This window comes from Rissa tridactyla, chromosome 5 (assembly GCF_028500815.1).
Source record: "Rissa tridactyla isolate bRisTri1 chromosome 5, bRisTri1.patW.cur.20221130, whole genome shotgun sequence".
Lineage (NCBI taxonomy): Eukaryota > Metazoa > Chordata > Aves > Charadriiformes > Laridae > Rissa > Rissa tridactyla.
This window is the reverse complement of record NC_071470.1, coordinates 48,472,381-48,615,602: the sequence shown is the minus strand read 5'-3', so window position 1 is coordinate 48,615,602 and position 143,222 is coordinate 48,472,381. Positions and strand designations below refer to the sequence as shown.

The following is a 143,222-nucleotide window of genomic DNA, read 5'->3' as shown; positions in this document are numbered from 1 at the left end:
TCAACTACATCAACAAATCCCACAGCATTCACTTTCTTCATCTTATCTCTCTCTACTTAGTAAAATTCAGCAAGGGATCCAGGTGAATAACACACTGATGATTTCAGAATAACACACAAAGGATTTCAGCAAACTGGCTGCAGACATCAGCATTGGCGTGCAATATTATGATGGAAGAACTACAAACATTTTGTTGTTTAAATTGTTACACTGAAAATAGTCCCCCTTTAAAATCTTGTTGCATAAGAACAGCTGATAATTGTTTAAAAGGTATAGAATAAGATGAAATTTTTTAGTAACTGCCGTAAGTTTGTAGTCAGATAATTAAATCCACTGCTTTATATTAACTGCAGGACCAAGGAGGAATTTGTGTTGTTATACATCCATAGAGCTCCCGTGCAATATGAATTTCATTATTTAAGTCTGGTTTCTAATGGCCACAATTAGCAGTCTCTGTTTAAGGGAAGACCACCACTGAAGTGTCAGACATTCCTGCCTTTTAGGTTGTAAAAATAAAGAAAGAAAAAATTTCTACCAAACCAAATACAAAGAAAACCAGTATCTGACAACACTGACTGCTTGAAGCCTCCCTCACTCTCTACTTTCTCATCAGCCACAAGCTTCCTATGTAATCATAATTAGATGTTAGAGCCATTAAAGAATTCAGGTGCCTGAAATCTGGGTAAGGCAGTGACCACCCTTTGAGACTCTATCTGCACTGACATCAAGGCCTGCCCTTCAAACCATCCTTCACCTGAACAAACCAGCAGCCACCCCCACTGAAAGTCCTTGTATCTCAGCCCTTGGGAGCAATTCAGCCTCAGGAATGGGTATCACCTGGAGTGACCTTGCCTTCCAATTTGCTTTGGTGTGGCCCTCTTATGCTGTAGACTTCAAGCTGTAGTGCCACAACTTTGTGCTCCTGGCTCACAGCTGTGGCTTGAGATTTGAGATAAGCATGGAAATAAAAGCACGGCTGATAGGCTGCAGGCTCCTGCTGGGGGAAGCAGGCAGTAGGATGCTGGTTCCTGTGGTTCTGAGGTAAGGTGTATATTTGTGAGTCTTGGCCTGACCAAGCCCTAAATAATGGCTTTTTATGAACCTGTTGAAACTTGTATCAGAATTATGGGTTAGGTGTGTTGATCTTGCATGGTGTCAGGAAAACAATAGGTGCCTTGGATGTTCCTTTTAATAAATGGCATGTTGGATTAGAAAGTAGCTGTTCTACATGGATGCTGAAGACAGGTTTTCTAAGTCTCTTTTTTCCCCCGTGTTCTTGGAGCTAGTTTTGGTTGGCCTGCTTTTGCGTTGATCTAATGAAGAGCCAGATAAAAAATTGGGCATATCCCTGTCTTGAGCATTTCTGTTGGCCTGCTCTCAGTGGTTCCTGGCTCAGCACATGGGTTTTCTGGACTGTTGTTCAAAGGCCACTTTGGGAATCAGCGAGTGTGTGTAATGTGACCAAAGAAGAGCCAAAGAAAGAAGACATCAGGCAACAGATGCCCTATTGGCTAGTTCACAAGTGCTTCAGAGTGATGGTTAAACTTGTAATGTGACAAATAGCGAGTGTGTTGTATTGTTGATATTCATCGTTGCTACTAAATGTTTCTAGCTGCCTGGTGTTGCTTGAAATTGGGTATTCTGAAGTATTTCAGAAAAAAGAGCAGGGGGAAAAAGAAGAACAATTTTAAGTGTATACATAGAATCAATTGTGCTCTGATTTGTGTAGCCTGAAATATATTGGCAAAAAGGTATCTGTAGCAAAACATTTGTTCCAGCTCTGCAAATTGCAGGAACATCTCTCTTATGCCTGAAGGTATTTACTGAGTCAGAGGGAGAGATTTATAATTCTGACTTTAATAGCAGTACACAGATTTACATTAACCGAGAAGCCTCTGTGTGCGTTTTAGCCTTATCTGCTTGACAACTTGTCCATCTTCTCATGTGACTTGACTGTTTTCTGTTCCTAGGCTCTAGTCTTTTGCACATTAGTGGGTGTCATGGTAACTGAGGAGCAACTGCATGCAGCAGGCTAGCAAAAAACCCAGAACAGCTGAAGGTTAAGAAATAACTGGAAGGAATGTTTCAGTAATGTAAAAAAAAAAAAAAAACCAAGAAAGACACTTCAAATTGATCTTCGTGGTTTTTTTGTAAAGTAACACAGTAGCAGTAAAGGAATAGCACAGATAGAGTGTCTAACAGCAATGTGGCGGTTCAGTTAAATACGTTGGTAAGCAACAGGCGATGGGTTCAAATTTGGGTAATTTCTTCTGCCTGTGTAGGAAGGGGGCTGGAGGCAGCAAACTCTGGAAATGTATAGGTTCATGTTTTGGCAGGTGTTTGTGGCAAGAGAAGCAAAGGCAAAACTCTCATCTGCACAGCTAGGAATCAGATAAAACCCTTCACAGCACTTCTTCCCAACAGGCATGTAAGAAGTGCAGTGGGAGCTTGCTGTGGTGTGGGTTTGTGTGAAGGAGCTGCAGGGTGGAATGTGCCAGAGTATGACCCACCAGGTGGGTGGGGGGCAGCTTGATGATGGGGGGGTGCCTCAGCAAAGAGGTTAATTCTGAACTTTAAAGCAGAGTGATGTGTGCTGAGGGATCACAACTCTGAGAAACACTGATTTTAAAAAAAAGCCCAACCTCGTTCACAATAAAAATCCTTTTAATCTACTGGCTTCTAGGTAGTCTAAAGAAAAGTGGAAGACAAGGAATGAGCTTGGCCTATAGCTCTCAGATCTCTGACTTTCACCTGTGCCCATATCCTCTATCCATACCCACGTGTCCTCAAAGAATAGACTCTTTTCCAAGTGCAATGAAGATGGTGTGCAGGAGGCATCTTCATTACTGCAGGACCTTAGGGATGTTAGAAACTCTTGTAACCATGTCTCAGCCAACAAATGTCTCTACTTTAACCAACTGCTGATGGTGGTTCAGATTTCCCATGTCATGGAGGGAAAGTGAGATTTCTTCAAAAGAAGTCTCAGAATAACAAATGCATCCTGGTCTTAAGTTATCCTTTTTATTAGAAGTGGTTTTTTATTTCTACTTTGCATTTGTCTAGCCCCGGCTTTCATCCATTGAATCTTTTAATATAGACTATAGATTCAAGAACTCTCCATCGTAAAAAATCTCCTGGTGTTGAGACATAAAATGCTATAATTTCAACTGGAATGTGTCACATGGCAAAATAATACCTGAAACATAGTATTATTTTTTAAATGTAAATTATTTTTCACTGAGGCAAATTTGTACTTGGAGAGTTACAGGGTTTGCATAAGGCATCAATCTGGAAACATCTTCTAATGGAACCCAAACAAAGCACTCTGGAGCTGTAGGCACATCCAATGCTGAAAGAACATTTACAGGAGTGAGGAGGCTGAAGAGCTTCTCACAGGTGCTGCAATAAGAAGCCCTTTTCTCCTTCTCTGTTGGTCACTTTCAGGTTGGACAATTTGAAATTGCTGTGGTGTGCTGGGTTTCTTTCACAATAAAATTAGTAACTGCTCTGCTTGCTTGCTTTCTGTTAGTCACTAGGAACTACATCCATCTATATAAAGGAAACTATCATGATGCGTAGATGTCATGTAATTCCAGTGCTTTTTTATGGAATAAGGATTTCATGATGTAGCAGTTGGATTCTTTGGCTCTTGCTCTTACCCTGCCTCTTCTCTTACACTCCCTGGGCTATTACACCAGGATCTTTCTTGCCCACTTTCTTTTGGATGTGTAGTCAGTCAGCCTTGGCTTCCCACCCCTCCCAAGGTGGGGAAATACCCATGTATTTCCCTTGGGTTAACTGCCTTCAACCATACAAGTGGACGCACCTCCCTCTGCCTAAAGCACATTGCTTTAGGAATGTATATACTTAACTGGGAAAAGAATAACAACTGTGTTGGCTTTATCTTAAAACTAATGATGAATACATGCCTAAACATGCTTGTGCAATCTGTGTATAAAAATAATCTTCTGCTCCCCCCCACCCCCCCCTGCTTACAGACATCCAGTGGCTCTGTCTTTCGGATGCTGCAAAGTCGAAATGCTTTCTCTGCTGCTCTTAGCAGCCCTGCTAAGTGTGAATCCTGTCAGTAATTTGCAGCACTGACAGATCAGGTGCTGAAGCAGTTGCGGGGGATGAGAGGAGGAGTGTAGTTGTCCCCTCTAAGCTGCACGACTGCCCACCTTGCTGCCCAGGAGGGCAGGGTGGTAGCTGGGGAATCACCATGCTGCAGCTACGGGAGGGGAGCCCGCCTTGGAGAAGGGGAGTGGTGGTGTAATGCCTCCTCTGCCTTCGAAAAAGCAAAGAATTGAATTTTCAGTTGCAGTATCATTTGTATGGGTAGAGTGAATGATAGCTTTAAGCTGTGTTTCAGCTTCTCCCCAGTTCAAACCTAGGAGGAGTAAAGCCAGGCCCCAGTGCCAACCTGGCACAGACTCAGTCCTGCTCTGAGTTATCCCCTGCTGCCAGCAGAGATGGCCAAATCTCCCCGCAGCAGCCCTGTCCCGCTCCTGCACAGAGAACTGGGGTGCAGAGTGAAAGGGGAAGAAAAACGTAGCAGCTGGTTATGCCAGGAAGACCTCTATTATATTTATAAGGCAGTCAGGTTGGGACCAAGGATTGAGATGCTTATGTGTTAATAGAATAAATTCTATAAATGCAGCTTAGGATGGATGGGAGGATGAAAGCAATTAATTTGTTTTATTATTTTTAATTTCAACTTTATTCAAGTGTAAAATACTTTATATGCACAAATATGAGAATATGCAGACTGAAAGCAAAAACAATATATGTGGATTTTTATATTAATCTGAAAAAAGGTTAAAGGGTTATTGCCGGAAGCATCACCAGGGGAAGCAATCTTTTTGAAGCAAAAAGATGCAGGCATATCTGTCTAGGATCAAGGATTGTGTTAAGGCAGACAGAGAAACACTAGGAAAATAAGGCATGGAATTGCGTGCAAGAAAACAGCAAACAAAACCATCAATTAGGGGTCCAAGGTAAGAGAAGGGTAATGAGGAGGTGAGCTACTGGGAATAAAATGCCTATGTGCATGGATGTGGTGAAAATTCTGGAAAGGATTTCTAAAAGAGAGGAAGGAATCATTAGGTCTTTATATGTGGCATTTTGAATAGACTCAGAAGAGTTAAGAAGACATACTGGATAGGTAAAAGAGCTGATGGCTATAAAGTTACAAATTGCTTTAACTTCCCCAGTGTAATATGGGAAAGACCCTAATAATAAAACTGTAGATGTCCAACCAGTGTGTCTCCTGTGGGGGTGATCCCCCCACTGCTCCGTGCCCTCAGATGTTTAGTGAGTAGGGGGCAGATGGACAGAGATGGGATGCTGCAAACTGGGCAGGGAGCTTGCCAAGGCCTGCTTGTCAAGTGGTATGTGCTGCAGGGACAAGGTGGGGAGCAGGATCGACTTTGTTGTGGAGGCACTTGGCAAGAGCCCTCAAGCTGCTGAGCCCTTGGAGCAGCCCTGCCTGGGCACGAGGAGGCGACAAGGGGGGGCTGCCACCGGGCACTCCTGCTTGGTGCACGGGGGTCGCATCGGGGAATGATGTGACTTCAGAGCTGGCATAACCAAAGTGTCTAGTGTTACTGTTTTTAAACAACAGTTTGGTCTGGTTGGTTATTTTGGCCTAGGTTTCCCAGAGCTACATGAGTTTAGTCGACTTTCCCAGTTGATAGTGAATGACATGGGGAAGGGAGGGAAGTGAATCACTGAGGCTACAGGAAAAGTTCTTTTCAGGAGAACGATAATGCCATAAATAGACAATTTGTTGTTCTGTCACTTAATAGCCCAGCAGTTTGGGATCTCTGTAGACTGAGAGCAATGGCCTGTCAATACCTGAGTTATTTTAAGATTAAAAAGGGCTTCGTGAGACTTGTGTGAGAGTCATAGAAAGAGTCCTATAGAGATGAATGGCAGCTGGACTGAGGCCAAAACCATCACATGTCTCTTTGTAGTAGTTGCATAAACAGAGGATGAGTAGATCATTTCCCGCTCTCCTCTTCTCTTGTTTAAGATCTTTCTTGTCATAGATAATTATAAATCAAAAATAATGAACTTCCCCTTTAATGCATTTGAAGCTCTGGCATGAAGTGATGTAAACAAGTTCTGAGGCCTAGTGTGCAGGAACATTAAACCTAATTATTAAGTAGTATATAAAACTTGATCAAAAACTGAGGGAGCAGTTTAGGGCTGGTGTTATTTTATATTAATGTCTCTATCTGTATAGTATTAGTAAACAGTCTCCTGTGACTAATCTTGTGTTCACAGAATAGATGCGATCTGTGCTAAATAAATAGAACAAAAAGAAGCCAGTTTATTGTGCTGCCTGCCTGGACCTACGAGTCCTCCCCCAGACCTCAGCTCTTCCCGTGCTCCTGGAATGCACAAGGATAATACTTTGATTCATGCCTCCTTCTGGTTTTTGCTTTCAGTTCAGCAATTTGACTCAAGCGAGGTAACACAAGGATCTGTCCTTTTTAGACTATGGTCTTTTACGAATTGACTAGGTTCTGTTTTTATTATATTTTTTAAGTTTTTCTACAAGGCTACTCATGGCACTGAAAATTGAAAAGAATTATCTATAGTTAATTAAGTGCTAGCAGTATGTTTAACCTTAAGTATTTAAATTACAGTAAAGAGGCATTTCTTTATTCATGTCTCTTGCTAAAAATAAGTCTTGTCTGTGAAGCCAACTAATGCATGGCTATACAAATCCTTGGTTTTCCTTTAGGGTTATAGGCTTCTTATTTTATATCTACTCTGTTTCTCCTTGGTTACCCCTTTTATTTGTGCACTCTGACAGTCACTGCTCCACAGACAGTGATGCTCTCTGCACATATCCCTGTAGCATTTTCATCCAAACACTGGCTGAACCAGCTTCAGAAAGCTTTCCACTTTACTGTCTCCATGAGTCCTATTTTCCCTCTTTACTGTTTGTGAATAAAGCATTAAACCCTTTGACAGGTCTATCAATATAGCCACTGAAAGAAACTAGACCTCTTAAATCAACCTGCTCCTGAAAGTTGCTGTCTGACTTCTCCTGCATTAAATTTGTGTTCAAACGCTATGCAGCCTAGCAGATAAAAAGTTTTGGGGTGGGGTGGGCCCGAAATATTGTGTTTCTTTGCTTTCTAAATTGCCCCTGTTTTGCTACAAAATACCCTTAAGATTTATTTTAAAATCATTTAATACTTGGGGAAAATAAATGCTGCTGTTGAACAATCGGGGCCAATCTTGCAGTCCCTACTTGAGAGAAGTCCTGTTTAAGTTTGAGGAAAACTGTCAAACTACAGATTAAGTTTAATTTTCAGTGCTTTGAGTAGAGTCATCTTGTATCATTTGGATTGGTCTGCAGGACTAGTATCGAATAAGACTGGGAAGGTCTGGCTGAAGATCATACTGCTCCAAGGTGCTGTGGGAGTCAAAGGCACATAGTCACAGAATGGTAGGGGTTGGAAGGGGCCCCTGGAGATCATCTAGTCCAACCCCCCTGCCAGAGCAGGGTCACCTAGAGCAGGTTGCACAGGAACACGTCCAGGCGGGTCTTGAATGCCTCCAGAGACGGAGACTCCACCACCTCTCTGGGCAGCCTATGCCACTGCTCTGCCACCCTCAAAGTAAAGAAGTTCCTCCTCCTGTTTAGATGGAACTTCCTATGCTCAAGTTTGTGCCTGTTACCCCTTGTCCTGTCGCTGGGCACCACTGAAAAGAACCTGGCCCCATCCTCCTGACACCCACCCTTTAAGTATTTATAAGCTGTGGAAGAAGCTTGGGCTGTGGCTGATGTTCCCTTGGGAAGAGTTTTCCTCTGGCTGTGTCACTGACCAGCACAGCTTCATCCCCTGGGTTGATCACCCTTACAGCTGATCCCACCAGCACAGCAAGCTGTCCCACCGCCCCACACATGGCTCCAGCAAGCTCCTAGGGTGATGGGCAGATAACAGGTCAGTGGTGTTCCCCAGAAAGCACTGGGCACCCGTTTGCTGGGGAGGGCAATCGCCTTCTAACCAACCTAGGCCAAACCCTGGAGAGTAAGGCAGTGTCTCCTGCGAAAGAGTATTTCCGTATTTCCCCCTCCTGTCCTTGTGCTGCAGGTACTGCTACCAAGACTACCCCCAAAACCCTGGGCTCCTTCTTCGTCTCCGTTCTGTCATATGGAGCACGGTTCAATGGGGAGTACGCACTGCAATGAAAAGCACTTCTGCAGCTGCAGGTCGGGATTCCCTCCTGGGGGTGGCACTCGGAGTATCCTTTCCAACCAGAGCTGGCTGGGTGTAAGGCAGAGCAAAGCGGGGGACCCTGAGACAAGGTGTGGCTGGGAGAGTCCCCAGCAGCGGGACTGGAACTGAAAAAGCTCTTTTACTGGTAGTTCAGGGGCTACACAGCAAGCCTCCAGCCACTTGTTGGAATGAAAACACTTTGCTTCACTGTAATACCATGCCCAGATATATATATAGTCAAGAAATCTAAACAAGGGCTTTTTGATAATGTTATTCCATCCTGTGCATAATTCACTTGTTTCTAATAATTTACTGGATGTTTCCCTGCAGTGAGTGCAGCTTTCTGTATGCTGCAAGAAAATGTGGAGCAGGACAAGTGTGCAGGTACTTTAATCCAGAAAGGGTGTATGCTTATTCTTGATAGATACAATCTGTCTGTAGTATACTGAATAATAAAAGTTACAGTTAATCCATGACAAATGTAACCTCAGAGGTCTGAGGCAGATAAATTATTGCTACCATTACATCTGCTGCCTGAATGCATTTGCTACAGAGGTTGGAGAGACTGTAAAGATTACTTTTTTTTCGAGGTATTATTTGTGCCTCTTGTAAAAGAAACGAAATCTTTCAACAAAAAGCCCAACTAGCATTCCTGAGGGTAGAAAGCCAATACAACTAAACTGCTATGTTTATTAAAAAAAAAAAAGGGGGGGGAGAAGAGAGGGGTGAGTCTGCTAGAATTACTTGAATGAGGAATTAACAAAACTGCTTCTTCTGTCAGGGAAACCTACTAGTTTTGATGCCTTGTCATACAGATGCCAATGACAGCAGCATAACATATGCCACTTGCTCCCTATTTCAAGTTATAAAATAGAACAGAAGTCTGATTACAACAAGGAAATCCCAAGTATATTCATGAAACTTGTCAAATCTGTTAAACATCAGAGATTATAAGGCAAGTCTTCAACTTCTTTGTGTGTGTGTGTGCGTTATACAAGCGCATAGATCTCTTCAGCTGGTGAAGAAAATTAAAATTGAGATAATACTGCCTTCCTGGTGCTGACAGTAATGTATGCACTTTCATTAGGTATTGCTTCCCAAAATTAAATATGTAAGTTCAAACTCAGACTTGATTTTTAGGTTTCTGTGTTGGTATTTTTAGCAGTAATATCTGGGTGGGTATTTTTGTAGTAGGCTTTACTTCCTTTATTTTAAAGATCATAAGTCTCAAACATTAGCTTCTCCTGTGAATTGAAGTAAGAATAAATACATTTTGAGTTGATTGGTGGCAAGGAAGAAAGTTAATTGAACTATTATGTTTCACTCATTTGTGGATTTGATATTAATATTCTATATGGAAAAACACTTTTGTTTCAAAACTTTCTTACAAAATATGTTGAAGTCCCTTTTCAGTACTTTTTAAAGTTTTTGCCAAAGTTAAAAACCACTGAAATTTCTATATTCAGAAGTGCTTGGCTTTGAGAAAAATCATCCTTTTCATGAAAGAGCAGCTAGTCAAAAGATGTTCTGATCCCTCTACTGAGATATCTTCCTTTTTTAATCAAAATTAGCCGAATGAGCTAGATGTATTTATGTTCCCCTTCTATTTGAAAGTTATAGCACATCTAATCTCTTCAAAAAATGAAGGAAAGAAACCTTATTTTTGTGCCAAAATCCTCTTAGCGTGTATCAAATGACTTCCTGTGTCTTTCAGGTGCCTAAATTAGCAATTTTTATTTCTCCAGTTGCCAGAACCAATCTGACAAGTCTCAAACTACAGTTATGCATGGCTGGTATAAACATAATCATTGAAAATCTGGTAATAAAAAAAAGGCAATTTAATATACAAATTGAAAACCTGTAGGAGGGTGCGAATCGGGCTGTAATAATGCACTACTTAAACAATCCCCAACTTGTGAGTGTCAGTGCGATTGTGGGTCTCATACCAGTGTGTCGCCACTGCTCGGGGGCCTGCGTGTGGAAGTGAGGTGCAGTTTTCTCCCAGAGCCATCCTGTGTTTATAAACTTTCTTTTCATGAGTCTTATTTCAGGTATGCCTTTAGCCTTTGTTTTTTTGATTTTCACTAATGTTCACATAAAGTATGACCTAAGCCCAGAGTTAGTGCTTGGGATCCATTTCCATGGATGTTGATGATAATGTTGGTGCAGGATTTGTCCTTTGCCCATCCCTCATCTCTTCTCACTTGCCAAACCAGCTGCCCCATGACCCCTTCCAGCCTCCTCTTGGTGAACGTTGGAGGAGCTCCTGGTCCGTGGGGCAGCACGCAGAGAGACACGGTGGTGCCAACGGGGCACGAGTGAGAACGTGGGGATGGGGGAGTAACTGCGTTACTCCTCAGGGTGTCAAAATAGATCCTGGGGCTCTGTAGTCAAGTCCTCTTTTGCACCTCCCTAGAGAACTAGACAAGCGTTGACCCAAAGCACAGATTTTTAAGAGTCTATACTTGTACCAAAGACAAGGTTCCTGCTGATGTGATGCTTAGGTAAGAGAGAGGGAGAGAACTACTTTCTGCCTGGTTGCTGCTATGATGCTCTTATGTTGAGGTGGCTTGAGCAGTGCTTTTTAAGTGTTACATAGAGTCAAGACTGACTTGAGCTTTCTGGATACCCCCGGGCCATTCTGCTCCCCTCTAATGAAACTCTCTGTTGTAAACGTGGATGAAAGTAATGCTCTGCTTTATTAATCTTTTCTAAACCTCTATCTGGAAATACCTCTCTCTTTTTCCCTCTCCTTTATTTTTTTTTTTCTATTTTCTGTTATATCCACTGAAAATTATTTTAGCAGCTTTATCGGTTTGGAGACTCCCATTCTGGTGCTTAACTGGAATAACCTGAGAAGCAATCAATTATTAAAGAAAGATGGCTACAGTCACCCAAGGAGAAATCCTGTGGGTGTTCACCGGTTTCACTGGAGCTGGAATTTGATGATTGATAAAGACAATTTGGAATAGCCAAACAAAAACATAATGAAATATAAAGCATCTTATTTTTGCTTAGGTAAAATTAATTTCCAACCATTTAAGTAATTTGGAAAGGATAATGCACTAGCCTTCTAAGCTTTGCCTGAATTTTAGCCAGTTGATGACAGTAACATATCAACATACCCATATATATCTTTGTACGTCTTCTAAGGCCTGAGTAAACTTGACATTGGCAACAAATAATTAGCACATGACTTGAATGGATTAGCAGGACTATGGGAAAAAGAGAACCTGTAGACACAAACCTGCTATAAACCTTTATTAGAAAAGGTACTTTAAAATCTCATTCTTATATACAGATGAGCAATACTATGTCTTTGAAATATTTAAATTACAAAATGATTTGAAACAGCTATTTGATAAAACAAATGCACATACAGCAATTTCTTATACAGAAAGTAAACAAAAGGTGGGGGGTTTTTACAGCCCTCCATCAGACCTAGCATTGGAAAAAAAAAAAAACAAACCCCAAACACTTTTTGTATCTCATAGGTCAATAGCTATATATGGATCCATGACTTATGACTACCTGGAAACTAAAACCAACATTCTTTTTTTTGTTGAGGTTAACTTAAGGGTCATGTGCTTGACAAGTGCATGACTATTATGGTATTAATCAACTGCTGGTAATACCAGTGACCTTATGTTTGTAACTGTACAGAGGAGGTATTTCTATTTTGGTGAAAAATTCTCAGTTAAGATACTGATTTCTAGCATATGTAGGAGAGGTGCTGGTTGTTAATTACCCTTTTTATATGTGTACTTTTCAAACAATTCCTCCTTTGGCTTTTGTGCCTTCTGTAGGACAAAAAGTGCTCACACCATAAACTAGATGTCAAGTTGTCTTGAGCAGTGCTGGATAACTACTGAAATACTGGAAGAAAATGGAAGGAGAGGTAACAGCTCCTTAGGGATCATCACGTTTGCTAAACATCTTAGAATAATACATAGTGCTTTCTATTTGTATGCTTTTTCTCAATTTCTACTGAGGGCTGTTAACTTATCAGTTGGTGGTAGATGTTGCAAGGTGATGGTGTGATGGGTCAGCTCGGATCGGGCTGATGATGAGGATATTACAGCAGAGGCATAAATACTGTGTAGTGTATGGCAATATTAAAATAATTTTTAAAATCTGCTGGTATCTTGTCTGCTGCTCTTTGTTGTGCTGCTCTTTGTTTTGTGGATTAGAGGACCTGACTGTGTGCATCATTTGAGGAAAATTAAGGTGCGTCAACAGAAGGTGTAAAAGTAATACTTGTAAACTGGAATATTACAATGTTTTGGGTGTAGTAATACAGGAGTAAAAAGGTCTAAATCCCCTGTAATTCAATCCACCTACAAGACTAAAATATTGAGATAAACTGTGTGTAAATGGAAATGACCGGGAACAGGTGACAAGTGTAAAACAAGCAGGAGTGCAAGGGGCACATGAGTAAACAGGAGAGGGAAATCCCAAATGGGGTGAGGGAGGAGAGGAGCCAAGGCTGGGACCACGCTGGATCCCATGGACCTGGGCTCCACAGAAAGACCCAGTTGTAACCGGAATGAGCAGACACTGGGCGGTGGCCTTGGCAAATGCAGAAATCGATGTAAAAATGAAGAGCAAAGAAAGATGAGAGGGGTGAAATGGGGCAGCGCAGAGCAGGGGTGAGGTATCAGATGAACAAGTGATCCCCCTCCATAGCTTAAGGCTAGCATTTCTGTTTGGAGGGGCAGAATGACAGCGATGTAAAAATGTTTAGGGAAAATAGAAACACTAAAAACTGTATTTGTCTAGTGCTACGGGAATCTATTAGAAACATCCGTAACTACACTGTAATGCAAATTATTTGAGAATTGGTCTGTTTCACACAGGGAGGGTAATATTTGATGAAATGTGACCTTTTTTAATAGTAACTCAGCAACTATGAAACTTGTATTTTTTAAAAAAGCAGTAGATCCGGATAATTTATGTCCAAAACTGACCAAGGAAGTGTCCAAATCACTTTTTGTATTTTGCAATGCTTAGCAAGTTTGAGAAGAGGAAAAGAAATTTCCTGATGTGTCAGATCTTGGAGACAGCAAATGGCATAACCTGGATAATTACAAAGCTCTCACCTAGACATTAGTTCTGGGCAAAATTGATTTTAAAGCTTGATGTAGAAATTGATTAATCGTGAACTCTGGAATAAGAATTAATTCTTTTTAATGTGAGTTCACAGAATATGCATTCCTCAAGCTAAACTTAAACCCTTTTTTTAAGAGAAACTAAGTCTCTGAGGAACTTATTTGAAACTGTACAGCGTTTTATCTAACACAGGGACCATCTGGGTTTAACACTAATTCCAAACAAACAACAAAACATGTGCATGACACCGCCTCTTCTCAAATGCCGTAGCAGACTGAGTTACTGCATTATGCTGTCCTAGCTGCTCTGCGTAGCTAGGACAGGGTGAAGGATCATCGTGTCAGAACTGACTTATGCTATATAATGCCATTTTTTGGGGAGGGTTGGGTAAATTTCAAAAGTAAAAAAAAAAAAAAAATAACAAAATAAGACTTTAAGAAAGGCAAGGATTCCAGTTCTTCATTGTCCCAGCTGTGTTTTAACCTGCTTCATGGAGAAGGCGGTGGCTGCTGGATGTGGAGCTGTGTGGCCTGAAGCCAGGCAGGGCAGGAGTCACCACTTGGGCACCGAAGCTGCAAACTGCTGGGCCACTGTGGGCTGCCCTCCAACCACACAGCCGGTAAAGGTCTCAAAGTACATCCTCTTTCTCTTGTACTGTTAAAGAATACATGCTCTCTTTTGGGCATCTTCAGGCTACTGCTTGGCAAACTGTAGGAAATCTAAGCGTAACATCTTCGTTCGTTGGAAAAGAGATGCTAACAAAGCTGCTACCGGAAAATATTTACTTCCATTTTTAAAAGTTTTCTGTATTTCAGGCTTTCACTTTTTCCACCTTCTGGTTGCGTTATTTTAAATCAACATTCTATAGAATGAATTTACTGTCAGAACTTGTGGAAATTTAAAAATAAAAAAAAATGTGGAAGATGGACTTGAAACAATATTTTCAAAGTTAAAAATCATCCAAGCAGGGAAAATTAATTTACCATCACTCAATATTAAATCCAATATTTGCAATAAATTGTTTTGGAAGAATTGAAGGAACCTTTTACTCTTTGAGGAAATTACTAGTCAAGCCATATTTGGTAACAAATGAATATGGTTAGCTGTAAACATTTTTTCCTTTTATATTTTGGCACATCCTCAATTACTCACAAAGCTGAACCCTCCTCTGTATCTGTCAGCTGTTAGTGCCACTTAGTTGTCATCCCAGAGGCCTGGAGTGTTTGCTCTCTTTACCCAAGCTGTGTCTGATAGCATATTAGTGAAATACTTGCAGGCAAACCAAAACTGATCATATTAAACACGTATTGAGTGGGAAGAAATTATACATTTAAAAAGATGAGAATGGTAGATATGAGGATGAGGGTAGAATATACGATTTTAAATAAGGCAGGGGAAGATTTGCACAGACAAGGATCCACTTCCAAGTGCGTGTTACATATTTAAACTACATCCATAAGAGACATGCCACCTAAAATCAATGGATGCGATTACAATATTTATATGCTCACCTTGAGGTATCTCAAGAATCTGACTTTTTTTTCTTTCAGTGTGATTAAAGGTGACCAGGCACATTTAGAAGTCAATGTCTTTCAGGTATTCCAAGATCAATATTCAAAAATAGAAGCAGCAGAGATCTTACTGCATCTGAAAGCCTTGACCAAGTGGTTACGCATAACAGATACTTATCTAAACTTGTGTTTTGTGTCAGTATTGAATTGCTCAATTTGTCAACCTTTCTTATTTTTTAAAAAAGAAATATTTTCATGTTGGTTATTCCTGAAGTAGGTGGTGGTTAGAGAAGAGCAGTGGGCAGGGAGAAGGGTTAAATGGTGAGAGGGAGCCCAGGGTACCGCTCTCTGTGGAGATAACTGCACTGAAAGGCAATCTTGAAATAATATTTTTCATTTCTACAATGCCTTTAACTTGAAAACCAAAAAGCGTGCTACAAAGACCGTGCCCTTGCTGGGCTGCAGTTGCTTCTGTCAAATCCTCTGAGAGGCTTTTCAGCTGCTCTGTCTGTCCTCAGAGCTGGTCTGTCAGTCCCACTCTGGTACCTGCCCAGCAGAAGCCCTGTGCAAATCAGCGTGCTGTTACCAAAAAGCAAATTGAAAACACAAACATTGCATGGGTGTAAGGTTCGCACCCACCAAACCAGGGTAGTCTGGATTTATGGATGCTGTTTATAGTTTTAAACAACACACACACAAGATACAAAGAAACCAACCAAACTTGGGAAAGAAGTGGTTCTGCATGATACACAACTGAAGCGTGACAGAAAAATGGACTATTTTGAGAATTATTTTTTCTGGGGGGAGAGGCTTCTCTTGATTTGTGATGAATCTCATTGCAGAAGGAACTTAAATCAGCCTCTCATCTTACTACAGTGCTTTTCCTTTTTTCCTGTTCTTTTCTTCCCCTAGGTGATGTTTCCTTTCTGAAGACTGTATGGAGCAGGACACAACAAAAGCATTTGCTTCTCTGGCCTTTTGAGATGAATTATATTTAAATCCAGTTCATCCAATATCTGGGGGGTTGTTAGCTTGTGCGCGGCTTCCCTTTAACCAGTTCTTTGCTCTTCTGACTTCATGATTCACCATCGCTGCATATACATGGAAAAGAAAAAAAAACACACCAGTGTCGTGCTGTTGGGTTAGTTGTCTCAGTGGGAAATGATATGCAAGAGTATCTCTGGAGCCCATGAGAAGGCGTGTTATCAGAAAACAAATGTCATCCATGCAATGCATGAAATGGCCCCATCAGTGGTGCTGGATGCTGGCAGCAAGGGCTGCTCTGATTTTTTTGTCTGGGTAGTGGTTACCCACTGCATCCTTTCTGCTGTTGCCAGGCCAGGACTGAGCAATCAAGTTGCCCTCTTTCCACAGGGGAGGATAATTTTTTACAGGTGGAATGTTTGTATTAAATCTGGCCCCATAACAGGTGAATTTTCTCTTTGACCCCCTGGTTTCTGCCTAGCTAGCTTGCTGCCTAGCACTTTCTTAATAACTTTTGGTTCATGCCAACGTTAAAAATGCCACACTTTTTTTCAGCTGGTTAAATTTCAGTCAGCATTAACAGCAGGGCTTTAAACCATCTCTGAAGTTAAAAAGGCCACTCATAATCTTAATATTTTGCATGGTTTTTTAAGTACCTTGCCAAACTGAAGCACAGCCTGGCAAAGGAGTATTTCTTTCTGTACTGACTTACTCCCCACCCAGAACATCCCTCCATAAGAAAGTCACCCTTTTTTGGACAGAAAGACTAGGAGGGTGCCCAGCAGCACCCAAGGGAAACCAAACCCCCTCGGGAGGTGTGATAAAGCCGGGGAGGATTGCTTCATAGCACTTGGCAGCTTATAAAGACCCACGCTGTAAAGGGAAGAGGCTGCTCTTCTGTTTTGCTGGAGGCGTAAAGGTCCCCGGAGAAGAGATTGGTCTTGCAACCGCTTGTGCACCATCGGAGCATCAGCCCTCGCCTGCACAGCACGGGCAGACTTTGGGGCTCTCTGCTCAGGCACAATCAGGATTTTAGCACTAGGTTTCAGAGGCAAGATATATTATTTTTAAATATATTTTTTTTTTAAAAATGTGTATATACACACATATATTTTTAAATTGGCTTATGTGCAGGGCAGATGACCTCCACCTACAAAGGAGCCCAGGCTGTTGTATCTTGCCTCTTGTGCACAAATCTGCAGCCTTGATGCTCCTGAGTATGTATTTTTGCCATAATGATAGCTTGTTTTGGTTTACTTCATAGTCTTTCACTTTTCTTGCCTAAAACAGCTGTTGAAAACCTCTATTTATCTGTACATAGTTCTCTCTCTGACATTATTCAGCTAAGAGTTTGGTCAGAAAAGCAGCAGATCTTGGTCTGATAAGGTTCAGTTGCAGAAGTAAACAGGAACAACTTTTGTTTGTTTGCTTACCAGGAAATCCCACCACTTCAGGTACCTTTTCACTTTGAAATGAAGCACATTTCAAAATTTCATGTAAAATGAAATTTGAAAAAGTAGTTTTGAGTGAAGGGGAACACTTAACTTAGAAATATTTCCCCACCACAGGGTTCTCTTTTTTTAAACCTTTTTAAAATTTTATATTAAAAAGTCACTTACTCTGAAAAGTAGTTTTGGAACAACTTTCACTCTGAAAATGTCAAAATGCCATTATTGAAACATTTAGTCTGAGACGTTTTCAAAATTATATCTTATCAAAATCAATTCATAGCTCAAAACATTTGGGTCTTGACGAACTCCCCCCAGCATCTTTATGAAGCAGGAAAACAACACTCGGCCAGCTGTGTTCAGTGAGGCCTTGAGATCTTTCCCTATTTGAAATATCATCAATAAAATCTAAAAAAAGGAACCACCATAATTTGAGAAGAAATTTGCCCAAGCAAAGCAGTCTTTCAGAGTCTGAAATTGAAACTAATAATCTTGTGCTTTGTATTCAACTAATAGCCTTTGTTGAGCAGCTCTGAATGTTTTAGAGAGAAATTCCCTCTTTTTATTTGCATTTGTTTGCCTTCCTACAAATTAGAGGCATAAATTTCTCTACAATCTGATCCTAAGATACCAGTCATGAGAAAATATGCTTAAATAATGTGTGTACCTTCACTCTGACTGAAGCATACTTATCTGCACAGGGCTGCTTTTTTTGTGAAGGCTTAAGCCTCACTATAGTGCTTTGAAGTGACAATATCTCTATTTTACAGGCAGGGAACTTGAGGTAGGGTATAGCCCAAAGACACCTTTGGCCAGTCAGGAGCAAAAAACCCCGCCTTCTGATGGGGTTAATGCAAACCCAGTACAAAAGCACTTTAGCAAGGAGGATGCTTAAAGTGTCAGCTCAAGCTGGTAGGTCACGATGATTTTTTTCTGAAAATTGACTGTTTAAGTTTTGGAAAATAAACTTGATGCTCAAGGTGTCGTTGTGCCTAAAAAGCCTTTTATAGTACGATTAACTTCTGGTGGTGTTAGCGTATGACTCAATCACACTTTGTCCTATGCTCCCTCCTATAGCCAGCGGTACGCTCAGCAAATCTGTTTTTATAGAGCCACTGTACAGCTGCCTCTCCTTAACAGTTTTCCCCCTCTGAGTTATCATTTAGAGGCTGGACGGGAAGACCCAGATGGCTAGGGAATCCAGCATCTTTTCCAGCTGCTCAGGGTAAAATTATTGTGCTTGCTTGCATCTGGAACCCAGGATTTTGTGGTTGTTTTTTTTTTAAAAAACAAAACAAAATCCAACAACAACACCCTCCCGCCCACCCCCAACACAACAGCAATGGTTTCTCTTGCAATAAGCATAAGCAGAAACCTTTTAAATACAAATAGCTGCAGTGGAGCAGCCCCATCCAAAAGCCACCCTGAAACTATGGCTTTGGAGCAACCAAGTTGCAAACTCTCCAGCAGCAGTGATTTCACATCACCACTATTTCACTCCTGGGCAAGGGAACTCAGAAGAGAGGGAGAATGGGATATCATGGTGGTCAACAGTGGGAAGTGCAGCTCCTGTCAGAGAGGCATGTTGAGCTGAGTTATCTGGTGCCATGGGAAGGGGAAGACCTACGTCCTCCTCCTGCCACCCCTGCCTGCTCCTGGTTTTGCCTGCTTGCGTCTGCTGCTTCCACTGCACCAGGGGTTTTTTTGGCACATAGGGTGGTTTAATTGTTTGTTATTGTAACCTGGCACAGAGGAGCTGCTTTACCCACTTCCCAAAATGCAGCTGCCATGCAAGTGTGCAGGCAAGGGCGACGTACATCCCCCTTGCTCCCAGCAGGAACCAGAATCTTTAACTAGGGAAAATGTGAGTTTGAAGAGGGGTTTAGGAGTTCTGGCCAAAACCCTGAGGAAACCAGCTAGAAAGTTTTTAAGTTTACAAGCTGTTCGTTGTCGTTCCTCTGGGATCTCTGCTCGGGAGGGGGAGATCCTTTGGGCTTCTCTTGGGGTCTGACAAGCCCCTGCCTGGCAGGTCACAGCTCCAGCCAAAACATCCTGGCAGCGGTTCTCAGGGACCTACAGGCACCTGGTGGCAGAGGGGAGCTGGGCATCTGCGCTGGTGGGGAGGGAAAAGGAAGCCATGCTGAATGCTTGTATTAACACCTTGGGAAACTGTGATTAAAGTCTGATCAGCGAGTGAAACTCCATCTGTGCCATCTGGTTGTCTGTCTCGCACAGGTTTACAACCGCAAGATTATTTAGTGGTGCAATTTACAGGCAGGGACCAGTTTAGAAATAAGAGTGTCAAACCTTTTCTTTAAGTTGAAATCAAAGTCCCTATATATAAAAACTTTAAAACTTAAGTAGACCAAAGAATTACTCTATTACATATGAAAAAATTAGATAATTTTGGAATCCCGTTGACCGTATTTCTTCAAATAATAAAATGAATTTAAAATACCTTGGATTAGCAATTGATTCTTTTTCTTCTTCTCTTACAGTAGGCAAACACTCACAGTCAGCTGAAAAAGGGTAAGAAACAAGACTATGGTTACTCTTGGCAGTGCTTCTACATTTATTACAAAATTGCATAAACTTTTATCATGCAGTCTCTCTAGAATGTAAAACTGCAGATGCTCTTCTGCACCCTTTTATCTGTAAAATATACATGGTCCCCATAGCATAAGTGTTACATGTTTTAAATCCTCCTTCCCTTTGATAGATGTTGCTGTAATTTCTTTGTATATATTTCAGTTGTTTATGTACACCTAAACAAATTAATTACTTTTGAGGACTGTTTCCTATAAACTAGCATAGGGAGGATTATTTGTTAATCTCCCACTGCTTATAGTTGCACCTATGCTTTATAGTCCAGCTGGGGATTTGGGGCTGGGGTTTAGGGAACACTAACAAAAAAAAAACAAACCCTGTATGTAAACTATTTGCTCCCTTCTGTCCACAGAATTTTAAAAAATATTTCACAGCACTATTTCATGGTGTGCTATACGTACTGTCTCTATTTCACCGCTGCTGCTTAGCACACGTTTTCTGCTAGAACTTACGGACCATGAAGGTCAAAACCCCATCATGTGGAGCACTGTGCTAACACAAAGAAATGCTCCAAAGAGTTTTATGTCCTGAAAAACAAAGCATCCCTAGGAGGTCAGGCAAATGAGCCATTTGGACATAAGGCAAGGGAGCAAGAATGAAAAAAATATCAGGGCTTCAGCATTTCCTAGCCAGTGAAAAGCTGTCAGCAGTTCAAAATCAGGCCTTGGTTAATTCACTGCATTTTTTGAGGAGCGCCTTGGAGGATGCAGGCTTCTTAGAGATTTTGACCGGGAGATTTCTGTTGTGAGGAAAATGGGGGGGAAAATACATGCTGCTTAGAAGTAGCTAAGAAGGAGCTGAAGATGCTGCTGGTAGTAGTTACCACAGGTACTAATTGCTCCATGGGCTGACTGATAGACTTGCAAGAGAGGACGTAGATGGTGAACGGTGCTGGCAGCAAAGAGCAGCTTGCATTTCGTGCAGTAGAGATGGCAAGCGAGGGAAAGAGGACAAAGAGGGGAGGGATGTATTCATAGGATCCTGACAGCAATTTTAAGTAAATGGTGGTCTGAACTATGAGTAAATGCATGTTTCTTCTCCAATAGCACGATGTGGAGCACAGAACTGTAGAAACTCTGAAGACTGAAAAGACTAGATGCTTCAGAGAAACTAGTATTTTGCATTAAAAATGTGTATTTAGAAATATAAATAGCATTCACAGCTATACGTGTGTTTAATAGAAGTGTCTACTGGAAACTCAAAACATTTATGATATTCCATCATATGTTAAAAATAAGCTCCCACACAAACTAAAATACTCTTCTGAACAATTCTATCCCTGACATTTGTGCTGCTATTTTTGTAGCAGGGAGTCAAGAACACAACTAAAAATGTTGAGGAAAAGCAGCGACACACACACAAACTGCCTTACGTTCATTTTCTACGCATGGGATCTACGTCAGCTAGAAAGAGAAGAATGATGGAGCAGAGGGGTTACCGCGTACCATTTTTGTTCATGCTGTTCATCCATTTATCAAGCTCTTCCATTTCTATCTCCATAACAGAGGGTGTGTCTTCTTCAAAAATAGGACTTGAGAGGGGCGAAGGGAAAGAAGAAAAAAGGCATTACACAAAACGCTTAATTCATACAACTCACCATGTAGTAATTCTGTATGAGTCTTTCGTAATTCCAGACATATGTATAAACTCTGGGAAGCCATCTTAGCCTAGTAATCTGAGCTGAGAAGATGCCAGCCCAATGGGTGTGAATGAAACGGCTGCAAACTGATGCGAAGGAGTGGTGGTGAGATGTCGGACCTGGGCAGAGGTAGGGCTGGCTGGGACACCCCATGCAGTCTGGGGTATGCCAGAGCACAGGACCACTGCAGCTATTCCAGAACTGTCCCTACTGTGAACAGAAAACTGAAAAATAAAATTGTTTGCCCTGCTGGAATATATGCAAAAGTCCCATTGCTCCAGTGATAAAAACAGAGGGCCTAAAGTTTCGTCCTAGCTGTGACTGACGTTGGCAGTGACTTCAAAAGGAAAGGTCATGAGTAGAGTAACTCTGCATCTATTTAAATGCCCCTGTTCAGCTTCCCTTTGCTGATCATTCCTGGAGTCACAAGGCAGAAAAAATATTTTCAGCAAAACTCCTTTTTTTCCCCTGCCGTGAAGCCAATTTAATAACTTCCAGCATTGATTAGCAAGATGGAGCTCAATAAAAGATAATGATAAAATTATCACCCTGATAAGAGCCACACAGCTTTTGGCTTGTTTTCCCAGCAGCTAAGGCATTGCTTCCAGGGCAGCTGGGCGAGCCCTTCTGCCTCACCTCAGAGGGAGAAGACGGACTTGAAAAACAGGGGAGCAAGACACAGAGCTTTTTCTGAATAGTAAAAGGCTGGGATGAGCCTGGGAACTGATCCTCTTTGCTCATGGGGCACCTTGTACGTCCTTTGGCATCCTGTGGCTGGTGGCCCTGGGGGTGCCTGGAGCAGACGTAGGGGCGGCTGCAGGCAGTGGGTGCCTGTGGGGCAGCACTGGCCCTAGGCACTGTAACTCCTGTTCTCCTGCTCTAGCCTTACACCTTCGGCTAGATACTGAAGTCACTCTTTAGCCACCTCTAGAGATAGTTAACTGGAGCAACTGATGGCAAAAGGGTATGGCATTTAGTGTAGAGTTAAATTAAAACAGGTGGTGAAGGAGCTGTCAGAGTAAAAGAATAATAAAAAAAAAAGAGTGGTGTTCATAAACTTTACCTTTTCACATTTTCACTTCCCAGCTCATCTGGAAAAGAAAAAAGTTGGTGTTCATAGTTCTGCTCTTTGTATATACAGTGTCCAGACTGCAAGCAAGCCTTGAACGGGGTCATGTAAAACAGGTTGCATTTTCAAAAGGCATAATAGTTAACTTGTAGATGAAAGACAAAGCATCTCATCCTGTTTGTAGCTTTCAGAGGAACTCATTATTTTTAATCTTGAACACAGCTCATTATAAGCTCAGCCGTGCTGGGAGGAAACTGACTGTTAGCGCCGCGGTGGGCAGGACACGGCAAATGCGTGCTTCCCTGAGCAAAACAGATGTCATGAGAGAAATGGGATCCTGAAAAGGAACCACTGCTGCAAAAAATTTGTTTACTGGAAGCGTCAGGACATTTTGCTGCAGACTACAAGCAGGCAATCTGGCTCTGCCTGGAGACTGTGGGAGCTGCTCGTGGAGAAGAGAAGCCAGGGGAGGGACTTGCATGGCAGATTAAATCTCAGTCAGGCAAATGAAGCTGAACTAGCCAGATGTCAAAAGGGATCCAAAGCTAGTTATGACCCCATGACAAAGTAAAGATGGGGGGAAAAATTAGCGTAACAGCCATTATTCAGAAAAATATATTCCCCTCAAGGAATCAAGTGACTGAAAGGCCTCAGCCCTCAAAAAAGAATGAAGAACTACATATAGGATTCACATTGTATACCGTCTTAAATCAGCTTATTTTTAATTCAGTGCTGCTGATGGGTACTGTCACTTGTTCCGGCTCATTCCCTCACTGCAGAGCCACCCCAGGGCCACAGAGACGTCTGCCCCTGCCTTAAGGATGCCCAAAATCCCAGCTCCAAGCAATAGGCACAGGGCAAGAGATCCCAGGATTGTGCTCCTGCAAGGCACCACATTTCCCATCCCTCTGAAGGGTGTAACTGCATTTCAGGTCATCCAGAAATAGGCGGGCGACTGGGTGCCTGGTTGTGAATTCAGAGTTTGCCACGAGGCTGACATGGTGATAAGGCAGCCTAAAAATGCCCTGGAAAATGGCCTTAAAATCTATGCTGAACATATGTCACTGTCCGCAGGCTGAGGAGTTTACAGCTGCACTCTTGTTCTGTAGAGACACCCATACGACTATTTCAGGACGTCACTTACCAACTGCGTGGTTCTACTGTGACATCGCTATTTCCTGTGGCTCGACACTCCAAGTTACCAATTTCTTTGCTAATAGATCAAACTACCTTCCTGAAGCGCTACCCTCCCTATCACAGCACCCAGGCAGCCTGACCACAGGATTCCTAGCTCATTTGCTGTCATAGCCTCATAGCTCCCACACCTTAAGGAACCCTTAAAAGCGTTCCTTAAAACGGTTTTGCTTGTTTTTATTTTATTGAAGTTCTGATCAGTTTTACCTTGTGGGCAGTATAGGCAATAGAAGCATTAAATTCACCTTGCCTGAAGTTATTAAGCATAAAGACAGAATAAGTGTTTGCAGCCACACGGTTACATCCGTATGCGGTCCCTGGCGCTGCCAGGAGCTGGAGCTCAGCATGGCGACTCCCGTGGGTGTTCAGCGAGAGCAGGAGGAGCCAAGATGCAGAACAAGCTCCTGCCCAAGGAGAGCTGCGTGCCCAGATACCGCCAGCCGGGGGTGGATCCCTTTCCTGGCTGTCAAATGTGCGACTACAACCAGAGAAGTACATCCTAAATGTGGCATCCCAGGCCTTCAAATAACTTCTACTTAATGTCGAGCGCATCCTAAAAATATCCTTCTGATGCATGAGAAGACAAATTTACCTCGCTTAGACTTTTTCCTTTTATGATGTATTAGAAAAAACATGATGAGCAAAATCAGCAGGACCAGCAGCGCGACGGGGACAACGTATCTCAAGATAGAGTGTTCTGCTGCTTCTAGGCTGTCCTGATTGCTTGTGGCATTCAATTCAGTACTTGGAGTACTTTTTGTTTCAAAGCTGCTTTCAGTAGCGCTTGCAGTGACAGGTACAGGCCCGTGGTCATCCGCAGTTGAAGAATGCGTAGCAGGAGGAGTCGTGACTGTAACGGTGGACAATATCAGCGAGCCATCTCCTGAACCATCATTTTCAGAGCCTGCAAAATATATGAGTACAACTTAACATTTTATGGGTTTTATTGGTATTATCAGTGAGTCAAAGTGTGCAGCTTTACTATTTCCTTTTCACTTGACGTCTTAAAAAAAACAATTAGCAGATGCCCCATACACACGGGTTTGAAGTCTCAGGCATCAGATGTAAAATTAGATCACAAATTCGTCACAAAATCTTACTAGTCCCGACCACGTTCTTCAGCTGGCTTTTACTGGGACACGTCAGCAGGCGTGCTCTCTCTGCATGCAGCTGTCTTGCACAAACAGTTTTTTTTTTTATCCTGCAGGTTGGCAACCGGTCTCGCTCTCACATAAAAGTCTTCTGCTTCTCCGTAAACCACACCATCCTGCTTTGCTCCTCAGCCTTGGTGCATACAGCCGCAACCTCTCTCACCCCTCCCCTTACCCAAGGAGTTAGTAATCCCTTCAGGGAGACTATTATCCCTGATTCACCAATTCCTCCGGCTCACTCACCTCCCTGTTTCTGTGCCTTTCTCAAATGCGTTAAATTTGTTTTCACTGTGAAAAACAGAACTGGTGAAAGGAAGTCTGAGGCCTGCAGAAGCTGCTGACTTTCACTTCTGCATGAAGTAGAAGAGGCAGTAATAACACAGGGACTGTACTGGATACAAATGCACCTACCTGCTCCTCTGTCTCATCCTGCAGGCTGGATAAAGGAGCGCACAGTATAGAGTCAGTGCAGGGTAGTCTTCACAAATGTTAAGACTGGGGGATTTGAAGCTTGATTTGGGGTTCGGGTTCATTTAGCATCTATTTTGCGAGAAAAGTGTCTAAAATTGGCTGTATTGGTAATAGTGAAACAGGTTTGGTTTTCCTTTTTTTGGGCGAATCAAGAGCCTATGTTAACTGTCACGGAGTTTAAAGTGTAACAGAAGTATGGCAAATTCTGGACTGATACTGTATTCCATACCAATGCAAAAAATGCTGTCGTAGCCAAAGGTGCATGAATCAGTCCCTAGATAAATGACACCAACATGTTTCAGAATACAAACCCTTCAATAATTTTCTTAGCATGAAATAAATTATGATTTTTTGTGATATGTGCCCTTTGAGATACAATGGTGGCATGGCGCAGCTCTCGTTTTATGCAATAAAGCAGGACGGGATTTCATGACTTTTACAATGACATGTTTCTCCCTGTTCTTGTAAAGTGCTGGGCAGCCAGAGTTTCCACTAGAGTTAGCAAGAGCTTAAGGTTTTCAGCACCTCAGTGCTGGCATTTTGAATCTCACAGGACTGAAACCAGGAGTACTTAGCATTTTAAATGCTTTTGTAAACACATTAATCTTCATAATGGCCCTGAGAGATGAGCAGTTATCATCCCATTTTACAAATGAGAAATCAGAAGGACAAGGATGCTGTCCTTCCCAGGGATGCCAAGTGAGAGAGGAAAACTGGGATTAGAGCGCTATCTCTTGCTTAATCCACTCTGCAGCATCTCCTCTCCTGTCAGATTTGTCTCGAAGAGGAGATGAATATCTAGTGAGACTGTATTCCAGGAAACCTAATTTCAAATGAATAAAATTATTTGAGTGTGACAGCAGTGATTTATCTAGATTTTTATGCCACACTTACCACTCAGGCACCTGATTGTTTCATCCTTTCCTAAAAACTAGGGAAGAATTTTAACACTTAATAAATAATACCTAATACTTGAATATATATACTGCAAAGCACACCAGACTCTTTCACCACAATACGACAATGAAAATGTTAGTTCTTCAGCGGCACAGCACTTTGTACCGATAGTCTCTCTGTTGCTTTCTTCTGTATTTAGTATTTCAGTCGAGAGCAAAACACGACCTCTGCCTCCCTTGCAGGTAATGACCCCATACACATGTGCTCCTCCACCCCTCCCCGTGGTCTGCTGCCTGTCCTTCATCCTATGGCAGAGGACGGGAGGGAGAGCTCCTCTCCCTTATTAGTTTGGCCACTTGACTTTTCTTGCCCGAGGTAGTTTATAGTCCCCAGTGCCTGCCGCTGCTCCATTTCCATTGCTGCAAGGTATCGCTAGAGATGCCCGGCACCGCAGACGCGCGGCGTGATGGACTGTGCCGCTGGCAGAGCTGATGGACCACCGCAGCCTCACCCAACTGCATCGATGACCTTGCTTCATTTTCCTCCTCTCGCCATCGCCCTTGAAACCCCGTCGCCTGCCACATCTGATATATTGACAAGGACAAGCCCGTTGCTTAGAATAGTACAAATGGGAAAGGGTATGGGGAAAATACCTGATTTTTCATTTACTCTTACAGCTAAAATGGATTTTTCAAATGTCTAAATCCTGGTGTGACTTTAAAGCAAAAGCAAACAGTCACACCTCATTAACTGCAGGGCTAAACTTTCAGCCGCAGCGTATGCGGCGCTTGATTTCCAAGAGAGACACTTCCAGTGTCTCCAGTATTTTTTATTTGCCTGTTTTTGAGCTATGAAGCAGATTTCAAATAATTTGTCTCTGTGTGAAATAGAATTACCTTTTCTAGTCTCTAGGCAAAGAAAATGGCAAATCACAGGGAGTGACCTTGCTGCCATGTATTTTTGTTCACTTTGCATAATTCCAGGGACAAAACAGCATCTCTTCTGGGAACACCATTTCCTCTTACAGAGATCTTTTCTCTGAGTGAATTAAATATGTCTCTCAGCAGAAGGGCAGCCAATTGCACAATGTTCTTACAAGGATATTGCTCTTATTTCCTGTGTTTCACCTGCTGCCATGACACACTTCCCTTCAGGGTTTCTGCTGGTCACCTCTGAGGGCCAGAGCTGAGACCCGAGGGATGCCCTGTCACACCAGGGCTGCTCTCCCTCTCGGGCCACCAGCACATCACATTTTTATGTCACGAGAAAATCGCAGCCTGCACCTGGGTGGGACTGCTGGCTTGCACTAAGGAAGGATTTGTACCTCCAGCCCGGCAGGGAGAGAGGGATTCAGGCCTCCCAGTGCAGGCACAGCTCTCACCGCAGCCAGCTGCCCAGGCCACATGAGACCCACGTGATTGGCCCCAAGGTAGTCACTGTTTTTCATAGCGTTTCAGTTTAAAGTGCTCAAAATAGCGTGCGGGCTGTGTTGCAGCTGGCCCCAGTGGCTGTTTTGTAGGGTGAACAAAAGCTGGACGTTGCCAGGTTTGGAGCAGGGTAGGAAAGAATCTGAGAGTGGGAGATTTTGTGAGATGCTATTCAAACAATTTCTCCATGCCTGGAGGGAGCCAGATTTGCAGTGGTCATTCATATCATGAACTGTCTTGTCAGCTGCGCTTGCGTTTCATCTTGCAGAGATCATAGAATCACAGAACAGTTTGGGTTGGAAGGGACCTTGAAAAGTCATCTAGTCCAAACCTCCTGCAACGATCAGGGACATCTTCAACTAGGTCAGGTTGCTCAGAGCCCTGTCCAATCTGGTCTTGAATGTTTCCAGAGATGGGGCATCTACCACCTCTCTGGACAACCTGTGCCAGTGTTTCACCACCCTCATGGTAAAAATTGTCTTCCTTATATCTAGTCTAAAACTACCCTGTATTAATTTAAAGCCATTACCCCTGGTCCTATCACAACAGGCCCTGCTAAAAAGTTTGTCCCCGTCTTTCCTGTAGTCCCCCTGTAACAGAAAGGCCACAATAAGGTGTCCCTGGAGCCTTCTCTTCTGCAGGCTGAAGAACCCCAACTCTCAGCCTGTCCTCATAGGAGACGTGTTTCATCCTTCTGATCATTTTTGTGGCCCTCCTCTGAACCCACTCCAACAGGTCCATGTCTCTCCTGTGCTGATGACTCCAGAGCTGGGTGCAGTACTGCAGGTGGGGTCTCACCAGAGCGGAGCAGAGGGCCAGAATCACATCCCTCTCTCTGCTGGCCACATTTCTTTTAATGTAGCCCAGGACATGGTTGGCTTTCTGGGCTGCGAGTGCACATCGCTGACTCATGTTGAGCTTTTCATCCACCAGTACTCCCAAATCCTTCTTGCCAGGGCTCCTCTCAATCTCTTCATCCCCCAGCTTGCATTGATACCGGAGGTTGCCCCAACCCAGGTGCAGGACCCCCCACTTGGTGTTGTTGAACCTCATGAGGTTCATTCCCTCGGAAAGGGAGTCTGACTATAACAGAACATACATTCAGGATGAAAAACCAAGGCCAATGGAGTGAAACAAGGAGCAAGACACGTCTGATCATGTAGATATCTCCTTGACTGTGCAGATTACGGGCCCCTCCTGGTACTCTTGGCCATAGTCTGACATCTGTACTTGGCTCTCTGCACATCTCAGCCAAGGAGCAGGTGCTTATACAACAACTGCATCTTCTTCAGCTTTGTCTGGACCACCTGGGACATGCGTGCTGGCAACTTCTCACCATGTCGAGGGAAGTGGATGGGACCATGCCACAGCTTCAGCCCAGCCCTTATTGCCACTTTCCATGCTTTCAAGAGCAGAAGGGAGAGGGGCTGGCATGCAGCTGCATCCCACCTTGATGGGGAGCTGGGCACAGCTGGAACTGGAAGCTAAGAAGCTGAAGCTGGAAGCTAAGAAGTCCTCAGGTTCCCACCACTGAGGTATTAGAGGATCTAGTCCTCAGGGGACCAAAATGCCTAAGCAAGCATTAGCAGTGCTCGAAAAAAGGTTCCATTATGAATTACAAAAAGGCTATGTCCCTATATGCAGATACCATGGTACAAGATATTATTCAGTATTTTCTACTTTAAAAATATGCTCGGATTACTGCTGGACTTTGTGTGAGTTTTGGAGGCTTTCAAGGGAGACAGGGGGAGTTGAATATACTGAGCAGCCTTACAGAGTGGAGTCCAAACAACTGCATCTCGAACAACCAACCAACCAACATTTCTGTTGTTGCAGCATTCCTTCCTCTGAGGCTGGTGCTGTAGCACTCGGGGGCGGCGACATGAGCTGCTGGATGAAGTGGGCAAACAGGTTTCTGATTTCAGTTGGGTGCGAGGCAAAGGAAAATAGCCAGCAGTCAGCACATTTGGTTCTGCTGTAAATCATCGGTCTCCCTGCTGCCTTCTCATCAGACTCGCGGATTGGGGTCTCTGAAGGGAATTTTTCAAATCACACTATCGTACCTACTTACAGAAGAAAAAGGGATGGGATAGAGGAAAAGCAGTAGCTAAGTCAATGGGATAGTCAAGCTTATTAATTTGAAAGGGAATTTTTTATGTCTCCTAAGCCTTCTATAAGCTATAAAAACGCAGCGAAAGGAAGGCTCAGGAGACAGTGACAAAATGAGAAAAGGCTACAAAGCTGTGTATACCGGAGTCAAGTTACCACATCCTATACCACCCTGCTCCATACACACGTTCCTGCTGGTGGTATAGTCATACGACTCCACGTGGTCCGTATGATCCTCTCTCTTACTGCTTGACTCATCCCTGTTCTGCTCCTCTCCCTGCATTTCACGTTGCTGTAAGAAGGGCCGTTCCTTGCTGTGGCCAGGGCCTGCCCAGCTGCCTGTTGCGGCAGGTCCCGCCTGTCAGTCTGGCTAGAAGAGGAATCCTTACAAGCCCGCAGGCTAGCTGGCGGGTGCACACGCTCTTCTGATGAGGGAGCACACACATTTCAGGATGGCTAATCTGCAGACAAGATCCTATTAAAATGGGGTGCTTAGAAAGTGTTATCTAGGTATAACCTGAAAGAGGAAACAACTGTTTAAGTTCATTTCTAGACGATGGAAACTGCTCTCTCCTCACTGTATTTCCATCCAGCCTCCACTGCCGGTGTTGCAAATTCAGTCACGCGTCTCAGAGTCAAACTGTGAACCTGTAGTCTCATTTCTTACCCCCAGTACTAAAGGTTTTCCAGGCCAATTTATGCATTTAGTTGCATCTACTTAATCTCCTGGCCTTACAGCTCTGCATCAGGGACACCCGTGCGACCTCACTGTGATGCAGATCTCTCGCTGCTTCTTGCTCTCAGGAGGACCCTGAAATTAAAGATGCAAAAGCTCTGGAGGCTCTCCAGCTATCTCTTGAGGGAATGCGGACTGGGGTCACTGGCTGAAATTTAGTATGCAATCTTGCTGATGTAAAGGAGAGATTTTCTGAAATGCCCCTGAAGCACTTGAATAAAACACAGTGGGAGTTTGCGCCTGCGGATGAAAGGGGTGAATAGGAGTGAATATGTACCGGGAATTGATGTGTTCAGTAGAAAGGGGTTTTCACCTGCTTTTTAGGGGGCTGCACTTTGGAAAGAGAGGATGTAGCAAATCCTCATTTCCTATATTGTTGCTTTGTTAGAAAGTTGTAAGAGGCAACTGTTTGATGGGTTTGATGTTTGATTGGTTTGATTGGTTGATTCCCAAGTTCATTACTGTAGGGGGAACAGGTCAAAAATATCACTCCCTTCGAGACCTTGGCTTTGTAGGGGACTTTACCTAAAAGTCACTTCTCTGCCAAAGAGAGAGTTTATACCTCTGCTTATGGCACAAGCTGCTGAATATCTGCGTCTTTGATAGAAGCGTTTCTTTTAATGACAGCTCAAAACAATAGCGCAGAGATACAGCCAAAACAAAGCACAACCTGCAACCATCCCAGCTCTTCCACTTGATGACCTTTCCCACTTTACTGCTCCTCTTCCTCACGCGTTTTCTTGCTCTTACAGTTACACTGCAATTTCCCATACGTTTCACCGAGCACGGAAGGAGATGGCATACCCTGGAAAATGCCCATAGGGTCACAGGTCGCGTTTCCTATAAGCTATAGTAAGGGCCTTAATACTTGTCCCCAAGGTCGGCACACACCTAGGTAGCTCTTTAGGGCTGCTGCGAGGCTGAGCAGCGACCACCATCACCCAGAGTGGGGAGGGCCACTGCTGGCCCTAAGCAGGCCACTGGCAGGGCTTTTTGTCTGCATAAAGCAAAGGAATGGGCAAGGGGAAGGGAACTGGGGCAAACCCCATGTCCCCTCAGTGTGAAGCCAGGAGAGGGCCAGCACCCAGAGCTGAGACCTCAGGCATGCTCTTAGAGCTACCGGCTTAGAGTAATTGTAGCATAGCTGGGAGAAAACCGCCTGTTAATCATAATCCAAACAGCAAGTCTAAGGTTTTACAAGGCTCCAGCAAGGTATGGGAACAGAACCTACAAAGGCTTCCATCTGTCTATGCTGCAAGATTTAATCATACTCCTATTGCCTATTTTGTAAGTGGTTTCTAGACAGTAGAAGTGAGACCTGGGTGATCCCCAAGAGCTTCTGCTCCCCTTCTCCAGCAGACCACGTTAAAGGCGAGGACTGTGTCTGGTACTGGAGGAAAAAGGAAAAAAGCTCCTTTAAAGGTCCTGCCCTGTTGGGCTATGAGCAAGCAGGGGTGAGAGCAAAGGATTCCCCCAGCTGGCTGCCCTCAGCAGAGGGGTCCCGACCCACCAGTGCCTGTGGGGTATATAAGCCTCTACGTAAACACTTCCCCCTCCAGTTCAATTTCTCCCCCAAGGCCCAAGTTCACAACTTCCCCCCTCCCACCCTTGCAGTCAGAGTAAGCCCCAGGTACATTTTGGGGCTGGTTACACAAGCAAAAGCCGCCTTTGTGTGGGGAGCAAGAGTCCCTGCTCTTCTCCGGGTGGGTGCTTTCCTCCTGTTCCCCCAGCAGCTGGGGACTGGCTCAGGAGAGCCAGGGCTGACGGCAGTTGGGGAGAGCTCTGGAGCTCTGGCAGGACTGACTCACTCCCACGGAGGAATCCTTCCAAAATCAATGAGAATTTAAAGGTGGACCTACCGGTAGGAAGCCTCTAAAGGCAGTGGGGAGCAGGTGGGGGCACCTGGTATGTGACGTCTGCCCGGTTTTAATGCCCATCATAAGGAATGGCAGGGGAGGCCCAGCCATGGGCTGGGGGGGTCGGGGACTAAGGCGTCCCTCCGCCCTGCGGAGATGGTGATGAAATACTAGCGGCTGGTACGCTGCAAATGAGCTGAGGAAGCTGGAGCCTGGTCACTCTGCGTTGCTTGTGTTACACCCCTCCGTTTCCCCAGGACCTCCGTTTTGCCCTGTCCATGGCAGGATTTTTTCCTCTGACCACTTTGATTCTGAGCTACCTTCAATGCTTGCAGCGTATTTTCGTAATGTGCCGGCAGGGCTGTAGTAACCCAGGCAAGACCAAACCATTTTATACCTTGCTTAGCTCACTCTTACAGCTAAGCAAGGCTCCTAACCGCGAGCAGCATGGCAGCACGCCGGGGGGCCAGTTTTACACCCCGCTTATAATTCCGGTTTTCAGGGAAAAAATACCCATACCAAACCACCTATTTCACCAATGCATTTTAAAACCTTAATAGAAGAAGTCCAGTGATAGCTGAGAGCGACCGTCCTCTCTCCCTGGTTTCTGGAGAGCTCCCGTTTGCTACAGCAGCAGCAAACACTTCTCGTCCATACTGAGGAACTTCGGCAGTGATTTGTTTGACACCGAAAGGCATATAAGCACATCCTGGCAAGGTTTGACTAAAAAAGCTGCCTGTCTCGTGCGGTCGCTGGCTGCCAAAATGCCAGTGGAACAAACTACCCCCTCCGAACGGGTGAGAGCCTCTGCAGCGACACCCCCAACACTTCAGCATTTTGTCGCAAGCGGCTTTTCCACTTGCAGCTCTTCGTTTCAGAAGGTCAGGACCTAAATCCACGGTGCCGACCACTTTGTTCTGCAGCCGAGAATTCAAAATATTTGTCTCCAGAACCGGCTGCTCTTTTGTTAAACCGGTTTCAGTGCACTGGGACTATGGAAATCGGCAGTCGGCTTTTGAATGGAAGCGGTGCTCTGTCTTTAACTTTACTATGAAACGCTGATAATATGGGTGCAGAGTTAAAAATGTACAACAAATAATTAAAATTAGAGCCAAAATGCCTGGCGGGCCAGCATGGAAACTCTGGTTCCCTACACGCCTGCAATCTAGGAAATGTAGGAATTGTAGGATTCAGTTGCTGCAGTTCAGGATTAGGTCTAAGGGAAAAAAGTCAAAGCTTTGAAAAAGACAGGCAGCTGAAAACAGAGAGGGTAGGCACAGCTAAAAGAAGCGGAGAGCAAGTCCCCACAGATCTTCCCCATGCGTTTGGTTTGGAGGGTGTTGCCCTCCGACTCGGTCCCATTGCTGCAGGCATGAAACGCGGTCCCACCTCAGGAGGTGAAAAAGGCACTTTCTTACTCACCATCGGTGGCAGATCCTCCGGCCAGCGAGAGGGCAGAAAGCAGGGCGACGAGGCTTGGCTTTCGCATGCTGCCTCGGCGGCGCTCCCACCCGAGGGGCGCTGGGGCTGGCTCCGGCTTCACCCGAACATTGACGTTTCCTGTTTCCTGCCGGGGTGCATCTGAGCCGCATTTCTGCAGGAGATGGACTCTCTTTGATGGGTTTTAGGAAGTGATGTAATTCCGTCTGGGCCTGTCAAGCGAGCAACGATTGCAAAGGAAAGAAGCGAAGAAAAAAAAAAAGAAAAAAAAAAGTTGCTCTTCAAGCAATCACTCGGCTGAAGCACCTTTATGCTGTAGGTGAGCGAGACCCTGCGCTCCTCCGCTTCTTTGACTCCCAACTTTACCACCATCTGCCTTCACCTACATGCAGTGTCATGGGATGAACATCACACAAATAAAATCACAAAAGATCATTTACGCGTGTTAGCAGGAAGCTTTCAGGTCGCTTTTCAGGGTGGCTGAGCAAGCAGATTTCAATAGTGCCTCCCCCCCGCCTCAGTTTTCAAGCTGTAATTCTCGCCCCAGCGCGGTGGGACTCTGCGTGCATTTGTGATCCCAAAAGGCAACCCCCAAGCGGGGCTGTCTCCAGCTAATGCGAAAAGCAGCTGGTTCACTTGGCAGCACGTAACTGAGTATTTTGGGCTGGTTTGAGCTGTGGAAGAGGAAGAAAGCAGAAAACCACATCATTTTTTGTTAGGAGCAGGTGGCTTAGCTGGAAGGCACTTAGACACAGGTGTGACGATGGCCACAGATGACAGGGGACAGAAGGTCTCAAGCCCCACCAGGATGGGACGCAGTGCCTGGTGTGGGGGTCCGTGGTGCCATGGTGGATGGAGGTGGGGATGGAGCAGGTAACTCCTGCCTCCCTTCCTCCCTCCTCCTGATTTTTGTCCCCGCCCCGGCCCCCCTCAGTGGTCTCTGGCTGGGGGCGCAGACTGCAGGGCATGGCTGTGCTCCCCCATGCTGCCCCGTCCTCTGCGCCCACAGCCCCACCACCACCTGCTCACTCAGAAACAGGCAAGGGGTCACCAGGGGCTTCCATGTGTCACCTGTCACTGTGTAAGAGCAACAGAGGAGCTTCAACATTAAAAAACCCAACATTTTCAATCGTCTTTCTATAAGGGGTGGGCCAAGCCAGGGCTCAGAAATTGGACCTGGGTCTACACCACACCTGTCCCAAAGCACGGGGGGTGGTTGGACCATAGGTTCGGTTTGTTCCACTGTACAAATAAGTACTAGGTCTGAAATTTATCCCTCGGTCCAGGAGAGTCTGCACCCCAGAGTTTCCTCTGGAGCATCACAGGCTTGAGCGATTTTAAATACTTGCTTAAAATTTTCCAGTAATAAACTGAGAAGAAGAGATATATGCTGCCTCTGTAGCAGCTTCATGGTACTCCCTCTACACATCAGTCTGTGTCAAAATCTGATTTCTGCTAAATTGGTTGGAGCTGGCAATGGTAAATATTTCTGTTCATATTGGTGGGAGCTGCTGAAGTGACCAATTGTTGCTCTCCTGCAGCTAATAATTTCTCTTAACACACTGATGCTTTTATAGGTCATCAGTTATAGTATCTTAGCTTGAGTAGGTAAAAAATAGGTCACTGATTCATTTACTGACCAGCTTGTTAATAGATTTAAAACAGCTGAATGATTTAGTTAACTAAAAATCTGAACTTGTTGCCCAGTATCGGCAATGTACGTTTAAGCACTTCATAAAACAGTGGGAAAAAATAGAAAAACAAAGTTACAACATTGCAGCTACATGAAGATGAAGAGGAGCTCTGAGTTATGAAACCACTGACTGACTAATTAAATATTTCTACGAGATATTCTTTAATATGATGTCATAGCCATTCATGATAATATTTACCAGACAGAAGTGTTAGAGGGGAGACTTGTGATTGCTTTTAAGATTTTCCCGTTAAAGAATTACACAAGTTCCAAGTATTAGTAATACCATCTAATTGATATAGATACTTTCAATTATGAAAGTACAGAAATCGAGGCTACCCAGGCATCTCCTATGTGCTCAGAGGTGCCCTGGCTTTGTCTAGTCTGGCAATGGGAAAACCGATAATCAGCCATTGGGGCAGCAGGGGCAAGGACTGTCCGTGTTTCGATGAGCGTAGACTCATCATAGCGTAGACTATTACTATTGTCCAGCCTCAGCTTTTCTGTAGCTTTAGTCAATAGTAGGCAAAGTCATGCTTTTTAACAGTATTTTTATCTGTCATTAATTTAACGCATAAAGGATGTGTCATCCTCCTTGCCATTTCTTCCTCATCTTCTTCCCAAGTTTGGCACTCTCAGTCTTCCCAATACCCCATGGGCTGCAAACATTTTCTCTCCGTTTGTCCTGCCCTGTGTTTTTGGCTGTTTTGCCCCATTCTGTAGACTTAGCCCAACTCAATCATCCCTTACTAAAACATAAACCCAGATAGAAAGACTGGAAGGGAAAAGAGGAAAGAACTTGTTGCTTTTGCTTTGTATTTTTTGCTGCATTTTACCTCCTATCTCTAACGTACATGACTACATCCTTCCCTCTTTTCCCTTCCAGTCTGTCTGTATTGGTTGTAGCATTTCCCACTCGGATTCCCATCAAATACTTTTGACACAAGTTCAGCTAACAACTCCTTGGTGCCCCTTGAGACCAAGAGAGCCGCCCACTGGTGTGTACCCAATTAATGATTTCTAAGGCAAATTAAGGAAACGTGACTTCGTGCCACATTACATTTTAATTAGAGACTTTAGGGTGACACAAAGGCAGCTGGGCACGCATTCAGCTATTCTAATTTTTAAAAAAGAATTGTAGAGAAAGAGGCATGAGGTATTTTGGATGCTGACGACTCAGACTGTCGCGGAAGGGCAGTTACCTCAGTCCATCCCCAGCAGCGCTGTGACCGTGCTCCCGCTGGCGCAGCCCCAGCGGCTCCCTTTTGGCTGTGTGGGAAGCCAGATTAGCACCTCCGCCTCGGTCACCATCTTCAGCCGCACGCTTCTCTCTTCACAGCAGAAATACAGAAACCAGAAGCGGTAGCGACAACCTTGCTGCAAAACAAACTTGTGCATTTGGGAACCCAGATGATTTTGGTAAGGGGTAGATTGTATCTCATAATTTCATAGGCCTTAGTGTATTCACTAGGATCCACAACACACTTTAGCAAAAAGGAATCTTTTCACAGGTGAGACAACTAAGTTTCCTGGGTGTTTTCAGTGTATGTTACCCAGCTGGAAACACCTGTGCGTGCTTTCAGTGCTGTTTCATTGATTTTTATGTTATAAAGTGCATTTCCGACTGTGCAGCTAGGCTGTTTGCTACTGTTCTTCCCTAATCAGAGACAGGTTTGCATCACTGGGATTACAGGATGTCATCGCTGTGACATTTTCCGAAAAACAGAAATGTTTTGTAACGCTGCAGCCACTTGACTCACACTCTTCTTGTTCCTTTTTTCTATGAAAGCACCAACACAACAACAACAGCAGCAGCAGCTGAACTTTTGAGAGTGATGGAGCAAGATGCTGCTTAGTTATAGGGCTAATATTATAAACTCCTGCTAGTGCAGCTTGTCTGCTGTGGATATCAGCAGCTAACCTGCCTGCTGTGAAGTGCGGGCAGGGGCTAGCGCCAGTCAAGTTCTGCTAGTCCCCTAATGACTTATTTCTGCCTCTGACATATGTTGGCGAAAGGACAGATAAAATTTTCCCACTAGTCACCGTGAAAGAATGGAAAATTGCACTGTATTGAAATTCACTGCAACATTTAAAAAAAATAATAAATAATCCCCAAAGCAAGGGAGGGTTTGTAAAGCCCACAGGGATCTTCTCAAGCCAGCCTGAGTGCCAGCTGCAACGGTGCTTCAGTGGGCTGCAGAGATAAGTAAGAGTTGCAGAATCAAGGCTAAAATCCACAGCATCCTTGTGTAGAAACCTCACGTGGATGGGGAGCCGCATCCCCAGTTTCAGAGCAAGCTTTGCCTGGGTGAGATGCAGAAGATAAAGCTTTCTGTCTCCAGTAAACTCTCTCAATTCTGGATTATATGAAAAGACAAGTTACATTTTATTTCAGCCGCAGAGGTGCTCAAGAAAAAGATTTATACCTTTCTGAAACCAATGCCACCAGTATAAATTAGAACAATGCTTAGAACAATGAGATATTGGCCCTAACTGTGTATCATAAAATAACATAACTAAAATTAGAGTGATAATAAAAGCATAAAAACAAGTACCTGCCAGCTTAACTGGGCTTGTAAATTTCTGCTTTCTTTCATTGTCTTTTTCCTTATTTTTTTCCTTACACGCAACACGGGCCATTAAATCTTGGCTATAATATTTTGGAGACTTCAATAGGAACAGAAAGAAAATACAAAATTATACTTGAAAACATCCAGATGTTTGTATCTAATTTTCCTTTAACAAAATGCAAAATGGATTCAAAGAGAGACTTCTAACGTCGGAAAACTCCTCTGAAATGAAAGAGACCGCAGGGTGCAGCTAGGGCCCTGGCAGACTTACGTCAAAGTGTAGCTGGACACTTCACTTCTACTCTGTTTTTGGAAAGCGGTACATGGATTTTAAATTTTGCACATGCCAAAAGCTTCCTAAGTTAGTTGTAACTTGTGTAAAATCCTAAAATGGACGATGCCTGTATTAAGTTTGCAGCACTGACTGTGTTTTGAAACGTGCTTCCTCCTGAGGGCTCAGCTTTACTTTGGGCAAAATCCGCAGCTGAAGACTGCACCTCTGAAAGGACGACCCCTCTTCAGCAAAGTCATCTTATTCAACCACCAGCGAAACACAGCGTCACTGTGTGATGTAGGTAGTCCCAGGCAGTGCCTCGGGCGGGTTTGCCCATGAAATCTTTCACCCACCATCTTCCAAGACTCCTACCATTGAAATCTAGGTGAGACTCCGTGAGATGTACCTTTCTCTCAATGCAGGCTGGATAAAGGTGGGATGAACCCCCCAAAGTACAGCTTCAGGGTTTGTTTGGGGGGAAAGCCTGTGCTTATCTCAGGGCTACCAGATTCATGTTCCCTTTGGTGGCTGAATAATAAGTGTTCTGTCCCAACTTTGCAAGGTCTGAGCGCTCCCAAGCTCCAGCAGCGGCTGTGCACACCCCACTCCCCCCTCACCCTCTTCTGCTCCCAAAACTCTCTGTTTTAACATGGAAACCCTCATCAGTTGGACCAGGAGACTGTGCCCCACTTTATTTCAAAACTATGCAAAGCACCCTCGTGAGACAGGAAGCCGCGAGCATCTCAGACAAGCAGCCGAGGCCTGCCTAACACAGTTCTGAGAATCACGTTTTCAGGCACTTCTATTAATTCTGACAATACCACTATTGTGACAGAAATCTACAATTTATTAATCTCTTCTCTTTGGATCCTTCAAGGCCAGTGATGGAACGAAACTGAAATAAAATGCATCAGCTTGTAAAATGGCTTGGGTCAGTTTCCTGATCTTTTATGGAGGAATAAGTCAGGGTTTCACCTCTTTGCAGAACAGCACAGGGAATTATTAGTTAAAGGTTTGTCTCACTCTTTGAAAATAATTATGTAAATGATGCATTACAATGCTTAGGGTCTAGGGTGGAATTAGAGACTGAATGATTTCAATATAAATTTTCTGCAGGGTTGCAATGTATCCCAAACACCTTTGGTATAAACAATCCAAGATAAACTAATGTAAGGAACAAGTGGTTCACCCTGCAACGCTGTTGGCAGGGGAAGGTCCCCTTCCAGTCCCCATCAGAGGTTTGGGAAGATGCCTGACCAGAACTAGACCCCAAAAATCGTGTTGCATGCGTATGGATGTAATAAGCTACGTCTTGTGCTCAAATGCCTGTTCAGAACAGGAGGTGACCGCAGACTCCAGTATCAGGAATAAAGTCGTCTTGTATGGAAATGACTGCGTAGGCACAGGAGGGGAGCAGACCTCGCAGTACAGACAGACACAAGACAGACAATACAATTGTAACGCTAAAAAGAGTACCTGCTCAATTTGGAAAAACACTTCAGAGAATGGAAATTCTCTGTGACTGCTCCCGGGAGCAAGAGAAGAAACAGTGCCTGGGTGTCCGGCACGAGGATCAGAGCCTTGTCTGGCCACAGGCTTTCATGCGCCAGCTCAGTTCATGGACGCGCAGACGCCAACTTAAATGGAAAAAAGACATCGGGCGACGAATTATCTTTACATGAAATGCCACCACTGCATGCCTTACATGGAGGTGCCTACTCATGAGTTGTCACTTTCAAGTCAGTGTTAGCTTAAGATTTGTCCTGAAAAAAACCCCACAGTGCTCTATAGAAATTGAAACATTTTTCTTAAAGAGATAATAAGAAGCAAGATTGACGGAGTAAAGGATTGAAAAAACAAACATAAATCTGCCTTGAGTGTATTCATTGGTGAATTTAGTAAAATGAAGAGTAGAGAATCAAGATACTTTCCCTCAAGTAAACTAGAATTTTTTTAAACCCTTCTTAGTTTTATTTCTAGGGTGCTTCAACTGAGGGATTGAAGGTTATTTTCTCAGCTGTGAACAATTCATAAGAAGAGAATAAAATCTGAAAAGCACATTCTTGCAGTAATGCTCTACCATAAGAAAACACGTCAGCACATCCAAACTGTAACGTGAGTACTAAGATTTTTCCAGCCACACCTTAAGTATCTGAAGATGAACTTTGATGTCCTAAAATAATGCTGCTTAAAAGTTGCTTGATACTTTTTTAGGCTGTGGCAGCTCTCATTTGATCCTCCCATCTAAGCCTCCCTTTCTCTATTCTTGAATTAAAATGTTCTCTACTTTCTCCTTTGCATATTTTCACTGTAATTACTCAACTTTACTTCACAAATAGCTAATATGAAGTCCAGACTAAAAAGAAACATTAAAGATGAGCTTTTTTAAAGCTACTTAGATACCTAAAGCTGCAAATAAGCACTAACTACTTTCAAGAGTAGGGATATCTGATCTGGGGCAAGTTTGGTTCCTACATACTTTGAAAAAGTGTATTTTCCTAGTTGGTCATTTAAATATCTTTAAAGGATCTAAGCCAAGTGCCCAGTTTGAGTCTAGCGTTATGACCCACCCTTTAAAATCATGGAGACAGGCTCCAATCCTGTCTTAGTCCAGCTCTGGCAGAAGCTGTGCACGTATTTAAGCATTTAAATAGTTCCAGTGGAATCAAAGCGACGGCATCCGGATGAAAACAAGAGAGATATTAAAGGAAAAAAGCGTGATAGTCTGTAGAGAGGTTGTATTTATAATGTGTATGCCAACAAGAGGCTAAATTAAGGCTGTGTGGATGGCTTTCAGCTCTGCGTTTCGAGCATGTGCCTTTTTAACTTCAGGTCCCCGTACAGAAAATCGTCGATGCTCCTGAAGGCATTTTTGCACAGTCTTTTATGCCAGTAGAAATGAGGACAGAAGCAATGAAGCATAGGTGGTTGTTTTAAAATGGAGCTAAGTATATTTTTGAAACACGATTTTTAAAAATGTATGCAATTAAACTATTTTTTATGTCACTGGTTTGAGCATCACAGATGCTGGTATGTGATACATCCCTTTGTCAGTGTGATCGTATTAAGCACACAGACTGCTAACTCTGTGAGTTTTCTACAGCCTTTGCAATGCCAAGGACGCTACTTCAGGAGTTTGTAAACTTCTGCATGGTTTCTCAAATCATTCAGATGCCATGCTGAAACCTGGCAAGCCACATACCTGCACCCTCATTTTCACTAGGCAATGCGAGTAATATCTTGCCTACAATTCTTATTTCTCTGAAAACAGTGCCCTGTCCCAACACAGGGTGTATTTAGTCCCTGACCAGGTCTTCGTGCAGCTAATATTTTTTTTTCTGATACTTTACTCATCCAAAATGCCATTGCTCACAACCCAGGGAGCGATATGCTGAGTGGAGTTATGGCAGCAAGCACCTTTTCTCCACACCCTGTGTTTAAATCTAACTTTCAGTTCAGTATAGCTGACTATAGTGCTGCAAGTGTAACTTGCAGGGAAAAAAAATCAGAAATTTTGCCTTGTGTCTTTTCTGCTACTTTATTTTTGTTTCTTTCTCTCTAAGATATGCCTTTCTTCGTTCCTCATGAGAAACTATGGTGGTTTATTACATTTTTAAAGTAAGTTTATGTGTTTATTCTCTTCATTTAGTCTGAATGGCTCCATATTTAAGTTGCAATATAGCTGTCATTTAGTGTAACCTTAAGAATTTGATTAAGTTGTGCAAGTGCTGAGCTTACCAAAATGTCACTTGGTGAAACCTCATGAATTTGTACAAATTATAGAAACATTGAGTTTGCCAAAATACAAGCAGCTGTCTATGTCCCTTTCCTCTTGCTCGAGTCTGGTATGGGAAGAAATCCTTTCCAAACAGCTGGGTTAGATGTGCTGTAGCTCATTTTCAGGTAGATCCATGTTTTGACCAGTATCTGTGACACCAGCGCAAGTTGGCGTACCTTCACTAGATTTCTTTTTTTGGTTCCTGGAGAGAGCTGTAACAGTGAAATATACTTCAGGATGGGCTAGCAGTCCGAAGAGCACTATTAAAGGTCTCTTCCAACCCAAATGATTCTATGATTCTATACAAAGTGATACCCTTTGACTCCCACGGCTCCTTTTCCATGTACCTACCCATCCCACAGTCACACCTCCGTGCCAAAGTGTAGGTGCACCAAGCGTGGTGTGAAGCGAGAAGTTCCTGGGCCTGACAGGCTGCTGCACTGCCTTTATGCTGCTCTCCAAAGAGTGATCTACTGCCAGAAGGTACCATGTTTGTACCTAGGTGTACCTTGCGTACGAGGCAAGCAATATTAAAATCCTGCGAGAATTGCTATTCGTCCGGTTACAGGCAGCTGCATCAAAAGTAAAAGAGGTCAATGCTAATGGCTGGTAATGAAACCCAGGATGGAAAGAATCACAGTTATGATCCTATAGGAAACAGAGGCTTCCTGGAAGCAAACGTATGATTCCTCTGTTAATCCATTTTGATTCTGACTGCTTAATTGTGAAGTTTTACATCTCCTGCCATGTCTGAAAGGTTAATCCCCACATAGCTTGAGTCTACAATGCCCTTGAAAGTCAGTGAGGGCAGATCTCTGCCTGGTATAAATTCTTATAACTGTATCTCGACACGGAGAAAGGAACGTGGAGTTCATTTGAGGTCCACAACTCATTCTTTTCCCATTAGAGCTGGAAATGCTTTTAGAGAATGCAAATATCTGGAACTCAAATAAAAGCAAAAAAATGCCTGCCAAATATAGGAGCTATATTTAAAGCCTGTAAATCAGGCGTGTGGGTGGCACAGAACTATCTCAGGTTTCTGAACTGAGATAGATCTGTGCCTGGATCGGATCAGGCAGGCGTCTGACGGGGAATTTTTAATCTCCGAGGCGCTGGAATGGTAGACAGGAAGGAGAGTGCAGGATGAATGATGAAAAGCAAACCAGTACCTGCATTTCTGCTTTCTGAAGATGTAATCTCACAAATATGTGCTTTGCCTGAGGAGTCGGCATCCTCGGAGAAGCCTGGCTCGGCCCCCTCGGGAGGCAGAGCAGCAGTTACACCTCCCGCTGGCTGGAGCATAAGGGCTGTTTTCCATACGTTGCAGCGTTTCCTCCTGATTCTTGCAGACTAATACGCTGGCAAACACTAGCAGAGCTCGCCACAGAGAAGGCTGTTCAGAATGATGGTGCTACCCCCTGTGAGACTGCACCAGTGCAAGCCACTGGGTTCTCTCCTCTGTGAGATGAGGTGAGAAGATGAAGAAACCCGAAAGAAGTTTTGAATTTGTAAAGCTTCCTAATCCCCATTCTAAATAATCCCTTAGGAAGCTTACACTAATGTAAATTTCATATAATCTTATTGCCCAGGATGATACCTGCCATCCCAGCATTAGTCCTTGACAGATCAACACTGGCACTTAACTAGGAATACAGGTTTGCAGCTGCACATGTGCGTTAAGGCTGGCGATAGATAATGGTGTAGGTATTGTTAGGGAATTACCAAGTCCTGTAATTTTCCTAAAGCCTCTTGGTTGCTATTTAACCATGAATATTTAAGATGCAATCGCAAGATGGTTTCTAACCATCCAAGCATCAAGTTTCCCAAACGCTCTCCTTTTAGGAGTAGTGGTCAAGTTGCTGGCATTAAATTAGATTTTGACAAATCTTTGAAAGTGCTGTCTGATTTAGGGAACTGTGCAGGTGGCCCCTTGTAGTAAAGTTACTGAGTCCACATGGGCTGAACAAAGGCCAGGTAAGAATGTGACATAAAAACTACAAGATTCATTGTGCACTTACTTCGGTTTTACCTTTTGTAGGTCTGGTTTCTGCTGCCAACTTCTACATGCTACAAGGGTATGAAGCACGACATTGCCAAACTGGCAAGAAAAGCTCAAGTCTTAAATCTCTTTCAGTTCATGAGAGGATTTCCTTGGCTTTTTGAAAAAATTGCGTTGGTAATGGGGCACGTAGGGAAAACCCTTCTGATGGGGCATAGGACAATCCTTTATAGCCATTCAACAAGCGGAGCCGAGAGCCTGTAGCTCTGTCTGCCTCTACTTGTCTTTTCCGTCTTGCTGTTGCATGTCTACAGTGTATGCCATGTCTGCTCCTGCTTCCCTGCAGGTGCTCCCCATACATGCACTGTGCCTGGTCGTCTTCAGCTCTCACAGGGAGAATTTGCTAGAATTTGAATTGTAATGTTTGTCTGTGCCATGGGTCGCACGTACATGTAACGCTCTTTGCCACATTTTCTCAGAGCTGTAAAACTGATATCCGTCATGCCAGCTTTTCAAAAATAGTTCAGTAGTTGTTGGGAACTGCACGTCATAAGTATCTCTAACCCAGAGATCCCAAGTCCGTTCTACAAAGTGTCTCTCAGTAATTTCTGAAATGCCATGCCAATCTTCAAGCTCATCTGACTCTTCCTGCAACTTCTAGACTATACAGAAACACTGCTCTTACACAGAAATGCTGTTTCAGCCTTGCTTTGTCTCTAGGCAAATTTCTATTTGCTTACTGAATGTAGGTGAGCGGTACTGAACACAGGGACGCACGGTTTATGCAGATCATGCCTCCTTAGCTCTGGGAAAAAAACCCTGCATCAATTAATTTTGAAGACGAGCTGAATTACGGGTGGCCATTTCTTGCCATCCCAAATGCAGAAAAACTGTGGTGTTTTCTCTCATATCAACTTTCATGGCTCATTTGTGTTTGAATGTGGACTTTCAGAGGACTCTGAATATTGATTTTGAATAAAAAGTTCTGCTTAACCTGAGTTACAAATTCTCCTCAAGTTCCTGCAGGGGAATCTCAATGGACCAGGACCTTCCCTATTAACTCCTCTTTTTTTATGATCTACCTGCTTTTCTCCATGATCTCAGGCCATATGAGCTGTCTACAAAGCCAAACAGGGCGTAAATATCTGAAAACTCACAAACAACTATTGAAACAGGAAAAATCAGAGTGAAAATAAACAGCAAAAAATGTAAATTCAAATAAAAACCTTGATAGAAACTAGCTAAGGTCTGACCTGGCTTTCAATCTGATTTATTTTATAAATTAGTTTAGATCAGTTAGATATGTAAACAAATAGCCCCAAACTTTTTCTTAGTGCAGGTTTTGTCTGTGGGTTTATTTTTTTTATGAGCTTGAAAAATGAATCAAATTCACGCTGGTGATCAGGAGTGCAAAAGAAAGGCTCAAGCAAAGGAAAGGCTTGAAAGTGCTAGGAATAAAGAATGGGAGAAAACAAAATGCAAAAAGGCAAATTAAGGGAAAGTAGCATACTTTTAATCAATACGCAAGCTTTGATCTAAAGGTATCATGAAGACACACCAAGTGAAACAAAAAGCAAAAAACTGGTTGTCTCCAGAAAGCATTAAATATTTGGGTTTGGAGAAGAGAAATAGACATCGAATCATGGAAAGGAGGAAAAGGGAGTTTGAAATGTAGTTTAAACATTAGATGGGGCCAGTAAAAGAGGAGGGAAGAAAGATCCAAAGAGCTGAGGTTAGGGGTATGATATTTAGAAATGGAAATGTAAAAGTGAACTGTGGCAAGGATGCTCTACAGGCAGATAAGAGTAAGAGATGAAAGAGAAATAGGAACGCTTTAGATGAAGATACTAAGTGTCAAATTAAGAATCTCAAAAGTACAGATCAGAAGGGACCACCGACAGAAGGAAAAAATGGAGACACCTGAAAGGAGAGAAAGATTACATGTTTTATTACCAATTCTCTCACACATCCCGGGCAACTGCTGGAAAAAGCACCACTCACTCTCCTCCACAAAAAGACAAGACAAAAAGATATGTGGACCTAATAAATGTTCTTGGCTCAATGAAGCAAGGATTTGGGAAGGCCACTAAATAAAGCAATGGAGAAATTAGGGCCTGAGATCACGAGCATGTGTACCAAGAGGGTGAGACTAGCTGATACATGAGATGATTCAAAAATATCACCTGCAAAAGATAATATTAGAAATAGGGAGAGTAAGGAGAAAAGCCGGAAGTTTGTGCCAACAACCCTACCATTAACACTACAATTAGCAGGATATCAATGAATATAAAATGATAGAAGGCAATGGATGAAAAAAGGTGGAAGAGGAAAGCAATACAATTTTAAATAGCGAAATATCACATTGTATCATTTATACAGCTTAGAAGTATAAGGTACCACCACTGCTAGAAGAAAAGCCGTGGTTTCAGTAAGTTGTCTCCTCGTATGCGTGATGCAGTGGCAGCCCCACAGCACATGTCTCAAGAGAAGTGGATGACTTCAGATAAGAAATCCAGCAGCTGGTTATCACATGTGGAAGCGATCCTTCTTAAATAGCGAGTGTTCTGCAAGAACTTCTCCAGAGAGTAGAGCTCTTCAGCTTTGCTACTGAGCAGGGGCCAGGAGAGCTGAGACTTCTTACCACCCTCCTGGGATGCCTCTATCAGCAATCCCAGGCCCCGCAATGTTTTCATATGTTATGAATGGTGTTTCATTTGGCGTTTGGGGTGAGGTTGCACCCTCCATCTGTTATGGTTTGAGGAACCCACAACAATTTGTTGTCGTTTAGACAATTATTCTATCACACAATGACCCTTCCCCCACCTGGGAAGGGGAATCAGGGAAAAAACACAGAAACTGGAGGATTGAAATATAAATAGATTTAATAGAATAAGACAGATAATTAACATTAATAACATTGAAGAAGCAATACTGATCCCAATACCAATATAAAATACACAAGGATTATACTCAGCCCATTCTATGAGCAGGAAGCTGGGCACTCCCAGCAGGGGACAGCAAATGTCGGACGCTGCGAGAGCTGCAGCTTCGGGAGGAAGGGAAGGGCTCAGGGGTCCGGCACCAGGTCAAGAAGTTCTCCGGATCACAGCCATTAAGTGAGAGAGAGAGCTTAACAGCAAACTTTCTAATTTATGTTGAATATGATGTCCATGGTATGAAATAATCCTGTTGGCCAGCCTGGGTCAAGTGCCCAGGTCTCGCTCCTCCTCATCCCTGCACCTGGTGAGATCGAAAACACTGAGACCTTGAAACCCACATCCCATAGCTGGCTAGAAAGTAAATATTTTCATAAATCCAGATACTAGAGTCTTTTAAAAGTGCAGTTTTTCCAAGCGTTAGAAGAGAAATTTCTCCTGTGACACCATTGTATCACAACTTTCTCAGACAGATGAGATTATAACCAAGTGGTTATTGTAACCAAGTGATTATAACCAAAGACTCACACAGTCACACAAAGCAACACGAGTGCAGAAGTGGAGGATGCAAACCAGCTCTGGAGCCCACCTCCCCGGTGACATGGCTGATGAGCTGTGTGCAGGCTCACAGTTCGCATGGGTTGTAGCTGCGTGTGGTGAGGGGATAGATGGACCTGTTCCCCTTGGTGGAACAGAAACACGCGCAAGGCTGGACAGTTGTGCCAGAGGTAGGATGGCATGGAAGTTTAGCAAGAATGTGACTTTCAGCTGAAATACTGTAAAACACAGCAAGGCATTTTAAAAACTGTTGTAAATACTGCATCTTCTCGCTCAGCAGATCGGGTAATTCAGTGTGGTTATTTGTTCACTTTACTGATCACAGTAATTTGTCATTCACACTTTTCCACTCCACTCAAGGAGTAGAGGTGACACAGCTCTGAGAAAGTTAGCAAGATGCTCCTCGTTTTCCCACTCTGCCATAACCCAGAAGTTGTACGGTTTAACGAGACTGAGACAGCTAAACAGCTGCAGCTGTAAGAGAGAAAATACGTCTCAAATGGAGGAACTCTAGTTGGCAAGAAGGGCAATGAGCTATGCCTGAATTAGTAATCCCATATAACAATTATGTGGTTATACCACAGCCAGTTATGTCAGTAAAAGAGAATCGCATCTCTATACATCACCGCTTTAGCAATACAAAAGCTGTGTGTAAAAGCAGGCCGTCGGACATAAAATTGTCATCTTTTCATCTGTTGCAAAGATTTTTCTATTGTTAAGAATGTATCGATAAGAAGGACACTGTCACTCATCAATGTCACACTAACTCCAATTACAAGAGAGTTGTTTGCTTATGAATTGACTGATTTTGGTTCTGATTTTCAAGAAAGGAAACCCCAAAATGGTCATATTAAAGCATCTGGATACAAATACTGACTTCCTTGCTTAGATATAAAATCTCTTCTCTGGCGACAGCCCCAGTAAGAACTTTGCAAAGTCCTCCTTTGACAATTGTCAAGTCCTCCCAAAACCAGGAAGCACCAACTTTTATTGATATCAAAGCAAGAAAATAATGCGGAATGCTGCCATTGCATGCCATGGCTGCCCGGTCACCACAAGTTTTAGTTAACTGTTGAGTAGGACAATATTCATTCTACCATTTCAGTGGACACAACCACCAAAAAATCTTGAAGGTATTTTACTAATATTTTAGTGTTAGAATTTAATTGACATTTATGAAATTGATGCAGTTAAATCTGACTAAATCGGTTCCTACTGTTCATTGAAAATTAGCTGCCTATCTGAGCATACTTATACTTTCCAGGGTGGTAGAGAGAACAAAGGAAAATGATCTGAAATTAACTGAAATTAATACTTGCATGTGGTTGCTGTTTTCTACTGCAAGAATACTAGCTACAAAGTAGTATGGCATTTCTAAAATTAAAATCACTAAAGATTCTGCGTGTTAGAGACCATCATTCTCAAGCTTTATTTAATAAATAATGAGAAACCATCTACTTATTTACTCCCTCCAGATTCCTTAGCTATCAAAATGTCACCGATCTTGGGTATGGAGGCACATATGGGTTGCTCTCCTATAAATCCCTGACTGCCCCCTCACTTCCGTTTTTGCCTAAAGGTGCAAAAACTTGTTAAAGTAATTTCCTTTTACCTTTAGAGGTGAGTAACATTCCTTTGAGTGACAATTTTAAAAGGAGATACAGTTTTATAGATCTGAAAGGCATCCAGAACCACACACAAAAATCAGAAAGAGTGTTGTATTTATTGCAATTTTCAAATGCAGATGTATTTTGAAAAGCATACTTAATTTTACATATTATTTGTCTCGAGAATGACTCTGAGGATTCTTTTGATTATGTCAAAGATCTACTTTGGCCTTGGTTTGGAAACTACTTATATTCTTAAACTTCATATTTATTTTCAGTTTGCACTTCTAAAAGTAACTGTGGGTTACTTAAAGTGACCTCACTGACTTGATGCCAAAGCACATAATTATTATCTAGCTATAGCATAAAGTACAAAAGCGTACAGAAAAAAAGCACATAGATGTCCAAACTAGTATCTGAAGTACTAAAGCAAATGACAGCCTTAGTAATCTACCTTTTCTAGAAGAGGTTCTTATTTTTAAATATGGTGCAGTCTAAAGCAATATTCTTACTCTCCCTCCAATAGATACCACGCCAGACATAAAAAGCCTCTGTCCTGAAGGTTTACCTAGACAATGTAAAAAAAATCTCTAGCTCGAGCTGTGTACACAGGCTGAAATGACTAACATTTACATAGCGTACCAATTCCTTTTCCACTGCTAGCATTTCGGATCTGAGGAGTCGGCACTTCCCCGTGAACAAACACCTGAGATAACAACAAGCTTCAAAATGGATTTCACGTGCTCTGTTTGACTGTGTGACCAAAATCCAAGTGAAAAGAAATATTTGGGCTCCTATAAAATTTTGAAAGCTGTAGTATTAGAACATAAAGTGTCTGACTTAAAAAAATTGTTTTGGTGACTGCCTTTTAGCTTGGCTTCCTAGGAGGCTGGGAGAAAGTCATACATTCTCTAAAGATACAGGACTTCGATGGGTTGTATGTTTTTTAAAGCAAGTTCCACAGTTCACCTTCAAAGTCTAGCGCAAATCAGTAAATCCTTCCTGTTGTTTTCATAAGGGAGTATAACAGCATTCAGTAATTTATTTTCTTTGTCATCAGCTAAGGATGTTATGTCAAATCTCCTGATTTTCTAAGCCTCTTCTTGCAAAGACTACACTTCTTGTACATTGAACCCTTGTTTAACCAAGGTTTGCTGCCTACTTGCACAAGTCTTTCTCACTCAGATCAACCTTTTCACACTGAGAATTCTCTCAGAAGGAAACAGAGAATCTCCTTATCTGCATCCTGGGCCGATGAGGTCCACATGGGAGTTGAATCTTAAAGAATATACAAATTTACTATACAGGTAACAGAAACTTTTTCCTAAACTTGTCTTTAGCAGGAGAAGCTGTTGCAAAGAAAACCATGGATTTTAAATGAAAATATTACTGTAGGAAAATTATCTGTAGGGCTTTGTGGGACTTATATGAACTTCAAATAAACTTAGCCAAAATAAAATGTACTTCTCATAAGCTTGTGCTAAAGTATTAAAGCAAGCAAAATGTGTTGATTTACTTGACACAGCTTCTGAATTTAGAAGGCTTTGCATATGTATCTTAACAAAATTAATAGTGAACAGAGATAATACAGAGGGGTACCTCTTTCACAGAATCTATAAATCTCTGTGTGGGACTTTATTTGTTGGAATTTCAACAGAAATTTCTTCCTTAATCAGAATATCATTTGGATGGAATTCATATCAGATATTGCATAATAAGAAAACAGAAGTTCGTGGGGGCTTTTTGTAATGTTCTAGTAAAACATCCATAGCCATATGCATTTTCTCACTGTCACTCCCCGCTCCCCACTTTGCACTGTTCCAACAATTGGATACATTTTCTGAAATGCTTTTAGAAAAGGATAAACTGTGCTCCCCCAGAAAGAACAGTAAACAAAGCTTTAGCCAAACTATTTATTGAAAACTAAATATTCAAGTAAGCAAGAGATTGTTTCTCATGATTTAATTATAGGCACCATAATGGATTCTTCATTACACAGGTTTCCTAAAGGGCTTCCATAAAATATTTTATACTTCCACTAAAATAGAAAAATTACTATCTCTAACTTTTTAAAAAATTAGAATTGGTAGATGTGGAAAATGTTTAAAACATGTTTTGAGAAAAGTCACAAACAGCACGTCTCCAACAAATTGAGATTTTTGGCTCTGGTACGATTACATTGCTTGAACCCCATACTTAAAGACGTGTAAATGCACTGTCATTTACTCACCTTCACACTGCATTCATGCAAACATTCATGCAAACCCCTCTTAATGGCACCCATAATAATGAACTGCATCGATGCATTGACTCCTACAAGTAAAGCCTTCAAGTATAGTAAATACAACAAGAGTTCAGTAAAGTTTTGAGTGCAGATACTGCATAAGCTGTTTTTTTTTTCTATATTTACTGTAGAAACACATGGAGTTGCACAGAAGGACCTACATCAAATCCTAACACCAAAAAGGCTGAAAGGGAGAGAATGACCTTCCTTTTTGACCTCTTCAAAGACCAAGTAAAGGTTTGTTTGTCTTTGACTTTTGGATAAATGATTATGCTATTTGTGTGTACCCACACATGAGCAGCTTTAAGAAAAAAAAAAAACACGTCCAAAGCTACTAACTTTCTGCTGTTCATCATCGGCTGCAAGAATAAAAGATGGCCAGAATTCTTGAACAAGGACCAAAAAAATTTATTTTAAAAACCCCTTAGTTCTCAGAACTGAAGCATGTATTTTCTGTGTTATTCAACTTTTTCTTTAAGTATCAAAAGCACCAAGCTGCTAAATATTTACCGTTCCACTGTCAACAATACCAAAGACGCTGGTGAAATCATCATAGAATCATAGCATCATAGAACCATAGAATGGTTAGAGTTGGAAAGGACTTTAAAGATCATCTCGTTCCAACCCCCAGCCATGGGCAGGGACACCTCCCACTAGACCAGGCTGCTCAAAGCCCCATCCAGCCTGGCCTGGAACACTTCCAGGGATGGGGCATCTACAACTTCCCTGGGCAACCTGTTCCAGTGCCTCACCACCCTCAGAGTAAGCAACTTCTTCCTCGTATCTAATCTAAATCTAATGCTAATCTCTTCCTGAAGACAGAACTCCAAGTGGGCACCAGTGCATCCTGAATTAACAAACCGCTCAAAGAATTGCTTTTGCCTTCACTGTACTTACTATAGTTATAATTTTAAAGGTTCAACTTATTTCCTCTTTCCACCCCAAATTTTGTGTTCTTTCCTCTTCATTTTGTGGAAAACTTAACTTCACAGCCCTTTTTCATAATTTCCTTTTGTTATATACATCTAGGCACCTGAGCAAGGCACACTAGAGAAGATTGCAACAACAACTGTTACTAAACTGCCTATTTTTCTTTAATTATAGTTTCTTTTTTTTCAGTTACTTGTTGAATAAAATGCTCCAGGTCAGCTAGGGAATCTTGAAGAGAATCATTTGTGTCTTGACTTCTGAGAAACTTTCGAAGGGTATCTACAGCACTCAAAGCCTCATTTTTTGATGGTAAAAGTTGTTCAGCTCCCTGAAATCCATCACCTTCATCAGCAACAAATGTCCCAGCTTCGTCTGATGTGGTTTCTTCAGCACACGTCCTTTCATTATTTGTGGGCATTTCACAAGTTACCAAGCCATCATCTAGAGCTGCATATTCCTCCAAAGATAAACCTTTTAGAAACTGCACTCCAGCTGCCTGTGCATGTGCAATCAAATCAAAATCACTTTCAACTTCTGTGTCGCTATCATTTGCCTTGGTTTCTAATTTGAATCCCACTTCATCGTAACTTTTTACAAAAGTCTCTGGTGTTACTTTCCTCCAGCACAGGTGCAACATCTCAATTGCATCAAGAAGTGTCAGCATAAACTCTTTATTACCTTCTACACAGTCAATAAATCTCTTGGTAAGACAGTGCCTGTATTTAAGCTTCAGACTTCTGATAATCCCTTGTTTCATAGCTATACATGAAGAAGAGTCTGGTGGACAGAACACTAATTTGACAGACTTCAGGTTCTTTACTTCTGTGTGTGCTGGGAGAGAATCAGCAAGAATAACAACTTGCCGCTGCTGTGCTTGAAATCTGTCATCAAGTTTACGCATCCACTGTTCAAACACTTCTGAAGTCATCCACGCCATATCATTTGCTTCATAATCCACAGGTAGCAACTTTACATCTTTGAAAGAGCGTGGACTTTTGTTTTTTCCTATAACAAGCAAACGAAGTTTCTCAGAGCCATCCATATTTGCACCCACCGCTACAGTTATTCTCTCTTTGCTTAGTTGACCTACAGAACAAGTTTCCCCTTTAAATGCAAATGTGCTATATGGTAACATCTGATACAACAATCCGGTCTCCTGTATAAAAAACATGTTTTTCGGCTGATAATCATTTAAATAGTAAGGCAGAACATTTTGATACCAAGGAGTTGGAGCATTCACTGTAGTAGTAGCAGCTGCTTCTATAGGCTGAGCTCTGAAAACTAAGCCATACCTTGACTTGAAACGATCGAGCCAGCCATTACTGCATTTAAAATCACTATGTCCAAGCTTCTGGGCAAAATCATTAGCCTTGAGGCGCAACATAGGACCGTTTACCGGCACGTTCAAGCACTGAGCCATTCTGTACCACTTCACCAATGCCTCCTCCAGGTCAGTATAAAAAGCAGTCCTTAGCCTTTTTCTTTTAGGATCAAATCGTAAAGATTCAAAGGCTTCTAAGACTTTTTCTTTATTCTTCATAATCGAAGACAAGGAATTCTTCTTTATGCCATACTTGGCTGCGATCTCTGCCTTTTTCTTGCCGCTCTCCACAGCACTTATGATGTCGATTTTTTCCTCAATAGATATGCTTTTCTTCCTCCTTACTACGGGCTGGGGCAGAGGACTCCCCAAAGCCTCTGCCATGGTACTGAGCATCCGTACCCCGGCAGGCACACTCCTGCTCTGACGCTTTTTTGCTGTGGGCGTCTTCAGTGAGGCCGGTTTTCAAGACTGCACTCTGATCTCACGGGCATGGCACTTGGCAGAGGCAGGAGGAGCCTGATCCCGGTTATAGCTGGCACACACACACACCAGTGCCGCAAAGCTTAATTCTGCGAACGCCCTCGGCTGGGGAGCTACGCTACGCTCCCCAGCCGAGGGCGTTCGCAGAATTAAGCTTTGCGGGGCTGGCCGGCTGTATTCGGGATCAGGCTCCCCAGCCCCTCGCAGCAGGCCTAGCACCGCGCCTCAGGCCTGACCAGGCCCCGGCTCTGGTTGCCATGGCTACGGCTCGGCCGGGTCAGCGACCATAGAGAGGCGCGCCCCCGCAGCCTAGAGAGGCCGCTGCCCGCCACCGCCTCCCGTCAACCGCCTTTCCGGCCAAGCGTTTCCGGCTCCTGCTGGTACCGGAGGAGGAAGAAAATAAAGCTGGAGAGGGAGCACCGGCACTGCCCCGCCCGGTTTCCTCCGTCCCCCCCTCCCTCCCTCCTCCCTGTCCTCCCTTCCCCCTCAGCACGACGCCTCCGGGGCGGCAGCAGGTGAGGGACGGGGCCTTTAGGCCCCAGGTTCGGGCCGGGCCTGGCCCAGCCCGGCAGCAGGGCTGTGAGGGCCGCACCTCGCCTCGCCTTGCCTCCCGTTCTACGTGTGGCACCGCGGGAGCGGCCTCCGTTTCCCCACCCGTCACGGCAGCCTCTGGGTGCGAGCAGCGGGCGGCTGGGCCCGTGGGCGGCGTGGGACCCCTAGCGGGGTCCACCCGGGGGCTGCCGGCGGCCGCTTCGTCCTGCCCGCCGCCCCGGGTGCCCTTGCCGCAGGGGTCGGGAGTGCGGTGCTGGTTGGGGTCTGCCCGTCTCCTTGCCTGTTTGCGGGGGGCCGGTTCCGGCGGGTGGTGGGCACCCGGTGAGGTCTGGCACAGCCTGAGCTTGGTAGGAGGTGGGTTTCATGGGAGAGAAAGGGAACCTGATTGTTGGTGGAGGAAGAAAACTCTAGGTGCTGCATAAATTTCATGCCCCTGGGACTTATTCCACACCCTGACAATTACTCTTTTAAGTGTTCCAATTTGTCTTTTGCAGCTGGCTTACTATTCTTAAAACATGGAAACACTGTGGTGTTCTGTGACAAGCAGGTGTTGCATCTGGTATTGTTGACAAACTGTATGCAATTCTTCTAGTGTTGCTTGTAGTACATGTTTGACCTATCATTTTTAACTGAAACCCCTCATAGCCTTTAGTATTGCATCCCCTGAACTGCAGGGGGATTACTGCTGAACTGTAATTTCAGCCTCTTAGGTGTGCTTTTTATGCTTGGTGGAACTGGTTACAAGAAGTTAGCACTTGCAGTCAGTGGCTTTGTTAGCTAAGTGTTGATAATCTAGAGTAGATAACAGAAGGGTTCTTTTGCAGAGCTCAAGAAGGATGTCATTTGACCAGTGTAACTCCAAACGGCTGTGTGAATGATACAGAAGTTTGTGTATATATGTATGTATACACGCACAGTTAAAATTGTAAGGGATAAGTAATACAGAAAAAAGTTAGATTGGAAAAAAATGGAAGCTGAGGCAATATCTTGATCAGCTGCTTCTTTCTATTTTGGTAGAAGTTGAAACCATAATGGGAGCCCATGCCTCAGCTAATCTGGAGACAAGCAGAGCATTGAAGTGCTTAGGGGCAGGTTGACCGAGAGTAGGGAGTGTGGTAGTGACAGCCCTGTTCTCCGGTCCTTATCTCCATTGTGTCTTATAACTTTCAAGCATAATTCGATCTTGCAAGTGGAGCAGCCAGGGAATTCAAGAGCATGAAGAGGAAACTATGGTGTGATTGCAGCAGGAAATGTTTAACACAGTTCTTTATATTATTTTTTAAAAGGGATTGATTTTGATCTTGACAAGAATTAGTGATAGTCGTCTTAGTTAGAAATTGAAATTAAGAAAATATGTGTTAAATCATTATTTTCCACCAGCACTTGCATTTTCTGCAGTGTTACAAAAAGTGTTACTCCACTTATCTGTGCAGTGGAGTAATAAGACAACAATAAAAGTGTGTAATAAACTTTATCTGGACAGAAGATATCTTGCTTTTAACTTATTGATGATTAATTTTAGAGAAAAACTGAAGTGCAGGACCCAGTGCATCCTGCTTAGAAAAAGAGGTGTAATTGTTAAGAATTCTGTGGTTCTTGTTTCTGATACCATAAGTCATTTGCTTAAGTAATGTAACTACATTAAGAATAAACCCCATATTCAAAACAAATTTATTCTTGATGATGTTTAATTCATATTTGCATGAATAAGCAAATATAAACTTGCCTTTTTCATGAAAAGTCCATAAGTGTGCTCTTATAACCACTAATTATAATTGGTTAAATGTCTCAGAAGTCTTCATCCTAGAGGAAGCTTAGTATGTTCTTTCTAAGTTTTTGCTTTGCTTTTTATTTTGCCAGTTGAAGAAATGATATATAAATCCCCAGGACTTAAAATTTGTGCGGTTTTATTTATGGGTGAGCATAGCTTAAAATGACTGAGTTTGTAATCTGAGATGCGTTTAAAGTGGCCTTGCCATGGGAGGGAGGATTCTCAGTTTATTCTGTCTGCTCTGTTCTACTCTAGTACATTATTTGTGTGGATTTGCATAATTGGTCTAGTGGGGAGAAAAAAATGAAAATCCAAAGGGGCAGGAGTGATGATGTCAGGACTTTGGGCTTAAATTCATGTTGGAATATGGATCAGGCATGTTTTTTCCAAGTAGAACATCTCTGAGTTGTAATTGCAGCTGATGGTAATTAATGTCCTGGTAGACTGAATAAGTCACCTAACATGTTCTAAAGTCATGGCTGCTTTAGTGAAAACATAATTGCTAATGCAGAATTCATATGGTACTGAAGATTAGCAAGCTCTTATAAAGAATGGCTCTTTCTCTGACACTGCAAGAGAAAATTAGGAATTACTGAAATACAAAAGTTTATATGCATTTCTGTAATGGAACCTTAAATATAAGTAAAAAATATATATATGTAGATGCCATGTTTGCCACAATTTCATGCGAATGTCTTAAATTCTGAATCTTCATAAACATGTAGAAAGGTTTTGTCCTTACATTCAGCATTGATGTTTACATCCCTATTTTTTTGTTATAAAAGCAGTTGTGCAATTCTGTAGTTAAACTAGACTATGTGGTTAAACTTTTTACAAAAGCCACCTTTAATCTATGGTTTACCCCTTACTGTGTCTTAAAGTTGGTCAGTGTGATCCTGCAGAGCTGTGTTGATACTGCTTGCAGGAAAAGAATACTATACAAAAAATTGAGGAAGGGAAGGTTGTAATGCAAATGGTGAATTAATTTGGATTTTAAAACTTGAATTATTTGTCTTTACGTAATGTCTTTTACGTGGGTTTGTGAGATGGTTCATGCCTCTAGATTAGGTTGAGTTCTTAAGGCTGTCAAGAAAATATTTTTGCTGCTTATACCATTTAATAGTTTTAAACAGTGTTACTGTGGTATGTAAGTTTGTGTGTGAGGTACAAACATAACTCCAGGATCAGCAATGTGGTGAAACTGAGGTACAGATTGCCTTAACTAAGTGTGCACTACAAGACGAACTTAGCTTCTTGTTTAACCAGAAGAGCAAAGAAATCACACTTACTCTTCTAGTCCATAATGGACATTTTTTATCTACTCAGACACAAGCTGTTAAGAATGGAGGTTGTTTTCAACCACAAGCAGAGTTTGGACAGGACTGTGTGGGAAAGCAGCACCCCTGCTGTACGGTCTTTCCTATTCGAAAGAATTGTAGAAAATTAAGAAAGATATATAAAAAAGTTATACTTAATTACTTTGAAAGGAATTTTGTATTGGTTGGAGAAAAATCCAACTTCGTTCAGTGATAGCCCTGACTGAATTGTTTTTCTGGACACAATCTCATGTGTTTGGTTTTCCAAAGGAAGGTAGTAGGTTATCCAGTGTAATATGATATAGATGGTTCAGTTTCTCAGCCTTTGTGTCCTTATTTCCCTTGTCATGTGAGCTGCTTACCTTATTAATTATTTGCTTTAATTAGAATGTTTTATAGCTTGGAAAATACAATATAAATAGTGATCTCTGGAATTTTTCTTAATCTGCTATGTGGCTGAACATGTATAAAATGGTGCAAGACTTAATGAATTGAAGTCACGTGGGATTATAGTCAATACAGACTTTGTTTAATTCTTAATGATTGGTTGTTTCCTCCTCTCAAAACAGCTGAGTGAATTGCAGTGTCACCTGTAGATACCAGCTATTTGAAATTAGATTTAGATACTTTTCTTATTTAAGCTATATTAAGTATGTAACTTATCTTTTATAATCACTCTACTCGCAGACCTGATTTCTTGCTCATGTTGTCAGTGTTATCAACTTTCTTTGCTTCTGTAGGTGAGATTTTTTTGATAATAAAATGAAAGGGATTCTGTTTCTAGTTCAGCATAACAGACTGAGTAGCTTCCTAGGTTCCAATGGCTTAGCATCAATATAAATTTGCAACATTTGCATAAACTTCGTGTCTTAACAAAATTGTGATCTTTGCAATGCTAGGATACAGTCGGTGTATTGTTGCAGGTGACAGTAAATATCAGCTGAAGAACCTTGTTTGACTTCCTGGTTTCTATGTTGCAAGCTTAGCTGTCTGTGCGGGGAAGGCTGCTTTGGCTATGGGAGTTTATGCTAGACTATATTCCTAGTCTTTGTTAGATTTGGGAGAGCTAAAGCGCTGATAGTCATCAAGAGAGGGAGGTTTCTCTTTGCTTTAGCAGATCTTGTAGAAAAAATGTTTTCTGAAAGCCTGCTTCAGTTTCTGTAAGGTGCAACACCCAGCTCCTGTCACATCAATTAATGCATGCCAAACCTATTTTATTTTCAGGTATGTCAGAACACAGCAATGAATCCACAACACTTGATGAATCTCACCCAGCTGCAGAAGAGGTCCAGTCTGACTCTGAGGTGATTGGGTGATAGTTTTATTAGTGTAAAATCAACCAATCCCACCAACAGTTTCAGACTGCCAAAAATTCTGGTATACATAGCACAATGAAGTTAGTATGGGAATATGAGCTCATGCGTGCTATCTTGAATGGGTGGGTTTGGTTTTGAGACACTATTAAGAGCAATCCGATTAATTCATATCAAAGGATTACTTCAACCAATAGTCTTTTGCTGAGCTGCAGTATTTGTTTTGCAGGCTGAGTAGATTTAGGTGGGGTAGAGAGTCTGAAATGTGTAGGTGCAGCAGGAAGAAAGGGTTGGTACTTAAAAGGCAGCAGTCTTTGTGTGTGTAACCTTGCTATAACAAGGCATTCTATCTGCTGCTGGAGTGGTGAATCTTTTTTCTTGGGAGCTGTTCTTGTACCTTCATTGTGGAGAAGTCTGTGACTTTTTAAAATAATAAACAAATTCCTAAGGTTCTCGATAATAAACAGATGTGCTTGGGAGGCTGTTTCAGAAAAATGAAGAGTAAACGTTTCCCTGGCTGCTCTAGAGTGAGAATGAAAAAAGGTGATGCTGAATTTATCATAAGAGTTTCAGTACCAGTGAATTTTCTTAAAACTTTTTGTAAAAACAGAATAGTGATTCCATAGATATTTAGTGTATCTCCAAATCTGATATTTGCGAACAGAGGTGTGCTAAGAAGAAAGTTACTAAAGAATTAATATCTTTTTCTAAGTGAAATATCTAGCTCAAACTTCATGGTTTTCCATAGTGCTTATTATTTACTTTAGACTCTTCCTACATTGGATAAATCTTTTTCTGAGGATGCAGTTTCTTTATATACTTAGTTTAAATCATGTTTTGGAGAACAGAATTGAGTGGATACCTGTTCCCTTTTTGGGCATAGGTCACCTTCTTTGAGTATGCGGTGTTTCCGCAGTCTTGTTTGCTGTACAAATACATTGTTCTGGCCCAGGAAAGGGGTGGGGGAATGGGGGAAGAGTTAGAGGTAAAGGGCAAAAAAAAAAAAAATCAGGCGCAGGGGGGACACAAGGACTTATTCTTGGCAGCAGTGCTAGCTTAGACTGTTGGCTAAAATGCAGCTGGTGATCTCTTGTTATGTCTGAGCCAAATTAGCAGCTTATACCACTTCCCTTTTTCAGCTGCTCACTTAATTTCTTTAGTGCTTGTCTGACCTCATTGCAAACTGATCCAACTCACTGAAACTGCGGAAAATTAGCCTGGTGAAAAGGTACATTGCCAGGCCAGTGAGTTTAGTCTGTTTGCTGTACAGTCAGGTGAGTGAGCAGCAAGTGTTGTGGTTGGGAGATGGGACACTTGTATTGCTTGTAGTAGGGACTGGAAAGGGGCAGGATGGAATCATAGAATGGTTCAGGTTAGATGGGACCTTGAAGATCATCTAGTTCCAGCTCCCCTGCCGTGGGCAGGGACACCTCCCACTAGACCAGGTTGCTCAAAGCCCCATCCAGCCTGGCCTGGAACACTTTCGGGGATGGGGCATCCACAACTTCCCTGGGCAACCTGTTCCAGTGCCTCACCACCCTCCAGTAAAGAATTTCTTCCTAATATCTAATCTAAATCTCCCCTCTTTCAGTTTAAAGCCGTTACACCTCGTCCTATTGCTACACTCCCTGATAAAGAGTCCCTCCCCATCTTTTCTGTAGGCCCCTTTAAGTACTGGAAGGCCGCTAACAAGGTTTCCCTGGAGCCTTCTCTTCTCCAGGCTGAACAACCCCAACTCTCTCAGCCTGTCCTCATAGCATAGGTGCCCCTGCCCCCTGATCATCTTCACGGCCCTCCTCTGAACCCGTTCCAACAGGTCTCTGTCCTTCTTGTGCTGAGAACTCCAGAGCTGGACACAGTACTCCAGGTGGAGTCTCACCAGAGCAGAATAGATGGTGGTTTAGTTCAGACATAACATGAAACTGAAGTTAGCAAGTAATTTTTTTGCATTCTCTGAAGTAGATATGTAGGTTTGCCTCAAGTAGAAACACCGAAAAAAGTCTATGAATTGCTTCTAGGCCTTCTTAGATTTCATAAGTTATCCAGAGAAGCTGGTGATTTTTTCCTTTTCTAATGTATGTATTAGAGACATGTATGCACATGTGTGAGCGTGTATACCTCTGAATAAATGCATAAACATATATCAATGTACAATATTAGCAAAATTATTTGAGATTCTTGATGAGAAGCACCCAAGCCAAGCTTTTGTTTTGCCTTTAGTTAAATTTGGAGATGCAATTTTGTTTGTGATTCCTGCCAAACTAAGTGTATCCCTTGACAGTACAGGACTTCCCCTTGACGCTGTTTTTTCAGACAATTTGCAGAAAGAACAACAAGAATAGCTATGTTAGCTGATGCTAATGTTTCAGTATTGTGCAGATTGCTGTGACAGGCCAAGTATTTTGAAAAATAGCTCACTTTACCACATCAAGTAGAAGTATAGTTCTTAGCAGTCTTGGAGTTTAAGCAGATATGAGATTTAGAGCAAGCTTAAGCTTTTGGACAGATTTCTTAAATTAAAATCTAATGTGGCAGGTAACTAGAACATTTGATCTAATGGTGTCGTATAACAACTCCCTGCGAGGAGCAGGGAGTTGGACTCAATGATCCTTATGGATCCCTTTCAACTCGAGGTACTCTATGTTCTGTGAAATGAAACAAATTACTGTTTTAAAAGTAGTAATAAAATATAGACATTTTGGTGTGCTTCAATATTTTCAATATTCACTTAAAAGCTATGAGTTTTGATAATTTTTTTCTGTTGTATGAAGAATCACCCCAAAACCAGCTGTTGTGTGTTCTAGTTGTGGGTGAAGACTGGACTATATGGAGAATTTGGTATGCTAGGCCAATGTGAATGTACGGCATGTGAGCTATTCCTTCCCAGTGCTGAAAGAAGGTACTTACTGGATCCTAAATGAGAGGGACTGATAGGGTAAGTTAGTGTGTTATAAAGTCACTTTTTTTAATTTATAGCACACTGACATTTTCTTAAATGATTTGAAATCTGTTTCCTGTGTGTTTTAGAATTTTTTCAAAAGCTGTGCCTAAGTGTTTCACTTCTCATCTTAGGGAAGTGTTTCATAAAGCACTATTTCTGAAAGAGTAGCTTTCAATTCAGTTTTGCTAAGTTAGTTGTAGAGAAAGTCTTGATCCTCAAAAGGGGAAAATGTATCATCTCAGGTGGTATTTTATGGGTGTGCATCCACGGATTGTAGTTCATATGTATGGTTCTTAGAATGCCTTGCCCTTCATCTTTTTCTTTCTCTTCTCTGTATGGGTAAAAGACAGCATTTACTCAGAACTTGATGGACTTCTGTCTCCTTGCTCTCTTTTTTTTTTTTTTGTGGCGGTGGTAATGCTGCTAATTGAAGAAGCTTATTACACTTTCAGAAATGTAAATCAGATTTTGTAGATACCAAACAAAGTTTGAATAGTGAACTCTGCTTCAAAAGACCAACAGAGGTGAAGTCTCAGTAATTTAGTCTTTGGAAGAAGTAATGGTAACATAGCTTTGAAAGCTATCTGGAGTTAGTGAAGCATGATTATTGGAGCCCACAGACAGTGACTAATTAGAAAAAAGCCTGGGAGGCCTCAAAGCTTACTGAGGACATCAAGCTTACTTATGTAAATGAAGTGGTGATAGGTGAAAGTGGGGGTGAAATATTAGCAGTGGGGTATGATAAAATATGTTGCCAGTTAAGAATGGTGCAGGAGATCCTGAGTAAGTACCAGTAAAATCTTTGTGTTATATGGATATCCTGTAAAAGCTTCACCTGTGGTTGGAGAAGCTGCTTGTACTTCAGCCTGAGCTCAGACTGGCTCTCTTCCTGACTGTCTGACTGAAAAGAGCTAGTTCAGTTTGGTGATTTGGAGCTTTAAGGGACCTTTAAGCACCTATTCTCAGGTACATGTTGATGGTGTACCATGTCTTACCAGTCTTGCATAGGTGCGTGGGCTGGTTTGAGGACTTCAGGCAGTTTTTATGTAAGTAATTGAAAAAACACTGCTTTGGTTGTGTGTTGATTCTTCTACTGTTTACACTTTAACTGAATAATGAAGCTGTCTTGCAGAGTCAGGGCTAGCTTTTTGAGAGGGCCAGAATTCTCAGTTTCTCTTAGTTTTGGAGAGTGTTAGGGTGCCGTTCCCTCTTCAGGTGCTTGTGAATGGTGTACACTTCTTCTGGAAATGTCCCTTCTAAGTTATACCTTGTGTCATTCTTGAATGCAGTGGTTTTACAGTTGCTTACTGTGCATAATGCAGCTGCATTTTGAAACTGACTTTGTTTCTTGAATTGCATTGGTGCTTTTAAGTTCTTGTTTCTGCATTGCACTTTAGATTTACTGCTGTTGACTGAATGAGAGTTGCATACCAACAGTTTAGTCAGAAGGTGGCACTATATTATGATAAAATAACAAGCAAGTTAAACTATTTGAAAGTTTGCAATCATTACTTTTCTATTTGTAACACGTGATAAACTCATTGCACTTCTCTGATATTTCTTGCTTATCATTAGCTAGTACAATTTTTTTTAGCCAAGCTCATCTTTTTTATTTTTTGAGATACGTAAACTACTCTGAGGGTCAAATGCGCATATAAAGTACTTGTCTGGCCCCACATGTCTCATTTGTGCCTGACACTCCCCCCCATTTCAATGGGCTATGTTTTAGTGTTTCTTTTCTCTTAGATCCTGAAGCTTTAAATTACTTCTCTTTGGGCTGTGCTATTAATGTGGTTTGGGTATGTGATGAAATGAATGTATACAGACCTGGTATATCAGAATATTATAAATAGAAGTTAGAAATCAAATCAACTGTTATGAAGCCTATACATCAAATATTTTCATATAGATTACTCATTGGAAACTTAAGATAAATGGTAACCTGTTTCTTCTTATACTATAGGAAGGTGCAATGGCTCAAGAGTCTCCCAAAAATGCAGCAGCAGAAATTCCTGTGACTAGCAATGGACAGCTGGAGGATTCTCATGAGCACAGCTTTAACAGGGTAAGAATTTTCTTTGCTGTCTAACAAGGTACCGTTTTCAAAAATGCTAAAGTTACAATGCAATGCATAGCAGGCTTCACTTGACATAGCTTTCTAGAGCTTTAATGGAAAAACTCATAAATTATTGTTAAAAGCTGACATAACGTAATGTGATTTCACGTTACAATAATCTTTATTTGTATAAAAGGCATATTACTAGTGGCAAATATTTCTGAACATGAACTAGTGTAAAGAATTTTGTGCTCTGTAATGCACGATCAAGTGTATATGCTTCGATGTTCTTGTCTTTGATCCTTGAGGATACTGATTTTTAATCCAATAAGTTTATTCATAAAACAGGACAACAAGCATTTTAAAATGAGACTTAACAGGTCCTGTGAATTCAGGCTGCCAAATCCTAAATTTTTTATGAAGTATTAAATTGTTTGAGGCAAGCTAAGGGGTATTAAGTTTGAAGGCAACATGCCTAAAAGTAAAGATAGTTACATTCTTATTTGAAATTGTAAACAGGGGAGAAGTAGCTTTTCTTGTGTTGAAACTGTAAAATTACTACTGTATTGCTGCATGCTGTATAGGTGAGATGTATCAGAATCCATCTTATTTGTTGTATGTTGACAAAAAAATTATACTTCCATAATAATCTGTATGCAATTTTGGGTTCTTTCCCTTAACCTTGATATATTTTACTATGTTCTTCTTGTGTTTGGCTGTCCAGCAGAGGGTGCTATGGTATAATTCATGGAATTTGGGCTTGGTTTTCTTTACTTTTTATTTTTGTTTTGCTTTTCAGTTGGAAATATGAACACTAGTTAATTATCCACGTTTATTTGGTGGTGTTGAGACTTAGATTTTAAGGAAATAGCTAAGCTTTAACAGTCCCATGCCGACTTGCAGTCCAGGATTATTTCTAAAAGAAATACTGAGTAGAACTTCAGCATTTTGTTCTGTCCTACCAAAAGGTTGATTAGAGGGGGGAACCTTCATAAGTTGAAAAGCAAATTAAATATCCAGCCTGAACATTGGTAAAATAAGCATCTGCCTAACTTTTTCTTCTGGTTTTAGCTTTAATGGAAAAACTCCTTCAAAGGTAATAAATTATTGTTAATGTTGAAGCAGATACTGCATGTTGCAATAACTTTTTGTATGAGAGGTATATTAGTAGTAGCAATTTTTTCCTGAATGTTAAGTGGTGTAAAGTATTGGGTGCTCTGTAACATACAATCAAGTGTATAAATTATTGACTCTGAGCCTTGAGGATACTGATTTTTAATCCAACCACTTCAATCCTAAAACAGGAAAGCAAGCATTTAAATATATATTAAAAGTGTATTTTTAAACATGTATTTATTACATTATCATTATAATTAAAAATGCTTTTAAATATGTAAAAATATGTACTTTAAAAAATATTAAAAAATAAAATGCATCCTGAAAAGAACACCTGAGACCATTTGACTGTGATTGCAGGGTAGCTGTGTAGTGAGCATGGCTGTGAAAAAAAGTATAAAACTTCATGAGATGTAAAAGCATCCATATATGAGCTCGTATTAAAAAAATGCTGCACTTTTTTTTTATTACTGCATATTTTTTCTAATTCTGCTGAAAGGGCCATGATTTTTTTATGAATAGCACTGCAATGAGGGAAGATTTACGTTTCTTAAGATTTGTTCTTCAACTAAGATGTACCAAGGAACATAATGTAAAACCTAAGATGATGCTTAATGAAATAAAGTTAAAACTAAATATTGATAAAGATGTGCCTATTTTGGGGGAGAGGGGAGGTAACAAAAATACACCTTGAGATAGTAATGAATTTGGGTTTGCCTGGAAATAGAAAAACAGATTTACTATTTTTAAGTCTGACCTTGATGCTGCTGTGACTTAACTGCTGTCTGAGTTATCTTTTCCTTAAGTAGTAATGGCTTCTTCAGTGTAGTGCATCCAATACCTATTTATTAGTTACAGTAAATCGAACTTGCACTCCTGTTGACGGGGTCAGAGCCCATGTTCGGTCAAAATACAGTCACTATTTTCTATGGAAAGTTGAAATATTAAAGTTGTTTCTGTCTGTGGCCACATACATATTTGAAGTATGCTGGCATGATAATTATTTTGCTGACTTGGAGTTAACCAGATTTGAAACTTCCACTTAACACAAAAATGGGTCAAATACTTGGCTGAGTTGCAGAAAACTCATACAGTGCAAGCATAGTTGCGTTTGCTGCTGTAATTATTTTCACTATGCTTATTCTGAGATCAGTGAAGATGAAGTGCACTTCAGAAATTTTTTTGAACTGTCTTGTACAAGTTAACACCTGCATGTGTGACCTAAACTCAGAATATGTGATAATCGGGGCTTCTTATAAACAAAACAAAGAAAACAAACTTCTTGGAATTAACATCTAGGTCTGTTTACTAATCTGTTAGTCTCAAATTCTAATATTTAGCTTCTATTCATCTTGCTTTTGTGTTTGTTATTTCTAATGCTTAATGCTGTGCTTTCTCTTTTTTTCCTTGCCAGGTAATTTTTTGTTTTAACCTAAAGCAATATGAATCGCACCACAAAATTTCTGTGCCAAGTTTTCAGGGGTCTTTTTTCCTATCAACTTATGGAAATGACAAGCCAAGTACTGTTTTTTAGGAGGTCGCTTAAGAAAGGCACAAGAAACCATTATGACTTTAAGTTGTACTATTACCACAGCGCTTGGTAAGACTATGTGACTATAGTAGAGTTTAGAGCACTCAAACTCCAATACAGCATAGGTTTCAATTAGACCTTCTTGGGTATTTGGGGAACAAAGTTATTTTAGTTTCTTGTTTTCTTATTGTTATGATCAGGGAGCTGTTCATTTAGATGTTTTATAATTCAGATGTAAATGATAAAACATCATATATCCTGTATATTTTATTTGTTCAGCTATTTTGCGACAAACACTTAAGCAACTTCATATGCTTTTGATAGACTGAGCAAAAAGGTAGTTGTACAACCTTTTCTTCAGGGTTCTTGAATTACAAAACTAAAGTTTCCTCTAGCCTCACATTCTATTTAGCGATTCCATCAGACTTCATCGATAAGCTACTCAGGCATGAAATGCACATTTATTTTCCACGAAATGCAGTATTTGTATGTACTCAAGCATGAGAACTCTTTCATTTTGCAAGGCAGTGCAACGCGAATGTATTTACCTGGAAATGGCAAGTAGGGTTGCTCCTTCTTTGAAGAAAAATGCCATTAGTTGTGCAGAACATCAGACGGCATAGATTGCCATTATATAATTTCAGAAGGAAGCATATTAGTTCCAGTCTTGTGGGAACGTGATATAGCACTACTTGATGCATCTTCTTAGTTCCTTAAGAAAAAGAATCAAAAGCATGTTTATAAGGTAACTTAAATAAGTGTTTGCCTAACTGTAAAGTCTCATTCAGAAATATGCTGCTACGTTCTGTCTTATGCTGTAGTAATAAGAGATGCCTGTGGAATTCTGACAAGTTTTGTCCTGCCCATATGATGGATAGAAACTTTTTTTAACTAAAAAGCCTGTAGCTTCATTTGACATTGGATGAAATGTCTAATGTCCTTTCATTACGAAAAAGCTTGACCCAGTGCTTTTCAGCTCTCCGAGCTCTGTTGGAACTCAAGCTTTAAAAACTTGGTGTTTAGAACTGTTTGCCAGTGTCTGGATGTTTGTTAGTCTGTCTTAATAACACATGACTTCAGCATTTCCTAATCAAACGTCTTTCTTCTGATGTTTTTCTTACTACTTTATACAAGAAAACTCAAAAAAACCCCAAAAAAGCCTTACTGCTTTATATTCTTTATTAGTTTATTTCGCTTATCCCTGACTTCTAGAACACAGTTTTCCTCCCATGCTATTATAATTATGTGATTAGAATAGTGGTGTTTTAATGTTGCTGAGGACTGTGGGAAGCAGTGAAGAAGTATATTATTCCAAATTCAATAACATGCCATATAGTGTGGAAGCTGCATATGAATAAATTAAATTAATCAAAAAACCTGTTTGGTCTGCCTGTAAAGGTATTCAGGCAGCTGTAAGCTATTTGTTATGTTTAAACTATTGTACAAAATCTATATGAAGTTCTTATCAGTCTGAGTCTCTGAAATTGTTGTTCCAATTGTTTCCTTTCATTTTCAGTGCAGACTCTCTTCTCCTGGCCCTTTTTATACTCTTATGGGGACAAAACCATTGTTAAATATGTATGTAATACCAGTAATAAACTTCAGGCTGCAAAAAATAAATTAACTTTGTTGTGAGTCTTCAATTTGTCTTATTTGTCTTATTAGAATTGTGAAATAAGCTCTGGGATCTGATGAATCTGACTGTATGTGTTTAGTATCTTGTTCTGTAGTTTTATTGCCAGACTGCACAAATAGATAGGTCAATTCTTTTTTTGTCTTTTGCCTTCTGAAAAAAATGCCAGGCTTGTCACTCACACTCTACGTGAAACATCTGAGTTCATATCTTAGGTTTTGCGATGTTGACTGGCATAGTTAGATTTTACTTTGGGCAATTAAATTTCAGTAATGTAGACAGATTTAAAATGTATTTCTGTGTGTCAGTTCTGGAAAACTGTTTTCAGGAGATGAAACAAAAAGGTCTTTGTTGCCAAGTGGTCTGTCTCTTTTAGTCTTAAAAACCAAAGATATGGATGTTAATGATGAGACTAGAAGAAACTAATTCCAAACACAATTGTTGTATGATGTTAGGTAAGTCAAAAGGGATGTAGTAGAAGAAAGGATCTTCTGAGTGAAGGGCAATGTATTGGAGAATGGAAGCAATGTGTCAGTCCATGTTGTCACTTCAGCATAGATTAAAGCCTTTCAGCTCTCCTCTTATCTATTTTTATGTTTGAATTTATATCAATGTAAGGATCTAGTGACTTAATTCATGGAAAATAGGAGCTGAGTGATATAATAGGGCAAAGAGAAGAAGAAAATGCTGAGCTGTGCTTGCACACGAATTAGGGTAAGATATTAAAGTTCAGAGCCAGTTATCTTACTGGATAGATGTTAAGTCTATCTACACAACTTTTTGTTTCACGGGACATCTTTAAAAGTTTAAACTGTGAACTTTATAATAAGATGTGCTGCAAATTTTTCCAAAAAGTAACTTGAGTAGTTTTATTTTAAATATCATCCACCATTAAAAAATAAATGAGCATATGATTGTTCCCATTTTAATTGCTCCAGTTTTAATGGACTTCTTGAACTAGCTAGTGATGTGGGTGTTTTAAAATAGCTTTATTCAAGGTAGTAAAGGCAAGTAAACCTGTATCTTTTAAATTTACTGTTGGTACTAAGCAAAAGATAATGCTTAGTCATGCATTAATAATGGACTAACATAACTAAGAAAATAATAGTGTTGTTTGCTGGCTAGCTTCGGCTGGTGGAAAACCAACATAGTTCTGGTATCTTTCCCCTCTTCATCTTGGATTACTATGGAGATCATGTACGGGAGGTATCTTTTGGGAAATAGTCTTGTAATTCTGCCAGCATTCCTTCATGAACATGCATTCTGAGCAACTTTTGCTGAGTTTACTGTCTCAATAGGATTTATATGTCAAAAATTCATACAGGTTCATCTAGACCCATATAATAAACTGATGAATATCCTTGTTAGTTGCATAAATAAACCTTACAAAAATATGTTTAGCTTTATGTGGTGTTTTGAACTAATTAAAATGGGATTTTAACAAAGAGTTAAAGCAGTTTAAATGCTCTATACAATATAGGTTTTCAGTGTCTTGACTAGACTAAATTAAGCTAATGCAGCTGTTCTGTGTACCTGTATTTCATGCTTTTGCTTCTTTGAGCCTTTAGCATGCTAAATGGCTGAGAAGAGGATAGGTAATCCAGTCTTTTGACTTTGTGGGAATCTTCTGAGTTATAGGGTTTTTATACCTCTATCTCTGGGTCTCACTGAAGTTACAACATTAAAATACTTCTGTTAGATGATAATTGCATAAACATGCAATGGTTTTTGGCTTCCTACAATTGAAAATTATAAGTGAAGCATTTTTTTTTTTGTGATGGTGATCCCTTAACAGATTTGTGGTTTTGAAGTGTATCAACAAATTTTGCTGAACTCTAAAGACTTGATTTTCCTTTTACAAAGAAGGAGGGAAATCACTTATGAATTTGAAAGCAGATTTTCTGATCATCAAAATCTTCTTAGCTAGAAGAGCAATATGTACTCAAAATATAATCACTGTATTGTAGTAGGGGAATCTGTCCTCACTTCCTGTGTTGTACCACAAACCTACATTTGGTGGGAACAAAAAAGAAAGCTATTTATGTTGCTGCCTTACCACTCTAAAATCTCCTTAAGTACAGTCATACCTTCTCTGAAATATGAAGTTTTGTGCATGTCTTTTCTTACTCTAAGGCTGTTTCTAAAGTATACTCCTTTCTAAATTATTGAAGGGGTAAATTGCTTTGTCAAAATGATTACAAATTTTCGGGCAAGCTTTCTTGTTTATCTACGCTTGTGGGGAAAGAAAGAGCAAGCACAATCAGTTGCAGGAATGACATGTTAAAAATTGAAGTTTACATGCAGAAGCAAGTCTCCACTGAACAGTAACTTGCATGTTTATAAACAACAAGAAGGTAGTGTAATGATGATCACTGACTTGATGGCAATTCTGGTCATGTATAAATCAGCAAATGGTAAATCTTTCTTTTAAATTCATATGCAAGGATATCTTTCTTCAGCAGGATATATTTCAACTGGTTAATATAGGTTTTTAAAAACAGGTTTGAATGCAGCTCTTTACCCTGAACTTTGCTTTTTTGCCAATGAAAAAAGTGTAGATCTCTTCAAACAAATATGTGTTTGTGTACATATACACACATATGTATGTATTTATGTAAAAAACCCTGATGTGTATATATACACGGTTGTAGGTCTTAAAAACTTTCGTTATCCAAATATCAAGTTTTTATTTAAGAAGGATGTGTTGTAATATTCTGGTTTATTTAACTCTGTAGTTTGTTTGGCCTATGTTTAGCTTCAAATTAGAATTAAGTTGAATGTACAGAAGTAGTACAATTGCTTAAATTTAGATATAAACTTTTGTCTTTACAAAGCAGATGTTCTGCATTTTAACCTTAAATACAGATGATTCCTTAGATTCTTACTGCAGACATGCTTAAGCAGGTCAGCTGTCTACGTTTCTTTGGCTACAGGTTTAGCTATTTCTGAAAACTATACAATGTGCCAAGGTGCCTCCAGGAAAAAAAATTGATGCCGTGTCCTTTTTGTTAAATCAGTGCCTCTCTTCTGCAATCTGGTTACCCTTTTTCAAGTGTCTCTGCTTTTTCAGTTCCTATTGACTTGCTACATTTTCAGTTAAATGGACTCTGTCTATTAGCTAAACTAAGTTGAAGCAAAGACTTTCCAGCATACCATCAACTGCGAGTACTTAAATGGAAGCACCAGTGCTAAGTCAGTTGTGAAGACTGAAAACAGTATGTATCCAATGTTGTGATATCTTAATTTGTGAGCTCAGGTTCTGCATGTGACTACTATTTGTTGTTCATGCTGTTTATTTTTCCCTTTTTTTGTATAATGTTTCAGATACACAAATATAGCATAATTTACTATTAAAATAGCTGGTTCATGTGGGTGAAAGTATGGCTATCGGAAAATTGATTACTCTGATTGCAATAACATCCTGGGTTTTCATTGTCAACAAGATTTCTGTTCTGCTGGAATTCATATGTTTGTAGGTCTTTCTTTTTTTCTCCTCTGAGGAGTTTGTTTTAAACTAAAGACAGCTAACAAAATTGGTAGGGATGTGATCCAAAGCCACTTCTTGGCAGTCTGAGCCTCTAGGCAGTGTCATTCTTACACACTAGCTTGCTTCTGGTTTGTGGATCGAGCAACTACAGTAGTATGTCAAACATAGATTGGATTTTAAAGACTGTGTTTTCTTTGTAGTTAGAAGCATTGCATATATCATGAATAGTTACTGCACATGTCCAGGCACTGACATCTTAAAGCTATGGATAGTTGTTCTCTGTAAATTTCACTGTTGCTTCTCTGTACGTTTTCATCTTTTTTTGCCTCTGTATGGAAGCAGAGGGGATGCAAAAGAGTACTTGACTCCAGAAACTGCCAGTTTTACAATTTCTTGATGCTTAATTCTTTTGTAGGTGTATTTTTACCTTTTTGCTTTCACTTCCAGAGTAGCTTTTCACTCACTTCTTACTTTTATGAATTAGTAATTTTAAACTGCTTTGAATACCTGAACTTTTCTTGAAGCACTAAATATATTCCACAACACCAGAGGCTTAAATTTCAGTCATGTGGCTGGAAATAACGGTCCAGGAAACCTTTGGGAGCTATTTGTAGAGGTGGGTAAGATAGGAAAAATGGGCAGTAGGATGCTATATGAATTACGGTGTTTGAATTCATAGTTTAGTAGCAGGCCTGCATTGGGTTTCTGTGAAGACTTCAGTTGCCTGAAAATTGGTTGTAGCACGTAATCTAGCTCTCAAAAGTTAAACAAGGTGATCTCAGGCAATTTTAAATCAATGAGTTTCAATAGCAAACAGAAGTAAATGGCAACTTTGTGGTGTGAGCATTTGTGATGTACAGTAGGTGCTCAGAAGGAAGCTGTTGAAGTGATGCCTTTCTGGATGTTCCTCCCATGTCAAATATTCAAGAGATTTCATGTGCTATTTGTAGAAATTAAGAATGCTGTGAATTTTAAAGCTATTTCTTAGAAGGAAATAACTTTTTTTTTAATCTTTAACATTATGATAGTTGCTTCCACACTTCTGGTTTGTAAAATGTTGTCTGCACTTAATCTTAGATCACTTTGTACCCCTGTCGGTTTTTGACTGGAAACATTTTTATACTCATATAGTTGTTTGCTTCAGACCACGTAACATGATGTTGCAGGCCACATCTTTGGTAACCACTGCTCTAAGAGATGGCATTCTAATTGTTCATCAATATAAATAAAATAAATTTCTAGGATAAATAGACAGGCTATACTTACAGTATTTCTCATTCATTTATGTTTTATTTGTGCATTGCAGTAGAATGCTGTAACACCAGTGAAGACATTCCAGCCTAAAGGCAGAATTGCCTGTCTTGAGAGCTGCTGAAACTGCATTGTAGTACTTCTGAGTCACTTGTATCTGTTTTTAAACGCTAACTTTCCATTTTTATTCAAATATTTCCAAGGACTTGAAACGTTCGTTACCAGTTGGACTTGGACTTGCTGAAACCAAAATAACATCTCATGGCTTTGACAGCACCAAAGAAGGAGTTGTTGAGGCAGGACCATTTCCAGGTAAAGGTAACTGCTTTTTTGTCTTTATTTCTCAATCTAAAATCTTTAGGCATATTTTCATACGCTCAGAAATACAATGTTCTGTACCTGCTTTGAGCATTTTAGTGTGAATGTACCCATTGCGATGTGCATTAGTGACGAGCTGTTTATCTTCTCTCGTAGCTGGGTTATTGAAATAGAGAATATATGCTATACTTGTAGTATCTGTCAAGGGAATAGTGGAAACTATTTAGTGTTAAATTGGTCTGCATTTACAAGAAGGGAAGTCCTTGAGCACATTGAAATGGTGTCAGACTGAAGAATTTTACTATTATATTGCATTGAAGTTTTCTTTAAAAGTTGCAGGAATTGTGCTGATTTGAAACATAACTGGAGAGTTATTTATTTCTTAATAAATAGTTCACTTACCCAGAGCAGATTAATGAGTGGAATAATTCTTTGCTGCCCTTGAGACTTGCCTCTCTGTTTCTTGTTATAGTGCATATATTACTTTGATTATTGTTGTTAAGAGTGATAATGCTTTGAGTCTCACTTTCCAGGTACTACCTAATGAAAAAGTGTCTGTTTTCCTATTTTCTCAGCACAGAGTTGTGGTTGTTTATAGCAGAAGGATTTTAGTTAATATTTAATTCACTATGCAAGTACTAATGTATGTTTTAGAGAATCTAAGCTAGTATTAAACAATGAGAAATACAAAGTGATAAAGAAGCCAGTAATGTCAGTGTTTTCCATCTGTCTAAAAACAAGAGTGCCACAATATAGTATGTGAAAGTGGTATTTTAATGAATTATGTAGCTTTGACAATTTCTGAATTCGAAAGGTTTGAAATGATCTCAAATGAGCAGCTGTGAAAATAAGTCTCTTTGTAGTCATAGATTTAATTTACATTTTGCTTCATTTCCTGTTTGGTAAAATGTTGTGCTTCTGAAAACAGTGATTTACATGCTGTACTTTACATACATTACAAAGTGAATGCTGTGGTTTCTTTAAGTCTTTGAAATTAGCAAAATATCTAGCTAAAAACTGGGCAGATGGCAAACTGCTCACCATTCTTGCTGCTTTGTATTCTATTAGCAGGGTAACTGTTGCAGCTGTTAAGTGCATTAATCTGTAAGGGGGAAAAGTGTGTGCTTTAAGCTGTGCTGATATGTTTGAAATCCAAAATGTTCTCTAGTAAGTTATGTACACAAATGATCAGTTTTGGACATGTAATTTTTAACACTTCAGATATCACAGTTTTCCTCCAAGGATATTTTCTTCAGATTTTTCCTAATAGTCTCTCCAAATCGGAGACAGAGAGAAGCGGTAGAAACTGTCGTCTTATGAAACTATGGATAAAAGTAGAATGATTGCTCTATTTCTAAAAATTCTAATTTTTGTTTGTGTCCTTATTAGGGCTTAATTTTCGAATGCAAAGTAGACAATACTGGAGGGGGAAGGGCTTTTAGGATTTGGGGGATATTGAACAATAAAGCGTGCATAAGGCTGCATTGATACTCTGTCAATTGATAAGGATTTTTTAAACTGCTTGTCTTAGCTCGCTTGCTGAAGTGATTCAGTCTTTAGGCCTTTAGCAGGATCTTGCAGTCAAACTTTTATGCCTGGATGAATCCAGTTGCAGCTCTTATGCGATGTATCGCTACAGAAGGGCACGGCAAGTGAACTTTCAATCTCATCTTTCCTGTGCAATTTGATCTAAATAATTGGATTAATTGTGCCCCACGTCAGTAGTGCTCTATAGTATGCTTAAAAGGCAAAAGCTGATTCGGTTACTCTGAGTGATATTTTTGGTGTTACTGGTACCTACGTTTTGTTGAAACTGTTAAAGTTTAGGTGTGATTTTTCTTTACTTCAGCAGCACACTGTCAGCCCTGAAGTATCTCAGAAATTCCCAACAAAAGTAATAAAAGCTCCCCCCCAATATGATGATTACTCATCACTACGGAGAAAAAGCTAATTTGTTTGTTTGGTTTTTAAATCCTGAAAACTTCACAAGAATGCTCCTTCACATTTGGTATGTGAAAGAGTTGCAAAGCTCTGAAAAGCATAATCCTAAAACGGCTTAGAGAATGTGCATGGTGCAAGCCATTTAAAGATGGGTTTGGGGTTTTTTGGGTTTGTTTTTTTTTTTTTTGGAAAGAGAACAAGCAAGTGCTTTAAAATCTTTCTTTTGGAAAGGAGATTACACACCTTAACGGCTAATGGCTTGTATGATCTTCAGGATAGCTTATTGCTGGGTGTTTACACAGACTTAGGAGCAGATGTTAATCGAGTATATCTGACATTGGCACAGATTTCAGAGCTTACTTCACCCCTTAATGCTGTGAGTACTATTCGGTGACAGTGCAGAATGAAATCTACCTAGACCTTAGAAAGGAAATTTCAGCTGCGGAAGCTGTATATAACAATCTTTCATGGAGTTTTATGTTGATAGTATATACTTTACTGATGAAGCTGTCAGTTGTATTTTGATTACTCTAACAAAAAAAAAAAAACCCAAAAAAAGTTTGACATCATGACCTAGAGAAAAATATTAAATCATGAAAACTTGGAGTAGTTCACATGAACAGCTGCGCCTCTTAAGAAGCATTTCTATCAGAAATTCCAGCAACTTTTCTGTGAATGCTTCTATTTAGTGTGTTGTTGAAGCAAATGTTTCTTCGTTTTGAAAAAGACCCTATCAGTGTAAGAGTGCACATTGCTGTCTTAGGGGAAGATGATGGATTTTCATGGTTAAATATGTCGCCTTTTCAGGTTCCTCAGCATCACCCAAATCATCTGTTATATCTCCTAGCAGTGCAGCAGCTAGCAGACTGGCTGGACAAGGTTGCGATTTAATTATTCCCACAGGTATCTTAGCAGTGAATGGATAACGCCCTTGTCTCTGCTGACACTGTACTAACTCCTCCATGTCTATAATAATTTGATTTGCTTTCAGTTGGAAATAGAACTTCTGGGGTTTTTTGGTGGCTCTCATTTCTGGCTTTTAACAATTCACAAAGTAACCTCTGCTTTCCTTTCTGTATGCTGCTTTTTGTCCTATAAAATTTAAAAAATAATTACCAAATGTTAATAATAACAAATGGTAGCTAAAGCGGGAGTAACAAAAATCTTCTATTTAGGGTAAAGCTGGAACTTGGCAGTTCTTGCCAAAATGATCATGTATTCCAGTAGAACAGAATATGAGGTGGCCATTAGGAATTCACAACACCCAAACTAGGCTTTGCCACTTGACTCATTTTGTGCCTATGGGCAAATTACTTAACATCTTTGTCTGTTTCCTCTATATAAAAGGAGAAAACCTATTCAGTTACCTCATAAGGGTGTTGAGAGGATTAATTACTTAATGTTTGCACAGCATTTTGAAGACGTAAGGAACATAGTAGAGCTTGATGCTAAAGGAGTATCTTGAGGCATCTGTATAGACTTTTTTCCAAACTCTTATTTACATAAATAACCTGGCAAGGCTAAGGTGACTGTAAGTAGCAGTAGGGATTAGAGGCAGGAGTAGTCAAAATTGTACATGAATCAATAAAAATGTTGCTTAAAAAGTGGTAGTGCTTTGCAATTCTTACTGTTTAGGACACTAGGAAATATTTTTGCAAAACTAAAACTTAGAATCCGTGTGATATCCCATATTACCTTGAAAATGCTAAGTATTGGCAGTTAATGTGTGGCAATTGGCCCTAGATATTTTTATTTATTGCTTTAAATCTTTTCTTTGTTGTTGTTTTTGTACTGGTGGTTTGTAGAATTAATTATTCCTTATACAATGAGTTAATAAAACCGTAATAAATAAGTTAAATATCGGCTGAACACATGTTCTGTAAAGGATGATGTTAATTGGAAAAGATTAAAAACTATGGTTTGAAATTTATTAGTTGTTCTCTGTGAAAGCAGTTTTTATATGCCAATAATTTTCATTTAATGGTCTGCAGACTGTAAACAGACTTTTAGATTGGCTAAATCCAAGAGGGTATTAAATTACTGGAATTTTAAAAAGTAGATTAAGTAATAAACATGTCTCAAAAGCTGTTTTAAGGTCGGTTAGTAAAACTCCATCCATGCAGGTAAGCTTTATTCAGCCTGTTACCACATGAAATACTAAGATATATGCACAGTTTATGTCAATTTAAAAATAATTCTATCTTTCTAGAATTGATTTTGAAATCTGCATAGTTGTCTTAAGTTTTTACTGTCACCTTGCTCTGCTTTTGCATGTGCAATTGCACAGATTTTCCATACCTGCTATTAATCCCTTAAAACAAAAAAAAAGCGAGGCCTTGAAGATTTGCTTTGTGTCTGACATAGGAGGCAGAGCTCAGCAGAAGAGTGGACCTGTTGTGTTAGCAGATGAAGTAAAGAATCCGGCAATGGAGAAATTGGAGTTGGTGAGAAAGTGGAGCCTAAACACTTACAAGGTATGCAGACATATTTTTGCGTGTATGTATGTATTCTAGAAATGGGTTTGCTACTAGATCAGACTAAAGCTTTCAAAGTATTGTACCGCTGTATGAAAGTAATCTGTTGTTGCAGTGAGCATAAGCGGAAAGGCCTAGTTTTCTTCCTAGTGAAGCATTCTTTGTAAGCCTTTTTAAATACCTGGTTTTAAGTGTAAAATCTTTCATAGGTATTATTGATTTTAAAAGGTAAAGAATGTTCCATTTCTCACGTCCCCTTCAACATACAGAATGTACAGATTTCAGTACAAATGCTTGTAATTAAATCTTCTTGCTGTCTTTGAGTTGATTGCTGATACAATAAAATTTTAGCTGACGGGGAAAAAGTCAATCCCATCTACAAGTTCCATACTTGTTGCTAATTGCTATTCTGATGGTTTTGTTCTGCCTTGGCTGGTTGTTTTTCTGAGTGTTGGAATTGTTGCTTCAATTCAGGTGTATTTTAGTCTTGTATGATGCTTCTTTGTGATCAGTTGGGATTTGATGAAATTAAAATAACAACAGAAGAATAAAGAAAAGATGCTTAAAGCACACTAGTTTGCCAGAAGTGACTCTCATTAAAAAAACTATAAGGTAAGGAAAATTGCCAGGGAATACATCACTATCAGGAGTTTTAAACAAAGACCAGTTTTGAAAAATAGCTTTTTAATATGCCTGCAACTTAAATGACAGAGATATGGGCAGATGGGTCATGGATTAGTGAGATCTACTTCAAACCATGAAAAAATGAAGAATCTGTGGAAAAAACTTCACTTGTAAAACACAGATCTGAATCCCTCCAGTGTTTTTAAGTCCAGATGAGGACTTCCTCACCAGCAAGGATGGGAAAAAGGGCGACATTCTACCTACTAGTAAATGGTTATGCTGTTCTTTATATTAGAATCAGAAGCTTGCATCTTTTTAATGTCTAATTAAATGGCTTTTAGAATTTCTGCTGCTCTTGTAATCTAGAATTTGTAGCAACTGCGGAAGTCTGTCAGCTACTCCCGGACTGTGCTGTGGTCCAATCAGAATCTGTGCTATTCAGTTGAAGCTGTTCTTTATAATTCTCTGTCTGTATAAGAAGCATTGACTCTTGAGATTGAATCTGCTATACCACGACTAAATAAGAGAAGACTTAACCTCATTTGCTTTTTTTGGAGCCCTGATTTAGAAGACAAAACCAAAAAAACTCCATGTCTCAACGGCAGAAGGATTGCAAACCTATTTATGTGAAACAATAGCCAGTTGACCAGTGAAAAATGCTGGGAAGAGCGGTCTTGGATCCTTGTTTACAACATTATTTCATTGTCAGTAGTCTTTGCAAAGTCTGGATTTTTAGATTTCTTTCTTGGCTTAAACATCTCCCTCCCTTAAATCCATAATCCCACCAGTTATGGCATAGCAAACAAAGACTAGTGCTTTCAGAAAACTAAATTAATCTGTTTTCTCAAAATCTATAAGCTTGAAGTTATTTCCCAAGTATGGCTAAGGAGATAGGTCAGTTAGGATCTTTCTAGAGTCCCATACTGGCTTCTTGTATGGCTTTTTTTGGAGGAAGAGGATTGTTCAGAGAAAGCTTATGAATTCATTGTGAATTGAGGAAGCGTTATTCAAATTTTCCTGGAGATGACAAACATTTGAAATCACTTTATACATAGGCTACATAAAAAAAGCATATTTGATTTGATTAAGGAGAGTGTTTCAGTTTGTGGACATACTGGCTTGCTTTGGTTCCCTTTAGGAACATCGTGGGAAGAGGCCTCCTCCTTGTAATAGCTAACTGATCATAGGTTAGAAGATGGAGGGGGAAAAAAAAAGGGCAGGAGTAAATGGTTCGTGGAGGCAAGTCAACAGTTGAATCCCTCTAAGCTGAAAACCATGCTCTTCAATGTACCGGACATTGATGTGCAAGTGGAGTTGGTGGTGAAACTTGCTGTTAGGAAGTTGTTTAGGAATCTCACACGAGTTGTTCCTCTGTCACTGTGTCTGTATCAGGAGTTGTCAAATCCAAATTATTGGATGTGTTCAGAAGTCATACCCATCTGTGAAGAGATGATGAAGTATGCCTTCATGTAGTTCAAGTACCTCGCTTTTTGTCTTGTATGCATTTTTGTGAATAAGACAATTGCTGTTGTTATCCCCCACTTTTATTTCTGTTTTAAGAAACCGTTTCCAATTGAAAAATCACAGGAAGCTGCTCTTCTTTCTAGCCTAACCATGAATTTCTGTAGACTGTTTAACTTTTCTCTGTAACTTTGAATTCAATAAGATTGTTCTGTTGCCTTTGCAACTACTGTCACTCTTCTCTCTCCAGTCTTATGCTCCCTAGTAATCATGAGTTAGTGTAAAAAAAAAAAAAATAAAAATTACCTGTCTTTCCATATCTAGTGGCAAGAGCTTTTTCTGTTCTTTCCCCTTCCCTTGCCTCCCCCGCCTTTGCATGAGAAAGGCATTTTTAGTTTAGCAAGAAGACATAGGCACAAGAAAGTCATGACTCCTCTTGACTTTCAGCAATTATAATAAAAAGCTTATCTTTTTCGTTTACATGCAACTTCTTAAACTTTGAGGGGAAAAAAACCCCAATATACCTGTTTTACAAGCCTGTCTTTAATACCAGGCTACTAGTGGGACTTTTATTTCTGAGACATGTCCAGTAATGTCTCTGTTCATCTTTTAAAATATGCCATTTCAAATAGATTTTGCTTAAATGTATTTTTGGTGGGTTTTTTCCATTGAGACTTGCTTTTCTTGAACTTCGCCTTGCACAACTTCTTGAGGAATGTGGCCTTATTCAGGACAGTGTTCTTTACAGGTAGTCTTTTAGAATGAAGCAAAATGGAATTAATGTGTGGAATTCTCTGTTTGCTAGTGAGAATATACAGCAACTTGTGTGTGCTAGTCCACTTAACCAGAAAGTTAGATAGAAATAGAAAGTGCATCTTCTTTCTCAATTATTCTTGTTCAGTCCCAGTGTTCAACTTTAGTTACATCTCATTTAACAAAGTATGCAACGTAAGTCTTTCAAATTACTAGTTTTTACTCACTTGTCACTCCTGGATTTTTTTAGGTGACAAAAAACTCCTTGGTTGCAAATAATTCATTCTTCTGTAATTTATTCTTTGCCTTCCACAATTCAGATTTTTCTCCTGCATTTCCATAGTTGCGTGTCTCACCTTTTTTGGAAAATATCCAAAATTTGTCCATCAGTTCCATAGTTCCTAGTGAAATGCTTATTCATGCTCTGATCACACTCATTGCTAAGCTGTATGTTGCAATTTCTGTTGCAGACTTTGGTAGTAAAGTTGTATTCTGTGTTGATATGATTTGTTATGCTCTCCCAAATTTCTGATTCTTGACAAATGTCTCCCCGATTAGCTGTGGTCTTTCTTATTAACTGGTTGAATCTAATGAAGTAGTCCAAATAGTCTGTACCTTCCAATCTAAAGCTTATGAGTTATGACCTGATCATTCTTGAGTCTTTCCTGTGTTTGTCTATTAAATTTAGAAAGGAAATAAAAGTTCTAGCATGTTAAATGTGTATGTCCTTTGGACATTTTAAGACTGGATTAAACTGAAGTCCTTGAATTTGGAAACCCTGGGAAATCCAGTGATGTAATGTATTTGGGGAATGTGATATAAGATAGGCTTGGGCATTATTTCACCTAACAAAATAGCAGCTTTGCACTTAGTTTAAGTCCCTTCAGAGTAGCTGTGGCCTTGACGACTAACTTAGTTTCCTTGTAATTCTGTTTCTAGCAGTAATTCTTCATATGTGTAACTTGGTTATCGCTTCACCTCGTGGGATCACAAATGAACTTCAAGTAACTTACTGTAACAGTAAATAATTCCTGCTTTCCATAGAGAAACTGTATGGCTTTTGCCACACGTCTGGTTTACAAATGGCTTCTCCTGTGTCTCAGTGAGGGGAAACCCAAATGTGTGTCTTGGGAGGCTCACTGACAAGTTGGGCTCAAATCTCTGGCAGAAAAGGTGTCACAGATATAAGGGGAATGTGTTAGCAGCCTCAGCTGTCACAGCCATTGGCTGGGTGAAAGTGTCTACAGCCTTGTAAGAAGAGCACATTTTCTGCTCACTGTGTTAATACAAATTTGTCAAAAATTTGTCTTGTAAGAGAAAAGAAATATTAAGTCTTTCTGAGACAATCATCTCCATTTTATAGATGTGTAAATAATGAGAAACGTATTTTAATAGCTTTATGGATTTCTCAGTAGGAGTTCCCAGTTTCCTAGTCAGCTTTAAAAAACATGCTGAAAAAAACCATGCTCTTTACTGTCCACCCTTAAATAAACTCCTAAAATAACATTTTTGGAAAACGTAACATAGATGATCTGGAATTGAAAGGTTGGTAGACAAAGCCCAAAAGATTACTAACTAGATATTTTTATGCAGAACTAGTGATACTCCCATTAACTGACTTCAATGCAGTGGGCTAAATTGCTTCTTTTAACTTAATGAGATTCACCAAACCTAAAAAGAGATAAGAGTTCTTTTACTTGAGAAACAATTAGTTATGCTCTTGATTTGCTAACTTGAATATTCATCTTAGTAGGAGTTGAGACTTGTCCAACTGTTCTTGCTGAGTCCTGATAAACTTCTAAAGAGTGTGTTGTTTTTTCAGTTTGTTGTGCAAACTTATATTGGGAGGGGTGATTGTGAAAGAATTGTATGTAATTATATGTCCCTTGAAGCTGAAAATGGGTGTATGCTGTGTTGTCTTGAATATACTTGATTCTTTATAATTTAAATTTTTTTTTCCCCAGTGTACACGTCAGATCATCTCTGAAAAATTGGGTCGTGGCTCAAGAACAGTAGATCTGGAACTAGAAGCTCAGATAGATATATTGAGAGATAACAAAAAAAAGTACGAAAATATCTTGAAACTGGCACAGACACTGTCCACACAACTCTTCCAGATGGTACATACCCAAAGGCAACTTGGAGATGCATTTGCTGACCTGAGTTTGAAATCATTGGAACTTCATGTAAGACTTTTATAGTGTTAAAAAATAAAATGGCAGAGATGAAGATAAGCCTAATTGACTCATGCAGGGTATATAGCAGTTAGCAGCTATTTTTCTAAACATTGTAGTTAACAACATATTAAAATGTTCTTTGTGTTAAAAGCCTATGTAATTCACTTAAAACTATAGGAAATTATTGAAATTACTGTAGTTCTTGTTGTTTCTTAAATGTTTGCTTTTAGTTAATGGTTGGACTCAAGAACTGACAACTTTCCTTTGTATAGAAGATACATTTTACTATCCATTTTGCTTCTAATGAAATGTCATCAAAGTGTTCCAGAGTGTTACGTCATTTCAATTACAGGATGTCTTTGGGGAATAAGCCTGGGAGTAGGTAGAATAGGGCACATTACTTCACTTGTGCACATTGAATGTGAGTAAATTATTTTTCTGTAGGATATTTAAGCATTGAGATTTCATCTCAAAGTCCTTTTTTAATCAGAATTTTGCTACTAGTAGGACTAATCTGTATTCTTGTGTTGTTTAGAGTTTCTGAGCAAAAGAGGCAATCTTTAGATACCTGTGTTTGGGTTGCTATGATTCCTTGGTTTAGAAGTTTATGTAACACTGGCACTTTTTGTTGCTGATAATAAATCTGTCTGCAGTAAAGAGAAAGAAGGTAAATGTTGCTTACAGAACACAGGAGCTGGCTTGTTCCTACACTGGTTGTTCTGTACTTCTAAAGTTAAAGCAATTTGATACTGCTACTGTTCTTTTAGAAAAACAGTACTAAGGGGCTTAATGATTCCTTAAAACATAGCAGCTGAAACAGCCCAAATTACCTTTGCGAGTATTAAACTTTAAACCTCTGTTTATTTTTCCCTTTTCATGATTTTCTATTCCCATTGAGTTTTAAGGGAGGAGGTGGAGTTCATGCTTGCATGGAGGAAACCTAACTGATAGCTAGCTGAAAAAATTTGAGACTCCTGCACTGGAGTACAGGAATTCTTAATATTACAGCGTGACAGATGAAAATCTGTGGAAGTAGAGCATTTCTAGCAGATAAAGAATTAAGTAATCTGCTAAAAGGAGTCTGTTTTGATGATCAGTTTACTCTGACACAAATATGGGCATGTGGTTTGTGTCAGAACTTAGTGATGGTTATGAAGTATGTGCTGAAGCTGGATGTTTCTTCTGAAACTTGGATTAAATCTGGCATCATGCTCTTGTCTAATGAATGCTGGGGTTTTTTCCATGAATAGCTTGTAACTTCTAATGGGAATACTGTTCTTCCAGGTTCTTTCAGCATCTTGTACTGGTCTTGGAATTTGTTTCAGTCATTCATCTCTTGTGTAGATTATTGAATGGGGCTCTTGATGCAAATCAAATAAAGGTTTCTGCTGCTGTAATAAAAGTTATCTAACCTTTGCCTCTTGGAGACTTGCCTGATGTTTGTCTCTTTCCTCTTTGTGTTTTCCCTTTGTTTAATCTGTACTGTATTACTGTCTGTAGCCTGGCCTATTCTTGGATGTTTGGTTAGCATTGTTGCCTCTAAAACTTGTGCAAGACTAAAAGTAAAATTCCTGGACAGTTAATCTTTAATGTTTAATATGATAACAGTATATAAATTTAAAAAACCCAAAAACAAAACCAACACCACTTCTTAAGGTAATATTTCCTATTTTATACGTGTTAACAAAATGAGATCTTAATGTGGTATCTGCAGAGGTATTACTTAATGTGAATGTTTTGCTGTTTCTCTCTTGGATACAAAGATAACTCCTGGTTCCAGGCTCATGTGCCTCTAATTATATAGAGAGATGAATTCCAATTTTAATTGACCTGTGCGTAGAGTATGAACTGAGTGTAAACTCTTGATAGAGGAAGGATTTCCTGGCTGTTTCTTAAGAGGTATCTGCAGAGGTCATGGACAAAACTCAAAAGTTTTTATATGAAACTGCATGAACCAGTAGGAGGACAGTTTTGGCGGCTAGCATGCTTCTTAGTACTGCAGGCCCCTGCAGTCCCATCCTTCTTACCCTCTTCCTTTGGAGCTGGTGGTGTTGCTCATTTGAGTCTGTGGTGATCTGGGTCAGAGGACCAGATGGAAAACTAATTGCAGTCTTGCCTGCAGGAGGGAAAAGATGGGACTAAACACTGCTGAAAAGGGCAGTCCTACTGCTGTTGTCTCTGCCTGTATGCTCCTGCTTCTTCCCTGTACTAGTGCTTCTGTTACTGGCAATGTTAGAGCAAAACAACCTGAAAAAGACTTTATTTTTTGATTTCAGCAAGATCTGTAGTGATTTTTCTGGTTGCTTTTGCCACGCAAGCAGCTGTGCAAAGCAAAGGTGACAGATCTTTAGTGGTGTTTAGAGGGTTGCCTGAAGTTCTCTTCCTTCTTTTCTTCTCCCTCAAATTGCTAATTTCCACTGCACCTCCTTTTCTAGGGGCTTCTTCCCTTACCATTGCCCATTACCCTTACTCTCATGAAGTTGTTAATGTGAAATATCATTTGGCTTTGGTGTTTGTGTTCTAGACAGATGAAAGGAAACTGGGAGAATACAGCACTTCTGAGTCAGCTGTTGGCAGGGTGCAAGCCTAAAGACCAAGTTCCAAATATGAATCTACTGTGTTTTACAGCCATTACAACCAGAGATTGTACTCTTTTGTGAGAACTCCCATCTGCAAAACATGAAGATGCCATATGGATGACATAAATATAATAATTGGACTTGTTTGGCATCCATGTGTTAGGAAAATCTTTGCAGCCTTGGTCAGGGTTTACACTGCTCTTAACAAATACATGAAAAAACATATATCCAAATGTGACTGAAATGCCTTGGAAATAATTTTGCCCTTCTCCCTTTAAAATTTATAGCTGAGCTGCATTATCATTTTTATTTGCTATCCATTATAGTGTTCTGCTTTTCAGTTATTTACAATCTATCAAACTATGGTAGATGTTGGAGGTTTTTTGCAGTGCTGTTTTCCAGAATGTGAGAATAAAACTTAATAGCTAATTAATGTTGTATGCCCTTGTGAATTCAGTTATATTACTGTATTTAATGTAGTGGTGTCTGTTGGTATTAAAGCATTACCTAGACAACCACATGAGAGATGCTGGATTAAAACCCTGCTGAATGACAATGTAAAGATACATTAGCACTTACTTTTAAGTAACATTCAAGACTTCAACTGCAAAAAAAGATCACATTATAAAGTAGGACTTAAGATGTGTGGTAACAATTGTAAAACATGTTTTACTGATGTTAGATTTCATAAAAACTGTGAACTGAATATTGTATTGAAATCATGTCTGTTTAACCACAAGCATACCCAAACAGAAGTGACAGAACTTCAACATCTGTGCGTTTGTATTTTTTTTATAGTTGCTGATGAATGTTATGATTTTAAATGATCTACAGTTTTGTTTTCTCTGCTTTGTCTTTGTAGGAGGAGTTTGGCTACAATGCAGAGACGCAGAAACTTTTAGCTAAAAATGGAGAAACTCTTCTTGGGGCTATTAACTTTTTTATTGCCAGTGTGAATACACTGGTGAATAAAACAATTGAGGATACACTATTGACTGTGAAACAGTATGAAAGTGCCAGGTAGCTATTCTATGTCTAGCTATTTTCATTACAAACTAATGTTCAGGAAACAGGCTTTGTACCAGACTTTTGTACGCTAGTCCTTGTATTTGCGTGACTAATCTGTCAAGTATAACACAACTCCGGTATAATTAGGATTTACAGTTAACTGCCTTATTGCATGTATCTTCACATGTTTTATAAATGCTCTGTTGTAGACTCAATTTTACTTGTTAGTTCTATGTCTAAGAGTAATTATAGCTATTTTTTTCCTGTGTGCTGGATTAAGGTGGCTTTCTAAGTAATGTGACAGTGCAAGATTAACCCTTTAATTTAGCTACATTGTAATAGGTGAAATAATTTTTGATTGAAAAACGTTTAATCATGTGCTTATGTTGATGTACCATGTGTAATTCACACTCAGTTTTTATGCAGAAGTTGCAGGCATGGTCAGAAGGGGGAAAATAGAAAAAGAAATGTCTTTGAGTGAATAAAATCTAGCAGTAGATAATGGGTTTCCTGCCCTGGAGAAGATTACTTTTGGATATGGCATAGTACTCTAAAGCCAGGTTCCCTTCTCCTGCTAGGGTTTGGACTTTTGGTCCTTTCTGATGCTTTGTTCCATTCTGACTTTCACTTAATAGGATAAAGTGTGTTTCTTTTAATTTGCCAAAGGATGTAGTTTATGCATGTTATTTCTTTGTGATTTTGATCAAAAATTGCAAAATGCTTGAGTTTTGAAGTTCTTTCCTCCCCTTTTTTTCCCTGTTGTTCTGTTCTAATGCTTTATCTGTAAGCAAATAGTAAGCTATTGTTTTTATATTTAGGTAAACTTTCAAAAGGCATGAAAGGCAGAATTAATCTGGATTGCTTTTTTTTATATTAAAGTATTAAAAAAAAAAACAAACCCAAAACAGTTTACACATTTTCCAGGTATCCCCTTGAAAATTCATACAAAATACATCAGCTAACATCGTTCTTGCCAGTCACTTTCAATTTATGGCTCTTCCCTCCTAAAATACCTTAATTATTTTCCCTTTTTGTTCTTTACAGACATCAAGTATTTTGCCATTTCAATAAGGCAAATAAATTACAAAGGTTCTTTGCTTACATAGCCAGTCTATCATTTTGGAATGTGAAAGTAGGTCACATTTATTCCTGTGCCTCTTCTTCCCTGTCCCCAGTTGCACTCCAACATTCCCCTCTTCTATCAACTATGTATTGGTTTGTTTCCTTTTTGGAATTAAGTCATAAATTATTTAAATAAAGCCTGAATCATAGTGACAACACGAATCAGGAAGTGCCCTGTGAATATTATAATTCCTTTTACTTCTGAAAATGTTATATTTTATTTTGGGGCAGTCATACCACCAACTGAAAAATTGTGTTTATAACCAGGTTTTAATCCTGATTTTTTTTTTCTCCCCAATTTTAGAAATGTCTGAGGCAGTATTTTCAAAAAGCCAGGAATAGGTTGGTTTGCTCCATTAAAATTGGCGGCTATCGCATGCTGAGATGCTAAGTTCCATTATTTGAAAACTACAAAGAGGTGTGGAAGGAAGAGTGAGGCTTTGGGCAGGTCTGCCTGTGACCCTGCAGTGATTTCTGGCTATTGTCTCTTGCTTTACCTGGTCAAGTGCTAGGTGGCGGTGAACAAAGGAGCAGAGCACATCTTGTGTAAGAGGAGGAAGAAAAAAGTTAGAGGTTGTTACAACATTTGTCTTATCCACTTGCAATAATGTTTTTAAATATAAAAATAGTTTATCTGGCAAGGATCCAGTGTTCAGTAGACTTGTATGTAACACTGGAAAGCAGAAGATTAATTTAGTGATATAATCTTTAAACTACTAACATTCCATAGGTGCTTTTCCAACTTATGTTATACGCTGATGAATAGAAAGCTTAACTTAAACTTTCTTGGAAAAAAAAAAGCCAAACCAACAACAATCAACCATAATGTTTTTGAAGACAAAACTAAATATTCAAACTTAATTCTGTATTAAAAATAATTTTAAGACATTTTGATTTATTCCATTAAAACAAGTAAGAAGGTATGACTAGATCATCTCTATTCATGTAATAAAATGGTACAGTCTAATATAGAAGGATATCAAGGAGGTTTATAACTTTTTTTTAATAAATAGTGGTATATGAAGACTAGCTGGTTCAATTAAAATGTTGTCAGGTATCTGCAGGCAAGAGCCTATACCATAACATAAATTCTCTTTCTGCCAGCAGTATCCATGATAGATAATTTGGAGAGAACAAGAGTAAATTAAAAAGTAGTTTTCGTCTGTCATATCTAGTCATGGGATAGATATCTTTGGTGCAGAGTTAGTTTAAATACTTATGTATCTGTTAGTCTTAACCTTCTGTCTTTCTCTTACCTTTTCTCCTTCAGTGGTGGTATTGATCCAGAGAGTCTGACTTCCCTAGGAAAATTAAGATAGGCCCTCAACAGACTATAAATAATGCATCATCTTTTTTTTCAGCCTGTTTATCCATAGGACAGACAAGTTCTTGTAAAACTACTTGTGGAAGAACTGTAAAACTGTTCCAATTAATGCATACAGAGAAGCCTAGAGCATGCTGAAAAAGCCATAGGACAGAGTTTAGTAAAAGTGAGCCATTGCTCAAACATCTGCTTAAAGGGGACATCCTGCTCTTGGTGCTTCTCTTGCTCTCAACACAAACTCTTCACTGAAATGATTCAAAAGTAGAAGAATCACCTGAAAATAAATTTACTAGCTATATCTGGGTTAGTAAGCTGAGATGTCCCAGGAGAGGTTCTGACTACCAAAGCCAGCACAAAACAGAGGGTTGGGAGCATGTGGCTGAGACAGGAACAGAAGTGGGGGCTACTTGTTGAGGCAGCTTTATACAGTGTGCTTATGGGTGATTTTGCTTGATGAGTAGGAGGAGGGGGGAAAAAACTTGCCTTTTATTTTTTCTATACTTGACTGTTTTGTTCATCTACTTGGCCCTGTATGTGAGGTCTGTTTTGAGACACTTTGCCTTTAGAATTTTTTTCCTCCTCCTCTTCCTTCTCAGGATTGAATACGATGCTTATCGAACAGACCTAGAAGAGCTGAATCTTGGCCCTCGTGATGCAAATACTCTGCCAAAGATTGAGCAATCACAACAATTGTTCCAAGTGCATAAAGAGAAATATGACAAAATGCGTAATGATGTATCTATCAAATTGAAATTTTTGGAAGAAAATAAGGTAAGCTACAGCTTCTGATGTTGTGTTTGGGAGTTTTGTCCTGTAAGTTTCTGCTTTGATAGAAATACTTCAGTTGTTAGATCTTAAAATATATCTTAATTTAAAAGTAGAGCGAGCAAAAAAAATAAGTTGAATTTTTTGAGTTCTTGCTGTATCACCAGAGGACAGACTTTTATAGTGGGCAGCCTGAAAAGTTCCTAATCAAGCTGCTGCAGCTACAAATGGCAAATACTATGGCAGTAAGTTTCATGTTGATATGGGAGGTTTCAAGTTTGGAAAAGCATTACTTTTCCAGTTTACCACATCTAATGGTTAAATGAGTCATATAACTACTGATTTAAAGTAAATGTTTGACAACACTGTCATGGAGGATATGCACAAAGAAAGTGAGAGAACTGTGAAGAGGCTTCTTCAAAATTAAGCTTTCTTTAATAACTTGAACTGAGAAATATAACTCTATAATTAATGCCTATATAGCTTCTTAATTCTAAACAGAGCTCCTTGTACTGTTGGTTTGAAATTGTTTCTTTTTCCCCATATGTGTTTATTCCAACCATACAATTTCATCTATACCCTCTTAAGGATGGGATTCCTAACCTTCTTATTCTGTCTACCAGGCAAAACTAGAATAGCCATACAGAACACTCTATTAAACTGTGTTTTTTTGATAAACAAGTCATTCTAAATTATTTCTAATTAGATGTAAAAATGATGGTCCTTCAAGATATGATTTTTGTTCGTACTCATAGTAAATGGAATGGTTATAATCAGCTATTACTCTATTTCCTGTGACTTCAGAAGGAGGAAGATATTATCAAAACTTACATAAAAGGTAGTAGTTTGTCAGTTTGTCCGTGTCTAGCAGTGGATTAACATTTTCAGTATGGGTTAATATATTTTAAAGATCTGAATGTAGGTAACAACTGCCTGTCAGAGAATACGGGAGCGGCCCCAAATGACAACAGTAGCAAACTAGGCTCCTTGCATGGAAGGAGGAAACTTTAAGGGAAAATCGTGGGTACAAGCCAAATCAATTGAAACTGATTACTATTATGAATTCTTGAATATATTATCAGATATGCAGTTGCATCAGCTACTTAAAATTAAGATGAAAGGCAGGGAAGAAACATGAACTGTCAACAGATGAGAAGAAAAAAAGTGCAGAAAATAAAACCTTTTGTTTTCCAAAACAATATATGTTAAAAATGTAGCTGCTAAGCACTGTTACTTCATACAGGCATTTGCATCAGGGGTCTGGAGTCACATGGCCATTAAAAGCTAATGAGCCAGATCATCAGATGGTTAAAAACTGGTATTGCCCGACTTTCATTTCTTGCTGAACTTGTAGCCCATTAACTTTCAAATGTAAAAAATCCCCATGAAATTAATTTTCTGGAATACACTGAAGTCTAATGCAAATGCTGATACTTATGCTTAAATTAGAAAATGCTCTTAAGAACTGAGTTTAAAACTATGCTAGATTGAAAACGGGTATGCTGAAGGTGTCTCCTCCCCCCCCGCTTTGTTTTTATCTTCTAGTAAATTGTTTGCCACTAATATAATGTACTTCTGTTGAAATGGTTTGATCCTTCCAGCTCATATCTGTACAGGAATTCTGATGCTTAAGTTCAAATTGGTTGAAAACCTGCTTCCTCTTGGTTTGCATTAACTATATAGCAGACTGATCAATTTATATTTATACAGATAGGAAAGTTTTAGAGTGAAAGCATTTTATTTCCATTGTGTAAAAAAAGTTTCCATATTTTTTTAAAAATTAGATAATTTATGGAACACGAATGAAGTTGTCTTCCTAGTGACGGTCTTGAATTAGATCAAGCATCCTGTTAGCAGTCACAGCCTACAAATTTTGTTTTCTGAAAGAGATTGTTTTTTCCTTCCTGCCTTTTCTTTTAGATTATATAGAGGAGACTTTTTTACATGTTTAAGCCTTTTTATCGCTGGTTGACATTTCTCAGTTTTGACACTGGAGATGTCAAAATACTTACTCAAGGGTGTATGTAGTTTTGTTCCCAAAAGCCATAGAAAGGACTTCCTTTACAGTCAAATATTGGCTTAAATATAATTATCTACTGAGAGCTTTACTCAGATAAGATTTACTTTGGTGTTTTCTATTTGTTGTATAGGATTCTCCACAGTAAACAATATGTAATCTTAATCCTAAAGCTTCATTTCAGAAGCACTTTTTTTTCCATCTTGCATCTGTCTCTGATAGTTTTTGTTCTTCTGTTGCCCAGAATACTTACCGGGGTGTAGTGGGAGGCAGTGGTTACCTGAGAGATGATGTTCTTGCCAATCTGACATCTTTATTCCTTTTTGTGGTGTCAACCATTTTTATTTTTTTTAATTAATGTCAATGGAGGGAAGCTCCTGTGAGACCTCGTTCTTGTCCTGCAGCTAGTATTAAGAAATTGGAATGCACAATTGATTTGCTAGACAACTGTATAACCATTATAAACATTACTTTTAATTTTTAGCCGCATACAAAGTGTAAGTGACTGCTCTTAAGTCAATTACTACTTATATTTTAAAGGATTATTAACTCAATAAGTATAGGATTAGTAAGTATAGGATCTAGACTTTAATTTTAGTTAGATTTAATAATGTCAGATGTTCTACTTTTTCCAAAGGTACATGATAATAATTGCTGTGATCCACCATAATTTAAGCATCTGTAAATATAGCATGTGCCTAATGTGAAGGAGAAGAAGGGCAGGAGGCAGAGCACAGTGGGTACAGCTGTACGAGTGTGTCTGTAACACAGCTGATTCATCTGTGGGAGTAGTGCACTGTGCAGGAGGAGGCTTAAACTGAAGACCTTATATGATGTTGAACTCCCAAGTGGAAGGGTGATTTTGATATTGTTAGGCTGTTACAGTAGTCCAGGGGAGGGAATTATACTGGTTATACTGATACTATATCCTTAGTAACAGGAACTTGCTATTTTGTGTGTCTGTCTGCAGGACAGCATTGGTGCTGATTTAATAGGATGGGAGATCAAAATAAAGGAAGATCAGATGGACAAGATACTGGTTTTACTCAGCATTTCACAAAGGGCCTTTCTGTAGCAGGTTTTAGAAAGCCTGTGCTGTTGCAGGCTTATTGCATACAAGGCAAATGAGGGTTATATTTGAGCAGCTATAACAAGGCATGGCCTTGCCAGACTCACGTTACAGTGTACTAGAACATGCAAATCTCTAATCATCAACTTTATTAATAGGTATTGACATGGTGCTGAATCCAGATGTGGATTAATATTTGTTCTGAGTCTAATTAGAGAAGCCTTTTTAGGTAAGAAAATTGTATGGTAGCCATATTACTTTTTTATCATAGATTGTAAACCTTTGGTCTTCATCCTGTATATATTGATACAGGATGTAGTACAGTGTAGTCTTGAGCTTAGTTGTTATTATCACTTCTGTGTTGAAAACAGAATTGTGTAATGAAACCTGGCCATAGCAAAGCAATTAAGCAATGTAGGGTTTAATTTTAGATTAGATAAAGCAGTTCATCATTATCTCCCAATAGATCTGCTTTTACAGTCTAACCAATATTAAACATTTAAAAACAATAAATTGTATATTTTTTGCCTGACAAATTAATGTCAAAACAGAATCATGGATATTATTTTGTAATTGTGCCTCCACTAGATGAACTCAGTTATATTGCCACTCAAAAGTTTTGTCCCGTATTTGGTTAAGTATGACATATGAGGAGAACAGGGGCAATCAGGAGATGATTCAAGCTGTCACTGCAAAGGAACTATAAAGCCAGTTTAACTGTCTGGTGGGCTCCAGTTGGTCTGTGTTGCTGCAAATGTCACCGAACGACCATAATCTAGCTGGCCCTACGTTTAGGGGAGGGAAAGGCATCACGTGGGTGCAGTCCTTTTGTGCCTGTTCTCCTGGGTTCTAACGTTAATATTTCAGTTTAAAGCCCCCAAAGGTGCAGAGAGCTGAATCACAGTAAAGCTGGGATTGCAAGTTTCTCTCTGTTAAACCAAGATATACAATATTTCTATGCACTTTCATTATAGCATTTGATCTTGAAGTTAGAACTGATTTTTTTTTAATGTTGCTGCAAAATTATATTGGTGCTATCCCCAGGTGGTGGAGTTCTTCAGAAGTTTGTGGCATTGGGTAACGAGTATAAGAATAGCTGCAATCAAAATCTGTAGCTTACAAATAGTTAATCTTTTTTTTTCTATAAAGATGGCTTGTTCTTAGCTTTAAGATTTCTGCCACTGAAAAATATTTGAAAAGGTGTTGTCTTTTTGAGAAAGGAAAAAACTGTTTTTCATGTATGCACTTGAAAAATGTCAAATCTTTCTGTGTAAAGAAAGGAACTGAATGCACTTCTGCAAGTTGTAATTCAGGAGTTTGATGTTTAAATGCTTGCTTCTACAAATGAATGCAATGTGCAATCTAATGGAAACCTGTATGACATAAGTGTTTAAATCAAATAACTTCAAGTAAAGATAGCTAGGGGAAAGGATTATTATGGTTGTGAGGAGGTACAAACTGACAGAAACATTAGAATGGAGGTCGTCTTTTTGGTTGTTGAGATGGCTGAAACAATCTGAATGAGGAGGGTGTAAAGTCTGTACTTACTCCACCATGGAAAATATGGTGTTCAGAGGCAGGTGGGGGGAAGAAGACAATGTTTAAGTATTCAGAGGGAGGTGGGGGGAAGAAGACAATATTTAAAAAGAAATGAAATGTTAAGAGTGTCCAGAGGAAATATGACAAATCCAACCTACGGTATCTTCTCTATACGACACTCAAGCCATCTGTTTAGGGCATGCCCATTTTTTTATGCTCATACACAAAGTTCAGTTTTGTTTTGAGACTTAAGTTTGCCAGGTCTATTACAGAGTGTTTATTCTGCTTGTAATTAGAAACAAATAGGTGTATGTAGTTAACAAGGAACAATGATTTTAAATGATGCTCAGCTGTAAAACATGATGGCTTTTTGACAGGCATGCTAGTCATACACTGGAACCTGTATTTTAGCAGCATACCATTAACGTTCTTTGGTTGAAAGGTAAATCTTCAAATGCTTCTTTACTGGAATAGGTGCTACAGCTTAGTGCTCAAGAGTTGGCCTTTAGTGCTGTAGTCTGACAGTGACTTCAAGGTTTTACTGGAAAAAAAAAAGTGGTCCCTTCATCCTCTCTCCCCCTTCCTCCACATTGCCTTCTCTGTGTGCTTACTAAAGTGTTTTTGCAGCTGTGCAGAGAATCAGATTGGGGAACTGATCCAGGTTAAAGCAAATATGTTGTTGTCTGGTTAGTTTTAATCTAGATCTGTTCCCTGATCCAACTGACTACATAACTGCATGAATGTTTTGCCAACAGAGGGCTAAGGTGAAACAAAGTGTGGAAGTAGGAATCAATGGCTGGATATGGGAGTGGGCAAAGCTGAGATTCTTTCATGGGAAAACTGGTGAGGTTTGCGCTTGGCTTTAAGTGAATACTCATCGACCAGTTCTTAGCTGTGATTGCAGGTGTTTTTGCAGTGGACATAAGGTGATGTGAGACGTTACAGCTTTTTCTCTTCCCTTAGTTGGCTGCTGCTTCATAGTAGAGCTCACAGTACAGCTTCCTTGTATAGTGTCAGACAGTTTAAGTGGTCTTTTTCTAGAAATTTAAAGTTACCTGAATGAAGCTATGGATAAGAAGATCCCACTATCACTTTTGGGATTCATTTAGCAATCGGTTTCTGAAGGAGGAGAGCAGAAGTTGCAATACCTTGAACCTCTGCAACCAGTTTGATAGCGATCATGAAATTTACACCACAATGAGGTAGCTCTGGCTTGGGGATAGAACCTCATACAATGAGGTAGCTCTGGTAGTTCAAAAAACCCCACCAAAACAAAGCATATTCTTTCAGTCCAAATCATCTGCCTCTACATTGTCAATTCCTGCATCTGTGTGCACACATATTAAACCCTAGGCCTTACTGAATTTATAGAATTATTAGAAGACTTCAGGGCAGTTCACAAAAGCTTTGTGTTAAAAGCTGCCCTAAGAAAATGCCAAATTTGGCCTCAAATTGATGAACTTGGGTTGGGAGGGTGGATTAACTACCCTTGTTTTATTTGAGTTCCTATAAACAGAATAGAACTCTTGTAGCACTTTAACAGTGTGCTAGAACTAGCTTGGACTGTAAGAGGCCATCTGAAAGAGGCCATCTTTTGTGACTCTGAGAAGCTGAACTATATATTTGTTGAACAAGTGTAGTTAGTTATATTCTAATCTCCTAAATATTAAAATGTCTGTACTTTGTTAATTTAGTGAAGTCTTCTATTGTAAATGAAAAAAACCCAACTGTGCACTGCAGACTCCTTTATAACTATATCCGCCTCTCTCATCCTTCTTCTTGGAGAGCCTTTTGATGGAAAAACCTACCATTTTACACTGTTAATGAGGCAAAAGGCCTATTATTTCACATGTATTAAGTTTAAATTAGCCTGAATTATTAGGGGAGAAAACACAGGAATACCAGTTTTCAAATTGTCAGAGTGACTTAGACCAAAATTTGGGTTACCAAAGAGGGGTTATCACTTAAATAGGTGAGTTTTCCTTATTTTTCTGATTCTTCTCCCCATTCCATTGGGAATGGGGAGAAGTGAGCAAGTATGGTTCTAGTTGCAGGCTGGCGTTAAACCACAACAGTAGGATATTAAGGTCTGTACAGCCGTCAGTTTATGGGCAAAACTTAATTAGTCAAATGACACTATTCAGTAGAAAAAAAATAAATTGTTGTATACTCAAAAGAAATTTCAACTTTTAGTGCTGAAACTTTTATATACACCTGTGTGCTTGCATGCACATGCGCACATGGTCAGTTCTTTGATTCTCAGAGTATTTTATTTTAAAAGTATATTATTACATTTCTGTGTAATAGTGTAAATGTTACTCTTCTAGTGTAATAGCACATCTATTAGATCTTGGTTTTTTATATTGAGATCCTTTCTTAAATGAAGGCAATAAAGTATCTCTGTATTGAGTTGCATTCATTTCAGAAAAGCATGTTAGCCAAATAACCTGTTAAAACAGGCATGGCCAACTGGTAGGCATAGGCCAAACCTGGCCCAAGGACAGTTTTGCTTCCTAGCATGGCAGGAGCAGCCTTTCCCTTGTGGATTGTGCTGACAGACGGGGCGATGATCCAAAATTTGAATAGAGAAAGCTAAATCTGCTGCCTGCCACATCTTTCCTTTGGGCTCAGTCAGCCGTCCTGTTCCTCTGTTCTCGTCTGTGTTGGCTAAATGCTATTGGACTCAAGGTCTCGTAGGCTGAAAGCAGGCACAGGGCCACCACCTTAGGGGTTTGGGCTCTGACACAAGAGTTAAGGTTGTTCTGGGCTGCGAGTACACTGAAGAACAAAAAGGACAGGTTTTGGCTGCAGGAGAAACTGGGCAGATACCTTTTCCTGCATGCTACTGTTCAACATTCACAACTTCAGGTTTACTGGTGTGCTAGGATGAAAATATTACATTTGTTTAACTGTAACTTCATCAGCACTATGGCTTGTCATCATACACTAGACTAGAAGAGAAAAACAGTGATGCTCTCTAGCCTGCTCTTGTGCTCTTCTCCCCAGGTTTTGATACTGGTATGACCTGTGTGTTTCATGACTACTTTGCACAAATGTTATAGTCAAGATATTGACCAAGTGTTGTAAATAATCCTGTGTTACAGGAGATGGGCAAGAAATATTGCTGGGAAAAGAACATCAGTTTCATTTGACTTAAGTATATGTGAGCTGGAAAAAAGCAACTCTCTGCAAGGAGGGTTCGGGGGGAGAGGCAATTAAATGAACTGTATACTTAGATAATGCATTTGTCATGTACTGTCTCAGGGAAGTCCGTTTAGCCTGTAGGTAGTTGTCTTAAACAGAGGTTTGGCATCTAATTTCAAGGAATCAAGTACTCATAATCAAGTGTTTGATATTTGATAACATTATGCTGTTTAGTGAATTGCTTTTGGTCCCTGCGTACTGAGTTGGCATTGACTGTTAAACATACTTTATGAAAGATCTAAATCACTTTAATGTTAAAGAATTTTGTATTTGCATTTTGTATTTGTATTTTTAAATTTTTATTAAATATACCTGTATGAAGTCTGAGCATCTCAAATATACCTATTTTTTTTTATAACTGGCTTGTGATGTTTTTAACATCTGCCTCCTCCTCTTAACCTATCTCTATTCTTGCCTGCAGGTTAAAGTATTGCACAATCAGCTTGTTCTGTTCCACAATGCCATTGCGGCATACTTTGCTGGGAATCAAAAGCAGCTTGAACAGACACTTAAACAGTTCCACATCAAATTGAAAACTCCTGGAGCAGATGCCCCATCCTGGCTTGAAGAACAGTAATCGGATCAGAGAAGAGGACCCAATGTTAACCTAAAATCTTTAAATCAGATTATAATTACAGGTTGGGGTTGAAGGACTGTTGTAGTGATTCTTGCACAGACAGCTTTAACTTTTTTTTTTCCCCCTTTTTGTAATACTGTAAAACTGAATTTGGTGGGAAAGTGGGTGACTTTAAGGTAACCAAACATAATTTCTGTCATTTCAAATATATAGAGCACTCGTTTTGTATGTGAAGGTTGGTGGTTATTTCTGTAACTGGGATGGGGGAGGGAGGGGAAAGAGAACTTATTATAGATTTGCACTGACAAATGATGTTTGTGATTTCTGGTCATTTTGGTGGCTAGTCAAAATATTTCCAAAAGGAGGTTTACATGATTTGTACCAACATCTGGTATTTTATAGATGAATATAGAAAACATCTTTAGTAATTTTCATATGACTTTTAAAAAGGAGAGAGTTAAAAGACTATTTTGCAGATTAATAATATAAGGCCTATGTGCGATATCTGCGTATAAGGCAACAGTAGCAGATGGATCATTGACTAGTGGAATTGCAGCAAATGCCTTTTTAAAAGATGTACCTTTCCATCATAGGTTCAAAAAAAGAAAAACACTAAAGCAAGAATCACTGTCAGTCTGAGGCTTCTAAGCACACATTTTTGCTTTGCACCAAGTGGTTTGCTGAGTGAGGCCAACCATGCAATGTACTAATTTCATTTAAAATTTTACTTTCTCTATGAAACAAATACCGTACTAGCCTTAAATCACAGGTATGTGCCTTTTTATAAGATAATATTTTCCACCAGTGTACATAACCCAAGAACCCTTTCACATAATGGTTTGTCAGTTCCCAACAAGGGGAAGGAGACTGTGTAAATTCTGTTTCGTTTTACACTTAGAGCAAGTTAAAGCTTTAGTTAACCTCCATGGACAGGTATGGTTTTAAGTGAGGAAACTGGGCCAGTATGGTTTTTCTATTTAATTGAAAAGCATACTTTGGTAATGAGAGTAACATGGAGGATGCTTTTTTAATTTCTCCATCAATCGTGTAGTCCTTAAATGTAAAGTTCTGTGTCAATTTTATCATAGACATTTTAAATTCAATGTATTGGAGTCCTCATTTGCACGTGTTACATTGCTTTGTGTTCTGTTAAGTAAAATGAAATACATCAAATGTTATTTACAACAGTGTGGATTGTATGATTTATGTACTGTATGTTCAGTTGCCTTTCAGCTGACGTTCTTAAAGTTTTCAGTGCTTAACACAACTGTAATGTAACTGTAAATCAAACTTTTTAATCATTCCTCATTAAATTCTTGGCCTGACAGAGCTTTCTTTTATGTTTTTGTTCTGTCAGAATCTCTTGTAATAGTTCATTTATGTTCCCCAGAATGTATATCCTATGTGAATTTTGTATTCATATTAAAGGTGTTTGCAGTCAAACTTCCTTGACTTGTGATGGTTAAGGGTAGAACCCAGCTTCTGCACTGAAGGCTTAGTCCTGTTTTTCCGAGTTCCCACCCCTGCCCAAGAATTTCTGGTAAAGCAGTAGTAGGTGGTAACATTGCTGTTCTATTTCAGGATGATTTAATATTGTGCAAGTTCAACATGAATGTAAACTCATTGTGAAACAAATCTTTCAGTATATATAATTCTTGACTTAAAGTTTTGAAGGAAGTTTACATTTACAACTTTTATGAAGCCATGGACTTACCACTGTCTGAATCTTGGCACAGGTATGGTGTGATGGTGCAAGAAAGCAGTTAGCTGTGTCACTGCAGTTGAGCTAGGAAATGCAGATAGGAGCATTGTAGCAGGGATGAAGAATGCAAACCTATGGACTCCAGTTGAAATACCAGCTTTCGGACCGCTATAGGAAAAGGATACATATGGAACACGTGTCATTGGTTTCTTTCTCAGATTCGTGTGTCTCCTGCTGAGGATAGTCCCTGCCCCGAAGGAACTGATCTGTCAGAAACGGTAAGAGTGAACTTGAATCTGAAATTGCTTTATGCAGGAATGGCCCATGTGGCATTGTGTAACCCTCAAACTTTTGCAATGGCTTCTCCAGCTGGAGTCTCTTCACCTGGAAGAAAAGGTTGGACAAGAGAGATTGCTTTCTAAAACCTGAGTATTGTTTAATACCAGGGAGAAGGAAGAATGACTTCCATTTTGCTCACCGAAGCAATTGTTCTAATTGATAGCCTCAATGAGGAGGGTTCTGTCTTCAGCTGATCGATAGGATGTTAAACTGATTGCCTTTTGTAGTACTTTAACTTTCTTTTTTTGCCCCCATTCAAATATATGTGCCTATGAAATAAGTCGAGCTCATGTCTTGTATTCAAAGTTAGCTCTTCAGATCTAACCAAATTTAGAAACTTTTGCTTCTGGAGATCATAAAAGGAAGACACTTCTGAAGTTTCTAATGGAAAGTAATTAGGGTTGTCAGTTTTTCTAACAAAAAGATATACTAACAAAAAGCTGTATTAACCTTAAGATTGTAATGCTGGCATTTATCTGGATAGACAGTTGTCAGGGTGGATTTTTTTCATTTGTTTTAGGGGGCCATACCCACCTAGTGGAGTCTTGTCTGAAAGATTTCATCTCTGTTGCAAGTTATCACATTAGTGCTTCTAGTCTTGTGTCAGGTTTCTCAGAAAGAAGAATTTAAAGTGGTTAATAGAGTTTCAGATATGCTGTTGTATTTGCTCTACCAAACTGAGATCCAGGGAGCTGTTTTGTTTCTCAGTGACCATCCTGTAAGTTATCTGCACTCCTGGCTTCTTTGAAACTTGTAGCTCCTGTTATTTTTGTTTGTGTGAGTTCTACGAACAGCTCTTCTGCTCTAAAAATGCTCTTTGGCGTACTTCATGCTTTGTCAAGCCCTTACAAAGAACATTTTGGGTTATAAAGTGTATCTATAGTTATATTGAAGAGAGGTCTATGCAAGTAGAGTACAGTAACACGCCAGTATCGTTAAAGTTAACAGCTTGATACCAATCTTCTGGCAACTGGTTTTCCCAGCAACCTTATCTCTGTTCTGTCTCTGCTTCGAAAAATGATCAAAGTAATATAAAAGGAAAACTAAACGTTCCCCTCAACTCTGTTTTGAACTGAACTAGGGGCATGTTCAGTTTGTATTCTCTGCTTATCTGCTCTTGTTCCTTATTGTGGTGTTACAAGAATAATAAGGTATTATAATTACTTAGCATTCCTCATCTGCAATTATCTGTGGGTTGGTGGGGTTTTTTTAAGTCTGGCTATCTTTCCCATGCTGCATTCTTGATGTGGAGGTTGTACTAGTCAGAGATTTTTTTTAATTAGTCATTAATCTTTTCATATTTTCTGGTTGCCCCCACCCCAAACTTATGCAACTACTGGCAGCTAAGTTGTGTCAAACTGAAAGCTGATTTTTGTTATATTTTTTTTATGAGAGGATCCACAGAGGACCTGACTGTTCCTTGGTTTATATTTCTTTGTTCTCTTTGTTACTTGTCGTTGTTAGTAGCTCTTTGACATCTTTGTATTCTTTCAGGTGTTTTGATATTAAAGCTAGTGGTACATAGAAAGCACATTGCTGTCTCTGTGATGGTGCTCTCATTCATCTCGCTGCACCTATTCTCAACAAGGTCCTTTCTCTTAATTTTTGTCAGTCTTATATGGGAATGAAGTGGCCGGGTAGGTGGGATGTGTCACCGTGGTAATAGTCTGATGTGAATTAAGGAAGGACCTGTAGTGTTAGAGTAGCAAGCAGGATGGCTTGTGCCTGCATTGGAAAAGGATGGCATAAATTTGATAGAGCAGCAATGGAAAGGAAAAGTGATGTGTTGCTGTTTCATCAGAGTCCCTATACTGAAATGCAGAGGAGCATATGAACCTTGCAGAGCAACAGCCATGGACATAAAAGTTTGATCCATAGTTTGCAGATCTGTGGTTTCCTATGGCTGAGAGTGCTGGCACAAAAGCATTACTTTTTAAACTTCAGCTGCCTTTTGAGGAAAAAAAATTAAGGAGGGAGGCAGGAGCAGCAACAATTCTGTGCTGTCCACTATTGGTAGTGTATTTCTGTTAAGTACTTAGCCCGGCAAAATGTATATTCTACTTTTTTTAATCGCCGTGGGTGAGAAAAAGTTTGTTTTCTGAGCAAATACACTGTATCTCATCTCTTTGAGAACCCATTTTGAAGATAATAGCTATTGGAGGAGTGGAAATATTTGATATTCCAGGACAAGCAGAAAAAGATATCAAGAGTACCTTTCCAGAATTCCCTTGCACCACCGGGTGGTAGAACTTAGATGGGTACCATCATACAGTGTGGCTGTATGATAACATTTCTTAATTAAGTGCAGAGATCAGATAGAGAACAGAGTAAACCCGAAACTAATTTTTAGTTCGGGTTTGCCCTGTTATTACAGTTTATGCCAGCATAAATCCATTGGTTCAGTCAGGAACAGTTCAGCTACCAGCAATGTGTTCCTAGTAAATGGTACTTAACAAATGGCATGTCTTGCTGTGCTAATTAAAAAAAAAATAATTATACACCTTGCTACCTTTTAAAGAATACTGAAGGCTGTAAATTTAAGCACTTGAAGAGATAAATAATGCTAAAAACTAGTGTTGCCTGTTCAGTCTTGATTTGCCTTTCTTACATATGTATATGCATCATGCTAGTTTTATGTGATAGTGGTAATTAATTGCAGGGGTTTGTTTCAAGAGGTTAACTACCACAGTGCTTAATTTTGAAACCAAATAGAACTTGGTTTTAATGTGTCTAAAGTGTCACCATTAACTTTCTCTCCTGCCTTTGTCCCAACACTAGAAATAAGGGTTTGTAAGGAAGATGACGACACCTTTTGTTCAGGTGGTATAAATTCCTTTGTTCCTATTAGATCTGTTCCATTGTTAAATTTGTGTTCAGCCTGAAGCACCAGAAGTGCTTTGTGCTCTAAAGAGAAGCAGAGTTTACAAAAGACATTTTTTTCTTTCATGAGGAAAAAAAAAAGTAATGCCTTAAAAGAAGTAGTCATCTTGAAAACTGTCCTGAGCATTTCATTAACTAGAAATCTTAAAATATTAACAATAGGATTTGTTTTTGTAGTATACCAACCCACCTAAATGCTATCTGTTCTAGGGAGGTGCATTTGTTGCTTATTATAGGTGGGGCTGCTCAATCTACCTATTATTAAAGTTGCTTAATACTTCCTACTGTGAAGACCTGTTTTCAGTTGTTTGTAACTTGGATGAAGTTTAGCCATGTGGGCAAAATTTTTGCCTGCTGAGTGTTCACATTTTAGGGGGGAAAAAAATCAGCTGAAAACTTAAAATTAATTTGCTAACATTGTGTTTTGGAAAAGTTCTGGGGGGAAAAAAAAAACAACCCACAGGGTGAAGAAAAGTTAAGAATTTAACTTCACATCCGGACTGACTGCCAGGTCCTCTGCTGCCCTGTTCGGTTTTGGGTTTGTGTTTTGTTTTTTTTTTTTAATACAATGCCATTATGCAAGTCTCGTGTTTGGCTTGCTCTTTCCGTCTTTTCGAGCGAACATTTGTGCTCATGACTGGCAGCAATGAAAACAAGTCTCTTTTTGGTTCCAACACAAGCAGCTACAGTCCAAGCGGCAACGCGCTTCCTCACTGACGACCTCGGGGGTGACCCGACACTCTCGAGGAATGTCCGCGCTGGCTCAAACCTGAGCGTGTCCTCCCTGGCTGCCGCAAACCCTGCCAAGCGGAGATGTGTGGTGTGATAGGAATTGCCCTTTACTGTGGCTGAACTGTTTTCACTCAGTGAATTTTGAGCTCAAGTGACCAGGTTCTGACATCGCATTCCATAATTCTTGTTCTCATTCTATTTTATTTTTATAAATTGAGTGACTCAAACAGGCTGTCTTGCCAGACCAGTAGGTCAGATCTCTGGCTGCAGAACTGTAAGCTGGGATGGTATAACCTCAGAACTGTAAGCTGGGCTCTGGCGCTGTGGGAGGCTGCCTGGCCTCCCGCTTTTCCTCCGGTTCCTGCCTCCTGACCCCAGGCAGAGGCAGCCGGGTGCAGGTTAGGCACTCGACACTGACATGACATGCTTTTGTCCTCCTGCTCCTGCCTTCCCACCCCCGGCCTGCCCTGCCAACGTGTTTCCTCTCTCATGTGCTGTGTTCAGAAGCTGTGGCAGCTGGTTGTGCAAGGCTGGAGGTGAGGGTTTTGTCTCCCTCCCTCCGTTCTCAGGCAAGGAAACATTTCTGATTCTGCCTCGGAACTGACCTCCTGTAAAAAGGAGTGTTGGGGTGTTTGGGATGTGTTTATTCCTTATGGCTGGGACTATTTATTTACTTGAGTGAAGTTCTTCACCTGCCCTCGTTTGGGGAAAATGGTTTTATTTTTGAAATGTGATTGACCCTCTTGGCAAAATATTTTAGAACAATGTATTTGTTTCCCCGTATCATCTGTGGATGGTACTTTGGCTTTCAGGTGTCCACAAGTCACGTGAACTGCCTCGTGTGACATAACCCAGGGCTGCCATCACAGCTTAAATCACTCTGAGGTTCTCTCACGCTGTCCCCTTTGGAGACTGACTCCCAGCCCTGGGCTCTGAAGGCGAGTTTGCATGCCCCCATCTTGCCGACCTGCCTGGGGTGAGGACCTGGGCACAAGGGGATGGGAAAGGGGCTGGAAAAGGGGATGAGCACCTGGGAGCGGGATGGAAAAGAGGATGTGGGGCTGGGAGCAAGGGCAGAGGGTGAAAGGCTTCAACGGGGAGCGTGGGTGGTGGTGCTGCTGTCCTGTTTCTGTAGAAATAGTTCCTGCGACTTCGCTGACAACATGTGGAAAATGATATATCTATCTCTATATATACCCATCAGACAGCTTATCAAGAGCTTGCTTAGACCGATACCCACCGCGGACACCACTCCCCACCTCCGCACGCCCTGGCAGCTGCAGCAGCCGGCGCTGGGCATCAGGCCACCCCCGGCCAGCACAGGCCGTTGGGTAGCGCCGGCCGCTGCCCCGCTCCCGGGGACCGCCGCCACCGCTGTCACCTGCCGCGGCCCCGCCCGCGCCGCGCCTGCGCGCTGCCCCGCCCCCGCCCGCTCCGCCGGCGCGGCCGCGGCGCGATGGGAGGAGGCGGCAGCCGTGGCGGCACCGGGCTCTGCTGCGCGCGGCGCCGCCTGCTCCCGCGGGCGCGGAGGTGAGCGGCGGCGGCGGGAGGGGCGCGGTAGGGGTCTCGCCGTGGGTCTTCCCCGGCTGGGCGGGGGGCTGCGCGCTGCCGGGGAGCGGAGGAGGGGGTCTCCGCAGCCCGCGTTGGGTCCTTCTCCGCCTCGCCGAGCGCTCCCGGGGAAAAGGGGCTCGCTTCCCTGCGGGACCGCGGGGGTTCGGCGCGCCCGCCCCCGCCCTCTCCGCCTCCCCCTGTCAACGGGCGAGAGCCGCCGCCGCTGCTCCCCGTGTGCGGCGGAGCGGGACGACCCCCGGCTGTCCCCAGCGGGTCCGCCGCCGTTGCGGGGGTTCGGGCAGCTGCGGCCGGGAAGGCGGCGGGCGCCAGGGCGCCCCCTGGCGGCGGGGTGGGGCCGAGCCGGGCCGCTGGGGCGGGGCGCGAGGGAGCGGCGGGCGCGAGGTGCCTCAGGGTGCCCGGGAGCCGGCGGGTGTCTGAGGCGAAGAGGGTCGCGGTGGTTCCTCGGGGCGGCTTCTCCCCCTGCCTTGAAAAGCCCTCGGTGCTGTCCCGGCGTCGGTCGGAGGGAGTCCCGGAGTACAGAGCTCTCCCCGGGCCCCCCGGGTGGTCCCGGTGGCGGGTGCCCCGTCCCGCTTGCCTGCCTTTTGTGGGCGCCCCGGCCCGACACCCGCTGCGGACGGAAGGTAAGGTACAGGGACTGTTCCCCTGGCGTCCCCCCTTCCCTGCGGCGGCGGGGTGAGCCCCGAACAAAAAATAGCTGGAATTGAGCCCCCTGACAAAACCCTGATCATCCCCCCGCCTGGTCTGGGGGGCCCTCTGTCCACCCCCCGTCTCGCTTGTGTGGTGAACCCATGAGGGGTTCCCTTCCCGGCCTGGCTGGCAGGGAGGGAGGGAGGTTGGGCATACAAGGGATTTTTGTTGGATGCGTGAAGTGGTTAAGCGTGAAGTTGCTGCGATAGCGCGAGCTGCGCCTTCTCTGTAACCTGCACGTCTCGGCAAGGTCGGTGGCTGGTCGTGCAAGGCTGCGTCCGCAGCCTCTTTATCTGCGGTGAGCAACTGATTGCTCCGTTTACCTTTTCGCGTAGCCGTTGCTGAAACCCAGACACCCAAATGCTGCGGTCGGGCTTTGGTGTCAAAATCGGCGTTGTTCTCATGAGAATTTGGAGGATGCCTGACACAGAAACGTGGGCAGCAGAGAACATAAGGCGTGAGTTAAAGGGAGTAATATCTTGCAGTATGAATTATGAGATGCCCTTCAGCACATTGTGCATTTCACCTGTTAATTTGTGTATGCAAATATAATGTATGTCCGTCTCTGGCAACTGCCTTTTTTGCAAGAAACAAATTACTGTAGAGCGTTTGTCTCCCTACCTGGGGAGAAAGTTGTCCCACCCTCTAACTTTGAAATACATTTTCAAGTTAGATTAGGTTGGCTAGAACAATGAATGAGACAAAGAAATAAAATATTTCTTTTATGCCAAATATGGACACAATTAAAGCGTGCGGTAAAGATGTTACTTTAGAGCTCTTGCACTTCTTGGGCTGTTTTGGATAACAAACATGCAATAATGAAGTGTAATTGAGACATCTTAAATGTTTGTTCTTGGGTCCCATTCTTTTTTTTTTCCCCTTTGATCCTTTGAAAAATGCAGAGAGGCTCCTTAGGAGTTAAATTTTGCTTGGGTTCTATTACGCATCCCCATCCCGGCTGCGTGTCTTGTGTCTCGGTAATCTGTAGTTCACAGTCGGAGTGGCCGCACTGTTCCCCACCTCCTCTTGCTATACTTCCTGCTTGGAGGCACCTGCTGATACCAACAAGCAGCCCCAGAGCCTGTCCCGGCTGCCAGCTTCTCTCCTCTCCAACCCATGTAATGGTGCGGGCGCTGGGAATGTCTTCGAGCCGCTCCTCCCAGAGCTGCTCAGGAGAAGGGGATTTTGACCAGTCTCCTGGTATCTGGTAACTTGAGACCGCCGTCCTCTTACAAGCAAGTGACCTCTGTCACCTGAGTTGTGCTTATCTGTCAGAAGACAAAGCTGAATGGCCAGCCTTTATGCTGTGCCTCTCCTTTCATGCCTTCCTTCTTAATGCTGATTCTTCCCCTTTCCTGCTTCTGGGTGACGGTTACCTCATCTAAAGCAGTACAGGGCTTGTTGGCTTGAGAACAGTTTTTCCTGTTCTATCTATCTATCTTTACATCTAGGTTGGGATGTTTTCTTCCCCTTGCGTTCTCCACTCCTTTCACTAGGAGTGTCCCTTGTCTAACGCAGAAGCATTCAGGTCTGAGATCAGTCGTTTTCCACTCTTGTGTGTTAGCACTGGGACTGATGAAACATCGCCTATAACTTGGTTTCATTAGGATTTGATCCTGTTTTTCTTAAAGCATCTAGACTTATTGGAAGCTTCAAAATGAGGTTCTTGCACATTGCCCAGGGGTATGGTCGGTTGGTCTGTCTGTCTCTTCTGTCTTTTTTTTTTTTTTTTTTAAATCTGTGGGAACTCAAGTTAGAAAATAATAACTGTTGAATACTGCTTTGTGATGGTGGAAAACTAGCTAATACATTTTTCATTTTTGTATAAGTGGTAGGGAGGAAAAGATTTTTTTCCTAGTTGAGTATTTCTTTAAATTAATGCAACACTTAATTGCTTTGAGTGGTTAATCTCTTTCCACCACCTTGCACCTGCTTTTTTATGCCTCTCTGAGTCTATGATCATGAACCTGGGAGGAGAGGCATGAACATACACAGCTCTGTAATAGCAGCTCAGTATTAATGCTGATTTAAATTTGAAACCCTCTATCCTGATCCACTTTCTTTGTAGCTCTTCTCCTTTTTACCCTGCCAGTAAAATATTTTCCATCTTTGCTGTAACTTAAAGCTCATACAGATTTTTATATGTGTTTTCTATTCTTGGAAATACCTTTATAACGTGAGGTATAAGGCTAGAAAATCTGAAGCAGGAAAGAGGAGTTTCTTGCTATCTACCTATGCAAGCTTTTGAGAAGAAAAGGTACAGTGGATTATTTTTTATTTGTTTCCATTAACTTCAGCAAAGCAGTGAGTGACTGAGTCCTTGCAGACCAAGGGAGAATTTGCCCTAAGGCTTGTTTCTGTGACTTGGGTCTGTTTGTTCGTGTACACTCTGATGGATCTCTGGTAAAAAAGTGAAGGTTTTTCATCACTATTATACAATGTCAAATTGATCTGGATTGCTATTAGCTCTATGTGAACCCTGCTGAAGAGGCATACAGGTAAATCAGTGCCAAATTTCTGGTTTTATATTGTTCTGGTGCTAGTGCATTACTTCAGCTTTTTCTGTTGAGTTTTCCTGTGACTGATCTTTGCTCAGAGGCTGTCTTTCCTCTATCTAAATTTTTATTGTGCATTATCTTTGATTTTTTTTTTGTAAATTCCCAAATTTTTTTTTGAGATAACTTACAAATTTCCATAAAATCATGGAATTCTTCATTGGTCTATATTTGAAATACCTTAATTTGTTTTCTCTGAGACTATGAAGTAAATCTGTTCTAATAGATGTGGCTTGTCAAAATTGTGCTTTTTATGGAAGTCATATTCTTACTAGAAGGTTTACTGTCAATAACAGAAGCTTCATTTAGTAGGTGACAGCGTAAGAAAAATTGCTTGAAACTATTGTGATTCCTGTTAAGCTGCTTCATGAGGTAATTTAGATGTAAAAGCTTTGCTAACAATTTAAAGTTTTGCATATGTACAGTGCTTAGGATGTGTAGGTTACTGTTCCTATTGTCTCCTCCCTCTCTGTCTCCTTTCCCCCCCTCCCCCCCTTATTGAACTGGCTCTATGAACCTAGATACTGAAATTATTAGGGGCAGCTTAATCAAACTGTGGTCTGTCTTCTTTTAGTGCATTTTGGTAGGTGGTGTAACCAGACCATTAATGGTAAAATGCAAGTACTATAAGTTTATGCTTAGGGAACGTAGAGAGTTTAGGGACTGCACGCTGTTTTTCCCTTATTGACGATTGTGTGAAAAATACAAAGGCAAAAAAAGCAGTACGTTAGGCCAAATTGTTAAATCACTGACGTATTGTTTGCTACTTTAATGCGTCTTGGATTTAAGCCATGAATTTAAAAGATTCAAACAGGGTCTGTTTGATCCAGTTAATCCAGTACCATAGTTGATACTTATATTTTCTAACTGTGTGTAATCACCTTTAAAAAATTCTAAAATTAGCAGTGGGATAATACTTGTTTGTTTTAATATTTTGATATATTCTTTTACAAAATTGCACTTAACTGAGATTAATAGATAGATTTGATATGTACTATGGGCAATTTAAGAGGTATTCTTATTTTTGTATCTTTTTGAAATCTAGATATCCAAAGCTATTTGAAATGTTGGTGTGGATAAACTTTATACAATTGCCGTGGGAAAGACTTTTGATTCACTAAATTTCCTTTCTGGATTAAAAACTTGATAGCTGTTATACCCTAATTTTGTTGTCTTTTCAGTGTGAGGGACGATATCCAGTCTCTCTGATCTGAGTCTCCCTATTGTCCTTTGTTGTAGGTTGCGAAGATGGTACAGTCCCCTCTGTGTTGCTACTGCTGGCAGACCAGAGTTTGAGAGAGTGTGATATCGGTTGCTGCTGCACTCACTATTCAATGTTTCAAACCGATCTAAGGAAGTAACTCTCCTCTTTGGAGAGACCATAAAATGCATGTTATGAATTGTCTCTCCTTGGTCAATGATAAAGAAAATGGGGCTATTCCAGTTGCAACAGGATTAATGAACGAGGATACGACAACAGCATCTCAACTTTCTCAGTCTGCAGCACCACCACCCCCTCCGCCATGTCCCCTCGCAGGGGCTCCCCCAGCCCCTCCGCTCCCCCCGGGGATGCCGCCCCCACCACCACCCCCTCCGCCACTGCCTGGGCCAAACATACCTCTGCCTCCTCAACTGATAAATGGGCATGACAACCACAGCAAAAAAAAACGAATGCGGAGCTTTTTCTGGAAAACTATCCCTGAAGAACAAGTCCGCGGTAAAACCAATATCTGGACGATTGCTGCAAGACCGCAGTATCAGATTGATACAAAGAAAATTGAGGAACTTTTTGGGCAGCAGGAAGAAACCAAGCCTCAGGACCCCAGAAGTCGATCTTTAAAGTCTTCATTCAAAGAGACTAAAGAGGAGGTAAGAATTGAAGTAAACCCTGTCTTTTACATAGTGCTGTAGGAATTAGTGTCATTCTGACTCACCTTTGTCTCTTTCTCTGTCATGTTATATCCTTATGGCAAATTTTTCTTGATTTGAAGGGGAGGGGAGCGGTGGGGAGGATAAACTCTTTGTTCTTAGTGACACATATTTGTTTTTCAGAGAACTAACAGTGTTTTATTATTTTAACTTGGCAAGTGCTGTGATTTGGTCACCTGTTAAATATAAATAAGTGGAGGGAGCATCTGTATTTAGTCATGCTGGATAGCCCTTGAGTTTTCAGTGTGAAACGTAGGTTTATTGTAACTTTTTCTCTTCATCTCTTCCACTACGTCACTTGTGGAAAGAAAATGTTGTATGTGCAAACATGCACCAGGCAGGAGGGAAGAGAATCCTATTGCACGGGTTAACACTATATATATTCTAGATGTCCTAGAGACAGCGGGAAGGGAAGTCCCAATATGACAGCAAGGAAATAAAATATAATATAGTGATTAAGATAATTTGTTATTTAATTGAGATAGGTTTAAAGTTGCAGCTTCCATAAGCGTTGCTTTCCTGCTAATTAAAACTTTATTTTATCTACCCTGCCTTTTCTGGACACTAAAATAACCTTCCAGTAAGGTCGGAACATTGGTACTGATTTCTGTTCTGGTGGTGAGAAGGTATATGCCAAGCAATTTCAGGTTCAGACACTCTCTGGTGAACTGATAAGTAGCTTTTCTAGTTCTTAGATCCTGATTTGTAGACAGCGTCTCTGTGAAGCCTGAACTAATTGTCTCAAGTGATCTTTCTGTGAAGTAATTGGAGGGTTGAAATGCAGATTTAATCACTGGTGTGTGTCTATATACATGTGAGCTTCTAAACAAAATACAGAGGGCATGGGGTTAAGAGATGTAACAACATAGCAGTTTTTAGTGAGAAAATAGGGACTTGAAGTTAGTGGAATCGTGCAGGATTCAGAAGGTGCCTGAATAAGATCAGCAGGGACAAGGTGAGAAACCAAGGTACTGATAGCGTGCGTGTGGTACATAGACTAAAATAAGGGGTTTAAAACAGGCATGTGTATTGTAGACTCTGAAACCCTGACATCGGGAAGGAGTAATTGGGGCCGTCATCAGAGGTAGTCATTAACCTCTGCGCTGTTTTCAGGCTATGTTCATCTTTAAATCAGGATTGCAGTGAGTGGACTTCCTGTACTGCATACAGATGTGCACAACTCCAGCCCCGTGTTTCCTTAGGAGCTCCCCCTTTCAGGACTGCCGTGTGGTGAAGATATAGTAAAAATGAAGATGAGTTTCATAAATGGAATGTGGCCCCTAGTGTACGGTAGCCAGGGCAGAGAAAACCCCAGCATGCTCCAGAACTCGCATGTTTTCATGTACAGCTTGAAACTCGAGGCATCCTGGGGAGGTTAAGAGCAGCGTTAGAGATTAAAATTACAGGCCTGCAAAACATGGCTTTCCCCAAGATACAGTGCCTTGGAAACAAAAACCTGCCTTGCTACAAGTTAATGTTTTTGTGCATCCATCTGGAGCTGATAAGGTGGTCCAGTGTGTCTCTACTGCTTGACACCTGTCCATCCTGGTTCAGGGCTCCCACGCGGTGCCTTTGCACATGGCAGGCAGTGAGGCAACAGGACTCTGTTGCCTCTGAGTTGTGCTACTTAAGTGACAAAATGTTCAACTCCGTTGCTATGCTGTGTCAAGCATGCTGCAGCAGTGTGTCAGACAGTGATGAGCAATTTCATGTGTGTTAATGGACTTTGCAGTACCAGCTGCTTAGTAAGGAGGGAAGGAGATAATCCTGAAGAGCTATGTGTTATTGGAAGTGCGGAAGCAGAGACACGCAACAGCTCACATGCTTAACGTTACTACAGGCGTCATTCAGCAGGAGTATGGAGATTTGAGGCATAGACGATGTTTGTGATTTCTGTCATCGGTGCTGTCAGCTGCTGTTCACTTACTTTAATGGTATGAGGTTGTCCTCAGTTCACTGTAGTAAAACCTAAGGAGCTTGAAAGGAGTTGGGGGCAGGCTGAGGTACGCAGCGTCTGTGTGACCTTGTGGAGAGCGTGTTAGCGTGGGCCTGAGGAAGCAGTAGTTCTATTCCTGGCTGCAACACTGGCCTGACAGGGGAAGGTGGACAAGACATTTTGTGTTTCAGTATCTCTATTCCTTTTGCATAAATAAAACACAATTTGTTTTAGAAAGTGCTTTACGGTCTGACAGTAGAAAACGTTCTTTGGAGTTTAAATAGTGGAATTAGTCTAATTGCTGTAGTGTGTTAACAGTGTAATTTCAAGATAATTTCAAGTGCCTAAATTGAAGTATTGCTTTGATTCAAATCTGAAAAAAGAGCATGTGTCCAAAGTGCTGTACAAAAGTGCATGGCCAGAGAGTCTGCTCTTTTGGCTCCGTGGGGTTCCTTTCAATGCAGTGGCATAGCTTTGGTGGGAGCAGTGAAGAGTGACTCTTCAGCCAGAGTTGAGGGCACTCCTCCAGAGACTGTGGTGGAGATACAGTTTTCATACCTTCTCCAGAGATCGCTGTTAATTATGAAATCATGATCAGTTTTGGAAAAACTTCTCTTACAGAACTGGACGTCCTTTTAATTCCTCACTTGCCAGTGTTTTGTACAGGGAATTTAAATGCCCAACTCAGGGTACTGAATCCCTGTTCTGGAGGCTCAGCACTAAACATCATCATTATAACAGAAGTCCCTTTTGAGATTTGAGTCAAACTCCTACAGTGAATGCTTTCCTTTTCATAAACAATCCCTCACCAAACCCTTAGGAGATTAATTAACATGTTTCCTTGACTAAAGGCTTAATTTGCCCTATGGTTTCATGTAATTTGAGCTTCTGAAAAATAGGGGATGTAGAGTAAAGTTTACACACCAATTTACTTTCTCCATCCTTTAGTGGTGTCACAATATGGCACAACATACACTCACCTAGGTTATAGCTAACCTGGCAGCGGAGCGGGCAGAACAGCTTGTTGCCAGCTAAGGGAGCTGGTCTTGCTTTCTCCTTAGATCTTTAGATCTGTCCCTCAGCTCCTGTCCCTCACCTCCCCCTGTCTGCATGCTGGCTCTGGCAGACATTGGACCCTCTGTAAACAGATTTAAGTCAGTAGCTTAGCAGAATACTGTTTGGTTTGGTTTTGTTTTTTTTTTTTTTTCTACTGGAGTAGTTTTCTGCTATTTTAGTGAGTTTTGATGGCTTGCAAAAGGGTGCAGTGAATTCCAGAGGCTGTGCAAGGGTCTAGTGAGAGGAGAGAAGGAAGATGGAAGGGGCAAACAGGATGTCTCTTCTCCCCTCTCCTCGCCATGCCATCTCTGTGTTTTCCCTGTACTGGCTGTGATGCTCACTCCACCTTCTTGAGAGCTGATTCAACCTGTTAATCCAGCAGAGGACTAACACAACAAGAAACCAATGAGATGAGTACCAGTGCCTGCCTAAGGGAAAGAGCAGGCTAAGAACGTGACAGGGAGGGTGACGTGGAGTGGGACAGCCCTGTAGTAAGCTGTTAGTTCACTCCGTTGCACTGTGGAAGCGTACCTTTCCTCAGCCACTCCAGGCAGTGCGTGTAGCTCGCAGAATAGAGGCCAAAATATTAAACTCAACAGTGATGGTTAGCGTGTTGTAAAGTGGAAGCTAAAGCAGGAAGCTGTTCATATCCTTCCTAACCTCCAGCACCAAGCCTGTGCCGCCAGGCTGTTCCATGTTTGCTGTAATTTGTAAACTATATTTCACCATGTGAAACCCCATTGTTCTTATCCAAAGAATACATATAATCTTTTGCTTTCACTAATCTGTTATAAATCCACTTTGCCATGTTCCTGTTCCTCATTGACAATCTTATGGCAAGAAACTCCTATTACATTTTTGCAGCCACTACAAAGTCGGTATTGAAGTGGGGCTTTTTGTGTCTCCCAGAACACTCCTTTGAATCTTTCCTGTTGATTACAAATTTCTGTCAGAGTTCAGGAGTAGATATTTCCATATCGGTGGATTAACATTTGTCAGACCAATGCTGTTATTACCCCACATGATCTGTGCCTGCTGCAGATTTCAGAAATAGGCTGAGTTAAGTACTGTGGTAATGAGAAGCAGATTCAGGAGTGAATCAGCTCTTCTTGCTCCCAAGATTGCACTGTTTATGAAGGAGAGGTGTCAGTTGTGTGAGGCAGTGGCACTTGGCATTGGCTGACAGATGTCGAGATGGTGCAAAGTGCAGGTGTTGAGATGGTGCAAAGTATCTGAGGGAACTGTCATATTTAAAGAGTAGGATAAACAAAAATTTAATAGTTTTCTCTGGCAGAAGAATTGAAGAGCATGTGAATGGAGAAAGCTCTCCTGAATTTATCTAAAGTAAATCATAAGAAACTATATGAGTATAGAGGATCCCAGTGAGACTAGGAAAGTCTGTTCTCAATTCTTATAGTCCAGTGTAACTTCTTGAGACAAGAAGTCAAAGGATGTCACTGGCAGCACTTTAAAATCTCTTTAGGTGTCAACAGAGATTTGGAACATGCTGTGCTGACACCAGTGCTGAAGGTGTGTATGAACAGAAGATAGGAGCAGACTTTATAAAAAGCTGGCATAACGTTTAAAGGGTAAAAAGCAACAGCTTGGTAGGAAGTCATATGCAATTTTCTGCAAGGACAAAATCGAATCAAAGCTCAGTTGGGAAGAAGAGTAGACATTAGGAACAGATCTTAAGGCTGAGATGATAAATCTAATATGCAACATGGTAGTGAATGTGAGATGGAAGATACCATATTTGTGTGCAAGGAGTAGGAACTTGTATTTATGGAGTATCTGCCAGGTTCCCCTTTCTTTCCTCTCACACTCCCATCTAGAAGCTCCTTGAAGGTAGTTGAGCGATGACAGCTTTTTCAATCACTTCTGATAATCTTGAAGTGGACACCGAGCAAAGAATGACAAAAAAATGAGCCATGTGTTTTGACTGTGTGCTTGGAAAAGAAAATGGGAAAAAACAGAGTACAATCATATACAGAGTAATAAGTGTGTAAGATCCTTGGACTTAAAAGAGAAAAAGAGTTATGACATTGGTTTTATGTTGTGTGGATAAGGCAAATGCATCTGTATATGTTGCCATCTGTTGTTTTTCTTCAAGGGAAGGTGTTAAAAAAATATCTCTAGTTTTGTTTGAGGTTGCACTGTAAATCCGAGTTGTGCCATGGAAACCAAAGGTTTACCCAGCTGATGGTCAGTCTTACTGTAACAGTTATCAACTATGACTGAAAATAATATGTACAGAAGGTTAACTGTAATATGCTTTAAAAACCAACAAAAAAACCCCCCAAAAAACAGCAAACCAAAAGTCAAATCATGATGGCAAAGCTTATAGGCTTAAACTAGTACAGAGAAATCAGAGAATTAGGAGTGAGCAAAGCAATTGGAGACTGGAGCTGCAGTTTTGAGAGGTCATTGAGAGGTCCCTGCAGTAAAACATTTGAAAAAGATTAGATACTGCAGGGGGAGAGATAGTTGAACCTGTCCTATGCTAAGGGGCTTTCCCTTAATGATCTGTTAGGGGCCTCTCAACTCCTAAGATAACAGGAGAATAAACCACAATCTGTCCTCTTATCTTTGCATATGTTAAAACTGAAGGGCTTCAGGCTAGCAATCATCTAATTAAAACTAATAACGATGATATTTCCTGTGTTTTCCAGTCTTTGCTGGTTTCAGAAGAGAGAAAATTCCAAAATTTCAGAAAACTTATTAATTTGATTCACTCTTTTCCGCAGATGAGGAGGCTGTCTCCCAGGTGTATGTTGAGGATAGCACATTAATCATACGTGTATTTTCACTGTCACCAGCTGACTGCAGGCTAATTCAATTTCGTGACAATGCCAACATTGCATTTATATATGTATTTCTAATTTGTGTGCTGTCACAGAGGTCAAGACACCTTTCCAATTGTGAAAACCTCAAACATTGTGTGAGTCCAACAGCAGTCTTGAACATCTGTGTGTACTAAGCTGTTTTATTGTAGCAGTCGGGTGGCACTGTTAACGTGAAACAACTCTCTTGTCCTTGTAAATCTCATGACTTTTGTAGCTGTTATCACCAAAATAGCTGTGGTAAAATTTTAACCTTAAGAACATGATTTGTTAAAACAGCTCAAACATCTCAGATTTGAAGGTGTATGCAGTTACAGGGAGAAAAACTAATATAAAAAGAATTAACGCTTTTATTTCAAAAATTTTTTGAAATTAATTAGTGGAAAAAGTGTTTGTTTTTTTTTCTCTGCTTAATCTCCAGAATTGTACATGTAAGATGATATAGCAAATCAATTTTAAAATATAAAGCGGGGGAAGACTGTTATTTTATTATGGGTTTCTGTTTGCTTCTAGATAAAGCAAAAAGATTTGAGCATTATCTGTCTCAGGTTTTGATTCAAGATCGACTTTCATATCTTTCAGTGGATCAGCCTGGCTGTTAGTTCAGTAAATGACATCAGTAGTGCAGACTGACCTCTGCTTGGAAAGTCCATCCTCACATTTGTTACAAAACCCCTGAAATATGTGGGTTTTGAAGTGTGGTGCTCCCTAACCCGGGGGGGGGCGGGCCTCCAAATGTGATACAATGTATTACTTGATAAGCAACAGTTTGCAGATGCAGGGTTATGAAATAAGCAAGAAGAATGCTTTTACTTTGTAATGAAATCTTGATTCCTTCCTTCTATAAATTGGTATGGCTTTTTTTGTTTCACTTGAAAAAAGGTGTGGTGGGTGTGCTGTGTATTTCCTTGGTAAAAACTAGCTCTGTAATATATGATCTTTGTTGATAAGAAGTGACTCTATATTCAATTGGTTCATGATTTGGTAGCAACTGCAAACAAGTATCTGTAGCAATTTAAGGAATGGTATCTACATTCGTTACATGCTATTTTCTTAGGTATTAGTAGATTAATCTCTCTTGTTTTCTGTTTCAGGTTTCCATTTTGGATGCAAAAAGAAGCATGAACATTGGGATATTTCTCAAACAATTCAAAAAGTAAGATTTGATTTTTCCATGCAGCTAGTGCAAGCTACAGATGTGTGAAATTCCTTGTAGTTCTCATCAAATGTGGTGTATATTATGCTCTGTCCTTGTGTAGTTTACGTTTCCATACAAGTTTGTCATAAGTAACTACGTTTCCTAATTTGTTTTCTAATATGTTTAGTTTTGAGTGCCATTATGACTTAGCACTAAACATTCAGAGTTTGCTACTGTTAAATCATTTGAAGTGACTTTTCAGATATAGTTAAGGGAAACCCTTGTGTATCATGTTATACTGCATGAAAGCTGTTGTCTGACTGTCTTTTTATAAAGAATTAGTAGAAAGGGGTGAGGTGAGGATTTTTTTTCTAAGAGCAAGCTGATTCAGTGCTGTCTTTATTCACTGATAATGTTGCCCTTTAGTAAAGGCGTCACTGAAAGTGGTGTTAGAACGATGCTGCTGTGAACACTGATACATACCCTCATTATAATTCCTTTGAGTAGCCCAAGCATGTTTGGTTTGTTTTTTTCAATTTGTGTGACCATTCACCCTGCAAGTGTTAGAAATGTGTATGCTCAATTGTTTTTTCAAGGTCTGCTGAATCCATCATTGAAGATATTTATCATGGAAGAAGTGAGCCCTATGGTTCTGAACTGCTGCATGAATTTCTTAAATTATTACCAGAGGCAGAGGAGGTAAAAAATGGTTTGACATGTAACTTATTGTTTTATAGAGTTCTACTGCCTGGGATTCCAACATGAAGGTTTGCAAACGAGGAATCCCAAAGTTTTCCTGAGGTCAGGGGATAGGAAACCATCAAATGCAAAGGTTTAATCTTCATTTGACCTGTGGTATTCAGGTGGTAGTATAGTTGTTCCCTTCACATCACGTAATTTCACCTACTTTTAAGGTGCTTCTTAATGAAAGAAGTGATAAGGTATTTTTGTTTCTCTAATGTCCATTGTGATGTCCCTTTTGTCCCATAAACATTTTACCAAGACCTGGAACCCTGCTGCGTGCAGTGTAGAAAACTCTGCTCTGGGGTTCAGAAAACTCAGAATCAAAGTATATCCTAATGCAAACAAATTAAGGTTCACTTCTTTGGCACCTGCCTCATGCTTTCCCGTTGCATTGCCTGTGAGTTGGATATTTGTAGCCTTATGCTACTGTTTCTTCTCCCTTCTTGTTTGCTACCTGCTTGGTGCATCTGGGATCTGCCTGCTCTTGGGCCTGGGTCGTTGGGTTCCAACAGGGCAGAAAGGCTGCTCTGCTGTGCAGCACCTATAGAATTTGCTAACATGGTTTAGTGCTCCAAAGGAGACATATTGAAAGGCACAGAATTACCAGCAGCACCTTCTGCAATGTCCCTGTGCTCACCATATGACCAACATGCAAGTGTTGCTTTCTCCCCTCCTGCTCTTAAACTTTCAAGTCCATTCACATGATTAAAGGAGTGAGGCTTCATTGGCTGACCTGGGAGCCCTGCTTAATGATGCACAGTTCCTTGTCTGCTCATGTATTTGCACTGACCCATTTGTATGTACTTGAGAGAAATGTATACCACAAACTTGACAAAATTAGCATTAGAATTGCTTGAGTGCTTCACATCAAAGCCATGGCTGAAACTTGGGAAATTGCTGGTTAATGTCCACATATAGATCAACCTCAACTCACATGCTTTACCACTTCAAGGTCATACTGTCAAAGCACTCTCTTTCCTCTGTGCAGCAGCAAATCTCAGATCTAGTCAACAGCAAAACACATTGTATTATTTTGCTATCAAATATATAACCTTAAAGTGGTCTGCTTTTGCAGGGAATTTTGTAAGAACTGTGTTACATTATTATAGTTGATTAATGTGTTTCTTAGAGTTGGGGGATATCAACAAGTTGAAATGTAATTAGTGTGAAAGAGGTGACTAGTTTTGGTAGCTCAAAACTATTCCTCGTTCTGTCTTTGTTTCAACTTCAGTACATATTCCTGTATTTAAACAGAATTTATCTCCTTCCTCTGAAAGAGTCAGATGGAGGAGAACAGTGAAGCACTAACTTAAAGTGACTCCTAGTTAACTTAACTTTGTATATATTCAACAGATTAGACTGAAAGAAGGGTATTTTTTCTTCTTTTTCTCTTTCTGGTTTAGATCTTGGTTGTTATTTTACCACAAGTAGAGAATCTTTGAAGTAGTATACTCCTATGTGATATAAATGTTGTAATTCAGCTAGAATTGTAATGTAAGTTGTTGAATTTTATCTTTTGGTGCATGACAGTAGTGAAAATGTGCCCTTCTGCTAACTGTTGGTAGGTGGTGCATGGTTTCTGCATCTGCAGGAGATTGTCGGCAATACTCAGCCAGAGGCTTTAGATATCCTGTAGGTGCTGCTAAGAGTGAAGAGGTATATTTATCTCCTAGTAGATTATTTGACAACAGGCCTGCACCTCAAGATAGTGGGTCCAGAGCACTTAAGAAGTGCTTTTAAGGAGGCGCTTGAGAAATTAATAGGGGAGACTTTATGGTCCAGAGGAGTATTAGAAATTCAGGGGCATTAGATGTTAGATTTGTTGCTATTCCCAAGGGAAAGCTGGAAAGAGGCTTGTTCTCAGTGTGCAGGTGTTTGTATGTATTTAATTAGTTCCACGCTTTGGAGATCTCATTGCTCACCATCAGGAAAAGGAAGGACCCCTTTCCCTTTGTTATTCTCCCCGTAATTGTTTCACTTCTTGGGAGGTTCCCCTGCTTCCTGGGAAGTACCACAACAAGAGCTGGGGTGGAGGCACAGGACGGATGGAAGATCCTGAGTGCGAGGGACTGATGCTTCTGCTGGTATGGAAAAATGTTTCAGTGCCTTCATGTCCTCATGCTTCAAGTTTTCAAAGAACGAGTGGACCTAATAACTTGTTTACTATTGTGGCTCCTAAAATTTTAGTGTAGTCAGTTGAAAAATTTGTTCTCTTTAGGAGTCTCAGAGCTTTTATTGCTCATCTTTCTCAGCACATTTTTCTCCCTAAATATATGTTCACTGTTCTCCTTGTATGTCTCCACCTTTTTTGTTAGTTTATGGTCCACCTAGTCTGAATACCCTTCTCCTGGAATACTGCTTCACTGTTTGCTAAGGGGAAGCCATTGGAACAATACAGTCCCTCCTCACATACAAATAATCCAAAATCACAAAAGCTATCAGATGAAGTGGTGTTATTTGTTCTGCTGTTCCCTATTCTGTTTAATTGTCCTTAATTTCTTTTTAATCTGGTGGTCATGTCACATGAGATAGCTTTGGCAAGCTGTCATGATAATAGCCTGTCCCTGCAGAATGTTGCACCCATCCTCAGCAAGAGTTGCCTGGGATTACCCTTAGATACTTCCCATTCTCCTGAAGAACCTGCTTTGTTGTTGTAGGGGTTGAGAATTACTCTGAGCAGAGATTTAAGCAGTCACATCCTAAAAGGTTAGTTGTTATTCTGTTATCAGCGCTAACTATCTTGGTGTAAACATGGGTGGGCTTCTGCAGTTCCCCTTTGTATACTCTTTTCAGCAGCTCAGCTCTCTACAGTCACATTTCCTAGTAGCACACTTGTCTTGCAGGTTGGAATAAGAGCCAAGTATCCCCTGCCAGGCATGTGCTCCACCGCAATAGCTGTATTTGAGATGTCTTGTACTTCTTTTTTTTACATGGTGCCATAAACCCTTAGTCTGTAAAAGTGAAAGGAGGGAGAGAGGAACACTGTTCCTGGTCATAGCTATAGGAAGTGCAACTCTGGACCGTCACGTTTCTTCTTTTTTACCAACAACTTTTACAGTTTATCTAGTGTGAATAAACACTGGCTTTATACTCCAATCTTATCTTATCTAGAAGCATTGTGATATATAGTCACATGACCTGAATGTTCCCTGGTCACTAGTTTGACGTATGTGACATATTTTACATCATTTCAGTCCATATTATCTCAGGCACCTGATGGATGTTCCAGCGTCTTTGAGATAGAACAGCTTTTTAACAATGGAGGGAAAGTACTCGGGCTAACAAATACATTTAACATCTGTTTTCTTTAAAACTATTCTTTCTTTTTGCAGTATTGTAGCAACTCTGTCTACATACAGAAATAGGTGTCAGTAGCAGTCATTTTCTAGCTGTTTTCTATGAAAAATCTCAACAGCTATGAAAGCTGTTGGGATTTTTGTGTATAAATGGCAAATACTGTCTCTTTGCTGAATTTTTTTGTCAAACTGAGTAAGACCATTATTGAAATATTGGCACTGCCGTGAAGTCTTTTGTCAAACTGAAAACATTTGGGTATTTTCAAATGTTTAATTTGAAAAACTTGACAAGTTCTTGAAGCTGGCAAACCTAGAGCTTGCTGCAAGCAATCTTTTGTTCAGGGCTGTGGGTGTGGCACCAGCCAAGCCATCACACAGTGGCTAAAAAAAAAAGACCAAGAAAAGGTATAAAAATTCTCAATACATTAACGAGTAATGATTTTGTATAAGCCTTGTTAGAAGTCCTGCTGTGTGTACCTTACTGTGGTTAGCAGTTTTGTAAGAGGAAGAAGTGCCTATTTGGAATCTCCTCTGCTTCATCCCTTTTGCAGCTCATGGTTTTTTCCATGAAGCCTTTGTCTTGACTGAAGCAATGGCCTGCTATATCACTTCTAAAAGAATTTCTAGCTGTTTATTAACAATATCCTGTTAAAATGGCTGACAGCTGTCATTTACTGGCATCCTGAGCAAAGCAGAGGAGAAACTTTTAGCTGCTTTTATGTGCGTGTCATTGCACTCTTCAGCAGGTCCAGACTGGTAAAAGTTTAGAGAGTCCAGTGTTTAACGAGCTAGAATAGCCAGAATTTGTACTTTAAATATATACAGAAGAGAGCATATCATACTGCTGATCAGCTCACCTACACACATGTACACCCAGGTTATCAACACAATGTCTTAACTTCCTTTATAATGTCTCGAGCCTGTCCTTTGCTCCTACACTCTGTTTTAAAACCCTAGTCATCTGTCACCTGCTTTACTGGAATTGTTTCTGTCTGTCAGCTCTACCCTTTTCAAACCATGTTTGTGCAGTTAACTGCCCCTTCCCTTCCTCAGTGAGTGCTGTATATGGCTGACCATCCTTCATAGCTTTCATCTCCTGCTTCCTTTTTTGCCGCTGATGATAGCTGCAGGTTTTTCTTCTTTTCTTTGTATCATTTGCTGATAGAGGTTTGGTGCTGCCCAGGCATGTGCCCAATGGCACCTCCCCACCTAATAGATTAGCTGCTTTCCCACGTGCCCTTGTAGTTGGATTCCAGTGTGATGCCTTTTGGAGTTTTGGTATTTTTTAGCTCTGTTTTTCTTTACTGCCCTGAATGTTTGCAATAGTATGGAAATATTAAAAAGAAAAAAAAAAAACAAAAAAAAACCAAAAAACCAAAAAAAACCCCAGAGGAAATATTTAATCCTCTGGACTATTGCACTTGGCTTTACTTATTTATTTGTGAATATTTGTGGGGAAGATTTGACTTACTTGATCGGAATGTGGGGAAATACTTTGTTACAAGCATATTTGAGGATGAATGGTGTACTGTTTACCCTGTTCTTCAAAGATCCTGCATAAGAGTGCAACATACCTTGTTTAAGCCATAAAGTAAAATCCCACTAGTTATAAATAAGTGCTACTGGTAGCTCAAAATGACTGAAAACTTGAGTGGCAGGAATGCAGTAGCTTTCCTGTCTGTGAGGAATAATGAGGTACTTGCAATAGGCAGATCTACTCAAATTGTTCACAAATCAAACCAAAGATCAGGCTTTGTCTTTCATAACTGTTTTTAAAATGAAGCAAATTACATATGTGAGAACCTTCTGTATCTAAAATCTGATTTAGTGTGCATGGGCATGCATGGACAGTGCAAATACATATTCCATATACAAATATATTGAAAAATTAAATTAGTAGCTCTGTGCCCAATTTGAGTAATACAGAACTGGGTATACAACGTAATTATGCTCTCTTGCATGTATGCATTACATGCCATATCTTGGTACGTGGCTGCATACTGTTGTGGAAAAGATTTTGTTGTGCCTGAAGGGAGGAGGTCCAGGCCAGAACTGATAGAGGTATTCATTGTGATTTTAAAATAAAACACAGTTTTTTAGTTCTTTTGTGTTCTCAGACTAGTTATAAACCTATCTGCTATACCTGTTAACATGATTAATAGTGAAAATTGTTGTCAATCCCCATAGCTTCTTTGCAGTTCCTGGCAGCATTTGATATTTGAATTTGACCACCACTTCTAGGAGCCATCAGAGAATCTCAGTTCTCTTTGGAAGGACTTGGACAGAATGGCCGCAGAGTGAAGAGGCCAATACCGTGGGCTTTTGAGTAGCCTCCCTTGGAACATGTAGGGGCAGACATCCAAAAATGTGTTTCAGTAAATTTTAACTTTGGGGTTCAGGAGCTGTTTTTTTATTTGATAGGTAGTGTCAATTAAGTCAAATTAACCTTTTTTTTGTTTTTTCCTGCTTCATGGTGAGACAACTAGTCTTTTTCAATTATGAAATTTGTAATAAAGAAGGAACACAAAAGAAATTGTTACCCTAATGTTAGCTATTCCCCAGACTATTTACTGTTTTAAGACCAAGTTAACAGAGGATCTAGTCTCCTGTGTCAAAAACTTACACACGTATGGAGAACCAGGCTATGCTGTGCTGAATTTCAGGATGAAAAGGAATTTATAATTCTGTTGTTTCTGTTTTGTCTGCTTGTGGAATGGGTCGCTATCCTTCACCTTGCTTGGGTTTTGGGCTTGTCAGGTGAGCTGCTTTGCTGCTTTATATAAAGGTAGTTTTGGACACCTAAGGCAAAGACAGTGGGGGTTAAGATGGCTGATGTGGGCTGGAAAAAGTGTAACCAGGTGGTGAGCACATCTTTGTTTTAAGGCTGATTACACAGACTGTCTTTTAGGTTGACTACTGCCCAAGGCTTTTTGCAGTGTGACATTCACATCCCATCCTACCCATCAGAAGGCAACCTTGTCAATGTCTTCTGTTGTGCATGTATAGGAGAGTTCCTTCTCAGATGAATTCTAGGATTTATTCCCTTGTACCACTCCAGGCATTTTTCCTAATATAACAGGGTAGAAAGAGGACTTCTTCCAGTGTCTGTAAAACTAACATTCCACATAGATAACACTGGCTGCTACTTACTGTCAAAAGTATATTTAAATGTAGTACAGGTAGCATGAATAAGTTAATATTCCTGTGAGCATTTCAAGATCTCTTGTTGTTCACTTTTTGTGCTATTAAATCTTATAATTGCAACTTCCTGTAATTGCCTCTGGTTTATATGATCTCGATTGTGGTGATTTGGAGTGAGTTTTTTGGTGGGCTGCTTTTCTTTTTTTCCTCCCCATCCCCCCACCCCAAATCTGAATGCCTGTATCCTTTTCAGGCAAACTTTGGTATTTGCAACATGCTAAAATGAGGTTTTGCAATTTGAGAATTTGCAATTTTTGTTCTTTTGGTTGCAGACCACTATTTTTTGGAAGCTAGGTTAAAGAACTCTTGCAAAGACTAACATGAGATAGTAGATGTCTCCTACTCCCCACTTCATGATGTAGGAAAAAGTGTTTATTTTGGTTTTGTTTCTTGCTTATTTAACACCTTAGAAATATCAGGAATGTCAAGTCTGGTCTTTCCTGTTTTTTGTTGGCAGACTTCTTGAATGACTCTGTAAATTAGGGGTTTTCTCAGGCCTCAAAAAAATAGGTATGCTGTTTATCTTTAGAAGGAGCTTTTGTCTGAATGTCTTGAGTTAAAGGGGTGGGGGGCTGTTAGGAAATGGAGTTAGCTAGCCTGAGTAAAAATTGCTCTTTGACTAGAATTCTCTTTCTTGGTCATAAGTCTTTGTTGGTTTGTTTTTTTTATTTTTTTATTTTGAAAATGAAGTTTTTTCTATTCTGGTTTTAATTTGTAATTTTTGTTTACTCGTTCTTAATGTGCTCTCAACGCTTCTATTTTTTTATGACGTGGAAAAAGAATGGGAATAAAGCAGAACAAGCTGTTAAAGGAATCCTTTTCTTCTGCTAGTCCAGAATTTATTTTAAATCCCTGATTTAGCATAGTGTATTTTGTCTTCTGCTACAAATCAGTCACTTTTTTTACAGTGAAAGCAAAAAAATAACTTAAGTGATTAATTTGGAGCCTGATGCTTTAAAAATCCTGTGGATTTCTTGCTAAATCATGGCAACCTTATAATTGTTGGTGCCCTGATGGTAGTGTGCCTCTCTCCAGGATAGTTTAGTATGCTTTCTAAATCTGAAGACCATCTCTGTAAATCTGGTCATGAATGGGTTTTTAGTGTAATGTTATAAAAAGGAAGGATGATGGACTGGTGTGTAAATCAGTGGAAACATACAACTGATACTGGGTGTGAACCTGTTAGTTGAATGAAGAAATAGTGTAATTGAGAGTGAGCTCTGCTTTTGGACACAGTTGCTGTGTTGGAAGATGTGGAAGAAATTCCAGTTACACTTAAACATATGTGCATGTATTTTCCAGTTCTTCTATATAAACAAATAGTAAGTATGTGGGCAGATCAGTGGCTTCCAGATCATGCAAATATATGGATTTTGGTGGAGCTGGGAAGGAAGATCGACAAAATTAATGCAGTGATATTTCCTTTGCATGTAAATGGTGTTCTCAAAGTACTGACAACAAAAAAACTTAAAATGCAAGATTGCATTTATCTTTAAAATATTTTGTATGGATGAAAAAAAAATACAAACTCAAGAGTATGAAGTTTACCCCTTAAGAGAGTTTTAGAGAAAATGGTTGAAGCAAGCATCAGGAAAAAAAGCCCCATAACTTAAACCTTAACTGCATTGTGCCAAAGAGATCTAGGCAGTCCTATGCTGGAAATGCTGAACACAGTTAACTTTCAGCTATGCCCAAATATATATCCCAGATGTGGAGGAGTCAAGGATCGTTTTTCAGATCATCACTTAAGCAGCGCTTTTCTGGTCAAACAGCTAGAGAATGGCAAACGCACCAGTCAGAGAGAAAAGAGAACATTCTCCTGGGGAAACTGGAGCAGCAGTGTCCTAAACATAGTGATGACAGCATCACTATGAAATTGATCAGAAATCAGAACAATGAATTGGAAATCAGCAATCACTGATCAGAAATCAGAATCATCAATCAGAATGATGGCATTGTATTTTTTCTGCTGGACTGTGTAGCTAGTTTTTTGGGAGAAGAGTGATGTTACTGGCTTTATTATTTTGTGATTGGGGTGTGTGCAAGTTACAGGAGCTTGGACAGTGAAGCCATTCACTCAGTCACCGAGTGGACTCTCTAATGACTCCTGTTAAATTTACTGTTTTTCAAGGTGTTTCCTTCCAAAGTCAAGTTAATCTTGATCTTTGATAAAATTCTTTGCTAGTGTTTTTTTCTCTTTTCTAGGTAAAGAAATTAAAAGCCTTTGATGGAGATGTATCAAAACTGTCTCAAGCTGATTCCTTCATGTATTTACTAATCCAGGTGCCAAAGTAAGGAGATAGTAGGTTTATTCTGTTCATGATAAGTGTTCTCTTTTGGCTGTCAATTCTAAACCTGTTTGTTTGTGTGCTCCAGCTATGCTCTTAGGATTGAAGCCATGGTGTTAGAGAGGGAGTTCTCACCCTCCTGTGCTTCTCTACAGGATGACATGAAAATTATAAGACGGGCAACAAAAGGTAATTAAGCATGTTGGGACATGCATAGTACTCTTGTTTTTGTTACCATGTTAATTAGTCTGCATTATGAAGACTAGAGCTTGAATTTCAGGTACCTTAGCTATTAAAAGGCAGCTAACTCCCCTCTGACAAATGCCATCAAGGTGTGTCGAATGAATCTTTTCTTCCAAAATCAGAAATCTGGAGACTTTGGAGACGTTAGCAATAAGTTCATGACCAAAGCCTACAAGCAGTGTATCTGAAACTGACAGAAGCAAAGGTGTCCGTGGCCAAATGAGGATAAATTGTCTTTTGAGTACAGTTTGCTCATTCATGTATCTCTGTCTCCCTGAATGCAGTTCTTAGAGCTCTCTGCTCACTCTTTCAGAGATCCATAGAGAAAATCACTGAATAGTTTCCAAATTTCTCTGTATGCTGTTGCCTTTTGAGGTGGCAGTATTGATGGGCTAAAATCTTTATTGAAGAGCCTTAATACTATTGCTATTTCCTTGCTTTCTGTTTTTGTTCTCTGTGTTTCTCTACATTTCACAAGTTTTGAAATGCTGCAGCTGGTTATTTGTAAGATAATCTGGTGTCTTCTACTCTGCAGGAAAATAGTTAATTTACTGATTTCAGTTAAACATGAATTGCTGACCTTTACAAATGCCTTGAGTGCCTATTTGTCCTGTTCCTCAATATGAAATTCCTATTTCATGCTGGTAGAATTTTGACAGACTACTAGAGTACTGTTTAGACTGCTTCTAGTGGTATAAAAAGGCACAGTAGTAAAAATATTCAACTATGAGCCCCAGTGCTTAGGATAGTCATTTTTAGTGAAAGGGAAGGGAGAAAAGCCTGGTGTGTTTTTTCTCACCAGTCCTCCTTGACTCAGAAAAATGTGCCTTAGCTTAGGCTGAGGTTTGAGTTCGGCCTTTTATTGGAATCTCTTTCAAACCATTGTTCTTTGTGTTTTGAGCAACAGATGTATGTGAGGGAATATGTTATGCATAAAAGCAGCCGCGCCCTGTTGTCCTTCATGTCCTTCACCCAGGACATCTGTGAATTGATGAATGCATTCCCTCCAGAGGAGACTCTTTGGTCTCCAGCTCCTGCATCAGGCCAGTCATGCAAATCAGACTGAGCGTCCCTGTTTTCAGTCCACTTGTGTCATGTGCTCTTCTCCATTTGGTCTTTTCACTTCAGGGTTTGTTGATAGCCTGAAGTTGTTTAGGAGTTATGTCTACTTTTCTGTTCCTATCTCCTATGTTTCTTTCCTTGTAATTAAGATGAGGGAATATTTACTTATAACACTGATAATCACTAAGGGTTAGGATGGTCTAAATAGCCTGACGGATTGTCATCTAGCCTGCAAGTGGGTGTATCTCATAGTGACGCTGAACAGGCTCTTACTATGCAAAATCTTTAAAAGTTGCCTTCTCCTCTTGGCCTTATGAAATTTGGTATTCTCTTTTGTATTCTCTCCTCTTTCTTCTTCCTTGCTTCCTCACCTATAGCTTGTTAGATTAAAGGTTATTTAATTAGTTCGATGTTTTCAGTCTGCTAATACTGAAATCAAAGATACAGGGCTGTCTGTTTCCAAAATGATAGATTAGTGTATTGTGTTGAGCAGATAAATGCAGGGTAAATTATAGAATGTGCACTTCCAAGCAAAATAGTTTTTAAAAGTATTTACACTGCAATCAAATTGATTCCACCTTTTATTATGCTCTTCAGTGTAAAATGTAGTACCTTACATTAAAACCAGCTCATGTTATTTTTCTTTCCATATGGACACTTGCAAATTTGGAGTTGTGTGGATTGCTGTGTGACTTGTGTGATGCTAATTTATTAACTCTTTACTGTTCCGAATTTCTGTATCTTATTTCTAAGGCAGTCCCTCTGGTGACTCTTAAGCACATGTATTGTTTTGTGTTCATATGTGGCTGGGTGAAAAGGTGTATTACTTCAGATAAAGCACTACTGTGCATTTTGCAAAAAATGGAAATATGTACAAAACAAGCTTCTGTGATGGAAAAGCTTTAAAAGGCAGTTTTATTCCATTTGACTCTGCATCTCACTGAATATAACTTTGTGCTAAATCATCTTTGATGTAACTGAAGTAAAATAAATGCTGCTCTGAGTTGGTGATCATACAAAAATAAAATGATGATTCATAGTGGGAGTGGGATAAGCAAGGAAAATTTAAACATTGCCTGTTATCTTTTCAGGCCTTATGGCTAAGTCTGCCAAAAAAAGAATAATTGTTCAAAACCCCAATCCTGGCAGATGGCAAATGGATCCTGCAGGGTGCAGAACGCTTACCTCGCACTGGAATTAGTAGGTGGTGAGGGTACTTAACCGCTTGCTGAGATACTTTGCACGTTGCAGGGTAGGCCCAAAATGTTTTGTTAGCTGCTGGGGGTGCCTTGCAAAAACTACGCACGAGAAGCTAAAGTCTGAACATATACTTGAGGTTGTCAACTATGCTTGTGAATTTGAATTACATAGTACCATTTGTTTCCCACAACCCTTTCAGATTGTTGTATTTTCCTGTTAAAATAAAAATTTTCACCTTTAAAAGCTTGAGATGAAGAGGAGTTTGGTAACTGGCTGTGTATATTTCTAAATAAAAGATTATTAGACAGAAATTTTCTTGTTCCTTACAGAGTTAATGACTTGTGAGGAACTGCATTCCATATTGCACTTGGTCCTTCAGGCTGGGAATATTATGAATGCGGTAAGTGACATACAAAGTGGAGATGGCTGATTGACCAAACTTCCTTGTTAGTATTGCAGTCCATTGATGTCATGCCTCATTTCTTTTTAGGGAGGTTATGCTGGCAATGCCGTTGGATTTAAACTGTCGTCGCTGCTTAAGCTGGCGGACACAAAAGCAAACAAACCTGGGATGAGTCTGCTGCATTTTGTTGCTCTGGTATAGAAAAACTATTTTGCTGATATAAGCAACTGCTACAAATGTAGAGCCATAGATATAGAAGGGGCCATGGACCTCAGAAGAAGTAGCTATTTTACAGCTTTGATCCTAATCTTCACCTTTCTTCTGCTGCCACAGAATTCACGAGTTTACCTATGTCTGTTCATCCTATCCAGAAATGCACGGAAAACTTAAGTTTTTTATATTATGTAAAAGCTTGCCTTCATCTAACTTCTTCATTGTAGCTTTTTTCTTATCATCCTGAATTCTTAAACTGTGGCAGTGACTTATTTTGATAAATATTCTTTCAGTCTTCCCCTTGAATCTTTTGAGTAGTGTTTTTGGTAGAGGTTGGGGTTTTTTTCTCCCTCAGTGACTGACATGTATTTTTAAAGCTGCTGCAGACTTTTTTTGAAGTTATTTTTTTCTTCCTTTCAGACTTCTTGATTTTAGGAGGGAGAGAATTTCAATGGTTCCATATGTGACTTTGGTTATCTCTGTACAAACTGGCTTAACATTTCCAGTCAGCTAACAATGGGGTATTAATTGATGTTTGTGCAGGAAACATCGTATCTGCTCAAACAATGGACATCAGTAAATTGTTCTTTCCCTGACATTCCCTATTAATACATATGTGTTCACTGCCAGAAGCAGCTATTATTGTGAATTGCAAAACTGAAGCTGCTGTTTAAAGTTTCCAATCCTGATCCCTGCATTTCATTGAGGAGTGTCCTCCGCTCAATTGTGTTAGGATTGAACGGGAAGAAAAACAGGGCAGGAGAGAAACCTTTAAGTGCCCTCCCAGAGGCTTTAGGACTGTTGGACTTAGGGACTTTGGCATGGTGGTGGAATGTTAATGGATTGTGTGTGTTTTGGTTTTGTTCTGTTTGTTTCAGGAAGCCCAAAAGAAAGATGCTGCTCTTCTCAACTTTTCAGAAAAAATTAGGGATGTTCATGATGCTGCCAGGTAAGTCAAAAAGAAGAGAGAGAACTTATGGTTAGACTGTGAGGTGGAATTTTCTTATTTGTGAAGCAGTGAGGCTTATTCAGAGAAGTCTTGGCACAAAAACTGAGATCTTTACAAATGTTTACTATAGCTTTGAGGGCTTCATTTCCATTTGCTAGCAGAAGTATGCCTGCAATGTGCCTTCAGGTATCAGGTTTTTTTTATTACGTGATCGCCACAGGTTTTTGGTTGTTTTGTCTCTGTCAAATACATGTGTATGTATGTTACTTTTAAGAGATTGAACTAAAGCATGTTACTGTTTTTCCTTAAACCAATTTTCATCTGTGTCTGAGCAGGATACAGTACTTCTCCAAATCCGGTACCAGGTACAGGTACTGGCCCTGGCTTCTGTTAGATGCTTTTTAATATTTTGCTTGCTTCTCCATTTCTGTCTTGAATGGAAAATCTGAATGGTTTAGGGCTCCGTATTTTTTTCATCTTAAAGTGTCTAGCTGCATAATTTTAAACTGAACCTGATTTGTACCTTGATAACTGTACTTGCTTTTGCGAGACTGTGATCTAAAGCCCAAAACTGGAAGCTAGCAATGCTGCAGTTCTATTCAGTTTTGCTACTTCCTTACTCTTGAGCTTTGGGCAATGTATTTACATCCTTTTACCAGCTGTAAAATGGATCCAGTCTCTTAGATCTGATGCAGGGTTAAGTAATGTTTGCAGAGGACTCTGAAATATTCTGAGGAAAGGAGTGGCCATGGAGTTAATCAGAAATTTTTTGAGGGACCACCTGTGTGGCTCTGTGCCATCCAACCCACACACCTTCTTGGCGGTCTGCCATGTGGCCTGCTGGGGAATGTAGCTTCCCTCGGCATCCAAGCCCCCCTGGCAAACAGCAGGGGAACAGGCAGAATCACAAACCTGGTGATATTTTTTTATAACCGCTTTGTTCTTTGATCACAGTTGTTAATGCTGAAAATCTTTTTTTGTAACTCATGCTGAAATCTATTCAGGGAATGCACTCTGTACAGGAAAACGAAACAAAATGAAATACATGTCTCACCATTGGGCACGAGGAATATCTTTTTTAGAGACAACTGTCATGTACAAGTTGCTCATAAATCCTCACAATTAGAGCACATTAAAACAGCTACCATTATGTTCTTTATTTTTTATTGTCTTGCCTTCTTTACTTGTAGGCTATCCTCTTCCTCCTTCACAGGCAGAAAAATATATCCTGTATCTTCTACTGCTTTTCTTGTTTGCAAAAACACCCATGATCTGCCCAGAACAGGGAACTAACCTTTGCAGATGAAGGAAGCAGAGGAAAAACAGCACAAATTATAAAAATAGTAATTTGTGTGCGCACTGACAAATTTTTATCATGTTGGAAACTGTAGTGCTTCAGTTCCTAGGCAAAGCTCAGTTCTCTTGTGAAGGAGATGCCATAGATTTAGAAGCATTCATTTACCCTCAAAGTCATTGAGAGGTTTGGGTGGGAGCTCCCATTGTATGGAACGTAGGTCTCCCAGGATAAAGCTTAGATTACATCTGATCTGAGCTCTTTCCTGTTGTCTTCAATTTCTGAATTACCTCTCCACAGGAGCAGCTCTGCTGCTGGTATGTGGTAGAAGGATGAAATCTTATAACCACTGGGTTGAGACTCTGTAGACTGCATTGCTGTGAGTGCTTGGAAGAAAGTAACATGCAATTTCACGGTGCCAAATGCTACTGCCAAAATGGGTAGTCCTGGCTGATGATCCCTTGTGACCCCCTTTTTGTGCCAGCTACTGCACTCAAACAGTCATGTAATCAGCTGTACCAAGCAAATGATCCACCGGGAAGCAGATTGGGTTCTTCCTTTTCCTAGGTTAATTTTCAGTACACAGATATGGCTGGCCATCTAGAAAATGAGTGCTAGCACAGGCACCAGGGAGAGAAAAGGAACACCTGGTCAGAGGCAGGGCAGCATTACCCGTTTTCGTGGTAAGGTTGGGTAGGACTGGCTGGAATTAATCGTGAAACCACACCTCGTGGGAATCTTTTCAGGTTGTAAATAAGAAAAAATGTGCTTATCTCTCTCCTAACTTTCAGTGTCTGCTCTGGAAAGATTTCCTGGATAGGCAGGTCTTGTTTGATAGCCAGGTTGCACCTCATGTTACACATCCATTTTTGAAGCATATTATGGACAACCTTTGGGTGACTCCTTCCCCCTCAGTAAATGTTCTTTGTATGTGCTATTTTTAGGTTATCCATTGATAATATAGAAACAGAGCTCCACTCACTGTCTTTCAAGGCAAGATCCGTTAAAGACAGCATTCGGCGTGACCCAAAACTCTTTCACCAGATGGAAAGCTTTCTCCAGGTTTGTAGGATATCTGTGTTAGTGTGTTACTGTCGCCTAAATACAGGAGCATGCCTCAGCTCAATGTAATTTGTGTGGACTTGTAATAAACAGAAGCGTTGTTTTAATATGTCTACCCTGTCAGTTGTACAAAGATGTTCCAACTGCATGCTGCTTGTCAAGGAAGAGTGTTGGAAGGACTGTATTTTTACAGGGAGGGATATTGAGTGTACATTGCCTGGGGCTTGTTAGGCAAGCATGTTTAATGCCTGTAAATGACTGATGAAGATCAGTAGTTAAACTATAAGACAATTTGGATTGGTCTCTGGTTTTGTGCTTCACAGCTGCCCAAAATATAGTATCTGCATGTTAATGTGATACTGGAGCATGTCAGTTTTAGCTGAGGTTGTGCTATGCATATGAATCCTGATTGTTGGGTGACTGAAGAGGTATTGTTAGAAGCTGGAAGGTTAAGGAACTGTTTTCTCTACTAATTTACCCTTAGCACAGAGTGTATTATTCTGAGTCATACCATTACTTCTGGGTGGGTTCTCCTTTTCTTTTTTAGTACTGCAGTGACTTTATAGACATGAATGTGCATAGCACCTAACTTTGAAGCAGAGTTCTTGATATTTTCCGAGTACGTGGTGATGCCTGGAGAAATACGTATTATACTTCAATTAAATGATTTTTATGTTTCACACTATAGATAATTATTAAATCAAGAAAGCAGGTGTTGATCTGGAACTTAACCCGCCCTGATTTTCAACTTGCAAATGTAGCTAATAGTCCCTGCAGTTTTTCAGGAGATGAGAAGTTGATGAAGAAAGGGGTGGGTTAAGATTGAAATATTTGTCCTCATTCACTCTGAATTACTGGCTTTTATCCATTGCACCCAGACTCTTTAATGTTATGTTCTGACACGTTTGGGATTTTTTTTAATTTAATAGCTGGTTTTATGTAACACTACAACCTTGTTTAGGCCACATTCCAAAAGAAATGTTGGGAAAAAAATCATTTTACAAATGCATACCTTACATAAACACTTCCGGTTTTTGTTTCTAAATCACAAGTGATAACTAAGCTGATTTAAAAGTCAGCTTTCGTTATCTCATCCTCATGAATAAATTAGTGAAATATGTGGGAGGAACTAATTTTTTATGTATGCTTTTTATTGGGCTCTGTTTTTTAAAAAAAAAAAAAAAAAAGATTAGCAAGTAAGATTTGATCCTACCCTACTGGCATAATTTACCAAGTAACTTTGTGGCAGCAGGGTTAGCTTAAATGGTCACCAGTGCCTCCAGCTGCCTATTCCCACCCCGGTGCTGCAGTATCAAAAGAACTTAGGTGATCATGGGGCCCAGGAAAGTGGTTGAACCGCCATCCGTGAAGCTATTTAAAAGATGTGTAGTGTATTGCTGAGGGACATGGTTTAGCGGTAACTTGGCAGTGCTGGGTTAACAGTTGGACTTGATGATCTTAAAGGTCTCTTCCAACTAAAATGATTCTATGATTCTATGAGTTAGTGTCAGAGAACAGATTTGTCTGAAAATTAACTTTTCTCCCTGGGTTACTTTTTGCCACATGTGGTCTCAGATCTATGATTGTGCAAGGATGGGAGTGAATGGCTGGTGATGCAGATAGGGGAGACAGGGGCAACTGCTGAATGTGTTTTAAGCAGTTCTGCTGCTCAAAGTCTAACTACTGCCTTATTCTCTTCCTCCTGAGAAATCCACTAATCTACTCCAACCCTGTCTGTCTGGCTCTGCACTTATGATTCAAAGTGCTACTTTATGGGCATGTTTTCTGGATGTCCTAAAATATACATATTTCCTGCATTTCCTTACCTTTCTGGCATGAAAACCTTTTTTATTGTGGTCTAGGTTCAACTTAGGAAGGAGTTAATTCTGTGACGTATATCCATGAAAGTAGGGAGGAGGAATTAATCCATTTATCCTTAGTTGAAAGTGTCAGGGAAAATGGGAAAATAAGGCATGTAGAGCTTTCAAGGGGCTCCAAAGTGGTCTGTCACTGTCCTGGGCTCTGTAACGGCTCCTAGGTTGAAACTTGAATTTCCTAAGTTCCCATTACGTACATAACCTGTTGTGACTTTTATTTTTCTGTCCGGTTGATGCCATGTATGTTTTTTGCTACAGTTTGCTATAAGACATCTAAAGGAGCTTGAACACCAGAAACGAGAATTACAAAAGGAGGGAAATGCTCTCATTGACTTTTTCTGTGAAGACAAAGAAACTATGAAGTTGGATGAATGTTTCCAGATATTTAGGGATTTCTGCATAAGATTTGACAAGGCTGTTAAGGTAAGAGCACTGAATGACATTCTCGCTCACTGGAAACAGATATTGGCTCCCATGAATTAAATTGTTTTTTCTGCTTAAGGGACATTTTACCTCTTGTGGTATTTGATATATTTGCTCAAATGGTTACAGCAGACTTCCCTCTTGTAGGCATTCCTTGCCAGAAGCCAGGTGGGAAATGGTCACTCTGCCTAGCCCTATGTGCAGTCCCGCTGCCCTGCATCTTCTGCTGCAGGCTGACTAGACCGTTGAGATGCTACGCCAGGATAGCCTATTGACCTGCTTCTAAATGGGCTCCTTCCTTCTGTTTTGGTGAGGAGGTTGGTGATTGCTAGGCTGAGCAGTGAAACAGATTGCACAGACTTCCTTACTAGTGCTCACTGTTCAGGCCCTTGACTGGTAACGTTCGATCACTGGAAAGGCCTTGAGATGTGGCACCACGTTACATGGACATACCAGCCTGAATCAGCACTAGCTCAGGCTCTCCACTGCTCTTCTTTACATGACTAGACACACTTTGCAAAGTAAAGTAAGGACTGTGTCTTCTACTTTGTTCTTTCAAATGCTTTTTGTGGGTGAAAACTCAAGAAATTAAACAGGCCTACACTACAAAGATACCTCATCCCCAGTGTGACCATTTATTTGCTAAGTACCCTGAACTGGTCCCAAGGAATTCAAGAAGTATACTAAGATGAAAGAGCAGTATTGGCATTGGTTACAGTTTTCGTTCAGCAAAGTCTGCCTATTGTTACAAATATTTTTTTAGGCCTCTATAAATAGCATGAATTAGATGGATCCACACATTTCTTTATTTTTCTGCCTTATGCAATCTGCGTTTGACAGCCCTTTGTGTAAGAGCTTGAATTCAGAAAAGAGAGAACGATCTTGTTAGCTGACAGGATGTACAGCTAACATACCTGTTGTACCATTAGTTTACCTGCCCTTTACCACCCAAGAGATCATGTAGTTATGCATGTGCGTGAACATTATACAAATTTATAAAACCAAATGGTGGTAACTATTGCAGACATTTTAGTGAGAGGTGACTTCATATATGTTCAATTATTTGGGGGTGGGAATTTAATTCATTACAAGTAGTTATTAGATCGCCATTACTTCAAGGTCCAATGGGGATCTTCCTTCCTCTCTCTGTAGTAAGTAGTTACACTCAAAAAATGACAAATTAGTCTCTTATTTGGAAATATTGAGGAGATTTGCTTACTAGATATTTTGTGGGGATTAACCTCTGTCCCTACAAAATTAACAGAACAAGTCAGAATAAAGATTGCAGTTCTGACAAATGAATGTGATGTGTGGACAGCACAACCAGCAGTCTGAAAAGATGGCTCATACCACAATGGCCATGTGCACATATTTTAAATGTTTAAACATGTTTTGCAATTTTTTAACAAGCCTACGTGTGCTTAAAATGTTTTTCATTTGAATAAAATCTCCTGAAACATGTTTTGGGTGATGTTAACATGTTCTGTGTCTAATATGGAATATTATAGTAATATCTACAATTATTTTTAACCATTTCTCTTTACAATGGGATATTTAAAGTTGAGCTTTAGCATTTGGCAGTAATTCATTCTGTAATTCCATACCTGTGAAAGAAAGCTTCCTGCCACAGACATTTTTCCTGAAATGCAAGTTTTTTTTCTTTTTTCTTAGCTGTTCAGGTTTCTTAGGTCTCTAATGCGTCTTATCTTTCGCAGCCCAGTGTAGTCTCAAATCCATTTTAAGAGCTGGAGATTAACCCATTCATCAAAAAGAGCTTCAGCATTAGGCCTTTGTTTACTGAAAGCTTTCAGGTGACTTTTTCTAGTTGTGCAGCTCTTCTGTTGTCACAACAATGGAAACATCAAACTAGACAGAGCTTCAGACAAACATAGGTGTGGTTTTTTTAAACAGCACGTCATTACTCAGAACAGATTTAACAACATGCTGGAAAATTATGTAACTTTTGAATCCTCTGTCAAGACTAGACTCCCTTTCTTTCCTTTGTTAGAGCTGTACTGGCTCTAGAAAACCAGGTTCTCCATTTCAGAAAATAACCTGGAAAGTTCAACTGAAGGTTCAGCTAGATTAAATCTGAAGCCTAGAAGTGGCAGTTAAAATGTTGATTTTCGCAGTAATCCACTGCTAATGATTTCAGTAAAAAGGTGTTACTGTGTTGTCTTTCAAACACAAACTACTTCTTTCTATGGCTTCCTGAACCAAAACCCCTCAGCCTAGCTGCCAAAATCTCTAGCCTGCCCTGGGCAACTTCTGTACTATAGTTGCCAGTTTTGGAAGCCAACAGTGAATACGAGACTCAAAATTGGAATGAGGCATTGATTGATGATCCTTGAGTGGTGTTAGTTGATGTCTAAGTAATGATCGTGAGGCATTATGTAAAGTTTTCTATTTGCTTTGATATACAATTAATGTCTTTTTGCAGAATTTCAAATTGATAATGTTCGAGTCAAAGGTAAGTAGCACCCCATGGAAACTGCACTTGCTGAGGAACAATTGCAATTGTAGTAAGGGAGGATGGAAGGAACACATTGACTGTGTACTCATCAGACAAGTTTGTCTTAAAATATGAATGTAATGATGAGGTAGAGGTTTGCGCACCTGATAGAACTGCCAACTTTAAACTTTGTGGGGACGTGAAGCTCTCCATCCTATAGCAGAAACTCTTTGGCTGGACTTGACATCTGCTTGGGCTTGATAGGTCATGTTCTTGCTCTCTGCAGGGACTTGTGCATTTATTGTTTTTATGCTGACCAGACTGATGTGTCGCCAGCATTAGTTATGCAGGGAACTGCTCTTCATACAGTTAATGGTTGCAGGCTGTGGTTACCGTGGTGATTTTGTGTTGTATGTGTTGGGGGTTGGGGGTGGGCAATATCAGTAGGAGCTAACTTAGATGGGAAAGATAAAGGAGGGTGACTTGTTCTCATGCATAGGACACTGTCCTCTGAGACACGTATTTATGCTTTTCCTCCTTAGGAAAATAGGGAACGAGAGATCCAGGAACTTCATAGTCTGCAAAGGCGAAAGGAGCTGGAGGAGAAGCGTCGATCCTGGGCAGCTGGAGAGCTTGGGAGCTTTGGGCGGAGCAGCAGTGAAAACGATGTGGAGATGTTGGCCAAAAAAGGACTTGAAGAATTTCTTCCCTTCTTGCAGCAGAGACCTCAAAGCCCTTCATACAGAAACCCGAATTCTAGACGCTCCCGACTTTCTCTGGGGATTACTGCAGACAGAGAGTTGCAGAGTTTCCTGGAAATCTCAAAAGATGAGGATCCAAACAAGTTTAACAGCCTTCCCCGTGCAAACACCCGACAAGCAAGACCCAACGTAGCCTGGACTGAATCCAAAGAAACGAGAGATCTCAACTTAAATACCTTGCACTTACACCAACAGTCTGAAACCAAAGTGAAAAGTGGTGGCCTACTGCAGGTGCCTCCAACTCAGCCCAGTCATTTCAGTGGCTCAACAGGTCCTGGTGCCCGTTACTCACAGAGAAGCACCGACTACAACATGCACGCTTCCAACGTGTCCTGTGAGGAGTCCACAGATATAAATGCTCTGGCCCTTGCAATTGAGGAGCGTGAACTTGTTAAAGGATTACGTAAGTTTGATATTCAAGGAGCAAAGCCTGTGGAGGATACACCTTTAATATATTTAGAGGATGCTGGTGGAACAGACTTGGAGACTTTAGATGATCTAAGCTTTCATTCCCTTAGCACTGCCGATGATGACCTGCCTCCAGCTTGCAGAAATTCCAGAGAGGCTCATGACCATAAAGCCAAGGCAGTGGGTTGCAAGAGTGAAGCTTCAGAGCCCAGCACCAGCAGCCCCATGTCTATGGATACAAGTGTTTCGGGAAGTAGGGAAGAGGGGCCGATGTTCTATGTGTCAGATACGACGACTGATTGTTCTTTGACATTGGACTCTGAAGAGGGAAATGATTTTAAATCAGCAGGCAATGACATAAGAAGTGAGGCTGGCAAAGCACGCTCTTCTGGAAATGATGGTCAATACAGGGCTAGAACATTCTTCTCAAACCTGAATTCTGCTTCTGCCAAGGATCTGTCTCTTCACACTTCCGCAAATGATAAGGATGATGCCAATAGCAAGCATGCCCTTCCTAAAGAAAAGCCTGTAAAAAATAAAGACCCACCAGGACCAAAGAGAAACTCTCTAAAAGATAGATCTCCAAGCTCCTCAAAATCCAGTGGCACTCGCCCTAGCCACACAGCTCCTTCCAGACCTGTAAGAACTTTGAATGCCTCTGAGAATGAAAGTATGAGGAAAGTGGTGCCTATTTCTCGGTCAAACAGAGCACCAAGCAGCGTGAAAAAGCCAGAAGCCAAGCCGGCATTTCGTGAAACTAGTACAGTGGAAAGTCGGCTGTCCCGTCGCAGCTCTGTCCGAGGCACAACAGACACGCTGCCAAGAAGTCCTTACAGGCACAGCATGTCAGTAGAAGAGCCAAAGTTACAAAGGGGCACTGTCACCTCAAGCAGTGCTCATTTTGAAAGGGACAGAGTCTCTCTCAAGAAGCCAATCTCTAAACCTGTTAGGAGTAATGTCAAATCAAAGGCAGACGAAATGAAGATGTGTCGCTCCAGTGTAAAACCCCAGACCCCTACAGATGACACCAAGGTTGCCACAGTCAGTGTTCCCAAAACACCATCCGCTGTCCCAAACTTTGCAAGGAATACAGTGGCTTCTTCTTCAAAGCGTGCAAAAGTGGATCTATCCAGCTCTTCCAGACCTCCAACCATCACAAGGTCTGTGTCCCAGAGGCTGCCTAAAGGGAAGCCAGCAGCGACCTCTGATGATCCAGGTCCAAAGGAGAACAGTGTGAGTACCTTGAAGAGAGCAAATAGTGCCAGAGTGGTTGGAAGAAGCATCCTGCAGGGAGAAGCTGTCAGCACTAAAGTGGAGCCTGCACCAAAGGAGCAGGAAACAGTGGAAAAGGCCTCACTTAAACTGAAAGATGCAAACCGGACCACAATTGGTAAAATACTGAAGCCGTTACTGAAATAAGGGAGAGGTTTTTTCAAATATGGGAATGTGAACACTTGTTCAAGCACTGGATGTCTGTGCCGTGAAATTCCTTAAAACAGGAACTTGCCGATAAGCACCATCATGTGCTCATTAAAGTACGGCACACTGTGGAAAAGGGCAAGTAGTTGTGCTCTGGTCTAAATCCTTTTTTATGAATTTGAATGTATTTGAAGCTACTGTGATGGAATGCAAGCGTAACAGCAAATCTTTGCATATTTGTTATACAGAAGGTCACCAAAAGCCAAAAAGTTTTAAGAAGTTGAACTACAAGATGGAATGCTTTGTGACAGAAAACATGGATAAAGGCCAGTTTTTGTGTACATAAGATTCTTCCTAAGACTCAAGCCTTTGTGCTGGTTGGTTCCTTCTTTGATGTCAAAGTGAATCCTGTGGAGCAGTACTGAAAACAAACTTTGGTGATTGTGCTTTCCGTTACTTCCAATTCCTTGGATTCAGGAACTCTTTTTGCCTGTTGTGAAGTCCATTGCTGGCAATTGGACAGACTGGGAACTGCTGGCCAAAAACTAGTAAAACGAGACATTTGCTGTTTGTGGCTGTCTTTAAACTCACTGAAGACTTTCTAGCATGTTTTATGAATGTGTATGTGTGTCTGGAGAAGGCTTTCTGCTGGGCAGGAGGCTTATTCTCCAAGAATGTGGCAGCATTGTCTTGCATGCACAAGTAGATACGGCGGCGAGTGCTGCATCGAGTAGCACGGCTGGAGGCCATGCCTGTTGGAAGGGCCATCAGTAACCATTGGGATGATGACTACTCCTCACTTGTTTCGGTCACAAGCAAACTTGCCAGCTTTTGGTCGTACAGAAGTGCCATATATTTATGAATACATATCAAGGATGTTTGCAGTTCAGCTCTTGAAGGCTGCGATGTAGTGCTGAGCACTTTCTTACCATTCCATGTTTCCACTGGTTTATCTACTACGAAATTACTTGAATGTTGCAATGGCTCTGATTGAGCCATTAAGTTGTTTCCCTGCCTCCTCCTCCTCCTCTCCCTCTCCTTGTCAACATGAATATTTAGCATGAAACACAGAGCTTACGCATGACAATGTTTTTGTAGATTTCCTTGGTCGCTTCAAATGTGGTTTTTAACGTTTAAAGACTCTAAAGGATAAATTAAGCTAGTATTTGATAAGCTTTTTACAAAATAAAACCACCTGGTTTTTCCTGCAGATACAAATTTTAACTCCTTTCAGATTAAGGTACAGAGAATGAGGGAAAACTTGTTCAGCATGCTGTGCATCTTCCCAAGAGAAATGTATGTAGGTGGGGAAACTGATTGCTATTCTCCTAAGCATCTTATTTAAAGAGTTGCCTTTTTATACACTTACGAATGAAGCCTCATTTAAGAATAAAATAAAAGGAAAATCTCTTCGGACAAGTGGCATTGACTTCCTAGCGGTCAGTCTGTTTGTCTGCTCTGTCTCTCAGCGCTGGGAGAGCGTAATGCAATGAGAATGAGCTATTTAATTGCTCGCGTGCTTCTCATGGGCTAGTATCAGGGACAGCTAGCTTTGTGTTTTGAATTTGGCAAAGGGCCTTTAGCTCTTCCCACGTACCAGCAAATCTTGATGCAGACATTATACCCAAACACCATAAAGTATTGCACAGGGCCTCTTGTTTGAGTCTGTCCCACAGGGAGAATTTATATAGCCCACTTTTCGGCAAGGGCAAATTTTTGCTGGGAACCCTATAAGTTTTTTGGATACTGCCTCCCTTGTGGGTTAGATACGAAAGCATCTCCCTTCTTATTTGTATCTGTGTGTATGTATGCGCATCTGCAAGAGCGGATGATTGACTTTATTCCTTTTTTAAAAAAAAAAACCAACAAAAAACTTTATTGGTAGCAAGCTTGAAAAATAATTTAAATGTGTTTGGAATATGTAAATAAATTTCTATAAATCTGTGTAAAAGAAAACTGAACGTATTTAATGGAACATTTATACATTTCGGAGTAACTCAGTAGTTTAATAAAGTTCCCATTTACTGGGTATGAGGTTTGTACTTTCTCCTTCCTGTTACATGCTTGGCTTTGGTCCTGGAGATCTCAAGCAACTGGAGTCTGGGTGTAGGTGACTCTGGGAAAGTGCCAAAAGGGAGGACTTTACAGCAGAAATCCTGGTGTTTAAAATGCTAGGTTTGTTTTTCTACTAAGACACACGATTTAACCTCAGTTTCTGAACGTTTCTGAGGCAGAACTTTCTGCACAGGTCTGGGTATAGCATGAAGGCATGAGACGGGTAGATGCAGCACTTTGTGTACACATTGTGTGCTGTGGCC

At 40.5% G+C, this 143,222-nt stretch overlaps 4 protein-coding genes across 13 annotated transcripts; 2 read left to right on the top strand and 2 right to left on the bottom strand.

The window, feature by feature from the left end:
- Positions 1-11,506: 11,506 nt before the first annotated feature.
- Positions 11,507-34,005, bottom strand: TMEM154 (transmembrane protein 154). The gene is made up of 6 exons (XM_054203909.1): positions 33,871-34,005; positions 24,394-24,705; positions 22,602-22,629; positions 21,345-21,430; positions 19,751-19,811; positions 11,507-15,951 (listed from the first exon to the last, which is right to left on the bottom strand). Exons 1-6 carry the CDS (start codon positions 33,935-33,937, stop codon positions 15,936-15,938), a joined length of 570 nt encoding a protein of 189 aa, XP_054059884.1. The 5' UTR covers positions 33,938-34,005; the 3' UTR covers positions 11,507-15,935.
- Positions 34,006-48,083: 14,078 nt separating this feature from the next.
- Positions 48,084-54,379, bottom strand: TIGD4 (tigger transposable element derived 4). The gene is made up of 2 exons (XM_054204101.1): positions 51,534-54,379; positions 48,084-48,170 (listed from the first exon to the last, which is right to left on the bottom strand). Exon 1 carries the CDS (start codon positions 54,232-54,234, stop codon positions 52,672-52,674), a length of 1,563 nt encoding a protein of 520 aa, XP_054060076.1. The 5' UTR covers positions 54,235-54,379; the 3' UTR covers positions 48,084-48,170; positions 51,534-52,671.
- A 193-nt stretch (positions 54,380-54,572) lies between these two features.
- On the top strand, positions 54,573-99,683 carry ARFIP1 (ADP ribosylation factor interacting protein 1). Of its 9 annotated transcripts, none has more exons than XM_054202472.1 (10): positions 54,573-54,836; positions 59,185-59,264; positions 64,178-64,279; positions 73,492-73,600; positions 76,355-76,426; positions 77,912-78,021; positions 82,824-83,045; positions 86,478-86,635; positions 89,666-89,840; positions 98,085-99,683. In XM_054202472.1, the coding sequence occupies exons 2-10, from the start codon at positions 59,187-59,189 to the stop codon at positions 98,238-98,240; spliced, it is 1,182 nt and encodes a 393-aa protein (XP_054058447.1). In that variant the 5' UTR covers positions 54,573-54,836; positions 59,185-59,186; the 3' UTR covers positions 98,241-99,683. The 9 variants fall into 9 exon arrangements, with proteins under 9 accessions (XP_054058447.1, XP_054058446.1, XP_054058451.1 ...); XM_054202471.1 differs by having other exon boundaries at positions 73,492-73,606; XM_054202470.1 differs by having other exon boundaries at positions 54,649-54,836; positions 76,355-76,450.
- Positions 99,684-99,761: 78 nt separating this feature from the next.
- Positions 99,762-142,857, top strand: FHDC1 (FH2 domain containing 1). 2 transcript variants are annotated; one of them, XM_054202465.1, is made up of 12 exons: positions 99,762-100,220; positions 109,947-110,576; positions 117,566-117,627; positions 118,206-118,308; positions 127,056-127,141; positions 127,227-127,327; positions 129,973-130,043; positions 130,134-130,241; positions 131,138-131,208; positions 133,447-133,564; positions 135,700-135,864; positions 138,859-142,857. In XM_054202465.1, the coding sequence occupies exons 2-12, from the start codon at positions 110,094-110,096 to the stop codon at positions 140,902-140,904; spliced, it is 3,414 nt and encodes a 1,137-aa protein (XP_054058440.1). In that variant the 5' UTR covers positions 99,762-100,220; positions 109,947-110,093; the 3' UTR covers positions 140,905-142,857. The 2 variants fall into 2 exon arrangements, with proteins under 2 accessions (XP_054058440.1, XP_054058441.1); XM_054202466.1 differs by lacking the exon at positions 99,762-100,220 and adding an exon at positions 105,366-105,423.
- Positions 142,858-143,222: the final 365 nt, after the last annotated feature.

Excerpts from the sequence above, each read along its gene's own strand:
- TIGD4 (XM_054204101.1), bottom strand. The coding sequence starts at position 54,234 with ATGCTCAGTACCATGGCAGAGGCTTTGGGGAGTCCTCTGCCCCAGCCC.
- FHDC1 (XM_054202465.1), top strand. The coding sequence starts at position 110,094 with ATGCATGTTATGAATTGTCTCTCCTTGGTCAATGATAAAGAAAATGGG. Across the intron at positions 118,309-127,055 it reads TATTACCAGAGGCAGAGGAG|GTAAAGAAATTAAAAGCCTT; the intron begins GTAAAAAATGGT and ends TCTCTTTTCTAG. Across the intron at positions 130,044-130,133 it reads CTGGGAATATTATGAATGCG|GGAGGTTATGCTGGCAATGC; the intron begins GTAAGTGACATA and ends ATTTCTTTTTAG.
- ARFIP1 (XM_054202468.1), top strand. The coding sequence starts at position 59,187 with ATGTCAGAACACAGCAATGAATCCACAACACTTGATGAATCTCACCCA. Across the intron at positions 64,280-73,491 it reads ATGAGCACAGCTTTAACAGG|GACTTGAAACGTTCGTTACC; the intron begins GTAAGAATTTTC and ends AATATTTCCAAG. Across the intron at positions 76,451-77,911 it reads CGATTTAATTATTCCCACAG|GAGGCAGAGCTCAGCAGAAG; the intron begins GTATCTTAGCAG and ends TGTCTGACATAG.
- TMEM154 (XM_054203909.1), bottom strand. The coding sequence starts at position 33,937 with ATGCGAAAGCCAAGCCTCGTCGCCCTGCTTTCTGCCCTCTCGCTGGCC. Across the intron at positions 22,630-24,393 it reads AAGGAAAAAGTCTAAGCGAG|ATGAGCTGGGAAGTGAAAAT; the intron begins GTAAATTTGTCT and ends TTTCTTTTCCAG. Across the intron at positions 19,812-21,344 it reads GAACAGCATGAACAAAAATG|CTGACTGTGAGTGTTTGCCT; the intron begins GTACGCGGTAAC and ends ACCCTTTTTCAG.